This window comes from Ursus maritimus, unplaced genomic scaffold (assembly GCF_017311325.1).
Source record: "Ursus maritimus isolate PB19 unplaced genomic scaffold, ASM1731132v1 scaffold_34, whole genome shotgun sequence".
Taxonomy (NCBI): Eukaryota; Metazoa; Chordata; class Mammalia; order Carnivora; family Ursidae; genus Ursus; species Ursus maritimus.
Genome location: NW_024426008.1, coordinates 18,117,209 through 18,261,387, shown reverse-complemented (window position 1 = coordinate 18,261,387; position 144,179 = coordinate 18,117,209). Strand labels below are relative to the sequence as shown.

At 42.6% G+C, this 144,179-nt stretch overlaps 1 protein-coding gene across 2 annotated transcripts; it reads left to right on the top strand.

Annotated features, from left to right (window-relative positions):
* Positions 1-36,330: 36,330 nt before the first annotated feature.
* TJP2 (tight junction protein 2) lies at positions 36,331-107,084 on the top strand. 2 transcript variants are annotated; one of them, XM_040620262.1, is made up of 23 exons: positions 36,331-36,466; positions 71,266-71,319; positions 74,195-74,319; positions 75,639-75,741; positions 77,286-77,919; positions 81,803-81,906; positions 82,544-82,697; positions 84,192-84,300; positions 84,401-84,534; positions 86,018-86,084; positions 86,869-87,019; positions 90,543-90,651; positions 91,840-92,050; positions 92,773-92,960; positions 93,420-93,515; positions 94,116-94,195; positions 94,571-94,781; positions 99,000-99,100; positions 100,314-100,526; positions 101,698-101,808; positions 103,024-103,353; positions 104,418-104,503; positions 106,114-107,084. In XM_040620262.1, the coding sequence occupies exons 1-23, from the start codon at positions 36,407-36,409 to the stop codon at positions 106,277-106,279; spliced, it is 3,597 nt and encodes a 1,198-aa protein (XP_040476196.1). In that variant the 5' UTR covers positions 36,331-36,406; the 3' UTR covers positions 106,280-107,084. The 2 variants fall into 2 exon arrangements, with proteins under 2 accessions (XP_040476196.1, XP_040476197.1); XM_040620263.1 differs by lacking the exon at positions 101,698-101,808.
* Positions 107,085-144,179: the final 37,095 nt, after the last annotated feature.

Below are 144,179 nucleotides of genomic sequence, written 5' to 3'. Positions count from 1 at the left end.
TTTGTCCATGCTACTTATTAAAGTCTACAGTAGTATGTTTTAAAAATCATTTTAATAAATCGTTTACATATACAATATATTGTCTGTATTTTATTGGGGTACTTTTCATCTTCATGTGCCCCCAAATGGAGGGTACACTGATAGACATTTTTGCACGAGTTAGTTCATTTTGGTTTTTCTTCCCCAAGCTGCATGGCAATGTTTTGCTCTGTAGTCGTGTGGAGAATTATCTTCATGCTCTACAATCACAAATTGTCCATGAATTTTAAAAATACCTGTTGCATTTTGGAGGCCCACCATATCGAACTTGGATTGTGCTGTTTTGCTCTTGTATTACTGGGAAATGTAGGCAGCATTAAGAGAAACAGGGAATGAGGCTGGATTTAGAAACATTCGAGAATTGTTTGAGGCAGCCACAGGATAAGCAAGTGGAAGTGTGTAGGGCAGTGGTTCTCAAACGTTAGCCATGTCTGAATCGCCTGGACGGCTTGTCCAAACACATATCTGCAGCCCCACTCCCTGAGTGTTAGCTCCTGACTTGGTAGGTCTGGGGTGGGGCTTGAGAATCGGTCTCTAACAAGTAATCAGGCAATGCTGATGCTGCTGGTCTGGGGATTGTGTGTTGAGAACCAGTGGTTTGGCGGCATTTGAAGTGTCAGATTGGAGCAAGAGTGGGAGAAGGGACAAAGCTGGAGGGTAGCTGGGTGCCCTGTGCCTGCAGGAGTTTCATGGAGCCAGGAAAGGGGTAGCATCTGAGGGAGGCAGACGCAAGTGCTGGGAACTGAAATGTAGGGATACGGTGGGGAGGGGTGGCTGGAGGAAGAGAAGCCTCTGGGATAGGGAAGGCAGGGGCAGAAGGCTCTGAGGAGACCAAGGCGAGCTGGGGCCCACAAAGTCCATGTAAACCAGGGAGTAAGGGCATGTCTGGGGCATTGGTTGCAGACTGGGGACGGACGGAGCTGTCACCGGCTAGTGGGTGCTGTAGCTGTACGGGCCTGGCCTTTCCACCCCTTCCAGGAAGCCCAGCATTACCGGGTAGTGGAATATGCTGCTTGGGGACCACAGTGTCAAGCGCGAACTTTCCTAACAGACCAGGAGCCCCTTTAGCCCTTCAGGCCACAGTTCTGGAGTCAGGACTGACCCCTCTCTCTCTTCTTGCCTGTCACCACCAATCATACTCAGCCTAGAACCAAGGTGAGCTTCGTCAACCAGGAGCAAGAGCCCTTTATGCAGGTAGTGACCTTGAATTTTACTTTTCTTCACTTCATGTATTTGCTGCTCAGCTTAATAGCTTTAGGGTCGGTGCTACTATGTGTCTAGTCTTCTTAGCGTTACTGGGTATAAGCAGATTCAGAGCGTGGGTGCTGACGGTCTGGGTTATGAAGGTCAGGTTTGCTATGGAAGAGAAAGCCGAGGAGGGCGGTGGCACCCAGCGCTCTGGGGCGGTCTGAAGCTGAGCTGTGCTCCACCCTTCCTGCTGGTTTCATGCAGTCAGGACAGATAGCCCCTAATTTTATTTTACATTTAATTTTAAGGGAATCTTCCTTGTGTCTGAGGATGTAGAGCACCTCTGAATTTTGAATTATCATTAGTGGAGGAGAGCGTTTACCGTCAGTGGCCATGAACTAGCTGCTCGGCTCTGCCTGGCACTTGCTGGTTGGCCAGGAGCTGAGTTAGCGCCTTTACTCCACTTTGAACTTGTCTGTCTGTCCCCGATCCCACTCAGCCAGTTGCACACCTTTGCATTCCTGCCTGGCCTCTATGGACTCCGGGTGGACAGGAAGCATTCCGCAACGCTGCTCCTGGGCAGAGAACAGTGTCTTGGCGTCCCCAGGACCACCCCCAGTTTTAGTGATTTGTAAGAGGACTCAACAAGACTTAGCACAGAATCATCACTATGATTATTGCAGTCCCCGATACAAAGCAAAATCGGCGAAGGGAGAAGGTGCGCAGAGCCAAGTCTAGGACTGGCTCCGTCAGCAGTCTCTGCAGAGCAGGCACGAGAAGTTCAGGTTCCCAGAAAGAGAGCTGATGTTAGGAGAAATTACACTGTTTGTGCAAACAGTTTAGGGAGGGTGAGGCACTTTTACCAGTCCTGGGGATGGTGGGAAACTTCCCCAAGTCCAAGTTTCCAGACTCCAGCCAAGGGCCAACCTTCCCTGCGTCCTTGCAAAGGGTGTGAACTATTTTGTGCACGGATGGGGATGCGATGGAAGGGGAGGGTGGTGACAGAAGCCCCCATGCCTGGGGAAGGGGTCTGTCCATGCAGCTTGAGACTAGCGCTGCAGGAGCTTTTCTCTGTCTGACCAGAGTGGGAGAGGGCAGAAGTGAACTTGGGGTTTGCACACAGATCTTGGTTTTAGGATGATAACTAGGATTCCTTCATCGAAGGGACAAAGAAGGGCAGTAGTACACATTAGAAAAGAGTTCGAAACCCTGTTCATTCATTCTTTTCATCATAACTTAAAAAAAAAAAATCTCAGGGCTCCTGGGTGGCTCAGTGGGTTGGTTGAATGTCCTGCTCTTCATTTCGGCTGGAGTTGTGGTCTCAGGGTCCTAAGATCTAGCTTGCGTTGGGGCTCCACACTCTGCAGGGAGTCTGCTTGGGATTCTTTCTCTCCCTCTCCCTCTGCCCCCTCTTCTCTAATAAATAAATAAAATCTTTAAAAAAAAAGTAATCTCTACTCCCGACGTGGGGCTTGAACTCATGACTGTGAGATCAAGAGTTGCTCCCCCATGCACTCATGTATTCTCCTTCTTTCTTTCTTTTTTTTTTCTTCTTAAGATTTTGTTTATTTATTTGTCAGAGAGAGAGAGAGAGAGAGAGCACAAGCAGGGGGAGCAGCAGGCAGAGGGAGAAGCAGGCTCCCTGCTGAGCAAGGATTCCTGATGCTGGACTTGATTCCGGGACCCTGGGATCATGACCTGAGCTGAAGGCAGGCGCTTAACCAACTGAGCCTCCCAGGCACCCCTGCACTTGCATATTCTTTTTTTTTAATTTTTCTTAAAGATTTTATTTATTTATTTGACAGAGAGAGAGACAGCCAGCGAGAGAGGGAACACAAGCAGGGGGAGTGGGAGAGGAAGAAGCAGGCTCCTAGCAGAGGAGCCTGATGTGGGGCTCGATCCCAGAGCACCGGGATCACGCCCTGAGCCGAAGGCAAACGCTTAACGACTGCGCCACTCAGGCGCTCCTGCTCTTGCATATTCTTAACACACACTCTTAATGCCTGTACTCTACAAGGCAACGTGTTAGGGATACAATAGTGAGCAGAACAGAGTCTTTGCCCTCATGAGACCCCCCCTTCTAGAGGAAGACAAATAAGTGGCAATTACATTTCATTATGATGGTGACATACCAAGGGCCCCAAGGCATCTACCCAGGCTTAGTGGGTATGAATTTTATAATCAGACCAACCTGGGTAGGAATCACACCTCTATTACTTATTACCTGTATGGCCATGGGCAAATTGCTTAGTCACAGTGGTGCCTGAATGTCCTCATCTGAAAACAGGGAGACGTTATAACCACGTCTTAAGCTGGTTGTGAAAATCGGACAAGGCAATGCACGTAGCACGCTTATCTCAGCGACAGGAACAGTAGACATGTTCGCTACATAATGGTTTAGTGACGTGTAGGCAAGGTGTGGGGGCTGTGTTAGCTGGAGGGAATGGCATCTGCCATACCCTTGCTCTGTGTAGACTCTACTGCCTGCCTCCTTCTGGCCCTGGGCTCAGAGGTGCTCACTCTGCTTACTGATCTGAGAATGCTTTTTGCTGTTATGCTTTTCTGGCTCTTGGGGATACTTTCTTCTCTTCCTGAGAAGCTTCAGATCTTTTTATCAGCCTAAGGGATATCTGCATATTATTAAGACCTAACCCAAGTACCTTCCCTATAAAGGTTTTCCCAAGCCAAGATGCTCAGAAAGAATTGTCCCCTCTCTTCGTTGTCCCACAGTCTCTCACATCCCTACTACAGCATACAGTTGTCCCTCCATCAGACTGGGTGATTCTTGAGGGCGGGAAGGGCTGGGTATTGTCTGTATGTCCAGTCTCAATCAGTGTTGGATAGGGAGTGGCTCAGTGGTTGTGCAGGGACCCGAAAACTCAGTAGGAAATCGACATAGTTTCAGCAAAATAGGCCTCTGCCCTCAGAGCAGAGCTTACAGTCTGGAGGGGGAGGCAGATGGAAAACAGGTAAACACAAATATGACTGAGGAGTGACACAGGACAACAGTCCGGCCCAGCTGCAGACCTGAGGGCGGCTGGAATAGGGAGACAGATGGGGTCCGAATGTTGATGCCCTGAGCAGTGTGCACTCACCTTCTGAAGCCTGGCTGATGCTGGAGGCTGGAAGGACTGGTCAGGCAGAGGGCCACACCAGGAGAGCTAGGAGTCCTCCAGATGGGAGTAGATAGGCTGATCAAAGGCTCGCAGCACCTTAGCTGCCAAAGGGCAGGACTGAGAGGAGATCTAAGTGGACACTTGGGGACTCAAAGTGGTTTACTCCAGAGCACTGAAAGTGGGTTGGGGAACCCAGGGCTGATTGAGGGAGCGGCACCCACTGAGCTGAAAGACCTGTCTGAGCTGGATCTAGGACCTTAGTCCATTCAGGCATCCATAACAGGATGCCGCAGACTGGGGGGCTTAAACAACAGACATTTACTCTTCACAGTTCTGGAGTCTGGAAGTGCGAGAGAAGGGTGCCAACAGGGTTGGGGTTCTTAGTGAGGGCCCTCTTCCTGGCTTGCAGAAGGCCACCCTCTCACTGTGTGCTCCCTCGGTTTTTCCGGGGTGCATGAGCACAGACAGAGAGAGTGATCTCGCTCTCCCTCTTCTTGGAAGGGCACTTATCCCACCTTCATGACCTCATCTAAACCCAATTTACCTCCCAAACACCCCACGTCCACATACCATCACCCGAGGGATTAGGGCTTCAATTTCAGAATTTTGGAGGGACATACTCGGTCCATAGAACCCAGGCCAATAGGTATATGGTGAGTAAAGAATAATTGTGGCTAGTACTTAAGATAGCACTTCATATGTTCCAGGCCTTAAGAGTTTTGCATATGTTCATAACATTTAATTCTCATCCAATCTTAACAGGTGGGTGCTATTATCATCCCCTATTTACAGATGAGAAGACTGAGTCCCAGAGAGTTTAAAAGACTTGCCAAGGCCACTCAGCTAATTAAGTGTGAAGCTGGTTCTAGACTGCAGGGTCTAAGCCATTATACCTTGCTGCCTCTTAATAAGGAAGTAAAACCCGGTGTTATTGGGTATCTGTCCTATGCTGGTTCCTGAGCAAGGAGAAGTACTAGAGATACAAAGATGAATAGGACGTCGTACCTACCTTCTGGGCCATCATAGAACGCTCGGGGAGACAGACCTGTAAAAACATAATTTTTTGAAGCCAGTTAAAATGTGTTGAGCCCAACAAGGAACTTTCTCTCGCTTCTTCTATGGTACATAGAACTATTGGCGGAGGGAAGTGTTCTCCTATTTCAAATGTGTCCGATGGCTGAAGTGCTCACAAAAAAATCTGTTGTTTAGGAAATGGTGGGCTTGTTCATCAAATTAAAATTTGCTCTTTATTTTTAGTAGCATGTACAGTATAATGAGAATAATTACATGATGAAACAGGTACCCTAGACTTTATAATACTGTCAAGTTATAATTTGGGAAAAAGCGAAACTGGTGATGTAAAAAAAACTTTTTTAAACAAAAATTTTGGATAATTTCAAAATGTTTTATAGGAAGATTTTAAATGAGAAGCCGATCTTGACTGAGTGAGCGCTGCAGCAGTTGGAGCAGATCCTTGCACTGACTTTCCACACGGGCAGAGCGCTGTCTGCACAGCCCCGTCCTTCTTAGTTGTGCTAATGCGTTTAAGTGCGATTCAGCTTCTTGAGCGCCTGTTAATGGATTCAGCTTCTGCTACCAGACACCTGGAAGTTGTGGGTGCGTGGGAGGGTCAGAAGTTTTTCAGTGCACCTTGTCCTTGCCTGTAGAGACACCTGCTCATTCTCACAGTATCAGACATTGGTGCATCTTGAACATGGAGGATTTTTTTCCTGGCTGGTTTGCTCTGAAGCCTGGGCTGGACCAAATCACCGGCTGGACATGTCCATGCCACCAGGTACTTCTGGGCTTTTGTCTTTTTCCATCACAGGGCAAAACTTTACAAGAGTTTTACTTTTTTTTTTTTTTTTTCATTTCATTTCAGGCAGCATTATGAGTTGAATTGTATCCCCTGTCTCCCCCCAAAATTCATATGTTGGAGTCCTAATACCTAGTCCTTTAGAATGTGACCTTATTTGGATATAGGGTCTTTACAGAGGTAATGAAGTTAAAGTGAGGTCGTTAGGGTGGACCCTAGTTCAATATAACTGGTGTCCTTATAAGAAGAGGACGTTTGGATGCAGGCATGTACAGAGGGAAGATAACGTAAAGTCACAGGGAGAAGACGGCCACCTACAAGCCAAGGAGAGAGCCCTGCCTCGTGGCCCTCAGAATGAACCAACCCTGTCAACATCTCGGTCTTGCACTTCCAGCCTCCAGAACCATGAGCTGAATAAATTGTAAGATTTCTGTTGGTTACGCTCCCTAGTACTTTGTTACGGCAGCCCTAGCAAACTAATTCAGGCAGAATTCTGCCTGAAACCAAGTGAACTGTTAGCACAGGCGCTGTGACGGCACACTCCACCTTCTCCCACTGATATTCCAGGAGAGCAAGCCTGGGGCTCACGTAATCGGGTTCTTCTGCCTTAAACTCCACAGTGTTTTCTGGGTTCTCAGGGCTGGATGAGGCTCCTCCATGGGGCCCCAGTCTGAGGCTCGGTGATCACTGAGTAGGGATCTGCCTCGAACCAAACCTGTGTCTGACAACCAGGCCGACCATTACTGCAGAGGGTTGGGGGCAGGCCTGGATCGATCTGGAAGTCACCCCCCTCAGCTGCCCGGACTCCTTTCCTTTAATTCATCTCCTTCCATGGCCCAGAGGACCCACCCTATCCTCTACACATGCGTAAACACACTGTTTAAGCTCTATGTCTCCAGTTTCGATAGATTTAAGCAGAAAGTATTTGAGAGGGCAAAAGGAGGAGTAACCTAGCCTGGTCTGGGGGGAGGGGGTCTTCAACCAAAGAGAGCTTTCTGGAAAAAATGAAGCTGCAGCTAGTTAGCAAGGAAGAGAAAATAACACACACTTACATGGTACATACTATGTGCTGCGCGTTACATGTGCTACATGCTTTACATGAATGACTGAAACAGCTCTGTGAGGTCCCTGCTATTATTAACCCCATTTACAGATGAAGAAACTAAGGCAAAGAGACATTAAGTGACTTGACCAAGCTCACAGAGCTAATTAGAGGGGGAGCTGGACTTCAGTCCTGGGCAGTGTGGAGCCCCAGTTCATGCTGGGAGTGGAGGGGTGTGTTAGCAGGGCGATCATGGGCTTGTGTGAACTACACTTCCCAGCGCTGGCAGCTGACCGCTGTATCTCAACGCTTCTGAGCTGGTGTAGTGTCTACCAAGTTCCAGAGACTCTGTCCCTTTCCTGAAATTGCACAAGTGACTAATATCCTTCTAACCCAACTAACGGCCAAGCCCTTCTTGACTTAAGCCAGCTCCTGTTGGTGTTCGAAATTCTGTGCATTGCCTCCTCCCTCATCTGCGCCCAAGCAAGAGACCGGCTAGAATCCTACAACTCTATGTTCAGAGTAGAAGCGTAGCATGAACACAGTTTCTTCCAAAAGCAACAGGGAGCAGATTTCATGCACATGAGGAATGGAAAGTTTCTTATTTCTTAGGAATGAGGAATCCATGAATTATTATGTATGTACATTTTTTGGGAGGAATAGTTAATTAAGTGATTTTAATGTTGGCTCTTACTTATTCCGTAGCAGAGGTTTAAAATGTGGGGACTGTTACAAGGGAGAACTTCTATAGCTGGTGGGTACCGCCTGAGTGGGCCCCCAAGACCCTATGTTCTCTTTTTCAGGGTTTCCATCACTCACTCCAGCCCCTGGGTCCCTGTTCTTTTGGCCTGCCTGTTTTTTTCAGTCTCTGTTTTTCCCCCACAAAACCACTCAGCCTTGGGCTTTTCTGGTTCTTTAACTGTGTGTTGAAGGAAGTTGTGGGTGCATGGGAGGGTCAGAAGTTTTTAAGTGCACCTTGTAGAGAAATGAGGATTGAGGAAGGTTTCTTGAAGGTTTCTTGAAGAGGTCTTGGGAGTGGAAAAAGGACAGATGGCAGAGGTGGAAGGAAGGGAGGGAGGGACGAGCTGATAGGCATAGAATGCCTATACATCATCCTCAGGCATTACTAAAACCACCCCTGTGTTGTGGTCTTATTCCAGTTTTACAGATGATAAAATAGGTTCAGAAGGGTCAAATAACTTGTTGGAGATCACTAGGCGTTAAACGGCAGAGGTGGGACTCAGATCCAGATTTCCCATGTAAACACAGCTCTCTTTCCCTGCGTCATGGGGCTGGTATGAATGGGCACCAGGGGACCAGGTGACGATGGCTTCCGGGTCTCATGCAGGGCGAACCAGGAGGGGGATGCAGGAAACAGGAAAAGGCGAGAGGCAGCTGTGGCTGCGAGCTGGGCAGGGGGTGATTTCAGACACGTATTGGGTTGGGTGGAAGGATAGGATGAGAACGACGGGTTTGGTGGCATCCAGTTGAAGGTAATGGTTTAAATAAACCCAGGAGTGAGTGCATTTGGAAGATGACTGTGAAGAGAGCAGGCTGGTTTGGGCAGAGGCGGGTGAATCTAGGAGACCCTCAACCAATGTTCGAGAACTGGTGATTCTTTTATATCGTGAAGCTTGTTTTTCTTAGTGTTCTGATAGATCACCTGAGTAGCAAATATGTAAATATATATTATATATGAAGATATTAAGGGGCCAGAAAATATAACGACGTGCATAAAGTCATATGGCGTATTTGCAGTAAAGCTTAAAAAGAAATAGTGGTTTCCCTCACTCTTCTACTTTTAGTTAGGGCTTTTTCCGGCTCCTGAAAAGCAGACCACACCCTGTAAAACAGCCCGTTTGGGACATTAGTTCATTTCCATTTTTATACTTCTAAAGCACAGGAACGGTTAAAATACTCAGGGAAGAAGGATGTCCACTGTTTTTCTCCGGCAGAAATAAAGTAGAAATTAATCAGTTCAAGGGAACACACCAGTCTGATCTGTGAATTTTTTTTTTTTTTTAAAGATTTTATTTATTTATTCAACAGAGATAGAGACAGCCAGCGAGAGAGGGAACACAAGCAGGGGGAGTGGGAGAGGAAGAAGCAGGCTCCTATCAGAGAAGCCTGATGTGGGGCTCGATCCCATAACGCCGGGATCACGCCCTGAGCTGAAGGCAGACGCTTAACCGCTGTGCCACCCAGGTGCCCCTGATCTGTGAATTTTTATGTTCAACCTAAATCATTCAGACCGAAGTGTCCTTGAGTATTCTGACTTAAAAGCTTTTTTGGATCATGTAGACTTAAAGTCGTGTTTTAAGTAGATAAGTGATTTTTAATCAGATAGTTGTAAAGAATTTCAAGAATTCTAAGGGAATTAACTAAATAAATACATATTTCTGGAGAGTTTCTAGACTTATGAAGAAAGTGCCATGTAAGTACATATCTGGATGGGGGTATTATGACTAGATTTTTGTTTTCTGTGTTATTGTCCTTAATAAGTACTCTTATGAAGGCGTTCTCACAAAGATGACAGTTTTTTAAATGGATAAATAAGTAAATTATAAAACAGAAACAATCTCATTTATGGAAGAAAAGCAAATTCTTTTTTTATTATTTGCTAAGGCAGAATTCTTTTCCTCATGAAAGACCCAGTTTTAGTTTTGTAGGAGGTCATCATAGATAGGAATCACTTCGTAAGATGTATGTTAAATGCACAAAAAATTCCTATAGAAAACGAAACTTTAAAACGTGTCATTCATAAAGTATCGTGTCACTTTCACCAGAGTAAAACAGCTGCCATCGGGTAGCGAGTTTAACTTGATTTTCTGTGTTGTTGCTAGCTCAGGCTTCGTTTCTTATTTGAGAGGGCTGTATAGTAATTTTTATCACGCGTCGTTAGAAATACAATTTGTTAGAACAAAGACTGTTGTGTAAGTATAATTACATCTTCCTGTATGATTAAATGAGGGCTGTATTGTATTTTTTTCAGCGGTGGCAGCTGTAGCAAAACCGAGTTCAGCCTATAAAAGAATTCCTGTGACTAACTGGTACTAATTGTTTACAGAACGACCAGTGGGAGTAATATTCATGAATACTATGGAAATGAAATATTTTCCGAGACCAAGTGGTTTATCCCTTGTTTCCACCACTCTTTTGTGGTTAGATTATATTAATTGTATAATCAGGCAAGTGAAGCGGGCGTTTCTTAGTCTTTTGTTGTTTATTTGAACTATAACTCTGCATTTGTCTGGTCAGGCCTCTCATCTTCTAAATGGGAAACTGAGGCTTAAGGAGAGATTGAAGGGTATTTAGGCCACTGACCTTCAAACTTTTTTGCTCACACACCCTATTCCCATTTTTAAGCACAGTCTACAATAGTAATTTATAACTGGCATATCTTTTTAACTTTTAAAAATTTATTTATTTATTTATTTTTTAGATTTTTATTTAAACTCCAGTTAGTTAACATATAGTGTATTATTAGTTTCAGGGGTAGAATTTAGTGATTCATCAGTTGCATATAACACTCAGTGTTCATCACATCATGTGCCCTCCTTAATGCCCATCATCCAGTTACCCATCCCCTTGCCCACCTCCCCTCCAGTAACCCTCAGTTTTATAACTGGCATAACTTAATGTAATTTAAAATATATAAGTTCTCAAAGTAAATATTATGACTATTTCAAAATAAGCACTCAAGCTAAATTTTTAATGGGTGAGAGAAAATAGGAAACAGATGGTTTGATTTTTTTTTTTTCATACCCAAAGGACTTTTGGTGTGTGCACCCCACTTGGAGACCACTGATTTAGGTCATTCAGGTTAAAATAAAAAGACAAAGACAAAGAAACTTGCTACTGAGGAAAGCGAGAGAATCTGTAGAAGAAGAGCTCAAGATTTGGGAGGATGGGGAAGAGTTTGGGACACTTACTGTGGATATTTAGGTTAATCGGGATTAACCCATAATGCCTCCGTCCTGTTTTACTTCCCTTTTACGTCTGAGTCTGTTTAGACAAGGAATAGCACAACTCCTATAAGCATAATCGGTGGAAAAAATACAGCTTGAAGAAATCCGTCAGGGAGGTGGGTAAGTCAGAACTACTTCCAAGTGACAGAAGTGCAACTAAAACAAAATTTCACAAAAGTCAATTTATTAACTTGGATAAAAGCGTAAGTGGGATCTCCCGGGATGACAGTGGCCTTAGGCAGAGCTGGCTCCAGAAGCTCAAATGAAATCATCCCATCTCTGTTGGTACAGTTCTTCCTACCTGCTCCTGATGAGCCCTCTCACGTGGCGGGGAACGTGAGTGCCAACATCCGGGCGTCCTCTCGCCCCGGTTCACAGCTCCGACTGGAAGGGGGCGTTTCGCCGAATGCCATAATTTCATCTCAGAGGAGACTGGCCCATGGGTACCATGACTCATTAGGTGGGCTACTGTGACGACAGCCCGCCATTAGCCCACGGAAAGAGGGTAAGAAAGGCCTTCCAAGCTGAGGGGGGAGAGTCTGACCATCTCCAGGCAGTATATTTTTATGCTATGGGAGCTCGCCTATGTTGGGTTCTAGAGGTATTTAAAAAAATGTTTAAAAAAAAAACCCACCCAAACAGAATTGTTTCTCAATTAATCCATCTCTGCTATTGACTCAAGCAAGGAGTTTATGGCATTTAGAAATATCTTGCTAGGAAATGACAACTGGAGTTCCTGATTTGTCAAAGCACAGCTTTTTGGGTAGAGGTATTTGTAGAAGGAGCAAATCAGTTTCTGATTTTAGTTCATCCAGAGGCATGCAGGCTTTTTGGACCAATTATTTCCAGACCTTGAGATAAATCACCTCCTGTGCCATTAGTACTTGAAGGATTAGCAGCCTCAAAGATTTACGTGAGGATTAATTGGGGAGTGTACGTTAGATTGCTGTGTTTAGGACCGCGGTTGTCCTGCAAGTCATTTTCATTAGTGCTTTATTCAAAATTCTTTAGCCTTATATAATACTGACGTTGCAGGGAAATCCGAATGAGACTTTTTTTTTTTTTTTTTTTTTTTTTCATTTATTTGTGGCTTGGCCTCAGCCTTGCCAGCACCCTCACCCGGCACTGTAGAGTTCAGTAGCTCGAGCTAGGGGGACACAGAGAATCTAAAAGCGCAGGGGCTTCGCAAAGATTACTTCGTTTGGTTCCGCTGATCGGTGCCCGAAATTTACATGATCTTGTTCTGAGAGAGACAAGATGAGGTACAAGAAATACATGGCTATCTTGGAAGCCGCAGTTGGTATCACCCCACTGAACAAAAGAGAGCTTCTTCCTGAGAGCAGAAGACATGCGAACCTCTGGCAGCACCCCGGGTAAGCAGAGGAGGGCAGAAGATGCTTCGTGTGTCTTTGGGGGGGGGGGTCTCGGCAGAGGAAGGGGTCATCCCTGTCCTAAGGGGAATAGACGGTGAGTTCTTCACTGAGAACTTGTTTCTTCCTGGCACATAGGGCCTTGCCAGACTGAATTAAAATAGTAATAAAATTCATGGCAATAATAACGGTAAGAAAAATCCTAGTCTAGCAGCCAAGAAGATGAGGTAATGGGTGTTTTTACATTTGGATATTTTAATTTTCTGATTTTGACTTTTTTTTTTACACGGTCTGTACATATAGCAGTTCTTAAAGATGAGATAATTAATTGGGCCTTATTTTTTTCCTATAATGCAAGTATTTTTCTGACTAAAGTGTACACGTGGAATGTTTCAGGTAAATACTTTTTATTCTACCTTACATCTCTTTCTAATGTCCCACTAATTTACCATGCTGAAGAAGGGTTTAGATGTTTTTTTCTGAATGGTTAGAGGCCTCGATCCCTGCTTTCTTGTCTAAAGTCCCTTCTTTTGTGTCTTTTACACATTGAAGAGAAGTTTAATTTAATGTGTCTGTATGGCAGATAGTATTTTTAGGGACTGAATTGTATTTTTATTTTTAAAAACATTTTTAAGATTTTCTTATTTATTTATTTATTTATTTGAGAGAGTGTGTATGAGCGTGGGGCGTGGGGGGGAGGGGCAGGGGGAGAGGGAGAGTGAGAGTGAGAATTTCAAGCTGACGCCCTACCGAGCAGGAAGTCGGCATGGGGCTTGATCCCATGACCTTGAAATAACGACCTAGGCCAAAACGAAGAGTTGGACGCTTGACCTACTGAGCCGCCCAGGTGCCCCTGAATTGAATTTTTAAACTGCATGAACCGCACATTGGCACTCACTCAGGGATTAACTTGAGGCATCTGTGTAGCTAACGGTATTTCTTTTTAAGATTTTCTATTTATTTATTTGTCAGAGAGACAGAGAGAGCATGTGCACAGCAGGGGGAGCAGCAGGCAGAGGGAGAAGCAGACGCCCCGCCTGAGCAAGGAGCCCGATTTGATCCCAGAACCCTGGGATCATGACCTGAGCCGAAGGCATATGCTTAAGCAACTGAGCTACCCAGGCGTCCCAAGTCACTAGCTTATTTTTAGCATATAAACAATATACATTCATTAGACAAGATTTAGAAAATACAAGAAAATAAGGAAGAAAATCATCCGTAATCCCATCTCCCTAAGAGAATTACTGTAATCATTTAGGTCAGAAGTTTTCAATGGAGGGAGGGAGGGAGGGGGTGGGATTTGCCCCCCAGGGGACTTTTGGCAACGTCTGGGCACAATTTTGGCTGTTACAGCCTAGGGAGTTGCTACTGGTATCTAGCGGGTGGAAGTCAGGGATGCTGTCCAACATCCTAAAATGGTTAGGATGGTCCCCCTCCCCCCCCCCAACAAAGAATTATCCAGCCCAAAATGTCGATAGTGCTGCTGTTGAGACATTTGATTTAGGTAGATTTTCTTCCCATCTGTAAAAGGTAGTCTTTATTATTAGAAATACATGAGATATTTCTTGAAGAAATTTTAGAGATGCTTTCGAATGGGATCCTGAGGCATCATCATCATCATTATGCATTGTTTTACTGTGTCTTGAGAAGGAAAGGAAGTGTGTATAGGCGCCAAGAGGGCAAAGGGCATATAGTAACCCTGGGGGAGTCCATGTGGGTTAATGTTTAGTGAGGGCCATGGAAAACATGTCGTAATGACCAAATTGTGATTCTTTATTTTTATTTTCTTAAACATTTTTCAAATTTTAATTCAATTAGTTAACTTTTAATGTGTTATTGGTTTCAGAGGTACAGGTCTGTGATTCATCAGTCTTATATAATACCCAGTGCTCATTACATCACATCAGATTGTGATTCTTTAAGTAGCCCTTGGAGATGGGGCATACTGTAGCCTGGACTTATGTCCCAGAATGACAGAAGTTCAGAGCTGGGAGGACCTTTTGTCAGGAACAGCAGAGAGGTTTCCTGTTGCATGCCAAAGCCCACAAAGATGTGTGGGCTGCTGAGAGTGTCGAGTTAGGGAGGGCACCCAAGTCAAGTCTGGGCTTAGCAGAGAAGAAATACTGTGATTGATGAGGGACATACTAATTCGCAAAATTGGAGAGGTGCAGTACAAGGTCTATATCTCATCACTCCCTAATTCTGATTCGGTCTTTGATTTTTACAAGTGTGAAACCGAGACTCATTTGAGTCACCATGATGGAGGGCTTGGCCCTCAGATGGCAACTGTGAATGTTCTTGGTTTCTGGCTCAGGATCAGTCCTTAAGGGATTCTCCCTAAACAGACCCACACGATTCAGATGTGTAAATGGATTGCCACATTATTCATTTCTTTTGAAGATAACCTTTTCTAGCCATTGGAATGAGTAAGTACCCCAAGTAAAACCATCTCTGCTTCTCCTCATTTCCCCAAGTAAGCCAAACAGAAGTCAAACTATTCACTCCAAAGTGATTCTTAATAAAGAAAGTTGAATGTTGTCTCTCTCTGTGTCTCCCCATCCCCCCCCCCCCCCCGTTCTCTTTTTTTTAAGAGAACATTCCCTGAAGCCTGATGAAATAGTACTGTGTCACAGGACAACGAGATCTTTCTTGTATCTGTAATACTTTGAGTTCTTTAAATACACACGGACTAAACATTGTTTTGCTGGTTCTCATTCTTGTGTTTGCTGACTCCCTTTTCACCTAACACAGTCTTCCTTTGGACATGGGAATATCGTTCACTAAGCTTTTAGTAAAATCTCCTTCCTGGGTAACCTAGCAGGGGTTATCTCCTACTGATTAATTTCACTAATCAGTTCTAAATCTTTCAGAGTCACTCTGATGTCTTATTTCTCACATCTTAATGTGCATATGAATCACTGTTAAAATGCAGATTCTAATTCTGTAATGATGGTGGGGGCTGGGAGTCTGCATTTAATTAGCTTCCAGGTCCTGCTGTCAACCCAGGTGATGACTGGTGGATGGTCCAGGTGATGCTGATGGTTCAGTCCATGACCCACACTTTGAGAAGCAAGCACCTTGAGAAGTGCTCTCCATTGGCATACTTGCTTTCCTCTTGACCTCAAACTTTTTTTTTTTTAAGTTTTATTTATTTAAGTAATCTGTACACCCCACGTGGGGCTCAAACTCAAAACCCTGAGATCAAGAGTCGCATGATCCTTTGACTGAGCCAGCCAGGTGCCGCGACTTCAAACTTTTCTGATCTTCCTGAGGGCTTGCAGTCCCAACACCTGCCCCCTCCCTGCCATCGTTAGAGGTGACAGTGGTAAGAAGGCAGGTGGCTGGCCTTGCTTCTGTGGAGGGAAATCTGACCGGAGATCCCTATTGGCCTGGTTGACTAAATAATGAGGCCGATATTTTTTCCAAGAATTTAGGTCATTTCATTCTTTTTAATAAATATTACAATTGCTGCAGCGTGTAATACTGCATAGTATTCAAGAGCAGCTGCTTTCACATTTTAAAACATAATTGGAAGTCAGGTCATGATTCAGTTTTCAAAACCTCAAGGAATTCATTGGCCGCCAACGCCCTCCTCCTTTGAGTACTTTGTCTTGCTGTCTGCAAATGGGGCCGTGCTTGGGCTTCTCCTCTGTAAACTGTAGTCACATGATAGGCCCAGACCACCAGCTACCCACCAAGTTCGCTGCAGCACAGTTTGGACGGCTTCTGCAGGTGCATGTTTGCCCCAGTGCCTGGCACGTGGGAGGCGCTCAGCAAAGATTTGCCCGTGCTTAACTTGGTGTCGGTATAGCCACAAATAAAGAAAAAAAATGTTCAAAGGAATTGACATTCAAACACAAAAATACCGATCCACCTATGAATTTTCCTTTTAAAATTTTGTCAAGATTTTCATGTTACCTGATACTAATTTTTTTTTAAAGATTTTATTTATTTATTTATTTGACAGAGATAGAGACAGCCAATGAGAGAGGGAACACAAGCAGGGGGAGTGGGAGAGGAAGAAGCAGGCTCCTAGCGGAGGAGCCTGATGTGGGGCTCGATCCCATCACACCGGGATCACACCCTGAGCCGAAGGCAGACGCTTAACGACTGCGCCACCCAGGCGCCCCTACCTGATACTAATTTTACGTATCTGTCAATACTCTTGAAAACCAAAAATATAATTTAGTTCTTTCCCCATCTATTTCTAAATTTAAAAGTAGCCCTCATCAATATTGGTGTATTTTAGAAATGGTTGATTGTTATTGGTGGTTCCAATACGTGTCAAAAACCTTGGGAATCTTATCAAAGAAAGTTAAAACCAAGATGTTCTAGAAATGCAGAAAACTGATTAAATTAAAAAGCAATCTGATTCAGTACAAGAAACGAGCACTTTTTGGAGCTGATACCTGCAGAAAAATTTCATATTAAGGCCAAAAGCATAACCAAGCCCATCTTGATTTGCTGGCCATTTATTTATCTTTGGAAGTAATAATAGAAACCATGCATGGGCCGGGCTCTAACCCTGTTGCTTGCTTTGTAGGATGTCCAGATGGCCTTGCTTTAGCCAGTGCCTACATTTCCTGCTGCTTCTTGGAGGAGAAGGGAAATGTGTCCCCTGCCTGTATAAATAAAATCGACACTATCCTTTATTTCTGTTTCATCGTGTAGGGAGTGTTTTGCATAGATACCACAATATCACTTTGTCTAGCAAACAGAAGAGCATGTCCAGAACTGGTGAGAAGCCACATTCTTCCTCCCACTGAACATGACTACCCTGTGTGAAGCTGCCAGGGCCCAGGCCTCACCCAGAAGTGAGCTTGCCTCCTTGTGCGGTTTAAAAGGCATATGCAGGATCAATAAAAATGTGCAGAAGGGATGTTTGTTGGATTCCCTTGGAATTAGGGGTCAAAAAAAAAAAAAAAAAGGACCTGCCATCTTTTTGAATTGTGGGCAATCCACAAATATAAAAGTAAAGATGAGCCAGTATCATAAATGCTGTGAAAAAATGAATTCCCTTTTAGTTTAAAATGTTTTCTCTGTTGTTTACTTTTTTAAAAAGATTTATCCATTTATTTGAGAGAGAGAGAGCGCTCACGCGAGCAAGCCAACACCCAGGCACAAGTAGGGGGAGGGGCAGAGGGCGAGGGAGAGAAAAAAATCTCAGGCACACTCCCTGGTGAGTGCGGAGCCTGATGGGGGCTCCATCTCATGACCCGGAGATCTTGACCTGAGCCGAAATCAAGAGTCAGATCCTTAACCACTGCACCACCCAGGCACCCCTCTATTTATTGTTTACTTGAAAATGGCAAATTTTATGTTAAGTGTATTTTTTACTATAATTAAAAAAAAAGTTTTCTCTGTATTTTTCCACCTGCTGAGTATTTTTTTCACCTGAAAAGTGAATTCTCACAAGAGTTTGTTCCTCAGGATGACCCTCGGGTGGATTGGTGGTGCCAGATTTTACGTGGGTACTCATTTTCTCCGTTTTCTGAAGGCTGAAAATATTGGGAACAGCAATTCCACTCCTAGATACACACTGACAGAAATGAAAACTGCCTGTCAAGGGGCGCCTGGGTGGCTCAGTTGGTCAAGCATCTGCCTTCGGCTCAGGTCACGCTCCCAGGGTCCTGGGATCAAGTCCCGCGTCAGGCTCCCTGCTCAGCGGGGAGTCTGCTTCTCCCTCTGCCTGCTGCTCCCCCTGCTTGTGCTCTCTCTGACAAATAAATAAATAAAAGCTTTTAAAAAAAACAACTGCCTGTCTAAACACTTGTGCATAATAGCCAAAATGGAAACAACCCAAATGTACATCAGCTGATGAAAATATAAATAAACTACAGTCTGCCCATCTAGGGAAGTATTATTTGGCCCTAAAAAGGAGTGAAGTTCTGAGACAAGCTAGAGCATAGATGAAACTCCAAAACATTATGCTAAGTAAACAAAACCAGTCACAAAGGTCATGTATTATACTAGCTTGTTTTATGAAACATCCAGTGTGGTGAATGTGTAGGGACAAAACTTAAATTTGTGGTTGCCAGCGTGGGGCAGGAGGAGAGAACTGGAGCATTGGGGGATGAGGCCTAAAGGGTGGAAGTTTTTTTTCTCTTTTAAAGATTTATTTATTTATTTGAGAGACAGAGAAAGAGAGGCATGCGGGGGGTGGGGGTGGGGGTGGAGAGAATCTCAAGCAGACTCCCCCACTGAGCACAGAGCCTGACATGGGGCTCCACCCTATGACCGTGAGATCACGACCTGAGCCAAAATCAAGAGTCGGAGGCTTAACCGACTGAGCCACCCAGGCGCCCCAAGGTTTCTTTCTTGAAGTAGTGAGAATGCTCTAAAATGGATTTTGGTGACGTTGCACAACTCTGTAAACGTATGTGAACTTCGGTGCGTTTCCCAAGATCTTACTGTGGTGGAAGTGACCATGTTGGATTTTTAACCACATTGTCTTTTTCAGGGTGAGGGGTACCGCGTTATTATCATCTCCCTGTGAGTGGGATTGGCACTCCAGCTGTGCCTCCTGGCACGAGCTCCCCAGGAAGCCCAGACGTGTGCCGGCGGACAGCCTGCTGTACCAGGTACTTGCTTTTTTCTCTCACCAACCTGGTTACCGGCTTTCCTCCACCTAAAGTTTGGTGTAAATTATTTCGCATCCTAGAGATAGTCAAGGCTACCATTTTCAATGTTGCTGATAGAGAAATTGTTCAATATCAGAGAAAATTTAATTGTAATGTCATATTTACCAACGGACAGAAACACCATACCTGCATTTATGGTCTGAATTGATAGGTGTAACTTTGCCGCGGTTGGGTGAGAACTAATTGAGCTCCTTCCTGGCTGGAGCAGATAAATCCAACTGCCGTGGTTCAGAATAAATACCTGGCAAAGTATTTTAGTGTCTGGGGTTATAGGTCATTCTGGTAAGTCATGTTTTTTCCATTATGTTTGAGGTAGCAAAATTATGTAACAGTGGTAAGCACTTTGCTGAAAATATTACAGACGTCGGTCGCACCGGCTTCTAAAGATTAATTATGTACAAGCTTTTAGTGAAAGAACTAAGAGTGAGTATTATCTGATTCAATTTTAAGTAGGAATTAAATGAGATTTACAAGGCATTAAATTTTATTTTGACAGATGCTGCGAAGTATTTTTTCTTAGTTACACTTTAACCCCTGATTATAGGCCAGTCCGTGGTCCACTGGAATGGGGTTGGAATTTTTTTCATGTGCTTGTTTCATAATTCCTGCCTGTTTAAGCTTAAACCCCCTGCCTGGGTGGATTCTAGCTGTGGGTCAGAGCTTGAATTTAATGGAGTGTGAATGGCACACGCCAGGGTAGCAGATAGCAAATCCCAGTGTGCCTGCACGTGCCTTAAAGTTTCTGAGTTCAGATCCATCATCGGTGAAAGCGTCAATATGACACGAAATGAGTTTAAGTATAGCAAGAGCTAGGCACATACGAAGGTCTTTCTCGAAGTCTAGTTGTCCAAATGGGGACGCTTGTGTGGGGAAGCCCTTAGTTTCCACTGAACTGACCGGACTTGGAGTAGGTTTTGTTTGCTGAGATGTTATCTGTGGAGCTCTTAAAGTTTTCAAACATAAGAAAACAGATGCTTACAGAGACTCCAGCAGTTTTCCTGAAACTAGATTTTGAGGTAGGATCTATTGATTTGGTCAAATGAATTGGAGGAGCAGTGTGGAGTGTGGCGAAGGGGGATAGTGCTGGCATTGTCTGTAGGAAGGAACGCTCTTTGTGACTCAAGCAAGCCCCCCCTTTTTTAATTGTATTTATTTATTTGACAGTGAGAAAGAGAGAGAACAAGAAGGGGGAGCAGCAGAGGGAGAGGGAGAAGCAGACTCCTTGCTGAGCAAGGAGCCCGATGTCAGACTCGATCCCAGGATCTGGGATCATAACCTGAGCTGAAGGCAGGCGCTTAACCCACTGAGCCACCCAGGCGTCCCAAGCAAGCTCCTTCCAATAAATGCTTCCCTGGTTCTGATTCCCTGTACTAGTGGCCAAAGGTTCTTTGATGTCATTTTGTTTACCCACATTGTTTAACCTCAGAACAACCCTGAGAGGAAAGGTATTATTTACAAATAAACTGAGATTCACAGATTTTGAGTGATTTTCCCAGGGTTGCACAGACCCTGACTCCCAACTTCAGTGAGATTCCTGTAGTAACAGCTGACTGTATATACTGAGTTATACTAACTCTACAGAGCTTGGAAACCTAATTCATAAGCTCAGAATAGTAGCAGATTTTCTCAAGAGCTAGTTCTGATCCATCGATGGTGGCCGCCTGGAGTTAAGGATTCTTTGATGCTGTCCAGGTTTACTGAAGCAAGGATTTTATGATCCCTTAGCATCCACTGTCTGGCATGGGCGGAGGAGGGTTCCTGTAGAGCCTGCCCTTGATCTGAGGTTTCTGATCATCAGCCTTCTGGAAGGATGTGAATCTGGGCAGAGCTTCACTTCCTTGACATGGCTTCTCATTGTTAGGCAATTCAGAGACCTCAGAGTTATTATGGACTCACCCCATAATATGGGCTTAGAAAAGCCAGCTGAAGGTGAAAACTTAAAACTTTTACTTCTGTGCACCTGGGAGCCGCTCTGCAGTCCTATCTCCCCAGGGCCTCCCCATTCTGTAAGCATACTTAGGGAGCTCACACCAGCTGCCAAACCTCCTGTTATTGAATTGCATAGACCCACAGCAGTAGTGCTTACACTTTAGGGCATCAGAAACTCCTGGAGGGCTTGTTAAAGCAGATTCCTGGGTTGTACCCCCAGAGTTTCTGCTTTGGTCAATGTGGGGTGAGGCCCAGGAGTATGCATTTCTAACAAGTTCCCAGCCCGGCCATACTTGGTTTCCAGACCACACTTTTGAGAACCTCTAACCTAGAAAAAGCTGGTTTAGAGCATGGGCTTGTTTATAGATGGTGTATGTGGCCAATTTCCTTACCTGAGGTGAAGGGATTGTTTCCTCAGACATTTTAGGAGCATCTCACACAGCACTACCTGAGGGAAATTTAGAGGAATATAAAAGCTCATCCCTGGGGGACCGGGGAGTCTAATTTGGAATCAGTAACTGCATTGCTGTGTGAAGAAGCCTGTATCCACCCCTTGTGTGGATGGGAGCAGAAGGCCTGAGGCAGTGACCATGTGAGGGGGGTTTCTCCTGGGGAAGGTGATATTTGAGAGGTGACCTGAGGATGAAAAGTTGTTGGCCACATGGGCAAAGGGGGGAAAGGAACTTGGGGAGCAGAGACTGTATAGCACAGGGCTTAGAGATGCTGCACAGGCTAGAAGTTATGGTGTGTGGTGAGAATCCCACTGTAATTCTGATGTATGAAGTGAAGCTTCAGGCTGTAGCAGTGACGATGAAAGCTTTATGATTATTTGAGTGCTCACTATAATGTAGTTGGTACGGTGATTAATATTTTCTCTGCGTTGTCTCATTTAATTCTCATACCCACCCTATGAGGTGTAGGTCTAGTTATACTCCCAATGTGTATTGATTTCCTAGAGCTGCAGAATGAAATACCTCACACCAGCTGCCTTCTACAGTGGGAATTTAGTGTCTCAGTCCTGGAGGCTGAAGTCGGAAATCAAGCTGTAGGCAGACTCGTTTCCCTCTGAGGGTTGTGAGGGAAGGGTCTGTTCTGGGCATCTCTCCTTGACTTATAGATGCCTGTCTTGCCTCTGCGTGTGTCTGTCTTTGTGTCCAGATTTCCCCATTTTATAAAGACACCATTGTAATGGATTAGGGCCCGCCCTGAAGACCTCACTTTAACTTGACTACCCTGTCTCCAAATTAGGTCACATTCTGAGGTAATGAGGGGCAGGACTTCAATATATAAATGTTATGGGGGACACAATATAATCCATAACACCATTTTATAGATGAGAAAGGGAGGCTCAGAGAGTTTAGGTAAGCTGCCCAAGTCACACTTGCCATTTGGGTAGGTCAAAAACAGTTGACTAGTGGTCATAGGTTAAAGCTAAAAAGTAGCAGAACGGAGGCTTGTTGAAACACAGGCCTGTCTGACTGCATAGCTGTGCTCTGTCACCCAGTGCTTTACTGGCTTCTAGTGTTTGTTTCTGCCATGTTTCTGCAAGGCTCCCTGGGAACGCAGTGGCCTGGAGACCAGAGTGCCAAGCTGCTAGCCTGTTAGTTTCCAGATAAGATATTCTTCCATTTCAGTTTTCTATCTTACCTGCTTGACTGTGGGAAGTTAGTGGAGTATATGAAACATTTAAAATTCATGACAGAAAGGGTTTTTTTCAAGATGTGCTCTTTTTGCTGTTAAAATGTGAAATACCTATAAATACAGAATTTATCTGAGTATAGCTATTCTATTCTTTTTTTTTTTTTAAGATTTTATTTATTTATTTATTTGACACACACAGAGAGAAAGCACAAGTGGGGGCAGGGGGTGGGAGGCAGAGGGAGAGAGAGAAGCAGGCTCCCCGATGAGCAGGGAGCCTGATGTGGGGCTGGATCCCAGCACCCCGGGATTCTGACCTGAGCTTCAGGCAGACGCTCAACCAGCTGAGCCATCCAGGTGCCTAGCTATTCTATTCTTAATGTCCTTCCCAAACAGCCTAAATGTTTGTAAACAATGTGTTAGCCCTTAAACTTGCACTGTAAGTATATTTACTTGGAATTATTTAAGCATTCAGGGATTCAAGCACCTTAACTGTCTATTTGTAAAGATTCAGACAAAGAGTTTTGTTGGTATCCACACAATAAATCCATATTTTCCTAAGTATTTAAAATGGGAGAGCACTGCTCCAAATATTTATCTATAAAGACTTTGTTATTTTAGCAATTCGAGCAAATTTTCGTCATGAGAAATTGGTATACCACTTAAGTGAAAGAAAAGTAAAAATAAGGAGGGTTTATTCTTACTTTTGAATGCTTAAGCTATAGTCAGACATGTTTTCCAAACAAAAATTAGAGCACGTAGTTTACTCATGAAATCAAGACAAAGTGGTGGCCATCTGGCCTATCTCTGGAAATTTGAGATGTCTGGACATTGTTAAGTATAGCACACAGATGAGTAATCCTGAAGCTAGGTTCTGAAGCAGAAAGTTAATCATACTCTTGCAGGTTTAAAAGAATCCAGAACTGGGGATTAGAAGATGACTAGGTGCTTTCCAACCCAGAGCGCTATCTATCTCTCACTTTTCACAGCCAGATTTCTTAGAAGGGTTCTCTGTACTTACTATCCCTTTTCCACACCACCATCTGCCCTTACCTCTAACACTTTCTCCTCCACCTATTCCAGCCACTTAGAGGTCTAGTAATAGTGTCAAGTACCCTAGGGGCTAGGCACTGCCCTGCCTGAGGAAATTTACATGGATAAGGGCTCTTCCCCAGCTGGAAGTTCAGTCTTACTTGTAATCAGCAGTCGTGCTGCTGTGCATGCCGCCTGATTGGGCCCTGGTGCTGTGGCTGTGTGGGGGAAACCTAGAGGCAGCTCATATCATGATTTCCATTAGCTGGCTAAGATGGAGATAAAGAATTTGCAACTAGCTTCTGCTTGGAAGGGGTGTCATCATTGGAGCCCTAGTTTTTGGTACTTCGTCACGTTTTTATCAACAGAATGATTGGTGACAGCAGTTTTCAGTTCAGCCGAATTTTTGATTTGTTTGGAGGTAGTCTGATTGTATAGCAAGACTAGACAAAACACCCTGGACAGATTCCCCCATTTAATCATAATTATATTGATATTTTAAAAATTATTGATTTTAATAATATACATACTTATTTGATTATAATTACTCTTGATATTGATGGGGGCGCCTGGGTGGCTCAGTCGTTAAACGTCTGCCTTTGGCTCAGGTCATGATCCCAGAGTTCTGGGATCGAGCCCCGCATCGGGCTCCCTGCTCGGCGGGAAGCCTGCTTCTCCCTCTCCAAGTCCCCCAGCTTGTGTTCCCTCTCTTGCTGCCTCTCTCTCTGTCAAGTAAATAAATAAGATCTTAAAAAAAAATTTGATCTTGATGTTTGAAATATAATTATTGATATTCAAAAAGTCAACTTCAGACCTTAAGAATAGTTAACTAAAATAATTAACTCTGTCAACATGCTTTGAAAGAGAAGTACAAGTTTTAAGTTTTCACCTTGGCTGGTTTTTCGAAGCCCGTATTATGAGGTGAGTCCATGATAACTCTAAGGGGCCAGAACTGGACATAAGGAGTATCACCAGTAGGGCGGTCAGTTTAGGGGTGATAAAACTGCTAATCTGGAGAGAACAGGAACCAGGGCTTATTATATAGTATTAATATTTTGTTAACTGGGGAATCTTTTTTTTCCAAGATTTTATTTTTTTTGTCAGAGAGAGAGAGAGCATGAGCACAAGCAGGGCGAGCAGAGGGAGAGGGAGAGGCAGGCTCCCCACTGAGCAAGGAGCCCAATTCAGGACTTGATCCCAGGACCCTGGGATCATGACCTGAGCTGAAGGCAGACAGTTAACTGACTGAGCCACCTAGGCGTCCCACGAAATCTTTTAACAATATAAATGATAAGTTATAAAATGTTTTATATTATTACTCTATGTTATATCTAAATAAATACAATTATAAATTAGATATTCATTAAATTTACTAGTGTTTTATTAAATATTATTACTACATAAGATTTATTTTGTCCTTCCATCCACCCTTTTTAAAAGATTTTATTTATTTGAGAGAGAGAGAGCACGAGCAGGAGGAGGGGCAGAGGAAGAGGGAGAAGCAGACTCCCCGCTCAGCTGGGAGTCCTATGCAGGGCTCCATCCCAGGACCCTGAGAACATGACCTGAGCCGAAGTCAGATGCTTAACCGACTGAGCCATCCAGGTGCCACTCCATACCACTTTTTAAAAAAGAACTTTAAGCAAAAGTATTTATTCAGCAAATTATAGTATATTCATACAAATGGAATATTGTGCAGTTAGAAACATGATGATATAGATCTGTATTGCCGTGAAAAAAGTCAAGCAATATTCTTATGTAGAAATAAAGTTAGCGAAAGTGCATGTCTAGTGTGGCCCCAGGTGTGCAAAGGTGTATTTATCTATATGCTTACCTGTAGAGAGGTGCCTGGAAGGATGCTCATCTAGTTTCTAATAGTAGTTTGCTTTGGATGGTGACAATGTAGTTCTATTTTGCTAATTTTTTTTTTTTTTTTTTGAGAGAGAGTATGTGAGCCTGCGCACGTGTGCACAAGCCAGGAGAGGGAGAGAGAGAATCTTTTTTTTTTTTTTTTTAAAGATTTTATTTATTTATTTGACAGAGAGAGAGACAGCCAGCGAGAGAGGGAACACAAAAAGGGGGAGTGGGAGAGGAAGAAGCAGGCTCATAGCGGAGGAGCCCGATGTGGGGCTTGATCCCATAACACCGGGATCACGCCCTGAGCCGAAGGCAGACGCTTAACCGCTGTGCCACCCAGGCGCCCCAAGAGAGAGAATCTTAAGCAGTCTCCAGCCTCAGGCAAAGCTCCATCTCATGACCCTGAGATCATGACCTGAGCGGAAATAGGAGCCCAATGCTTAACTGACTGAGCCACCCAGGCACCTCGTGTTTTGCTAATCTCTATGGTTTGGGCAAATAAACAAGTATCATGTATATAAAAATAATGGAAATATAAATGATATGTGTATATGCAGATACATATGTAAATAAATACAACAAAGAGAATTAGGAGACCAGATCCTTTCTTTTGCAAACCAAAGACAGCATTTTTCAAATGGAGAGAGTTATTTTCTGACCTTTGAGTGTTTTACCTGCCTTCAAAATGGTAATCTTCCTGTCTTGTGTCAGAGTATTAAAACAAAGTCCCTTGGGGCTCCTGGGTGGCTTAGTCAGTTAAGCAGCTGCCTTTGGCTCAGGTCATGATCCAGGGAGCTTGCTTCTCCCACTCCCTGTGCTGCTACCCCTGCTTGTGCTCTCTTGCTCACACTCTCCTTCTCTCTCTCAAATAAATAACTAAAATCTTAAAAAAAAAAAAAAAAGAGGAAGGAAGGGAGGAAAGAAGGGAGGGAGGGAGGAAGGAAACCAAACAGTGTGCCTTTGGTAGAATTTCCCAGACCTCCCTGATAATGAGCCTCACTCGGGGGTGGGGTGGGGTGCATGCTCAAAACATCCATTCGTCTGCCCCTTCTTAGACCCCTCCGAACCAGCATCTCATGGAGGGACCTGGGAGGCTTCAGGTAATTCTTGTCATCAGAGAAATCTAGCAGAAGTCCCATAGGAACTAAAATGTTGTGAGCCACATCTTCAACTTGGGTTGCGCGCCTTCTGGAAGTGCCTTTCCTAGGCCCGGCGGCCTTTGTTTCCGAGGCCTGCACTAATTTACGACTGCCCTGGAAAACTTTCTGCTTGCAATGTTTGTCTAAGGCCCCTTTCAGGTCTGAGAATTCTTTGAAAATCTAGGAGACTCTTCAACAACTTTAATCTGTGCTGATCAGGGATACTGAATTCTTCAGACCAGAGGGTTCTGGTGATAATTTTTTAAAACAATTCATATGTTGCCAGAGGCCCCTCTGGTTCCCTGGAGGACCTGTGTCTTCTGCGACAGTCCCCTGGGCCTCTCTCACCTCAGGTTCCCTCCCTTGCCTGTGAGATGAGGGCCTTTTTACGTAGTCCAATTTTTAACCTATTAAAGTGTATTTTCTTAAAGTACTTGTTTAGGGAAGGGGTACTGTGGAGTTCAGTTAGACACCAGATCACATTTGTATCAAGGATTCTCATTAACTAGCTCATGGCTGGAGTCAGATGCATTTGTGGCATTTACCTTTTCTTTTTTTTTTTTTTTTGAAAGAGAACTGTTTATTACTTTTGTGTACAGAAATTTCAACAGCATACACTCAGCCCAGTTTGGTGACCAGTTCTTTAGCCTTTGCCTTCTCCAACTTGGCAATTCGAGCCACCGACTTTGGACCCAGGATGTTGCCTCCCCAGGGACAGCGGATCTCACCATCTGTCATTGTCATTGGTCCTGATGGCTTCCACCAGCTTAGCCAGAGCTCCTTTGTCTTTCCAGTTAACCTGCGTGAAGGCAACGGTGGCACAGGCCTTCCTGTGGGCCAGACGCCTCAGCCTGTCCTTGCCCTCGATAGTGTAGTAGGGGACTCCCATCTTCCGACTCAGGGCAGGCAGGAAGATAGCCAGCTCAGTGCAATCCACATTGTGTGCAGTCAGTACTGGCTGAGCCACTTCTTGTTTTCCACCAAGGTGGTGACAGTGTTAATGCCAGATCGAAGACAGGCGGTTTCTTAGTGGGGACATCCCCTTTGCCGGCAGCTTTCTTCTCAGCTGGGCCAACAATCTCTGCTTCTTCTCTCGCCTTGTCTCTGGTCTGTACTTGCGGCCCAGCTTAAGCAGCTGAATAGCTGTTTGGCGGTCCAGGCCTGGGGGAACTGGTTCGTTGCGGGAGGCACTTGTAGACGTTTATAGAGCAGAGCCCTTTGCTGCTGCGGCCAGATATAACCGGGGCATTTGACAAAGCGTGTGAGGTCCCTTTTGGATTGGATGTCCTGTCCGATGCCAGAATTCTTGGGCCTTTTCTCAGACAGGGAATTGACTATCTTCTTGGCGTCCTGCTTCTTCACGACAGAAGCTTCAGGGCCCCCTTCTCCACCTTAGCCTTCTTTCCTTTCGGCATCTTGGATGGCTGGAGGAGAGAGCGGTGGCGTTTACCTTTTCAATACTGTAGAGGAAGAGTTTCACAAGCATGATTCCCCGACAGCTGGTTTGGCAGAAACCCTCCTGAGTTCTTTTAAAAGGAGCCATAAGGAAGACAGCAGTAGCAACACCAAAACCCCACCCGTCCCTGACTCCATGCCATCATCCGGCTGCGGGAGAGACAGTGAACACAGGCCGGAGAGTGCTGGAGAGGATGGGCTTCGATCCGACAGCCCTGTGTCTGGAGGCTCCTCCGCTTTCTCCTGGAAGGGACCTCAAGCAATAGCTGTTTTCCCCTCGGTAAAGCGCGGCAATAATACCAAATACACCAAATACGGAGGGGGGCACTGTGAGGACTTACATAAAATGAGCTAAAACCGTGTTTGAAAGATTTCTGGCACATAGTATGCGTTTAATCAATCTTTGTTTATCAGGGTTTCTGTTTGTTTGTTTGTTTTTTAAGGTTTTATTTTAAGTGATCTCTATACCCAACGTGGGGCTTGAATTCAAGACCCTGAGATCCAGAGCTGCTCGCTCGCTTCACCAGCTGAGCCAGCCAGGCGCCCCTTGTTGGTGCTGGTTTTAATGGTGGGTTAACAAGTGGCATCATCTCTGGGAAGTGTGTGGATTTTGTATACTCTGCGGTGTAAACAGGAGTTCAATAAACCCCCCCCTCTGAGGCTCCACAATGTGGAGACTCTCCCTGGTAGGGCCTGTCTCGACTAAACTGTGCTTCAAAAGGTGCTTCTAGGATCTTTAGGCCTGGAGCTGGATTATGTCCTGTCTTGACCCCTGTCCAGCAGGCTGAGAATACCTTGACCTTGCCTGCCAGCCTGAGCACTCTCAGACCATCCTGTGCATGTCCTGGGAGCCTGCACGTGACCCTGGCACGACGGGTCCGCCGACACTGTCCCCGGCACCAGGCCAGGGCCTCCTCCGGCCCACAGCTGGCTCTGAGGTGCATCGCCAGTTCTTCTGTCAGTTCTGTGGCCAGCTCAACCCATCACGCCCAGAAACTTTGCCAGGTTCTCACATCAGGAGGAAAGGCTGGGGTTTGGGATTTGTGCCAATGGCAGAAAGAGGAGAGGGTGAATTGAAAGCCACCATCCACTGAGAACTGAGAATTTTCTCCCCTGAAAGTCTGATTTTTTTAAAAATCACTTTGGCACTCACTCCTTTTCATCTTTTCATTGTAGTAATAACAACATCCCTGCCAATGTCTTACCAATAGTAATAGGGAGAGCCGTGGATACTAGGGTCCTTTGCTGTCTTGAGCAGTGGTTCCTCTCTAGGCTTCCCTTAGTCCAACCACACCACCCCCCACCCCCACCTCTTCATACCCCTGCACTCTGCTCTCTGAAATGTCTGCTTTACAGTAAGCAAAACACTCAGCTGGACTTCGTGTCCTTGCTTTAACTTAAACTTGACTCTCTCCTGAGGGCATCCCTTCCTGGCTGCCACCTCAAGGGATGCTTCCTGCTTTAGATAGAGATATCTAAGCAGAAGCTGGCTCTGTGGTCCAGGCAGGGAAGCTCAAACAAAGGCTCTAGGGGAGAAATGCACTTGGCAGGGTCTCAACAGCAACAAAGAAAGGCCAGTGTGGCTCCGGGATGGGAGCCTGGGAGAGAGCAGGATGAGCTGAGTTTGGAGGGGGCATCAGGTTCAATTCATGTACGACTTGGAGGCTGTCTTAGCCAGCCTGTGCTCTGTAACTAAATGCCATAGTCTGGGTGGTTTGAACAACAGGCATTTATTTCTCACAGTTCTGGGGACTACGAAGTCCAAGATCAGGGTGCTGACAGATTTGGCTCTTGGTGAGGGCCCTCCTCCTGGCTTGTGGGCAGCTGCCTTCTCCGTGTGTCCTCACACGGTGTTTCCTAGGAGCATGATCCTGGAGAGAGGTCCTACTCTCATGACCTAATCTAGGAGCATGATCCTGGAGAGAGGTCTCTTTCTATTACAAGACCACAGATCTCATCAGGAGGGTCCTACTCTCATGACCTAATCTAAACCTAATTCCCTCTCAAAGGTGCATTTCCAGATACCACCACACTGGGGGTTAGGACTTCAACCCTTTTGGGGGGCTGGGAGAGACACAAATGTTCAACCCATGACAGAGGCCATGACAAGACGTCTGGATTGCTGGCATTTTGAGGGTTTAAAAGGATAGAGTTACGAGATCTGATTTGCCTCATGGAAAGATCATTCTGGCTGTCGGGGAGGATGGATAGGGAGAGGCAAGGCTGAATACAGGGAGATAGCAAAGAGGCAAGTCCTAGAGGAAGAGAAGCTTTCTAAAATTAAAACATATAAATTTTAAAAAAAGATTATTTGAGAGAGAGAGAGAATGCTCATGAGAGCACATGAGTTGTGGGGGGGGGGGCAGAGGGAGAGGGAGGCAGAGAATCTCAAGGAGACTCCCCGCTCAGCCTGGAGCTCGACTCAGGGCTCAAATGTTCTCAATCATGACTGAACCGAAATCAAAAATCGGACACTTAACTGAGCCACCCAGCTGCCTCAAAACATGTAATTTTTTATCAATTAAAATAATAATCTCTTAATGTTTCAGAAGTGTCTTTGGAAACTCACTACTGAAGATTGTTTGAAGGAAGTTAATCTTTACTCTTTAGATGATCTTTTGGGGATAAATATGTTGAAGAAATTATTTATCCTGTGCTCATGAATGTTTTTGTTTTATTCAATTTTCTTTCTTTCTGTCAATATCAAACAGAATTTTATTCACTATTTTTAAATTAAAATAGCACTGAGGCTGGTTATTAGGATTTTAGATGATTTTTTACATTTCTTCGTGCTTTTCTGAGCTGCTTTGAATGCTTTATAATGAGCATCTTATTTTTTTTTTTTGCGAAAACTCACTGTTATAAAAAATGAACAAAACTGAAAATAGTTTTATTTCTTTTTCTTTCTTTCTCTTTCTTTCTTTTTTTTTAAAGATTTTATTTATTTATTTGACAGAGATAGAGACAGCCAGCGAGAGAGGGAACACAGGCAGGGGGAGTGGGAGAGGAAGAAGCAGGCTCATAGCGGAGGAGCCCGATGTGGGGCTTGATCCCATAACACCGGGATCACGCCCTGAGCCAAAGGCAGACGCTTAACGACTGAGCCACCCAGGCGCCCCTGAAAATAGTTTTCTTAACTATGGAACAATATAAGTAGTGTTACACCTCAGTTACTGTTTCCTGAACAGAAGAATGGCTGTGTGAAATGGAGACACTAACATGTAGATAAATGGACGTTTTGGAGAGTGGCAAACAAGAGACAGCTTTCTGCTCTTCCTAAATAATATTAAGATACGGGAACAATCCTGAAGACAGGGAGTCTGCAAAGTGCTTGCCAGTGGACCAGAAACAGTGTTTCCAAAGGTAAAGCAAGAGTCTGGAGTGGCCCAAAAGGTTGAGGTGAACCTTTTTTGTGGATAATCATGCACTCATCTTTTCATTTGCACGATTTTAAGTGCTGAAGGCTCGCTTGAAAATAATTTGCTCTCTCTGCAACCTGTACAGACCTATGACTGCTGTACTTGAAGTGGACTTCGTTCCATTGTGTGGTATTTACAGGGCCATCATAGATCTGGCTGAGGAGAATCTCAGTCAGAAGTCTGTTTTCCTGTGGGGCTTGGGGGTCGTACCGGGATATAGGGCACTTGGAGCAGTTCCATACACAGGTTATCAGTGCTTTCACTAGAAACTTAGGATTTGGGATACTTAGGGTAGCTAATCACCCCGACCCCACCCCCGCCAAAAGAGAAGAGTACTTGAATAAACTTTGAAAATGAGCAAGAGTAATATTACATAAGAAGAAGCGAAGGTGTGAAGAACTTTTGATGTCTTTCTCTTGGATGTGACTTTAGGGCCTGTAGTGGGTACCGATGGAAGGCGTCCTTTAAGTGAACAGGCACAGTTACTGGGATGGCTGTTTGGACTGAGAAGGGTGGAAGAGGCTGGCAGAGAAGAGGCCAATGCAGGGATGGTGAGGGCAGGCCAGGCTGTTTCTCCTCAACGGTGCCCCTCCCTCGGGCAGAGTGTGAACTGTGGCCTCCGCATGTTAGTCATTCCTGTACGTGGGCAACTCTCATGCCTTATCATCATTTGTTTACTTTGTTATGTCTTCATCACGCTGTGAGCAAGCCCCCCAGTATATATCATCTTTGTCCTCTGTGTAGCTGCCCCAGGGTACATGGGAGGCATTCAGGAAATGTTTGTTGTGGAAAAGTTTCTATGATCGCAGTCAGCCGTTCTGTGTACAGGCCAACTAAATTGCTGTTACCCTGTCAACTTTTCGATGTCAGATCCCTTTGTTTCCACTTAATGACACTTCATAAGTATATTGCAAATATATACGTGTGTGTCTGTCTATATGTCTACGGGTGTGTGTGTTTCTATCCAAATCTTAACAGTCTTGAGGAAATTTGATGAAGAGTATTTAGTTTATCACACTGATTTGAGGTCTTTTGACCAACTTGTTACAAAGATTTTATACATTGTCATGCACACAGGAAAGTACTGAAAAACTGTCCGTTACACAAACAACATGGCACAAAAAACTACAACTTGAAAAGAGAAAGACATACAGTCCTATCCTGTCATCAGATCATGTTCCCATTTGCTTTCCAATTCATTTATATGGTTTTCCTAGTTTCTTCATTGTATCATAGAGTAGATAAGATTTGTGTTCTTTTTCATTGGTTATTATATCATTATTCTCCTTGTCGCTAGGTAGACTTGTAATTTTAAACGATAGCTTGCTATGCCAGTTCAGTTGCTCTGCTGTAATTCAGCAGCCCGCTGTCATTGGACATGGATGGTTTCCATCCTTTGTTATCATAAATTGGCATTCAGGGAAGTGCCTCACCTACCAGTCAGCCACGGGGGTCTGACCTCCAGACTCATCTTCCCATTGAAACAGCTCTGGGCAAGATGAGCCTGGTTCTCTTCTTGGTGAGCGTCTTAACTGACCTCCTCATGGGGGCCTGGTGTTGGCTCTTCTCCCTGCTTGAAATTCATTCTTCCTCTGACTGTGGATACTGCGCCAGAGAGGTTTTTCTTCCCTTTTCCTCTTTGGTCTCTGCTCAGGGGATTTGAGCTTGCCCCCTAATAGGTCCATATATATATATATATTTTTTTTTTTGCCTGTCACAGTAAAGGTTATTATGAAAACAGGCTGGATGGGTCTTGTCTTTAATCCTCTGCTGCCTCAGTCTCCATAGTGTCTCTGAATAGTCTCACTTCCTCCCCTGACTTCAGCCTTCTCGATACATTGACAATTCTCAGATCTCTTCCTCCATCCCAGAGCTCTCTACCCAAGTACTCATCAATGACTAGTGCATAGTAGACAAGTGAACATCTCCACCGGCATGACCCATAGCCCTTGAAACCCAATCAGTCCTTAACTAAACTCACCTTCTTTCCTCAAGCCCCTCCCAAGATCTGCTCCCACTCCTTCGTTCTCTGGTAAAGATACCGTCATCTTCTCAGTTAAGCCAGAAACCTGAGAGTCACCTTCAATTCACTTCCCTCTTCCTGACATCGTTTGTAATCAGGCAGTCAACCAGCCTGCTGATGACACTCCCTGAATTTCTTGTGAAGTGGCTCCTTTTTTGTCTAACATGACCTGATAGCCATGTCATCTTTCACCTGCCTTCCCACAAAAATGCATTTTTTGCTGGTCTTGTCATTCTTACTGACACCCCTCCCCCCACCCCCACCTGCCACATTCATCTTCCTTCAGAAGGTGACAGGGTGATCTTTACAAAATGCCAGTCTAATCCCACTTCTGCTGTGTTCACAGGGAATACAGCCCCTGCCTGCCTGGGCATCCTCACTTCCTGGCACTAATGAACAAGTCTGTGGTCTCTTCATTCCTTGCTTCTCCACTTGTATTTATTCCCTGCACCTGGAAAGCTTTCCCCCCCTCTTTCTGTCTCACAAATTCATTCCTGTAAGCAGCCCCACGTCTGGAAAGCCTTCCCTGAACCCCATCTGGGTCCCAAAAGTCCCGAGTCCCCTGAGCTTTCCAGGAATCCCAGCACTTACAGTTTCTTACTATTTACTGAGCGTCTGCTGTAATAGACTGAGCTCCCCAAGGTGAGACTCTTAGTCTTTTATCAGGGGGTCTGGCTTGATAGAAACGGTACAGTGATTGTGTGATGGACGTTCTTGGGAGAAACAAATTCTAGGAGTGGGGTTCAAATGTGCAACCCACATGGGAAAAATATGTACTGTTAATTCCTTCTCCAAAAAGTTGTATTTATTTATAACTGCCACCAGCAATGCTAGTGTACTAACTGAATCATGTTTTCAACAACTATTTATTGTTAATCTGTGTCAGGCACTGTGTCAGAAGAATAGTATTTCCAGTATAAGACTATTTCATTATTTGGAGCAGTGTAGTCCAACAGAACTTTCTGCCCTGGTAGAAATACTCTATATCTGCACTGTCCAGTATTGTAGCCATTAGCTGCACATGGCTACTGAGCACTGCAAATGTGACTAATGTGGCCAAGAACTGAAACTGTCATTTCCTTTAATTTTAGTTAATTTAAATTGAAATGTATTAAATACCCACATGTAGGAAGTGGTTATCATATTGGACAGTGCATCTCTCGAGAGAAAAAGGAAATCATTCAGCAGATGTTAGTGCTACATTCTGGATTCCTTTCTTCCTTTTTAAATGCTAATGAAAGCTCACATCACTAAGGTGTGACCAGTTCACAAAGGCTATCACTGTTATTGTTTCTCAGCACTACCTAATTTGGGAAACATTTTTTAAATCGGTGCTTAGGTCAGGAGAGTAACACCTTACATCAGGAATACTGACCAAACGTCTAGGTCTGGAGACTTGAAGGGAAGTGGGAAACGTTACTCACAATGCTTTTCATCCAGAGGCATGCACTTAGCTCCCCAAAGGAGGCCAGAAGCCTAACACTTTCAGAGCGGCATCTGCTGGACTTGTTTTTCCACATAAACTGCCAAACTTGTTTTGATTACGCAGGAAGTGAAGCAATTTTTCAGAGAGAGCCCAGCATCTGCATCTCGTCAGCGGGTCGGACCAGACCTTTTACCTCTTACCTTCCACTTGTGAGCCAAGGCCGAGTTTTGCTTTAAGGGAAAGCAATTTTAAGGGAAGAGCAAGGTGGTCCGCACTTTTTTCTCTTACAACGTGGTTCCCTTAATCAGTGTACCTGTTTTGAGTCTCCGAATAATTTACATGCCCCTAAAATAAGGAAGCTTTTACTTCTCTTGTGCAGTTCTTTGTACACAGGACTCTAAAACGAGTAAACGTTCTGAGTTGAACTCAGTAAATCCTCCTGGAAAAGCATTTGTGACCTACTGGTACACTTTTAGAAGCTGACAAGAGAGGCGTTCCGTCTTTTTATTGGAGTTGTTAGAAATGTGCCGAAGAGATAACCTGTAGTATATTTTCCTCAAAAGTCACATTTTATTTAACACGAACATTCCCAACACCCTCGGAATTCGGGTAATCAGTTGTTGAGCTGGGAAATGTGGGTACAATGCCATGTCTGTGTTGGCTGGCTGGACAGGCCTTTAGGCAGGGCAGAAAACTTTGGGGTTTCCTCTCTTCTTCCTTTCGGAAGGGAGCTAAAGAGGTGCCGCAAACCTCTCCAAAAAAGTGTTCGTACCGGATGCGCACACGACTTCAAAGGAAGAGCCTGGGGACAGACAGGCCAGCCCCAAGCTGCCTGCTGCTCTCCCAGCGCTTCCCCAGCGCGCGCCCGGAGCCGGACCTGCCGGCCTAGTGCGCGCCGCGGAGCGAACCATCGCGCCGCCCGGGGCGGGGGGTAGGGCGCGGCGGCCGCGGGCCGCTCGGACTCCGGGCTCCCCCTGCCGCCGCCACCGCCCCCTCCCGCCCCCTGCCGGGAGTCGCCTGTGAAGCGGCCAGTCGCGGGGGCCTCGGGGATTGGCCCTGCGAGCCCTCCCCGCACCCCCCCCCCGGCCGCGCGGGGGTGGTAGCGGCCCATTTGAGAGTTTCCCGGGTCCGGCGGCCGGCGCAGAGGCTCTGCGCTCCGGTGGGGGGCGGGCGGCGGACGGCGGGAGGAGGGACAAAGGGGTGGGCCCCGCGGACCGGCGGTCCCGCAGCCGCGGCTTCGGGTCCGAGGACTGATCGGCTGCGCGGACAACAAGGAAGAGGGGAGCCCAGGCGGGACTTGCGCCCGAGATGCCGGTGCGAGGAGATCGCGGGTTTCCACCCCGGCGGGAGCTGTCAGGTTGGCTTCGTGTAAGTGCCCTCTCGAGTCCGCTTGGTTGGGAGAAAGGTCTCGGGGAACGAGCGTGGGAGCGCGTGGTGGGCTTCCTGTTGTGCGGTAGGTAGCTGCTACTCTTCCACCTGAACGTGGGGCGGAGGGCAGGGGGTAGATTTCACCGGAGCGGGTGGTGGCTCATGGCCTCCAAGGCTCCTTGATCCTTTTCTCTCCTCTCTGAAGTCATTTGGGTTTCAGATGAAGTTTCCAGGAGGGTAGGGGAAATTGTCCTGAACTCTGTCCTGGATCCCTGCTACCTTGAAGGCATCTCGTCCTGCCTGTTGTGCAGCCTGCTGCATGCCTTTGTGTTTTCCTTCTCTGTTCAGACCACATACTCTACTTGAAGCAAAGTTACAGGCATGTGCGTGTGAGACAAACTGACAACTCTTTGGAGATTAGGAGCCTCATTTCCCCTTTTAATCAGCTGCCTCTAAGACAAGTAAAGGTTGTTTTCAGTAGGGACTGGACATGGGGTTTTGGAGGAAGCCACAAAAAGAGAGTGAGTGATGAATGCCTTCTACTCTGGTATTATCTTACCTGTCACCATTCCCTTTCTTTTATGTCTTCATTTGTCAAGTTTCCGCTTTTGCACAGTAGTTTAAGTTATAAATAATCAGGGTTTTGACTACAGGGCTTTAACATTCTTGAAATGTGGACGAACTTGGGAGTGAATACTCCAGGGCTTAGTAATGGACTACAGCCTCCCACCTCTATTTTAGCTTCAGTTCTTGGGCAGTGCTGCTACCCTGGCAGCTGTCTGGTCTGAGTAATAATGGTTGTGGTTTCCCTGCAGTTCCCAGCGGAGACTCAGCCCATCATAGAAATTGCCCTGTGATTCCACACACCCTCCCTCAGCTTGGGGAATCCTCGTAGAGGGGAAAGGGGCCCTTTGCTTCAGACCTTCTGGTGGTCTGTGCTGGGTGTGCTGACAGTCGTTTTGGGAGAACCAGCCCTGCTTTGTCAGAATCATTCCTGGGGGGGGGGTAGTGGGGTAGTGGGGAGGGTAACATCTACACCCACGCCTGAGAAGATGTTGTGAGGAGTAGGAGTAGTTGCATTTGTAGCATTAAATATCCTACGAATGAAATTTGACTATTCAGTAAATTTTCATGAACAACTTCACTTCGTTGTGGGCGATACAAGTGTTAAAGAGAGTGCCTCTGTTATACTTGTCGGGAAAGCATGCACATAATTAAGAATGATGAGTTCCAGTTAGAAGTAAGGATGGGGTGCTGTGGCTTCTCTGGGGAGATGAGAGAAGGGGTGCTTCACTTGGGCAACGGTGGCTTTTGGGGTGTTTTATGAGCTTTTTCAGAGCTGCTACCAGAGACTGAGGAAGTGGGATTTCTTTCCTTGAAATGGCTGCTGCCACTTTTTCATGACCACACAGCTAATAACAAGCACCACCTACCTGTGGCGGTCTCTGAGGGGGGTACGAGATGAGCAAGACTCATCCTTCAAGAGTCTATTAGAGTTGAACGTTTTAGACTGTTGGAGACTAGACTCTGCTGGGATACCTGTGGCTGGGGGGGGGGCGGGTCGTGTGCAATACAGAGGCGTTCTCTGCAGTACAGAATACGGGCACGGTGGGACTGCCTTACGCACGCTCCCTTTAGAGATTCTCTTTGGGAGGAAATAGCCGCACTTGAACAAATACCTACAGCACAAGCCAGTAAAGAAGATGGGGCTAATAACAATACACCTACCTCATAGGGCTGAGTGAGGACTGCATGAAATGATGTCAAGGTGTTGGGCATGTGTGGATGCCAGGTAAATGGTACCTACCAGTAAGAACGAGGACAAGTGCTGAAAGCTCGAAGTGCTGGGTCCTGGGAGGTAGGATCTAGAAGTACAGGTAGGAGGTACCAGGTAGGTGTCTACGCAGGAGCTGAGGTAAAAAGAGTAGCACATACTCTTGAAAGGCCTTGAATGCCAGTGAGAGAACTTGGGGGGAGGGGAAGTCCTAAAATCCCTAATGGATTAGTGACTTGACTTTCCCTACAAAGAAGGGAACCAGTTTCCCGTTAAACACTTCACCCCACCCCCTACACAGGGAATATTACTATTTTTGAGGCACTGAAATGCCTGAGACCAATGAATTTTAACCTTGCCCCCCCCCCCCGGAATTCCATTTGCGAGGACTTCTGCCTACATTTGTTTAACTTTTGATCTAATTCTTTGTACATTGACAAAAGGTTACAGCCAGCCATTTATCTTTTGCAGAGTGCCTGGGAATGCAAGGGATATGTAAAAATCCTTGCAGTGACTTAAGTTGAGAAAGGGTTTCTCGTTTGAAGGTATTCTTTTTTAAGAGACAGGTGAGTTCTTGAAACTAGGCGGGGCCACTTTAGTCCTGTGGACGGTAGTACCGGCTGTAGTTGACAAAGTCATGCAGATTTGGGCCGGGAATGGCAGGGGGGTGTGGGTGGCGGGGGTGGGGTTAAGAGGAAGGGTTAGTAATCACAGCTGAAACTTTCAACATACTCTTACCAAGAATATGAGCCATCAGGGAATTCCTTGCCTAATCCCTAAAACAAATCCCATTAAGGAGTTGTGGCTACAGATTAATTTATCTAGGTTGAGAGCTGACTCCCTATAAAACGCCTCATTGATTAGATTCTGAGCAGTAATCGGGGCCAGCAATTGTTGGCCAGATGGCCTTGGACTAGCCAGCCTTGGTGTTGAAAGGCATTTTCCATTGAAGGTGATTTGGGCTGTAGTAACATAGGAGGGTGTGATTGATGTGCAGGTGTGGGGGGAGTACAGTGAGGGGGGCAGAAAGATTATCTGAGGTGTGTCACTGGGTTAGTTTCTTGCTCCTAAATCCAAGGACTGGGGTCAGAAACATAGACTCACCGGTCAGATTTAACACCTATTTAGGGGGTTAAAAACTCCAGAGTTTTTGTGAAGTTTTTGAGGTTAAAAAAGAAATCTTCCCTAAAACTATTTATGTCCTACTTCACCCCCACAGGAATTTTTATGATGACCCTTGTTAGCAGAGGCCAACATAGTTACCGAATTTATGAGGATCTAAGGTGGTTTTGCCATTAAAATTTTTTTTAAAGACCATGGAACAGCAGTGGAAAACAGTTTTCAGGCACTCAGTCCTAGCATTCAGTACTGGCAATCGCTAGTTCCAGGTTTGACAGGTACCTGGGAAATAGAGCTGGCTAAGCTTGCACGCCACCTACATTATTGCACACAAGGCTAGAGCTGGGAGTTGCAAAGTGTCTGCTCTCACGTTTTCAGCTTTATTAGGAAATGCACTTAACTTGGCCTCTCACTTCTAGAACCTAGATGGGCATGCGGAGGCCTTCCCATGACGGTGATGGTTTCATTCTGTTTTTAAGGGGCCTAGAGCCTCTATCATCCGGCGGGCCACTGCATCCAAAGTTTCATCAGCCTTAATAACTTGTGAGCTCAGAAGAGAGACTGAAGATTGTCGTATTGAAAAAATGTCTGATATGTTAATTAAGCATTTTTTTCTGCCTTTTTTTTCCTGTTCCCTAAATAATGTTTTCTAAAGTGTGTTACACAGACAGACTTAGAGGTGGCACGTTATTTTTCACTTACTGTGCATGAATATTGTACTCCAAGGATGAAAGATATAAAGCCGGCTACCAAATTCACTTATTTTGTGGACAGGTTGCTTAGAATGAGGCACAATAAGTATTAAGTAAAACAAAAAGTTTGATGTAAGAGAAATAAATTTTGGGGATGAGTGATATGAGAATAAGGCAAAAATTGTGAACACAGCCATTGAAATCTGGGACTTGGTAATAACTCTTCAAAATATGAGTGTGATGTTCAGTTATGGAGAGCTGCGTATACCTTGACCACACCTTCAGGAATGTCAGACGAGGTCTGCTGGTGTGACACCTGTGAAAGGATGGACTGAAAATGGAGGAAACACTTTGGCATCGCAGGGGGACATCACTCTGCTATGGAGCACAGCTTGCTTTCCTGACCTAGCAGTGCTGGAGAAGGCAGAGAGCCAAATAGCCTCACATGTAAATGCATCTAATCTATTATTTTTTAAAGGTTTAATTTTTAAAGTTATCTCTACACCCAGCATGGGGCTTGAACTCATAATCCTGACATCAAGAGTTGCACACTCTAGTGACTGAGCCAGCCAGGTGCCCGGAAATGCATTTAATTTTTAAAAAATGTTGCTTATGTTGGTCTGTAAAGTAGGTTTTAACAAGGATTGTAGTAAGAATTGGAAGTCTTGAGGTTAAAAAAAAAAAAAAGTAACCCTGCCTTGACCTGGAAAAATGAGCAATTGAAGTTCATGGTCATGGTAGTTAGGTAAAACCAGAATAGAAAACACTTAGTTTCAGTCACCAAAATCCTTAATCATGTGTGTGCATGCACACCTTTTACGTGAAATCCTAAGCCTTCGGTTAGTAACTTGTACTTTAGTCATTTTAAATCCACGCAGATGTTTGTTTAGTGCCTCTGCCAGATGGTTATAGTTAAATCAGGTCTTTAACCTTAAAAACATAATGCAGTCTTTCTTAATCACATATACACCTTGTACTTTTTTTTTTTTTTTTAAAGTAAGCTCTACCGCACAGCATGGGGCTCGAGCTCAGGACCCCAAGATCAGTAGTTAACATGCCTATCCACTGAGCCAGCCAGGTGCCTCCATACCTTATACATTTTTAGACCATAGCAATATGCATTTTTGTAATTAGGTTTATGTTAACTTTCAGACTAATATTTAGCCTAACTAAAATATTCATGGCTTATAGTTTCTGTTTCTATTTGTCTTCTCCCAACATTGCATGTGTGTGGGAGAGGTTTGGGGGGGTGGCAGGAATGCTAGGAGTGAATAAAAATTTTGTGTTTTAGGAAGCTGGACTGAAAAACATTTCAAAATTATACCATTAATTATGGCAAAGATCTAATGTCCCATCCTTTAATGCACATGTTTTCTAAATTTTACCTATGTCCATATATAAAGACGGACTTCAGAAATAATTAATAGGGCAATTATTATTTTCTGTTGTAGACTTTAATCAGCCATATGAATATATACATTATGTTCACAAGAAAAAAATGGCATCATCTTCTGAAACTTTAATTACTGTATGCCTCATCTGATAAGACACTGTATGAGACTAAATATATAGTTATATATTTATAGTTAGTGACAAGCCAGAGGCATTTGGAGGGGGATGTATATAATGCATTTTGAGACGATTATTGGGATAGTCTTCCTGGTAGGTAACAGTTATTAGGCTGTAATTAACAGGTAATGATTAGAGTCCAGTTATATCTTTGCCATTGTATTAAAGAAAAGCTTTGGTAGAGATGAAAGAACACTGCAGATACTCTATATTTTGTCATTCGAGTTGAAGGTGAACGGGGGAAATAATGCTTTCTAATCATCAGTAGGAATAAATGAACTTCTCTCAGACTTGTAGCTTCTGAGATCTTCATTCCTTTGAGGAGGAAATAAGGATCCGAATATGACTTTGATGGGAACCATTTTTTGAGAGCCATTTGTTGTCATGTAATAAAGGTGGAGTTCCAAGTTCTAGGTTGTGGGTTTCTTTTATCCCTTATGTAGTAGAGCATACCTGAGACCCCGAGTCTGTGTTGGGAAGGAGGGCAGTGTATGCTCTGAGAGGCAACCAGCTGATTCTCAGTCCACAGAAGACCGTTCACAAATATATCTGGCAAAAGCAGAATGAAATTATTTGAGGGAATTAATTAGCAAAACTAACCATTTCTGTTTTTGAAAAGAATGACTCGTTCAGAAGGAATGTCCCTGTGAGCTCATTTTTAGAGGCCTGGTTCCTCCCTTACCCTTCTTCACTGAGGCCGAATCAATTTCCTTCTTGTCCGTGATTGGTTGGTGTGCACATGCCAGTATTTATGAGAGCCCTTATCATGTCTGCCCCATGCCAGTCACTTCCCGTCTGCCTTGAGCCCCTCCTTGGTCTGAGTCATCTGGGTAACCCCAGAAACTGACAGGTTACCAAACATATCCACTAAGTTTACCACATTGAACCGACCGGATCTGGGGAAGGCTTTTGTTGCATAAACCAGTAAGAATTGAAGACTCAGTGGGAACTCAGAAGAGTGGATTCCTGACATTTATATAGTGAGTGGATGGATAGTTTGTGAGTAGGAAAAAAACCTGTAGAGTTATGTACTGACCTTTTCTGTAGTGATGTGTAAGCTGTATTAATTAGCTGGGTGACTGCAGCTAAGGCATGTAAATGGAAGTTTCTTTATAAGGAAATAAGTAGTTGTATTTGAAGGTCTCTGAAGTCTTCTCTGGTGCTTAGGGTTCTAAGCGGTTGGGTATAAAGCTGAGAGGACATTCTAAATAATTTCTATGGGTTGTTGTCATCTTAAAGTGCTTCCATGCTCCTTAAAAAACTTGTTTGTTTTCTTTCTTTTTGTTTTTTTCTTCTAAGAAGAGGTCCAGTGGATTTTCTCTGAAGGATATTTTTCTAAAGAACAAACTGAGAACCCAAGAGTGGCAGTAGTTGTTTAGCTCATGAAGTGCTGGAAAGATCTATTATTCAGTTGCAGTTTAAATAATGTACCACCACAGTGTGTGCTGTATTCTCTTCCTTGCTCTGCAGCCCAAGCCAGTTATCTTCAGTCACCTTGCATTGCTTCTTGAGTATCGTTCTTCTCTTTCTTCTTCCCCTCCTCTCTTTCCAGTAAGAGCTGCATACTGGGAGTCTCCAGCACCCGCTGCTTTTCCCGTGGACCTCTCTTTCAGGGCCCAGATTGCCTGTGGCAGAAGCAAGGTAAGGCCCGCCCGGAGTTGGGAGCCTGGTCTTCACAGATGGGCTGACGGTGAGCCTCCTGGGTACCGCTGCAGGCCCTCACTGTTCACTGACTGACGCAGAATCAATCCCTGTCGCTCGAGCTTTACCGTCACTTCAGGCACTTCTGAGTTTTTCAGCATAACTTGAGGCAGAACACTTTGCCTACCTTGGCTGGTCTGTTCAGTGTCTGCACGAGTTTTAAGAGGGGAGAGAGATTTGTGGCATCTTAGACACCCATTGAGATTTTCCAGAAATGGAACTGGAAGCATTTGTGCTTTTCCTTCTGGTGTTATTGTTGGAGTCTAAAAACAGGCAGGCGGCGACACACTGAAATGAAGAGGCACTGGGTTCATCTTGAATACCGGTGGCCTTCTTTCCAGCAGACCTAAATCTGAATTTTAATAAAAGCTCTGGGAGCAATATTTACTTACGCTGCTTAAGTGCACAGATTGTAGGTGTCTCTACCCAAGTCAGGAAGAGGCAGGAAAGGTGGACTCAAATTTACCAGAGAACTGAGATTTTAAAAATGTGTGGGAAACTGAGAAAAATTTTCCCATAGAAACAGTGGTATCCAGGCTCTGTCCTTTCAAGGTTGTTTACTCATAATGAAACTTTTTTTATATTGTTGTTTTTCTGGTGTTTTGTTGAAGTATAACTTAAAGTGCACAGATCTCAAGTGGACAGCTTGATAAATTGGTTTTTGTTGTGGTAAAGCACATAACATAAGAGCCACCATTTTAACCATTTCAAAGTGTACAGTTCAGTGGCATTTAGTACATCCACACTATTGTGCAGACACCACTGTCTGATTCCAGAGCTGGATGCGAGCTTAAGTGACTGTATTCACTTGTGTTTACCACCTAGATAAAAAAACCAGGACTTTCCGTCATTCTAGAAGCTTCTCTCTTACGACTTTTTCTGACTGTTACCACCGCACCCCAAGGGAACCTCTTTTCTGACTTCTCTCACCATGAGATAGTTTTGCTTGACTTCGAGAGGGTCTGTATAAATAAGGTCAACATTTTGTCTCTAGCTTCTTTTGCTCAACGTAACTTCTGTGAGATTCATCCGTATTGTTAGGTGATTCTGTAGTTCTTGTTTGTTGCTGCGTAGTTGTCCATTATATGAGTTCGCCACAGTTTGTCTACCCATTCTTCTCTTGATGAATATTTAGGTTGTTGCCTGTTTGTGTTTTCCTATTATGACTAAAGCTGCTAGGGAAATCACCCACACTTTGCTTTGTGGACTTACGCACTAATTTCTCTTATCTAAACTCCTAGGAGTGGAATTGCTGGGTCGTATGTTGGGGATATGTTTAACTTCCATTCTGTAACTCTTAAGTTAGGCAGACCTGAGTTTGAATTCCTTTGTCCCCCCCACTTGCTTGCTCTACCTCAGGCAATTTACTTTTTTCATGTTCAGTTTTTCTCCGCTGTAAAATGGGCACTTATGTACCTGATCAGTGAGGGTTCAGTGAAGAAAAGAGACCTCATTTTAGCTCTTTCAAGGAGAAAGGAATTTAATGGAGAGCATTAATGCCTGCAAAACAAGAGGCTGGAGGGACAAAAACCAAGGGCCCACCACACTGGCTTTCATATTTCCCCCCCATCAAGTTAGAAAGCTGCTGTGGTCCAGAGCCAGGACCTTGGAAACACTCTTCCACCTGCTCAGCCTCTGCAGCCCAGAGGCGGCTGAAATGGTAGGGAACTTAGTGACGAGTGCACAGCTCAGGTCTGGCAAATCCACTTTGCCTGTGACTGCTGCTGTAGGAAAAAAGAAAGCAAACTGCTTTCCTTCCTCCTCCTAAATCTTAAACAAGGGCACCCTGTGCGCCAGGGGCCTGGGGGTTTCTGGCCTCTGGGAGGAAGGGACGATGAGTGCCGGTCAACAAGAAATGGGATGGATGCCTCCTGGGGCTGCACTGGCAACCTAAGTGGCAGTGGCTGTAACTTACTAGTAGTATCATTATTACAGAACAACACGATGCCAAAGCAGCCCTGAGACCGCTTTCTGTAACGCACATTCAGAATCTGTCCTTTGACTTGAAAGTCACGTGCTGGAGGACGGATGCTGCTTAAGACCCACCTGTCACATAATTGTTTCCCTGAAGGGCCTCAGCTTCAGCAGCTACTAATCTGTGATTCTAGGTACTTTTCTATATGAGTAAGCTGTAGAAATTATAATTTGCAAGCCTACCAATTAATGCAGAAACTAGAAGGTGACTTAATTCTAAGAACAGCTGCTTTGATGTAAACTTTATGAAAATTAATGAGTGTTTTCTTTTTGAAGTCATTCTGATTTGTTAGTTTTTAATAAAGTAAAAGGCGATATATAAATCTTGTTGATAGGTGGGATAAAAAGGATGTTCCCTTTTTCTGTCTTTAATTTCCTTTATCTTTTGACAGATGAAATGGAAAGAGATTAGATTTTTATCCTGTTTGGTGCCTAGATCTCATTCTGACAGCACACATTAGTCTACTGAAACATTTGGCAATAGTGACTGTCCTATTTCTAGCTTATATTATGAAATGTGAGCTACGCTGTATTGCTCTTGAGACATTTAAACATTTTGAACCAATTGAATCAGTTTTTTACTTCCTAGGGACCTTACTATTACTGCTTTGAGGTGGGTTGGCCAAATGATTGATTGATTAACATTTTATTTTAGGCTTGTATCTCCAGTGCTACTTCTGAAGGCTCCTTGCAGAAAAATTTGAAGCGACAGGAATGCAAATACTCTTAAGTGCCAAGATAAGCGTGACCAGTAACTTCTTTTCAGCCACTGGTGTAGCAGTTAGAGTGAGCTGGCTCTTTGCAAAGCTTGCTTAAATTTGATTGTGCGAGAAATATATTGACAGAATCCCATTTCATCTCTTTTTAGCCAGACTTACCCAGTCGGCCAGGGCTAACAATGGATGTCCAAACAGTTTACAGTGGTTAATACAATGGACAAAGGGTTTCACTGTTTGGAGAGTGGAAAAGAGAACTGATGGGGAGCTTCTTAAGGGCACTGACCTAATTCACTCCTTCAACAAAAATGATTTAAATATATATGTATTCTGATCCAGGTGTCTATAAATACTTCAGCTAGTAGTATTACAGCCTCAGGGAGGGCCATGTGGTGCTGCTTTGTGTGTTTTGTAAAGTACAGCCCTTATTTTTATTTGACAATGGCCTTTAGGTTTTTTTTTTTTTTTTTTTTTTTTAAATAGGCCAAGTTCTGGCACGAACTCATGTTCCACAAAAGTTAGGGAATTAAGAAAGGCAGCTGAAATCACACGTCCCCCTCCTCAGTCCTGAAACCTCCTCACATTCGGGAATTTTAGTCATGTACTTTCTTAGAGATAAACTTCTCTGTGAGCCTTTCTTCTGTAAAATGTGGAAAAACAGAACTGGGTTAAAAATAAAGTTAGTTCAGGCATTGCTAAGTTTCTGAGTATTGTGTTTATGATTTACTTTGTCCAGAAAACATAAATTGCCAATGCTTTTGCTGTTTATTACCATGAAATATTTGCAGTCAGTACGTACTGCCTCAAAGAATCTCTCTCACCTATTAATAGAACAGGAGCAAAGGAGAGTGCACACGTCACTATGGGGTAAAAAAGCTCATTGGGCTTAGTCGTGTAAGATCCAAATAACAATTGCATTGTTGTTCTGAGTGGTCCTGAGTGTGACTGGATGATTAAATATAAATGTTGACCTGATTGGATTATATCCCAGTCATGAAGGGTCCTGAAAAAACTGCCGTAACCTCTCACTCCGGACAGTTACCAGACGACTTCTTTTGCCTTTATATTTGGAATAATGATCTATGCAGTCAAGTATCATTCAAACTGGGGTGCTGTCATGACTGTCTGTCTCTTTCATCTGTTTCAACTTGGATATACTGGCTCTATTTGTGTAGTCCGCTACATGGATAGTCCAGTATCTTCATAAGAAGTAACATAAGCTTTTTGATTGGGCTGAGCTTAATCAAAATGAATGCTTGGAAACAACGAAAGGCAAAAGGGGTCCTCGAGTAGATCTAACCTGAATTGCAGTGCATGTGTTTATCTTTTCAGAAAAGCAGGGTGTTTTCACGGGGGCTTGTGTTCTGAGTGTTGGGAAGGGTATCAGTTTCAATGTTGGGGGGTGATATGAGTTCTTGAGAGGAGGTCTAGATCTTTGCTTTCCTAGTCCAGACAGAGCATAGTTGCTCAGGCAGTGGAGGAAGGTGAAGGGAAGACAGTGGAGCAGGCAAGTCTCAAAGGACTGAAATGGGATGGATACACATGAGTGTGTATTCTCTCCCTTTTCTTACTATATTCCCAGCCCAGCAAAAAAGCACTTTGCAGGTGGCTTGGAGACTGTTGGAAACAGCAACATTTCATCATTGGAGCAACAAATCTAACATACGCATTCATAGAGCTTGTAGGGCAGTTCTGAGGCTGTGTCCTCGATTTCTACCACTATGGGTGTGTTGGGGGCAGACTCAATCTGCTCCATTCCCAAGTGTGCAGCAGAAGTCCTGATGTTTGTAAAAAATGCCTAATCACGAGGGAGCCAGGACACCAAGCAAGATGCCGTGGGTTTTGCTCTGTACTGTTGGACTTCTAACCTTCCTGTAATGAAGCAAGGGAAGGAAGCATGTGACTGACAGTGTTAGACACCCTGGTGCAGATCTCACTGGCCAGTCCTGCCCAGTTGGGGGTAGGTGTTAAAACCTGTTTTGATAGGTCAGGAAACTGGCTCAGAAATGTTAAGTAATTTGCCCCATGTCACACAGCTCGTGTGGTAGGCAGGGCATTTGAGCCAAGGTCACTTGACTAATTCAAAACTGGTAGGTTCTTCTAATTCCACCGGCCTCTGCTTTTCACAATTAGATGGGCAGAGACATAATGGAAGAAGCTAAAGGCCCTCTGTTGATTTTTAGGAGTTTAAACATTACCATTGAAAATGTATAGAAGTTTTTCTTCCCAGGGAATCATCATTAGTAAAAATACTATTTCATTTTTTTTTTTTAAAGATCCCACGTGTGCGTGTGCGTGTGCGTGAGGGAGGGGCAGAGGGAGGGGGATAATCTCAAGCTGACTTCATGCCCCGTGCAGAACCCAGTGCAGGGCTCAACGCGGGGCTTGATCCCTCAACCCTGAGATCATGACCTGAGCTGAAACAAAGAGTCGGACGCTTTAACTGACTGAGCCATCCAGGTGCCCCACAGTAATATATCAGTGTGTTTTTTTTTCCCCTTTTTCACCTGTGACTTTATTTTTTATTTTTATTTTTTTAATGATTTTTTTATTATATTATGTTAGTCACCATACAGTACATCCCTGGTTTCTGATGTAAAGTTCGATGTTTCATTAGTTGCGTATAACACCCAGTGCACCGTGCAATACGTGCCCTCCTTACTACCCATCACCAGCCTATCCCATTCCCCCACCCCCCTCCCCTCTGAAGCCCTCAGTTTGTTTCCCAGAGTCCATAGTCTCTCATGCTTCATTCCCCCTTCTCTCATGCTTCATTCCCTCTTCTGTATCAGTGTTTTTAAGAGATGTTTTCATTTTTCAGTGACTTGTTTGTGTTCATTACTGTATGGGACCTCAAAGACTCCAGTGTTTTTAAGAGATGTTTTCATTTTTCAGTGACTTGTTTGTGTTCATTACTGTATGGGACCTCAAAGACTCTAAGATGAGTAAGACACAGCCTTATGGGGAAGTAGATTATATAAGCAGCTAGCTAAAACCACAATTTATTATAGAAACATTAAGAATATGCCTTTTCTGTGAGTCTTTCTTCAAGTCCACAGCCTTTAGTTAGAAATGACTGTTATCGGGGCGCCTGGGTGGCACAGCGGTTAAGCGTCTGCCTTCGGCTCAGGGCGTGATCCCGGCGTTATGGGATCGAGCCCCACATCAGGCTCCTCTGCTATGAGCCTGCTTCTTCCTCTCCCACTCCCCCTGCTTGTGTTCCCTCTCTCACTGGCTGTCTCTATCTCTGTCAAATAAATAAAATCTTTAAAAAAAAAAAAAAAAAGAAATGACTGCTATCCCATCAGCCTCCCCCTGCCCCCCCCCAAAAAACCGCACAATTATTGTTAATGTCAAGAAAAACTTCTTGTGGCTGCAAAGCACATGGGTTATGGAATTAGAACATCTTAGACTTGCTGTTTTTGGGAATTTGGCTGTTAAGGGTCAGAATTCCATCACAAGGTGCCTGAGGATCAAAGTACATCTTGTAAAACATCACATACCTCCAGGAAGTTCAGGCTATCAGGCTAGCACATACATGTTTGTGTGAAGTAAAAGAGTAAGCTTTCTTTCAATACGTAGCCAAAACCATATGCATGAATATAGTGAACATTTTGATTGAGGATCAAGATAGACTGGGAATTTTGGAGTTAGAGCATTTTGGTGGTGGAGCAGACGTTATGGAGTGCCATGGGTTCACCTTGGGACAGGCTGGGGTAGGAGGATGTTGGAGAATGGAGCAGACAGCCCAAGGGGTAGAAAGAGCTGGGAAGGCTCCAAATACAGACGTCGTTTCTTTCAGACTTCCTGCTGGAATCCTATTAAGGCTGCCTTTCTCCTCCTCACTGTCCCCCCAAGAGCTGTCTTCCCCCAGGACCCAGAATTGATGAGTTAGATGAGCATTCATGGACAGAATGTTAAGGCTGATACTATTGGAAATGTTGAGTCTTGGTCCTAGGCTCAGTCAGCCACGCAAATGCTGGCTATATAATTCTGACCAGATTCTAAGTTGGACTTCAGGGTAGACAATGGAAACTTCCAGTGTTTACACCCTCTCTTTAAAAAAATTTAAAAAAATTTTTTTAAAGATTTTATTTATTGTCAGAGAAAGAGAGAGAAAGAGACGCTTAACCGACTGAGCCACCCAGGCGTCCCTAAAAAATGTCTTCTAAAGCAGCCTCTGTCTTGGGTTATGGGTGCCACATCCTCTATCTTTTTTTTGAGGGTGCACAGAGAGCATTCCAGCTTGAGATCAGGAACCAAGGTTTTTACTTCTCTTTGTCTAACACAGTTCTTCACAAAGTGCTTGCTCAATGTTGATAATACTAACACATGCAGTTAATGATCTACTTTGAGGATTATCTGAAGCAAGATTTTGATCTTAGGCCAGCTTCCCCTGTGGTATGTGATTGGAAATTGTGAACAAGTTCGGAATTTAGCTTAGGTAAATTATAACTAGGTAAGTTCTGCTGCTACCAAAACCAAGTGTAGTTCACTTTTGAGTTGACCTAACTTTCAGATTACGAACCCACTCAGAACTAACCCCTTATTAATTAAAAAAAAAAAAAAAAAAGAAAGAAATAAGCAAACAGAACAGGATTATCCCTCAATAGTAACTGGATGCTAAGGGCAGTCCTAAGGTTTACTGTAGAGTAAAGTGAAAACCAAGGTGAAGGAAAGCAAGAATCAGGAAGTGTGTGTACTTCCTCGATAGCGATGTGAGCACCTTGCAGGTAACGATCTGTCCTGGTGACACCTGCACATGAGTAGCCATTGCTGAATTTTGCATGAGTTTAGCCTAGGGGTTGGCAAACTAGAGTCAACTGCCTGTTTGGTTGGCTGTTTTTTTTTGTTTTTATTTTTCCCCGTTTACTAGCAAAGAATTGTTCTCATCTTTTAAAACGGGTGCATTTTAAATTGGTTATGTAAGTATTTATGTAATAACCTCTGCCTCCAGAGCTTGAAAAATACACTGTGTGGCCCCTCAAGAAAACATCTGCTGGGGCATGGTTTAGAACTCCCAGAAGCAGGATGCCTTGGTCTGGAAATACGTATGTTAGGGTGCTGACTTGTGAAAGAGTCTCGCTTCATGAGAACACTGGTCTGACACCCTTCTTGGCTGTGGGGAAGCGAAAGAGAGAAGGGGTTGGGCTAGTTTGCTTTCTGGCTTTAGTCCAGGAAGGTGACGGATAACAGGGGCCAGTTGAGAATTTTGAGTGTAGACTTCCTCCAAGTTAAGCAGTAACATAAGCACAAGAAACTGTGGAGAAAATATAGTTCAAAGCACATTTCGTTTTTAGGATGCAGAAAGGCCATGAAACTGAAATGTCCCTCTACGATGAAACATTGCTGTCTGGGTTTTGGATGTTCTTATTTCCCTGGATTCCTGCCTTGGGACAGTACTGTTCACTGTGTTTCTACATTGTTGACTGTTTCCGTTCCAAGCAATTCATTCTGTCTTGTCAGGGAAATCTTCAAAATGATCATAAAATGCCATCATGGGTTAAAAGTCTTGAAGAAATCTAGTGCAGAAAAGGAGTTAATGATGTTCCCTCTGCTTGGCAGATTTGGAAAGGCTCTGGACTGGTATCAGTGACTGACACTCAGCTCTTAAGCATTTACTGTCATTGTTCTCTGTACTATTCCAGGCCTTCCTACATCCTAAAAACAAGCATCCCTTGAGGGTGGGGACTATGTCCTATGTTGTTCGGTCTTTGTTTTCAGAGCCTGGTACACAGACACTTAAATGTTGAATGCAGTCTATTTTTTAAATCTTATTAAACTTATTCCACATTGCCTTTTTTTAGGGTGGGGCTTACTTAATATAGGAAACACCCCTCTTGTGTGGTACTTCAGAGTTTATAAAAGCTCCCACATAAAATTCTCAGTCTTTACAAAAACCCTGGGGAGATGGGTATTATGACCCAAGATGCTCATAGAACAGCTGGTTAGTGACAACTAGGGAGGGACTTGAGCCCCTTACGAAGTAGAACAGCTAGAGAGAGCGTAGTGTGTTACTCTGTTTCCCTGGCCCCTTTTTCTTGCCCACCCCTCAGTATCAAGACTACAGTTGGAACTTGGCTTGGAAATTATAATTCACTTTAGTCTTTCCTCACAGTAGAAGGGAGATTTTTTTTTTTTTTTAAGATTTTATTTATTTATTTGACAGAGGGAGCGAGAGAGGGAACACAAGCAGGGGGAGTGGGAGAGGGAGAGGCAGGCTTCCTTCTGAGCGGGGCTCAATCCCAGAACGCTGGGATCATGACCTGAGCCGAAGGCAGAACTTAACGACGGAGCCACCCAGGCACCCCCAGAAGGGAGATCTTGACTGGAGCTTAAACCCTTGGATGGGCCCCTCGGCTTCGCTGCCCTGAGGAGCCATTACTACATGTGGAATCAGTGTCAGGCCCCTCTCTCCTCCTTCCCACCTCCTGTGTCCAATAACCCGCTGGGGCTGTCGACCTAGGCTTACATTTCTTCTCTCTCAGTAAAATAAGGAATTTAGACTCAAGTATATAAAAATACAAATCTACCTGTGCCACTGACCTGCGTCAGACTTTGCCTTACTCATAGATGAGACAGAGGTCCTTCCTGAGTCCCAGGCTCCCCCACCTGCCTCCCTCTGTGTGCCCAGATGTGGTGTCTCTTGTTTGTCCTTCCTCAGTGAGCTGCATACCTTACTTGCACAGGGTCACTAAGAAGGAAAGCCTTCCTTGGTCTCCCGAAGAGGCCAGTTTCTATTCTAGACTGGTGTGTCCTTTCCCTTCATAGCACTGGGCAGCTTTAGTTCTGCAGCTGCTGACTGGATTTATACTGACCCTAGTTAGCCTGTGAGCTCCCTGAAGGCAGCGCTGGGTTTGTTACCCCCGTTGTTTAATCTCAAGTGCTCAGTACTAAGCCTGGCATGAAAGAGGTGCTTGATAAATATGTGTTGAATGAACCAATGAATGGATCCCACCTTCTACGTGGAAACTAACTCCTGTAGGTCTGTCTCCTGGAAATTATGTTCCTCTATACTAATTAGATGCAGTGATTATGTTCCTCTACACTAATTAGATGCAGTGATTAGCAGTTGGAAAGTGCTGTCTTCTGCTTTCCAGATGGCTTAAATTCCTTTGACTATCCCACAGCACCCAGAGCCAGGTTACCAACTTCGTAGAGTGATGATATAGTGTCATACGTTTCTGTGTTTTTATGTTAATGAACGACAAGTAAAAGTGTTATTTTCTACTTTTAGTCCCCCCATTTGCAAATTTATCTTGCCTTTTATAAAAGCTATAGTGGCAGGATTTTATTGTAATTATTAAAGTTCATTTCTAATTTCCTCTAAATGGCATTTATTTTGCAATTTTAAATTCGAAGGGAAAGTTTTATTTCTGCATCATTGCGCCACCTAGTGGATCGTGTCTGTTACTACGCAGTGGCCTTTTCTGATTTCCTCACCATCACCAGTTCCGCAAAAGGGAAATGTTGGGTGCCTTTTTATGCTTTAAGATCACATACAATTAAAATAAAAAAGATCGCATACAATTTCTACCAACAATTTCTGTTACTAGGCAAAGACAGATTTTTCTGAGAGGAGCTCAATATTGCTGACTTCAGAATTTTAAAAAAATGACCCATATCTGAAATTTCCCGTGTCACCAATAAAGGAACAGTGCAGAGTCAGGGAGAGGTATTTGCACACTATATTATGGACTCAGTTTAACTCAGTTTAAATAATATAATAATGACATATAAGATATTAGACCAAAGAATGAGATCTGAGTTTAGAAACAAAACTGTTTCAAACATCTTAACTTTTTCTTTATTTAATGAATTTTGTTATGAGAAGAAAAAGTTAGGAGAAGTCTACTATTTTTGTATAACTCGATGCAGTTACATCTCCTGTGTTTTATAACTAAGTCAAAGTCGTTAGTAAGGCTTACTCATTTGCATGTTCAGTATTTTTAATAGCTTGGCTTGGTCTTCCACTTTGCCTTGGTGTGGGAGGTGGATGCAGGAAACCTCACCTTTCCCCTTCCTGTCTCTGGTCTTCGCTGCCCCCTCCCCTTAATGGAGTGTGTTCTAGTGCAACTGAGAGTTGTTTTTCTCCCTTGATTCCGCGAGCTGCATTGGATACACACTGTGCCAAATGTACTGTTCAAGCACACTTTCACTTACCAAGTTTGATATTTTAAATGTGTAATAAATACATAAATACATATGGTTGAAACCATAAATTGTAAGCTTTTAAATCTTATTCATAGATTAATGGTTTAATATAAAATTATTATGCCTCATACTGAGAGCTGGTTAAATTAGTGTTTTCAAAGTATAAAAGTGTCTTGTAAGGAAAGTAAGTTTAATTAAATAAATTTCCATTAAAGACAAAAAAAAGGGCACCTCGGTAGCTTGGTGGCTCAGTGGGTTAAGCATCTGCCTTCAGGTCAGGGCATGATCCCCCCCCCCCCCATCCAGCCCCACATCAGGCTCCCTGCTCAGTGGGGAGTCTGCTTCTCCCTCTCCCTATGCCCTTCCCCCTGCTCTTCTTGCTCTCTCTCAAATAAATAAAATCTTAAAAAAAAAAAAGACTAAGAACCCCCCAAGTACCATTTACTAAATTTTACTAATATGCTTACGTAAGGAATTCAGAACCTTTTTTTTTCCTATTCTTTTTTTCTTGCAGGAAATCTTTTTTTTTTTTTTTTTGAGAGAGAGAGAAGAGAGTGTATTCGTGAATGGGGGAGGGGCAAAGAGAGGGGGAGAGAGAGAATCTTAAGCACGCTTCACACTCAGCATGGAGCCCAATGCAGGGCTTGATCACATAACCCCGAGATAATGAGCTGAGCTGAAATTAAGAGTTGGATGCTTGGGATGCCCAGGTGGCTCAGTCGGTTAAGCATCTGCCTTGGGCTTGGGTCATGATCTCCAGGTCCTGGGCTCGAGTCCCACATCAGGGTCCCTGCTCAGGGGGGAGCCTCTGTGTTCTGCTCCCTGTGTTTGTGCTTGCTATCACTCACTCACTCTCTCTCTCCCAATAAATAAATAAATAAATAAATATAAAATCTTAAAAAAAAAGTCAGATGCTTAACTGACTGAGGCACCCAGGCACCCCTTGCAGGAAAATTTCTAAAAGATTACCAAAAGGATCCTTAAAGTATGAAAACAAGTACTATGTCTGTAAATAAGTAGTATTTTCTTTTTTCGTCATGATCTCCAGGTCCTGGGCTCGAGTCCCACATCAGGGTCCCTGCTCAGGGGGGAGCCTCTGTGTTCTGCTCCCTGTGTTTGTGCTTGCTATCACTCACTCACTCTCTCTCTCCCAATAAATAAATAAATAAATAAATAAATAAATAAATAAAATCTTAAAAAAAAAGTCAGATGCTTAACTGACTGAGGCACCCAGGCACCCCTTGCAGGAAAATTTCTAAAAGATTACCAAAAGGATCCTTAAAGTATGAAAACAAGTACTATGTCTGTAAATAAGTAGTATTTCTTTTCTTTTTTCTCCTCAGAATGGGATTTAAAAAACATGGCATTTGACTCATTCTGATACAGCACTTTGAATTACTGGAACTTCTTTTAAAAATAATGGGTCAGTACATATGAAGATGCTTGGAAATGTTTGTGGTGTTCAATTCAGAAATACTACAAAATAGGGAGAGGGCTCCATGCACTACAATTTTGCCATAGTATTAGTTAAAGTAGCCAAAAAAAGATGGAAACATTAAATGAGTGCTAGGAATATGGTTAACAAATTATATGCTAAACGTGGCTATCTATAAATTTAAGTTAAACATTTAGTTTCTTAATAGCCGCATTTCAAATGCTCACTAGGCACATGTGCCTGGTGGCTGCCCCAGTGGGCAGTGCAGGTACAAAGCACTGTCTTTACAGCTCAGAGTTCGGTTGGAGGTACTGCTAGACCAATGCCTAATTTCAGTATGCGCGTTAATCACATTGGGGCTCTTGGTAAAACACATATTCTTTTCAACAGGTCCAAGGGAGGTAGGGCTTTGGGATTCAGCATTTTGGTTTTTTTTAAGATTTTATTTATTTATGAGAGAGAGTGTGAGAGAGAGCATGAGGTGGGGGAGAAGGAGAAGCAGGATCCCCGCCAAGCAGGGAGCCTGACGTGGGGCTCTATCCCGGGACCCCAGGAGCAGGACCTGAGCTGAAGGCAGATGCTTAACCAACTGAGCCAGCCACACGCCCCAGGATTCAGCATTTCTAATAAGCTCCCAAGTGTTGGCAATACAGTACCTAAACATGAGGTCTTTTAAGTTTCTACATTTATTTCCCAGTTCTGATAGAAAAGGCTTGTCTTTGAGGCTTCAGTCTCTGTAAGGCTTACTGGCTTTCTGGGGATTAACCATGGATATTGATACATGCTGGAAGCATCGTGTCACTCTTTTCTGTGAGAGCCATCCTCTGATGGTGCCTTGGGTCTGGGAGGGACAGTTTATTCTGTGTTGCACTAGGGCCAACCCTGCTAGCAGGATTTAGCTGAGCACTCTAATAATTGGTTTTCTAACCTACCTTTTGACAAAACAGTTTATAATTTTCTTTATCTTGGTACCTGTCATGGGGTGGTGGTTTGTATGTATGTTTGTTTGTTTTAAGTGAAGCTGTGTTTGAATGTTATATGGGCTTAGTCAGATTCAAAATCATAGAGTAGACAGGGCTGTGTCCCTGTTGCCAAATTAGCACGTTCCTTTTTGGCTTATTAATGGTTTCTGTGTAATTACAAATAAGAATGGTCTGTTTAAATTACAGTTATACTTTATAGCTCAGTGGATTAGAACTATGAACATAGAGGTCTGAAATGTAATTATCTGCTGATCCCCCCCCGCCCCAGGTCATATCTTACTAAAATTTGACTCATGCAGATCTGGACTCAGATTGTGACCAGCCACCTACTAGTTGTGGAACCATGTGCCAGTTCCTTAATATTTCAGGTTATATATATATATACACACACACACACACACAAATTTTTTTTCTTTTAATTAAGATTTAATTTTTTTAGAGCAGTTTGAGATTCGTTATATATATATACACACACACACACACACAAATTTTTTTTCTTTTAATTAAGATTTAATTTTTTTAGAGCAGTTTGAGATTCACAGCAAAACTGAGGGGAAGGTACAGAGATTTCCCATATACCCCCTGCCCCTACACAGGGTAAAGCCTTCCATCATCGGTATTCCCCACCAGAGTGGGATGTTTGTTACAGTTGATAAGCCTACACTGACACATCATTACCACCCAAAGTCCATCGTTTATATTACAGTTCACTTTTGGTGTTGTACATTCTGTGGATTTGGACAGATGTATTAATGATGTATACCTATCATATGGTATCATATATTTTTACTGCCCTAAAAGATCCTCTGTGCTCTGCCTGTTTTCTCTCCTTCCCTCTAACCCCGGCAACCACTGATCATTTTGTTGTTTTCATAGTTTTCCTTTTCCAGAAAGCCATATAGTTTGAATCAAACAGGATATAGCCTTGTCAGATTGGCTTTTTTCACTTAGTGATATGCATTAAGTTTCTTCCATGTCTTTTCATGGCTTTATAGCTCATTTCTTTTTAGTGCTCAGTAATATTCCATTGTCGAGATGCATCACATGTTTATTCATCCATTTACCTACTGAAGGACATCTTGGTTGCTTCCAAGTTTTGGCAGTTCTTAATAAAGGTGCTATAAACATCTGTTTTTGTTTGGACATAAGTTTCTAACTCCTTTGGGTAAATACCAGGGAGCACGATTGCTGGATTGTGTGATAAGAGTATGTTTGGTTTTTTTGTTTATTTTGTTTTACTTTTTTAAAGATTTTATTTTTTAAGTAATCTCTCTACCCAACGTGGGGCTCAAACTCAAAACCCCAAGATCAAGAGTCACACGCTAGCCAGGTGCCCCCAAGAGTATGTTTGGTTTTTAAGGAGACCACCAAACTCCACCAGAGGGGCTGTACCGATTTGCATTCCCACCAGCTCCCACTGCTCCACATCCTCACCGCATCTGTTCTTGTCACTGTTCCACATTTAACACCTGTAGTGCTCTCTCGTCGTTTTAATTTGCATAACCCTGATGACAGATGATGTTAAACATCGTTTCGTATACTTATTTGCCACCTGTGGATCTTCTTTGGTGGGGTGTCTGTTAAGGTCTTTGGCCTGTTTTTTAATCAGGTAGTTTTCTTATTGTTGAGTTTTCAGAGTTTTTTGTATATATTTGTCCAATAATCGTTTTTTGTCAGACATCTTTGCAAGTATTTTCTCCTAGTTTTTGGTTAGTCTTTTCATTGTCATTCACAGAGCAGACGTTTGTAATTTTAATGAAGTCCAGCTTACCAATCCTTTGTTTCATGGTTCATCAGACCTTCTATTTTCATAAATAACAGAGGGAGGAATTGGGTTTTTTGGAAGGGCTAATGGTTAACAGCCATTAAACACTTAGCACAGTGTCTGGAGCTTTGTAATATTCACTAGTGATGATATGTTTTGGGTCCCCTGGATTACACATGTGTTCACAGCGGTGCGGCCCTAGGGAACTTAACTTAGCTGGCTATTGAAAGAGCCAGAAATAATCTGCCCCAGTTCCCTTCCTGCACCCTCTCCTTCCCAAGTCACCAGGGTTCTGCACTCACTCGGAAGAGTTGCGTGAGCCAGGTTGACTGGACCCAGACCAACTACTTGGAAATGACTGTCAGGCTTGTCAGAGGGACTGGATCCATGGCTGGCCTGGTGCCCACGCACCAACAACCATAGCTTCTTTATTTTGGGGGGGGGAGGGGGCTAGAAGGCCAGGAACTGATCACAGGTAGTTTCTGAAAGGCTTTGTTGGTATACAGGGAAAGAGGCAGCGTTCTTCAGCGTTCTTCAGGATACAGGCTTTGCAGCCACACTGACCTGGGTTAGAATCTGTTCTCTGCCACATTTTATTTGTATGAACTTGAGCAAGTTACTTTACTTATCTGACTTAAATCTCCTTTTCTGTAAGATGAGCCTAATAATTATGATATTATAATAGCTAAAAATGATGGAGCATTTACTATGTGTCAGGCACTACCCCGAGTGGTCTACATGCACTGATTAAATACTCGTAAGGCCCCTAGAAAGGTTTACAGTTGGGGAAACTGAGGCAAAGACAAGTTAATTTAATTTGCCTGAGTTAAGTGGTGCAGTAGAGACTGGAATCTCCACTTTCTGATTAAGAATCCATGATGCATCCCTCAAAAAAAAGGGGGGGGAATTTTTTTTGATATAATTCACATAACATACAGTAAAAGTGTGCCGTTCAGTAGATTAATGTATTCACAGAGTTGTGCAACCAACACCACATCAATGCTAGAACATCTCTATCACCACAAAAAGTAACTCACACACCCATTAGTTAAGTCACCCCCATTTCTCCTGAACGACTACTCCAGGCAACACTGATCTACTGTGGTCTCTGGATTTGCCTCTTCTGGATATTCTACGTGAGTGGAATCATCTATCGGGCTTCTTCAGCCGTTCACAGGATTCATCTGTGTCGCAGCGTATGTTGGTACTTCGTTCCTTACCATGGCTGAGTAACAGTCCGTTGTACGCATAGACCACGTTTTGCTTACCCATTTATCAATCGACAGTCATCTGGATTGTTCCCACTTTTTTGCTGTTATAAATAATGCTGCTGTGAGCATTTGTGCGAGTTTTTGTGTGGACATATACTTCCAGTTCTCTTGGATTCCATGATACGTTCTTAATTACTAGACTGCTCTTCGGCAACAGAAAACAGGCAGTTCTTATTTGGGAGTGATCTTGTTACATTGTTCGGTGGGCGCCGTTATCGAGAGCGCTAATTCTGTGATGAGCACCGAGCAAGGCTTTTCCAAATGCTGTTTCGTTCAGTCCTTACAACATTTGTAATAGGGTAGACATCGTGTGCCCTATTTTACAGATGAGGCAGCTGAGCCTCACCAAGTGAACTGCTGAAGGTCACAGAGCTTGAATGTGTGGAGAGCTGAGCTTGCAGCCGGTGTGTGTGATGGCCTACAGAGCTCTTTCTGCAGCATTATATGGCTGCCATTTCCAGGGGTATATTTATGAAGACCTGCCTCCCACTTGGGAGATTTGTTGGCCTGGATTTAACAGTGTTTTCCACAGGACTTTGCTTCATTTCACCCTACAAAGTAGCCAGTGATAGTCTTATTCCTTAATTGTATCAAATGGCAACAGAATTCAGTGTGTGCCCAAGGTCATGGGTGGGTTGGAGGGTCAGAGTCTTGGTTGGAAGTGTTCGTTGCCCTTTGAATTTCAGCACAACTGCTTTCTCAACAACAGTTGGGTCCCCAGGCATACCGTCCTTGTCTTCCAATTCTTTCTTTCTTTATTTTAATGCAGACTGAATTTTTCCCTTAGGTAAATGAAGGGTGATGGGGTTGAAAAAAACCGCAGTAACTCTGGACCTTTCAGCAGTAGGCCTGGAATCTGATCATATGAATTCTGATGACCTATCAGGAACCCCTCGTGTAACTTGTCTATGTTACTTTTTTCTTAACTGTAAACATTGTGAGGTGTGTGCTGTGAGCACACTGTGCCCACAGTTTCAGTTGTTGCCTGTGAGCGCTTACCTCTGGAGCTGTGAAGGGAGGGTAGGGATCTGGTGATGGCCTTGTTATCCCATCAGAAAGTGAAATACTTGTGGAATGAACAATGGACAATTTTTACTGGTAAACCAAAAATTACTTAAAGACTTGCTTAATTCACTGCTGACTAGTTTACTGCTATAAGGAAGGGTTTACTTTGAGAGACCACAGGCAAGTGGCCCAAAGCCCAATTTATAATTTTAAAAATTAGTCATTTTAGGAAAAGAGACGAGCTCATCTTCTGCCTTTCCTGGGAAAAAGTGGTTCCAGCTTATTTCTTTGATAGGTGTCTTGAAATTGTGCCCAGCAATTATAATTTTTACCAAATCCTTCACAGCCATTAAAATAAGACTGATTTCGTGAGGCAGGAGAGGGGTATGCTCTTTGTAACTGCTATTACCTCATCACTCACCTTGCTCCAGCCCCACATGGCCTTTTTTCTTCCTTGAACATAATGAGATTCTTTCTCACCTCAGGACCTTTGCACTTACTGTCCTCCCCCCCTCCTTGGAGAACAGTTCCAATATTTTTAGGATTAGTGCTTTCCAGTGTCACAGCCCGTGGCACTTATTACTCCTGTGATTATAATGTATGTTTATTTGTTGATTTTATTGTTCCTTTTTCCCGTTAAAACCCTTCCTGTGAGGGAAGGACTTGGCTTGTCTCCCAGCAGTGTGTCCAGTGAGGCTTTATCTTCATCTGCTTTGGCAGTAAGTGGCATTGGGCTGTTGTTACTGCTTACTGTCCTACTTCCTCACTGGACTATGACTGCCTTCGCAGTGACTTGGGGTAATTTGTCTTTCAGTCCACAGGCTGCTGTTCAATGTTGCTTGAATATATGATTATGGAGGTTAGAAATCTTTGGGAAGGTAAATTGCTAAACTTGAGATCTCTCATTGAGGCTGTTCCACCACAAAATGTCCTTTTGATGCCCCTGGTAGAACAACTTCTAGGGAAAGGCTGCAGTGGTTCCGATGGCCACTCTCTACACCACTCTTTCAGGGTCTTTGCCCTGTGCTATTGCTTGCATCCTGCACAACCCCACCCCTGCCCCAATCCCATTCATTCTTCAGTGTCACCTGTGTAGGGGAACCTCCCCCCTCAATCAAGTGCTGACTCTTTGCCAAGCTTCCCAAGGGCAGTGATGTATCTCTAAATGCCATGCTTTTTATGTATCCATCCATCCATTCATTTAATAATCTCTGTGCCTACCTTGGGGCTCGATCTCACAATCCTGAGATTAAGAGTTTTTTGTGTTTTTTTTAAAAAGATTTTATTTATTTATTTGACAGAGAGAGACAGCAAGAGAGGGAACACAAGCAAGGGGGGTGGGAGAGGGAGAAGCAGGTTTCCCGCCAAGCAGGGAGCCCAATGCGGGCCTCGATCCCAGGACCCTGGCATCACGCCCTGAGCCAAAGGCAGCCGCTTAACGGCTGAGCCACCTAGGTGCCCCGTCGAGATTAAGAGTTGCATGCTCTTCTAACCGAGCCAGCCAGGTGCCGCCAGTGCTATATCTGTATCATTTGATCCTCAGTCTAGTAGGCTGCACTTGGTAAACATTTGCTTAGTGAATGAGTGAAGAACTAGTGATAGTGTTTTTGCATACCCATGTTCCACAGCAGCACTATTCACTGTAGCCAAGAGGTGCGAGTAACCCAAGTATCCATCCATGGATGACTGGATAAACAGAATGTTGTATACACATACAATGGAATATTACTCAGTCGTAAGAAGGAGGGAAATACTGACACATGCTACAAGAATGAACATTGAGAACTTATGCTAAGTGAAGTACGTCCCACGGAAAAAGGCAAACACTGTAAGACTCCACTTACGTGCAGTATCTAGTTGTCAGATTCATTGGAACGGAAAGTATAATGGTAGTTACCAGGGGCTGGGAGGAGGGGGCAATGGGAAGTTTAATGGTGTGGAGTTTCCTGCAAGATGAGTCCTGGAGGCTGGATGCACAGCAGTGTGATGTACTTAACACTACCGAGCTGTTCACTTAGAAATGATTAAGATGGTAATTTTGTTATGCGTTTTTTTTAGCACATTTAAAAGAATTAGGGCAAAAACTGTGACTTCTGGAAATCACTGTACAAGAATCTGGAATTCTTAAGTGGTGGAATGCCTGTGACTTCTGGGCAGTATGCATAAATTACGGAAAGAAGTATTTATTTCCTCATCAGGGAAGCTCAGGTATTTTTGGAAGGACTGTCAGAGTCAAGGAGGGAGCTGCTTGTGCCTTCCCTCCTTGCCTAGGTTCTTGTGCTTCTCTGCTCCTGGGGCCCAGTGAGCCAGTGAGCCCTGGGATGAGCCTGGCTGGTGTGTAGGGAGCCTGCCTATCCACACAGCCCAGCTGAGTACCGGGCGTTGTACTTCCTGCCTTTCTTGGTACAAGATTTGGAGCAAACTTTTATTCATTTCCTACCCTATTTTGCTGTTCTAATGCTTATGAAGAGCTCAGGGGAAAGACAGGAACATTTTCGAGTGCCTCTTCAGCGTGCGCTCTTTGTCGAGGGCATTTCATTTCAGGCTGATGATGGCCTTGGAGGTGTAGGTGGTATTATCCCTATTTTGTAAAGAAGGAGACCCATTATCCAAGGCCCCACAGCTAAGTGACAGAACAGAGACTGCCCCCCAGATCTGCCTTTACAGCTTCCATTTCTGCCTCTGCCTCATGTTGTTTCCTGTATGGTCTCCATCTCATGGTCCCTATTTACCAAATGGTTCGGAGGGTGCACTGTTGACATTTACAGACTGCTTGGTGTACCCTTGGTGGGACATACACATTAGTAGCAAGAACGGTGACTGCATCCCCAAGACCATGCTTCTGAAATCCCAAACCCGACTGGAAACCCCAGGCATCCCGTAAAGTCTTTTCTTGACGTTCAAAAACCTAAAATGTACTTTTCCACTCTCCCCCACCCCCCACCACTGGTAAAAACAGAAACAGATGGTACTGCTCTTTGTTATTCTTTTATCTGCTAAATTTACAGAAAGGTTAGGGAGAAGAGAAAACTCTGCTGAGTGAGCACTCTGTCCCCCAGTTGGCTCCAAGCTTCCTCTCGCCTACAGACCTCTTATCTCCAAGGATGTGAAACATCTTATCTTCAGGCCTTTAATTTCTGTGTAACATTAGCAATTCCATTCACCTGCAACATTACCAGTTCATTTCCAGCCAGCTTATACTTTTTGTGTATGTGTATATGGGATGGTCTGTATAAATAAACACTTCTCTAAATGTTCATTTCCAGAGTTTTGCTCCAAAATGTTCTATTTGCTTAATAATTTCTACTTTGATACTGAGTCACTGTATATACCTAACAAGAATATTTGCTGTGATTCTCTCATTCCCTCGCACGGGAGAAAGGGAGGGAAAGAAAGCCGTTCAAGTGGTATAAATCCCAACTGCTTTCTTTTTTTCCTCACAAGTGGTGCTTTTCAAAGCGTTCCGGCGTCCCTGCTGTATGGATGTGTCACTGTGTGAGATGACAACAGGATTTGCTGGGAATGTGGGCCACTATTGTATCCGCCTTACGTAACCACGTGGAGTGATGGCAATGGGTGAGCAGCCTGGGCTGTAGGCAGTGGCCTGGCTGATTAATCTCAGGAGGCCATGAAGACTGCTCAGGTCCTCCAGAGGATGTGGATCCGGGCTGTTAAAAAGTTGGGGAGATTGAAAGGCCATGTGAGTCCCTCTGCAAGCTTTCCCCCCTTTTCTTTCCCAGCCTTTCTTTGTGGGAATTGGTTAGGGAGCAAAAGCTTTCTCACAGTGACTCCTTTCTCTTCGGATTTATTTGTGCTTCTGGCAGCTTTCAGTAACGAATTGTGACATGCAGCGTGTCGTCAATGGTGGGTTTTAAAAATACTTGGCTTATTTTTAGTAGACGTGTGAAACTGATAGCCTCTTACGGGACTTAGGATCAAAGGCTGCTGTTGCCATGTGTTGGGAGTCTGCGAGCGCTGTGTTTCTTCCTGGGAATGGCTTGATACTGCCTTGCAGAAGATGTTTGTTTGTGTTTGGGAATTTCTTGTTTTGGGGTAAAACTTTTTGCTTCCTTGTTCTACAGAAATCTTTATTCTTATAATGTAGGTTCCTAAATTATAGGAAACAGTTTCTCACATGTTCTTTTTTTCCTCTTAGAGTCTGAACGGTAAGTACTACTGTAATATATGAGTGTTTACTTTCATGGCTTGGGGTTTTTTATCAGGCAGCTCCCTTATGGGCTGAGAGCTTTAGCTATGGCCTCCATCCCTGGGAAGCAGCAGTTTGTGGACAAAAAGCCTGAAAGCTGCCTGTTGGGGGAGTAGCGGCAGTGAAGACTTTCGGTTATCTGCCTTCTGGTTGGTTTTTAACATGTTTATGTAAAATGTAGGATTTTACCTGTTTGGCCAAGATATTTCAGAGGGAAAGAACAACTTGAAGATATTTTAAAAAGACAGATCAAATTTAACTGTTTGCCTTTGTCCCTTTCTCTTTATTCTTCATGTAAATACCTTACTGTTAAACACAGTTTTTTATTTATGGTAGAAAATTAGCTCCCTTTAACTTCCCAAGTTGTCTAGGAATGACTCGTTATAATATCAAAGGAGTTATAATCAACACAATGTACATGAAAAGTGAAAGTTAGGAGGCCTGGGGAGAAGCACACTGAAGATGCTCCTGGTACATGGGGTGTTGACTGGACTGGAAAGGAGACCAGGCAGTTCTGTACCCTACTGCTCCCCCAGAGCTAAATGATCTCTCCCTCACCTGCCTTGCATGCATCTCACAAATTATGCCCACCACCCTGTCTTTCCCTTCTCTAGTCGAGTGACCACACTTTCTTCTGCTGTATTGCTTTGCAGAGTCTGGGCTTAAAAAAATATTTGGTATGAGGTCCCTGTCTAGGAATCGGGTACACCTTGATGTTCACTCATATGCCCCCCTGTTTTTGAACTTAAAAAATGTCTGGTGCACATAAAGGAGTTACGTATCTAAATCATAAAGCTGAGTTACAAAACACATACTTGTGACCTTGAGCCCATCATGCACACCCATGGAACCTCACAAAATCCTTTCTCCCTCTGCCTCTTCCCCAGCTCACTTCATCCTGATGTTTGTGGTTTTCATTCCCTTGTTTTTTTTTTTCCTTCATAGTTTTACCACACACATACACATATGCATCCCTAAATAAAACATCCCTAAAGAAAAAATTGCTTGCTCTTTCTTTATTGTGGTAAAAAAAAAAAAAACAAACCCTCAGAACCTAAAACTTGGCATCTTAACTATTCTCTGTTACTTATTTATTTATTTTTATTTCTAAAGATTTTATTTATTTATTTGAGAGAGGGAGCAAGAGAGAGTACGAGTGGGGTCAGGGGTAGGGGGAGAAGCAGGCTCTCTGCTGAACAGGAAGCCTGATGTGGGGCTTGATCCTGGGACTCAGAGATCATGACCTGAGCTGAAGGCAGATGCTTAACTGACTGGGCCATCCAGGCGCCCCAGCATCTTAATGATTCTTAAGTGCACAGTGCGGTAGTGTTCACACTGTGAAGCACTGTTTGCTTTCTGAACTATGTAATAATGGTATCAGGCTCTGCACATTCTTCTAGGATGTTTTTCACTCAACATTCTGTTTGAGTTGTGTCTGTGTTGTGTTATGTGTGGCTCTAATTTGTTTTCATTACAGTATAATATTGCATTTTAATAATATATTACTATTTGTCGGTTCTGCTCTTGATAGATATTTGGGGTGTTTCCAGGTTTTGGCTGTTGAGAATGTTGCTGCTGTGAATACTCGTTGTGTGTATCCTTGTCACTTACTCACATTCCTCTCAGGCCTCTGCCCAGGAGAGAAATCACTGCATCATGGAATATGTGTGTCTTTGGCTCTGATACGTGTGAGCTCTTTCTGGGGCCCTGTATATAGAGCTCCTCAAAGCTAAAGCAGCACCCTGCTGGCTTTCATGCAGAGAGAGTCTCAGCATTGACAGCAGTTCCAGGATCTGTGTGCAGCTTGGCACAGGTTAGGTGGGGCCCAGGCCCAGTGGCCCAGTTTGAAAGACATGAGCCGCAGCCCTCAGCTAAGCTGCCGCGCTGGCAGCTTGTCCCTGGGGGATATACCCAGAGATGATGTTCTGAGGAGTGTGTGACTGTGTGGGCTGCTCTTTGTTTCCCAAAAGGTATTTATATAGATGAGGCAGGGAAGACACTCAGAGATTTTCTTTTTGGGCACACTGTGGTTGGTAAACACTCCATGGGCTTTGGTGTTTTTTTTTATTTGCCAGTGTATCAAAAGGGTCACAGATCACACGCTTGGCACATAGCGGATGCTTAATAAATATTTTTGAATGAGTGAAAAAGTGAGCAAGTGAGTGAAGGGTTTTCTCTGAGACCTTCATAAAAAGTCATAGTTCTGTGGGCTAATAAGTACACAGTTATGGTATATTTTAATAGCTTTCAAAAGAGCTATTAAAATGTATTTTTACTTCAGTTTCCTCATCTTTAAAATATAAGATATTAAATTCATCACTTACTGTAACAGAACGTATATTCTTCTAATATTATGTTTAAGTAGTTAATAGTTTATGTCACAGCCCACTAACCCTAGGTAAAGAAGCCGCCACTTATTATCTGATCAGTTCATACAAGTTGGTAAGCTCTTTGGGCACCTGGCAAGGTCTAATTGATTAAAAATTTAATTCAGTCCTGTTGGGGTGGTAGTGGGAGGAATAGGGGTTTAATTCTCTTTCTGATAAATCTAATTTAAATTACTCCGGTGGGCAAGGGTGCTTGGGTGGCTCAGTCAGTTAAGGCCTGCCCCCGGCTCAAGTCATGATTCCAGGAAGAGCCCCACCTGGGCTCCCTGCTCAGTGAAGGGGGGGGGGGTCTGCTTCTGCCTCTGCCTCTGACCCTCCCGCCCCCACTCAGGTTCTGTCTTACTTGCTCTGCTTTCACTCTCTCAAATAAATAAAAAATCGTAAAAAAAAAAAAATAAATAAATTACTCCTGTGGGCAGCATAGGAATACATAGGTAGTATAATCTCATTATGGAGGAACAGTGAATTTCAAAAGCCCAGGTTCATTCTACTTGAGAGACATTTAAAAAACAAAGTTTTGTAGCAACTCATTCATTTGGCTAAATGATAACAAATTTTAAATCCAAAACTTTCTTAAAAGAGAATTTGCTGTTTTTATTTTTAAAATAAAAATGTATTCTAAAAGTAATGTGCTCACATAAAAATATTCTCTGCCATACCACAACTTCTGGGGAAATTTAATTTAATTCTTCCCATCTCTTCCCTATATGCTTATACAAGGTTTATATCAATTTACTTTCCCACCCCTCCCACCAAGAGCAGACAGACCTAAAAATATAAAACCAACTAGCTCTTTCTCTCTCTAACTGAAAACATAGTAATCATGATAAAGAAAGTTAAAAAAAAATTGATGGAAGTTGAACAATTATTTTCAGTTCCTGTGCATTTCATTGTGTTGACTGATTTAACCCAAATATCACTCCTTTTTTGGACATTGTGCTCCCTCCCACCCCATAGCATTGCCCAATCCGAGGGGTGATTGTCATGGTATTGGTTAGTTCTTTCCTGATGATTTTTAGATAAATATTTTGGAGAGGGTGCTATATGTTTTTCTTAACATGTAGGGATATAGCTATACTCAAAGAAGAGTTGGCATCTGTATTTCTTTTACCCCAACTTCCAGATTAATTCAGTTTGTTGAAGTTTGCCAGCTTTAAGGTAGTGTCAAGTGCTGAGAAGATGAATTTGTGTTTTTCTCCCCGTCTCTCCCCGTTTACCCTGCCTGTGATGTGTTGGGGCTTCTGAACCTGAAAAATCTTCAATTCTGCAAGAGCCATTATCTCTTTGAGTATGTATTTCTCCTGTACCCTTTAACATCTCCTTCAGGAAATCTAACTAGACACATTGTAAGACTTCCTTGATCTTAACTTTTCTTTAGGATGTCCCACTTTTTAAATGCTTTTTGCTGTGTTCTGGGTAATTTCTCCATCTGTCTTCCAGTTACTGTCTTCAGCTGTGTGTAGTATGTGGTTCACTCCATTCTTTATCCCATTTCAGTTACATATTTTTATTTCTAAAGTTTTGTTTGCTTTTTATTTTCCCGAATGTGCTTGGTCATTTTTGATGTTCCTTTGTTCTTTCAGTACACTTCTAGTTTCCCCTTTTCTTTTTTTTTTAAACAATTTTTAAAATTTTATTTTTTAATTTAAATTCAATTAATTAACATATAGTGTATTATTAGTTTCAGAGGTAGAGAGTTCAGTGATTCGTCAGTTTTATATAATACCCAGTGCTTATTAAATCATGTGTCCTCCTTAATGTCCATCACCCAGTTACCCTATACCCCCTCCCGAAACCTTCAGTTTGTTTCCTATGGTTAAGAGTGTCTTCTGGTTTGTCTCAGCAGCTTGCATTCCCACAACAGTGTAAGAGGTTCCTCTTTCTCCGTATTGGTGTGAGGTCGTATCTCATTGTGGTTTTGATTTATATTTCCCTGATGCCGAGTGAGACTGAGCATTTTTTCATGTGTCTGTTGGCTATTTGTATGTCGTCTTTGGAGAAATGTCTTCTGCCCATTTCTTGATTGGGTTATTTGTTCTTTGGGTATTGAGTTTGATAAGTTCTTTATAGATTTTGGATACTAGCCCTTTATCTGATAAGGCATCTGCAAGTGTCTTCTCCCATTCTGTCGGTTGTCTTTTGGTTTTGTCGACTGTTTCCTTTGCTGTTCAAAAGCTTTTTATCTTGATGAAGTCCCAATAGTTCGTTTTTGCCTTTGTTTCCTTTGCCTTTGGAGACATGTCTGGCAAGAAGTTTCTGAGGCTGAGGTCACAGAGGTTGCTTCCTGTGTTCTCCTCCAGGATTTTGATGGATTCCTGTCTCACATTTAGGTCTTTCATCCATTTTGGGTCTATTTTTGTGTATGGTGTAAGGAAATGGTCCAGTTTCATTCTTCTGCATGTGGCTGTCCAATTTTCCCAACACCATTTGTTGAAGAGACTGTCTTTTTTCCATGGATGTTCTTTCCTGCTTTGTCAAAGATTAGTTGACCATAGAGTTGAGGGTGCATTTCTGGGTTCTCTGTTCGTTATATTGATCTATGTGTCTAAACAATTTTTTAAAAATTTTTACTTAGAGAGAGAGAGAAGCAGACTCCCTGCTGAGCAGAGAGCCCAACGAGGGGCTCGATCCCAGGACCCCAAGATCATGACCTGAGCCGAAGGCAGACGCTTAACGACTGAGCCACCCAGGTGCCCCTGCAGAACCACCTTGAGTGTGTTTTGAGGAGGTGTGGTCATATCTGTAATATGAATTGTAGTCCTAAATTTGTGTGAGTACAGGTCTGTTGATAGAATTCTCCAGGGAGATATTTTTAGTTATTTCCACTCTGCTCGGAGTTGAGGATGAGCAAGGCACGTGTCCCTGCCATCTCCATCTGCCTAATGGTATTTTTTCCCCTACTACATCCAGTCAGATCTAATCTCCACCCTGTTTGGATCCCACATTTTATCTCTTCCCAGGCTCCTGTTTAAATGCCTGCTTCAATGCTAGTTTATCTCTCTGGCTTTGAGCTTTCTTGGTATTTCTGGCCTTTTAAGGATTTCTCCTTGAAGGCAGCCTGCATTTAATGGATTATTATTAGTATTCTGGACATCTCTCTTGGAATACTGTCAGAAACAGAAGCCGCCGTCAATTTATGCAGCTATTTTCACCTTTCACATCCGGCAGTACTAATGGAGAAGAGGTTACCCAATTGGGCACTCTCTGAGGTGGCCAGGGATTCCTTTAGACATAAAAATGTGTAAAATTTGCCTAAGAGATCATCTTTGACAGGAAGGGAGGGAGCAGTGATTTAAAAAAAAGAATAAAAATACCTGTTTGACTCTTGGTTTTGGTTCATATCATGATCTCAGGGTCGTAAGATGGAGCCCCAGCTTGGGCTCTGTGCTCAGCTGAGTCTGCCTCAGATCCCCCCCCCCGCCCCGGTTCCTCCCCCCCACCTCGTGCATATGCACTCTCTCTCTCTCAAATAAATAAATAAATAAATAAATAAAATCTTAAAAAAATACATCTGTTTGAAACTCTAGATTTCAGGGCACCTGGGTGGGGTAGTGGGCTAAGTGTGCAACTCTTGGTTTCAGCTCAGGTCGTGATCTCAAGGTCATAAGATTGAGCCCCATGTAGGGCTCTGCGCTCAGCAGTCTGCTTGGAATTCTCTCCCTCTGCCTCTGCCTCCATATGCTGGCTCTCTCCCTCAAGTAAATAAATAAGTCTTAAAAAAAAAAAAAAGAAAAAACTCTAATCTTTTTTGAGGGATTTTGTAATGATTGTTTTGGAATGATGATAAAAAAGCTCAACACTTAATATTTATATATCTCTTATCTCTTACTACATATTTCACTAATTTTCCAGTATGATTAAGACTGCCATTTGATTGAAGGAATGTTTGAAAATAAGTAATATAATGTTCCTAAAAAATACCAAGTCTTTTTGGTTTGTAGAATGTATGAACTGCACTTTATATTGAGACATTTTCATTTATAGCTTTATTTCTAGCATTGAAATGTTCGTGGTTTTAATCATATTGGTCTTACTATTTTAAAACAGGCTCCAGGCATGGAGGAACTGATATGGGAACAGTATACTGTGACCTTACAAAAGGTGAGTGCTGTACAGTTCATATATGCTACAGTCAGGTCCTTGAGTTTATAGGTCATGGATCTTATTCATTATTGCCCAAACACAGTTTTTCCCCCTTAAGGTGGATGATGCATTGTATCTGGCAATAATTACTGCATTATCAAAGATATGCATGTTACTGTATTTTTTGGTTAAGGTCTGTATAATAGAAAGTAACAGGTTATTTAGTGTATTCACTTATCTCTAGACAGACGAGGTTATTTAGAAAGAGAAAAGGAGGGGAGAAATGGAAATAACTTGTACTGTTTAAGGATGTTGAGGTAGCTTCTACAACTTTTTTATAACTTTTTAAAAAAGAGTTTTATTCATTTATTTGACAGAGAGGGAGAGCATGCACAAGCAAGGGGGCTGCAGGCAGAGGGAGAAGGAGGCTTTCCGCTGAACAGGGAGCCCAACGCCAGGCTCAGTCCCAGGACCCTGGGATCATGATCTGGACCCGGAGGCAGACACTTAACCGACTGAGCCACTCAGGCACCACAATTTTTTTTTCAAAGATTTTATTTATTTATTTGAGAGAGAGAGAGCACGAACAGGGGGGCAGAGGCAGAGGGAGAGGGAGAAGCAGACTCCCCGCTGAGCTCAGAGCCTGACGCGGGGCTCTATCCCAGGGCTCCAGGATCATGACTTGAGCTGAAGGCAGACACTTAACCATCTGAGCCACCCAAGCACCCCAGGTACCCCAACTTCTGTAACTTTAACTGTAACATATGAAGTCCAAACTAAATTTTGAAACATTGGTTTAACAGTCAGGAGACATGGGTTGTATTCCTTGTCCCACTCATGATCATATTAAGAAGTGTTGTGTTAGTCAGATTTTTAAAAATCCTCCCCTCTTGCCCTTGGGATTGAAAATAGAAGTAGTACCAGATATAAATGTATTTCACTTAAGTTTTCACAGGTATTGCTCCTCTTGATCAAATGAGGTGATACAAACAGCTTCTAGTACATGGAGTCCAGCACATAATGGTTGCTTAATAAATGTAGCTCTATTCCTTTTTATTCTTCTGACAGCAGAGTTTGAGGTCGGCATGATAGGTTTTAGCCCCACTTGAAACAAGCATAGCCACCGAGAGTCAGTATGTGATTTGTGTGCGACCTGGGCTGACCTGAACAGTCCTAAGGTCTTATTCCATCAGCTGCCCTAGTCAACATCTCTGACTTTTGTGGGCTCTGCTGAGATCTTAGTCCAGCTCTGAATCCCTCGAGGCTCTGGATTGTAAGTTCCTAGAGGGACTGTAAATTTCTCAGAGGGAGAGTTTTCCTTTGATGCTTAGAACCATGAACTTTTCAAACCCTGACTTCGGTGAAAAGTTAGTTCCTATATAAATGAATTAAATTAATCTTGGTAGGAAAAAACCCAGATCAGTGCTTAGGTGCCGAAACTTCAGGAGCAGTCACATAACACAATTTCTGCTGGTGAGTGGTTTCCCCCCTTGAGTCTGTCTTTTCAACTCTAATCCTCTTCTGACTCTTCTCTGCACCCTGCCACCAGTATTTCACATACCCCTTGAGTGGCAAAGGTGAGAGGCGTTTTAGGTCTAGTATAGAGGATGGAGCTACCTTTGTATAAACCAGCCACCCAGGTGATGGTGCTGCCCCATCGAAAGCCATGTAATTAAGGGACAATTGGCTAGCCTGTTTGGTGTTGCTAATTGTTTGTCTCCAGTTGGCACAGTGGGTCCCATGTGGGAAATCTTCCATGGGGGGGGAGAGGCTTTCTTTTATTCTCTTGAGTACATGTCTGCACAAGCAGACCTTGATTTACAGTTATAATCACATATAGCCATATCATCTGGATGAAACCTCGGGAGCTTAGCTTTATTAAAGGTTTTATTTTTAAGTAATCCCTACACCCAACATGGGGCTCGAACTTACACCCCCAAGATCAAGAGTCACATGCTCCACCGCCTGAGCCAGCCAGGCGCCCCGGGAGCTCAGCTTTTTTTTTTTTTTTAAAGATTTTATTTATTTATTCGACAGAGACAGCCAGCGAGAGAGGGAACACAAGCAGGGAGAGTGGGAGAGGAAGAAGCAGGCTCATAGCAGAGGAGCCTGATGTGGGGCTCGATCCCACAATGCCGGGATCACGCCCTGAGCCGAAGGCAGACGCTTAACCGCTGTGCCACCCAGGCACCCCGGAGCTCAGCTTTTTTAAACACTGAAATGAATTAGGGTTATGTATTATCTGGGTTCACTGTTTTACATTTCTAGACCAATCACGATGTAATTAATCTGTATTTTCTGTCTTCTATGCATGCTTTCTCATAAGGTCTTAAAACTAAGATTTTATCTTCAGATTTTATTTTATCTTTAAAATCCATTTTTTCCCCACCCTATGTTAAAATGAAACCACCAGTTCACCTAACTTGAAAGTTAAAGGTATACTTTAAAGATAGGGTTTTAGCACAGATGTAGTTGTGATGGAAGCTGTTCCAGCACAGATGCAGTTGTGATGGAAGCTGTTCCAGCTCATATCCAGGCCAGGATATGAGAACAGGTATGACTGCTGGTTTGAATAGCACATCCCTGTTTGGACAGAAGATGTTATTTTCCACCCTCTTCCAGCTTCTACTGATAACTCCAGTCTATGCTATCAGTCTTTTATGGCTTTTCACAAGACTGTTTTTTTAGATAAGGAATTTCCCTTTGTAAACCTGTTAGCTAACCAGGATGGTGCTTTATTTTGTTTCTCATTTATTTCTGTAAGCCCTCTGTTCCTGAGCTGTCTCTGGTTATTGGTTTGACCTTTATTTCATTGAGTGCTTGTAATAAATCCTGAAAGCCACTTATGGAAGGATTTTTATTTTTTAATTTTTCTCTTAACTCCAATGAACAGGATTCCAAAAGAGGATTTGGAATTGCAGTGTCTGGAGGCAGAGACAACCCCCACTTTGAAAATGGAGAAACGTCAATTGTCATTTCTGATGTGCTCCCGGGTGGGCCCGCTGATGGGCTGCTTCAGTGAGTGTCCTTATTTCCCAGCCCTACTCGCTGGTTCTGGAGAGGGTGCTTTTGGGGGGGGGCGGCGGTATGTGCACTTCCCCCACCCCCCAAAAAAACCCCTTTTACATAAATTGAAACATTTTTGGGGGGCATGAAGTAACTGAGTGATGGACATTAAGGAGGGTATGTGATGTAATAAGCACTGGGTATTATGTAAGACTGATGGATCACTGACCTCTCTACCTCTGAAACTAATAATACACTATATGTTAATTAATTGAATTTAAATTTAAAAAACCATTTAAAAAAAAGAAAAGTTTTTAAGCAAGAATTATGACTGTAATACACCATGTTTTAACACTCCCCAGACCTTTGGAGATATCCAATCTTTGGGGGGGTGGTAAGCAGTCATTTCCACAGGGAAATAGTTAACAACTGTCATAGCTATCATTCCTAGGCTTAGGAATCATTTCTGAATGTGAAGTATAAAATCAGCCTGCTTTCCCCCCTGCCCCCAACACTTTACATTTATTTTACCTTATATTCATTCAGAATTTAACGAGGATACTTCGGCTTAATGATGATCTGATTTGTAAGAGGAATGTAGAAATTGGGAAAATTTAGTACATGAAAACACAGATTTTCCAATTTCTGGCCTTCTGGTCTAAAGAAACTATGCCATTTGAAAAGATGCATATCTCAGTTCCCTCAAGATAATTTCTCAGGGCAGAATCTAAAATTAATTATATGACTGCCTTGGCCAGAGAGCTCAAAAGTTTAGGTTCTGTTGGTATTTCATGTCTGTATGGTTATATCTAAGTCAGCAGTCTTTCATACAAAGAGCAGTGTAGAATTAAAAAGTTGTTTTTGGGATGATGTAAGAAGGTGTTAATGACCTCAATATTTCTTTAATAATCTGAGGCAAATTCCTGATCTCTTCCCTTCCCCTTAAAAACACAGGGCTATCAAGCTGCTGTGGGGCCTATTTGTAGACTTCCTGAAGCCCACCGTGCACCTTGCAGTTGGGGGGGGGTGATGCAGAAGTTCCTTTTGTGCCTAGACCTGGCCACTGCTGAGTGCCTCCTGGAGGAACCCTTTGGTGTGGGTCATCCCCCACTGGTTACCAGTAGACAGTGTCAAAAGTGGGCCGAGCCGCTTATGGGTTCCTTCATAAGAAGGGCTCACACTGAGTAGACTGATTCAGCCTCAGGAGTCATCAGACACTGAGTCTTTGAAGCATTTGGGGTCAATTTGCTGCTTCTTTGTGTTCCTAAATAAATGATTTACAGTGAATAGATGGGGGGTTTTCACATCTTGTTTTTACTTTTTGTTTGCAGAGAAAATGACAGGGTGGTCATGGTTAATGGCACCCCCATGGAGGATGTGCTCCATTCATTTGCTGTTCAGCAGCTGAGAAAAAGTGGGAAGATCGCTGCCATTGTAAGCTCTGGGTTTGCTTTCAGCTTGCCTCAATAGCGCCTTGTTTTTTATGCTCAGAAGAAAATTACCACTTGCTTTTAAGCACTTGACAGAATTACATAATTTAGGGGCTGCTAATTTCTTGTTTCCTCTACTTTGGGGTGACGTTATGGATGACGTAAAGATCTAAGTAATCTCTCCCTGCCTTTTCCTCATCCTTCTCCTAACTTTTAATGATTCTCTTATCTCAGGAACCAGGCTAGAAAATCCAAAGAGGGGGCGCCTGGGTGGCACAGCGGTTAAGCGTCTGCCTTCGGCTCAGGGCGTGATCCCGGCGTTATGGGATCGAGCTCCACATCAGGCTTTTCCGCTATGAGCCTGCTTCTTCCTCTCCCACTCCCCTTGCTTGTGTTCCCTCTCTCGCTGGCTGTCTCTATCTCTGTCTAAATCTTTAAAAAAAAAAAAAAAAAAGAAAATCCAAAGAGAATTAACTAGATTGAGAACACTTGTAAAACAGCATTAATATAGAAAATAAATTTCAGCTCAAAAACCATTTGTAAAGGCCCAAACAAGATCTGTCATGTCTTAATGAACTAGACTCTCAGGAGATATTGACAGTCTATAGCATTCATTCATGTATTTAATAGCTCAGTCATTCATTCGGCAAACACTGTTTGAGAATCAGCTATGAGCTAGATGCCACCTGCGCCTGGAGCGGGGAGTGCTTACTCCAGCCGGGCAAATGGACATATGCAGCGAAAATTGGAATGCAGTATGTTTAAAGCCAGTGCTAGGGGGATGTACTGGGTATGCGGTATTTATTTTTTTCAACTGTATATTATGAAATTTTTAAACAAAAGGGAAAGTTCAAAGATTAGTGTAATAAACACTTAATATATCTTTACAGTGTTAATCTGTCTTATCTTGATTTTTCTGTGTATACAAATGCATATTTTTAGTGAACCATTTGAAAGAAAGTTACAGATACGACTGTGTCAGTCCTGCTTACTTCAGCATACATTTCTTAAATAAGGACATTCTTCTACATAACTATAACACTATCATCCTATCTAAGGAAATTAATATTGTCTTTAAAGTATCATCTAATATCCAGTCCAAATCCCAAGACATGTTTGATAGACTTTTTCTGCATCTAGGATCCAATCAGAGCTCAATCACTGCACTGGGTCCTTATCTCTTCAGTGCCTTTTTTAATCTAGAAGGGTCCTCCCCCCCCCCATAATGACATTGACTTTTGGATGAATCTAGGCAGTTGTATCTAGAATGTCTTTCTGGGTTTTTATAACTTAGTGATTTAAAGTTTCTTGATGCTATCCACACTCTGAGTAGAAGCAGATTTTTGGAGGCACTGTGTTCAGAGTTATACTTATTAATAAGTCTTATACTCAACCCTGTGACTATGTTTTTTACCCAAGGGACCAGAGGCTTAGTGAGTTGAGGGGGGGGCAGAGATTTACTGAAAGAACCAGGGCTGGGCTCTTAATCACTGCGTTCTCTATATTTAATTGTCATTGCCCTGCATTCCCACTGTGTTTGGGTGACAGGTGGTCAAGAGGCCCCGGAAGGTCCAGCTGGCCCCACCCCAGGGCAGCCCACCCGTGGATGAGGACGACCGTGCTTTCGAGGTGATGGACGAGTACGACGGCAGAAGTGCCCGCAGCGGGTACAGCGAGAGGAGCCGGCGCAGCAGCCACGGTGGGCGCAGCCGCAGCTGGGAGGACAGCCCGGAGAGGGGGCGTCCCCACGAGCGGGCGCGGAGCCGGGAGCGCGAGCGCAGCCGGGGCCGGAGCCTGGAGCGGGGCCTGGACCACGACGACTACGGGCGGGTCCGAGAGCGCAGCCGGGGCCGGAGCCTGGAGCGGAGCCTGGACCATGACGACTATGGGCCGGCCCGAGAGCACAGCCGCGGCCGGAGCACTGACAGGGCCTATGACCAGTATGACCAGGGCTATGACCGGGGCTATGACCGCGCCTACGACCGCACCTACAGCCCAGAGGCGGAGTATGGCCGCAGGGCCCAGGCCGATGCCCGGTACTCGGCGTCCCGGAGCCGCAGCCGCGAGCACTTGCACTCCCGCAGCCCCAGCCCTGAGCTAAGGGGGCGGCCGGACCACGCGGGCCAGCCGGACTCTGACAAGCCCATCGGGGTCCTTCTGGTGAAAAGCAAAGCAAATGAAGGTAGGCATGCGCGATGAAGAAAAGCACTGTTACAACAGCTAACTCTTACGTGCCACTTACTGTGTGCCAAGCACTGACCCAGATGCTTTGCACCGAATGGCCCATTTCTTTCTTCCTCATTACCACCTCATGTGGGAGTTTCTTATATCTTCATTACATAGACATGGAAAGTGAGGCACAGAGAAAAGTTCATTAACTAGCTGTCATTAATGCAGAGTCAGGCTGCAGAAATGTGGCTTTAAACTCCTAGGCCAGGAGTTCTTAAAGCAGCATAAGCACCACCTTGCTGTAAATGCAGATTCTCAGGCCCGAGCTCCGCCCCACGGAATCAGAAACACTGCAAAGAGCCCTTAGAGTCTGTGTGTTAGCAAGCTCTCCTGGTGAGCCTAGTGTAGCTTAAGCGGGGGGAAACCATGGGAGTGGATGGGGACTCTAGCTGATCTTGAGTTTTTGCTCTGTGTCAGGCCCGTGCTGAGTAAATACTCTGTTAATCCTCACCAGAACCCTGGTAGGTAGGAGATTTCATTCCTGTTGTACAGTTGGGGGGACTATGCTGCAAAGAGCTTTTGGTGTGCCCACAGAGGAGGTGGGCCCAGGCCCAGGCTGCCTGTCCCACACTGCATTCCTTGGAGCACTTGCACACCCTTCGTTTCATCCAAAATTCACTATAGCCCTGTGTGGAAGCTAGATAAGCCAGTAATACCTGTAGTTTAGGTGAGGATCTGAAACTCCAAGAAGCAAAGTGACTTGCCCACATCTTGAAGCCAGTAAGTACGTGGTGGAGCCAGAACTCGAACTCCATCTCCTGGAAGTAGATGAGCAGAAACAAGTAGGTGAATGAACAGGGCTTTAGGGCCAGTGGAGAAATATTCCTTGCATCAGTTCTTGGTTCTGACTTCTTAAATTATTTATAACATATCTTTTATCTCCTTTTGTTCTCTAATTCTCCTTCCAAGAGGAAAAGAGATGAAGAGTACCCCAGAATGCAAAGGAACTTCTTGCCCTTTAGGTTGGGAATTTGCATTTCAAATGGCCTGAGGAAAGGGTTTTTGTTTTTACCTCTAGTGGAACACAAAGTCGAGTTATAGAACTAGGTGCCCATTGCAGTACCTGAAGAGGAACACGGGGATGTGAGTAACGGGGTACGCAGAGGCCAGTCCCAGAAAATAAAGGAGAAATAGAGTTTGCACTATTTGTAAGTAATGTGCATCTTGGGAGGTTTAAGGATTCTGCAGAATCTGATAATGACATACTAATTCATCTCCCAAGAATTGTACGGTGGAAACAGCTCTGCTCCCAGACTGGAAAGATGGACTGTAGAGAAATTTTGCGAATGACTTGGCATGAGACCTCCTTCGGAGAGGCCTGATGCACATTCTATAGGACTTGTCCCCAGGTTTTTGAATTACCCAAGGCAATGCTTTTCAAACTTTTCCTCTTTCCCTTTCCCCTTCTTTCCCTCCTCCTCTCCTTCCACCACAGAAAGACCCACACCTTGCAAACAATCATGGATGCACCTCCATATCAAAAACTTGAACAAGCCTTTCATGGAACAGTGCTTATTCTGTGGATGCATTCTGAGAGGTTCCATTACATTACATTTTTAAAATGCTGTTCATAACTTACTAAATCGATTTCAAGAGTCACTAATTAAAGTTGTAGCCCACAATTTGAAAAAATCTTGTCTGTTGTAAGAGATTGCCCAGGTCATGCCTGGTCTTAGTAATACTATCAAGGATAAAAGGGGCTTATGTGCCTTTGCTGAGATGGCATTTTACTCCTGGGCCATTTGGTTATTTAAACCTGGAATTCGTTGGGGGGAAAAAAGTTCCATTTTTTTAAAAAGATATTTTGCCACTGTTTGCTAGGATTACACAATAATTTAGCTATCACTAGCTAGGGCTGCACAAAAATTAATCTTTAAAGAAATGTAGCAGTAGGCAAGACCTACGTTGGACTAAGAAAAATATGATCCATTTATATGTCCTGCTGTTACATTTCATGGGCACCAGATAGCTTTGCTGGTAAATGTCTTAGAAACTGGTCAGCTTATTTTTTTTCCATTTAAGAAATGCCCAAAATATACCAATAACAACCTGTTTGCAACTGTGCAGTAAGACTACAGCTTTTAAGGTAGAGGAATTATTGATAGTATGAGAAAGAAATCATCACTCAAGCTGTCTCAGCCTTCTGTTCTGGGCTGAGAGGCTGGCTGTTTAACCAGTAAGGAATTGTTACCCATGGAGATGCTGTCTTACCCTTCCTTATTCTTTCTTGTCAGCTTCCTAAAGGGGTGGGGGTGGACCTCAACACTTTCAATCATTGTGGTAAGGTCTGATGCTAACTTACTGTAAAGTACTTGAAATTTATTTTAGAGAACAAACTGGTGGTTCCCGGGGGGGTGGGGTGGTGAGGGGATGGGTGGAATAGGTGAAGGGGATCACTCATCGTGATGAGTACTGAGTAATGTACAAAATTGTTGAATCAGGGGTGCCTGAGTGGCTCAGTCAGTTAAACATCTGCTTTCAGCTCTGGTCATGATCTCAGGATCCTGGGATTGAGCCCCATGTCAGGCTGCCTGATCAGTGGGGAGTCTGCTTTTCCCTCTGTCTCCCCTGCTTGTGCTTGTGCTCTCTCTCTCCCCCTCTCCCTCAAATAAATAAAATCTTAAAAAAATAAATTGTTGTTTCGTTATTTTGTGTACCTGAAACTAATATAACATTGTATGTTAATTATACTTGAATAAAAAAGTGTTTCTTTAAATCTACTTCATAACTTTTCTAAATGGTAGAAAGTTACTTTGTTTTGGAATTACAAGATTTTGAGTCCAGAACGATAATAATAAAATTTGAATGTGCCTCTTTTAAAACCTGGTAGGTTATGGTAGCTTCCTAAAATAACCAAAATTTATCCTTAAGCTAGATATTTTTACAAGTTTAATAAGTAAGAGTCTGAATAGTATTTAAAATACTTTTAAATATGCATACTTAGTAAAATACAGTGTGTTTTCTTTTGAGAGCAATTCAAAGTTCATAAACTCCCAGGACATGCTGGTTTTAGTTAAATACTTTATTGCTTTGCCTGGCTTACTGATCTGTTTTTGGCACTGAAATTTTTTCAGTGCCAAACCCCACATGTCTCAATTGTTAGGCATGAAGGGAATACTTTTTGCAGTGTCTTCCTGTAGGCAACAGGATTGTCAGCAGAATATGTTTACTGAGATGTACTGAATTGGTTTTTTTGTTCCCAGTTTAATGTTGTGTTAATTTTAATATTCATACAGCCTTCACCTAGTTTTTCCATTTGTTAACATTTTGCCACATTTGTTTTCTTTCTCCTTTCTTTCCCCCTTTCTTCCTTTGCCACACTACTTTTATCTCTCAGTGGTTTTTTGGAACTGCTTGAAAGTAAGTTGCAAGGGTGGCCCTTTACCCCTAAATATTTCAGCAGGTATCTCCACAGGATAAGAACATTCTACATAACTGTAATTCCATTACCGGTTCTTAAGAAAATTAACATTAATACCCCTTTTAATATACTGTAGTAGGTTCATTTTGAAGTTGCTTCAAAATAATGTAACCCCCTTGCCACCTCTGTCCCACACTGGATCAAGGATCTAGTGAAGGTTCATGCATACATTGGGTTTTTATGTCTTTTTTTAATCTAGAACAGTCTCTCTGTCTTCTTGTTGTTGTTGTGTTTTTTTGTTTTGTTTTGTTTTGTTTTTTTGGACACTGACTTTTTCAATGAGTCCAGGCTAGCTGTCCTACAGAATGTCCCACAGGCAAAATTAATTTTTCATAAATATTTTTAAATTGACCTAAAAACCGGACTAAGTGTTCTGAAGAAGTGGATGAAATATGTATATGTGTTTGTCCCCTAGAGTACGGTCTTCGGCTTGGGAGTCAGATCTTCATAAAGGAAATGACCAGAACTGGTCTGGCAACTAAGGATGGCAACCTGCATGAAGGAGACATAATTCTCAAGGTGGGTGTACCAGGGTAGAGAACAACTGAATTCATGTTTGGCTTTCTAGTCCAAATTTCACATCTCAGTTGCTGACACAGTGAGGCTTTGTTGAGATGGGAGGCATCAGTGAAACAAAAGCTGGGAGGGGCCAGCAGGGTGAGTTTTATCACAGAAACCAGACATGGAGATTTGTAACAGTGTAATGTCAGTTAAAAAAAAAAAAAATCTCAGTGAATACCTCCTCCTTCCCTGTTTCTTCGAATTTTAAGCTCCTATTCCCTAAACTAAGGAAAGATGAGAGGGAGAGTTGGTAGTATATGAATGCTGCATATTTAATAGTTTTTATAAACCTCTTGAATCAGGAAACATGTTCCAGTAGTAAACCAAACCATTGTCTTGAGCTTGGAAGTTAAATAAATTAGCAGAGTAACTTAAGTATACCACAGCTCTCTCATGCCTGTATTTGGGATCTAGTCATGCAGGGTTAAATTTAATTTAAAGGATCATTCATTTTTATTCAGTCAGTCATCTTAAAGCCCGTGTCTGCTTGAATAGCTGAGCAAAAGCCTTTATACTTTTAGGAGGGAAAATACAAACTTTCTGTCACTGTGAGTAGTTGTACTGCATGTAACATGACCATTCCTCATAAACACAGATAAATGGAACTGTAACTGAGAACATGTCTCTAACGGACGCCCGAAAACTGATAGAAAAGTCAAGAGGAAAACTCCAGCTAGTGGTGTTGAGAGACAGCAAGCAAACGCTCATCAACATCCCATCATTAAATGACAGCGACTCAGAAATAGAAGGTAAAGAAGGAGAGGCTGTGAGCTTAGCTGGAAGCAAGGAAGGCTTTGCTTTTGCATTCTCAACTGAATTTAGCATAGCCATCTAGCTGGAAATTAAATTTCTAACAAAAGCTTCTCTTTTAAACTTTACAGTAAGTGGTGGTGATTTCCTTATTAAAGTGTCTGTTGAGGGGCGCCTGGGTGGCACAGCGGTTAAGCGTCTGCCTTCGGCTCAGGGCGTGATCCCGGCGTAATGGGATCGAGCCCCACATCAGGCTCCTCTGCTATGAGCCTGCCTCTTCCTCTCCCACTCCCCCTGCTTGTGTTCCCTCTCTCACTGGCTGTCTCTATCTCTGTCAAATAAATAAATAAAATCTTTAAAAAAAAAAAAAAGAAAAAAAAAAGAAAAAAAAAAGTGTCTGTTGAAATTTGTTTTCCAATATGAAATTTGGGTGCACTCGTGAACTCCCCAGTGGACTCTGATTTAGGCCACTGAAAACAAAACTTATTAGTAAAAAAAGTGTGTATGAGTGGTTCAGAGACCTAAGCACATCCATTTGTAAATTGCTCGTTTCTTGCACTTTCTTGTAGATTTTTAAAAAGTAGATATGAATATTTCCAACAAAGAGGGTCATATGGACGATAGCTAAAATAGGTAGACACTACAGTGAAGAATCAGTCAGAATGGCTGAATATTGTGGTATTCATTGATTAGCAGTCTGTGTCACCTCTTTTGTCTTAGGAAGCAATATTCATTTCTTGAATATGAATTATACATGGGGTAACATTTTAACCATGTATAAATTACCGATAAAAATAAGTAGCCATGATATTTCCTAATTATCTAGTATACCTTCGTGCAGAAGAGTTTAGAAGATACTAAGTTCTCAAGTTTGAAGACAGATGTGTTGGTTTTTTAAAGAAATACTTTTAAATCTTAAGACTTAGTTTAGCTTCCATTATATCAAAAGTCTAATTTGGTTACTGCTATGAGTGCAGTGCAGGAAAACAGAGCATGAGAAATACTCCCAGCATGCCAGGTGCTTATAGGTTACTTCCTTGCTATTCTAAGTGTGGTCATCAGCCCACCAGGGGCGTGAACATTCAGGAGCTTACTAGAATCACAGAATTGCAGGCCCTGCCCCAGAACAGCTGCATTCTAAAAGATCCCAGGTGATTCATACGCACATTAAAGTTTGAGAGGCACTGCTCTGTGTGGTTAAAAATAAGTGTATACATATATGATCCAGTAATTGAATTTTGATTCCTCAGTAGCAGCTTTGAAGGAAGTATAATGAAAGGGGAACATAAAATTCTGAATTTGGCTTCCTCTTTATTAATTAATGCCTTTCCCTTTAGAGGCTCAGATTTTCTTCAAGGGAAGACTGCTAGACTAATAGCACAGTTAGTGCCTGCCTCTTTTCCATTTCCCATGTTACCTTACCCAGAGAATAGTATCATTTCTGGTACAGGTCTTAAATATTTTAATAAGTCTTTCCTTATTTTTGAAACCAGATATCTCAGAAATAGAGTCAAACCGATCATTTTCTCCAGAGGAGAGACGGCAGCAATATTCCGATTATGACTGTCATTCCTCAAATGAAAAGCTGAAGGAAAGGCCAAAGTAAGATGATGTATACTTCCCCTCCCACGCGACCCCGTGAGCGTACACACCTACATATTCGTGGTTATGTTGTGAGACATTAACATGATGTGTGCTTCAGTTCAAGAGAGGACATGCAGAACAGATGGTCCAGGATGGGCGCCACACCCACTCCCTTTAAGTCCTCGGGTGATACTGCAGCTGCAATTGGCACAGAGAACAGCAAGGAACCCAGATACCAGGAGGAACCACCAGGTGAGGGTCCTTTAAATGTGTTCAAAAGTGTGTGCTTGGTAATTCCAGAGGGCGACTGGAAGCAGAGAGAAATTTTAAAAAATCATTCTTACACGTGGAAGAGGGACTCCAGTCTTTCTCTTTTAATATTGAAAAAACATAAAGAATAACAGCCCTTCCTGTATGCCAGTAGATTGGTCACATTTTGTTATATTTGATGAGTTATGGTCCTTGTGTCATCCCTGGTCCCAGCCCAAACTGTTCTGCTCCTAACATTTCTGACAGCAAGTGTGTCAGTTTCTTCCCCTACTCAGCTACCAGTTCTCAAGTTCTCCAGACACCAACTGGTTGTTCTGGCACTGACTACCCATAATTAGTGTAGACCCCACAGGTGAAGGACCTAGTCCAGTAAGAAGCTTCCACTGCAGACACCATTCCCAGTTCCCAGATGTCACCTGTACTTCTGTCCAGGCGGCTCTGAACTGAGGGATTCTACAACCCCCTCCTCACTCAGGTTTGATAATTTGCTAGGTTGGCTCACAGAACTCAGGAAAGCCCTTTACTTACTATTACCAGTTCTTAGAAAGGATACACTGAAGAACAGCCAAATGGAAGCAAGGTATAGGGCAAGGGGCACAGAGCTGCCATGTCTGAGAGGACATCTCCAGGCATTCCAGCCTTCCCAGTATCTTGATGTGTTCACCAACCCTGAAGCACTCCAGATTCCATAGTTTATGGATTTTATGGAATCTGTGTCATATGCGTGATCAGTGATTACCTCAGTCTCCAATCCCTGTCCCCTTCCAGATGGTGGGTAGGTAGGCTGAAAGTTTCAAGCTTCTAATCATGGCTTGCTCTTTCTGGGACTATCTAGGAGTTATCTCTTTAGAAAAAAAGATGCTCTGCCACCCAGGAAATTCTAAGGGATGTAGCAGTTCTGTGTCAGGAATTGAAGGCAAAGAGCTGAAGATGCTCCTGGCACCCCTACCACTGGTAGAAACTACAGGGATTTTAGGAGCTGTGTATCAGGAACTGGGGGCAGAGACCAAATATATCTATTTCCAATCCTGTCACAGTCACATTTTGTCTTACTTGATTAGATGAAGTCCTTTTGTCTCCTGCCTCTGATCTCCATCCTACCCCTTAGCGCTGCCCTCATCACCCTAAAATTACCATCATGATTTTACATGCTTAAATATTTATTGATGGAAAAGAGAGATTTATGGGGTTTTTAAGTTGTAAAAATACTCTCTTCTTTTGGATGTGAGTGTGCACCTTGCATTTTGGAAGTGTCATTTGTTACCCCACTTACTTTGAGAAACCACTGGCACCTGCTAATGCCTCAAAATTAAACTTCACTTTAAAGACTTACTTTTGATGTTTGATGTGTTGGCTTATATGTAGCATAAGGTACAGACTTGAATTTTTGTGGATTTTATGATCTTTATAGAAAGAGACTCAATCCTATTAGTCCAGGTTAATGATAGATTTTTTTTATCCACAGCTCCTCAACCAAAAGCAGCCCCAAGAACTTTTCTTCGTCCTAGTCCTGAAGATGAAGCAATATATGGGTATGTATTTCAGTCTCTCTTTTCCTTTCTCCTTCCACACACCTCAGTCTCCTTAACTGAAATCCAGAAGAATGGCGTTTTTAACAACAGATGATGATTTCGCATATAATTAGCCACCTTTAACCAACCTCTATTGCTGGTGTTTATGAGAAAGAAATAACTTGTAGGAAGGTAAAATGTGGAATTGGGGGAACTTTGTGATGTTAACTTTGAATGCTTGCCTATTAACCTGATAAGACTGCTTTTCCAGAATGTGATTTTGAGTATTTGAGTTTACGATCAGTAACTCCCAAACAGGTGAAGTACTGCTTCACTGCAGGGCCTCTGTAGGGGCTGCAGTATCCTGATGATCCCAGGGTGTGGTGGGAGGGGAGAAATGACACAGTGCTCTGCTCTGGATAATGAGAACCCCTGGCTCAGTGGTGGTCAAGAGTAGCAGCTCCTGGAGTAGGAGCAGGCCTTGCTGAACCCAGACTGTGGTGGCAGTAGGCTTTCCTTTGGAAGAATCCTGAACTGGGAGTCAGATGGCCTAACCCTGCCTTTTGTTTGCTTTCTAATCTTGAATGAGTGTATTTAAACATCTGTATTTCTACTTACTAACCACTTAAGTGGGCCTACTGATACTCATCTCACAGTCCCAAAAAAGATAAAATGATAAAAATGAGAGCTTTGTAACATGTAAATCTCTCTACAGATGAAATTAAATCTTTCACTGCTAATGTCGGTTCCCCCTTTACAAAGAAAAATCTCCCATCTTTCTTTTCTAAAACCGAACTCATTGCAGTCCCAACACCAAAATGGTGAGGTTTAAGAAGGGAGACAGCGTGGGCCTCCGGTTGGCTGGTGGCAATGACGTTGGGATATTTGTGGCTGGCATTCAAGAGGGTACCTCCGCAGAGCAAGAAGGCCTTCAAGAAGGGGACCAGATTCTGAAGGTAGGAAAGACCATCCCTGTTTCTAGACATTACTGGGAGGGGAAGTAGTCTAGCTTGTGAAAATAGACCAGCTACAGGTTTGCTGATGCCAGGTGTAAGATCTGTTTCCCTCAGACAGGCCCTGTCTTCTCAGTCCTGGAACCCAGAACTCATGTGTCTGTAGGAATTTATAGTGTTCAAGACCCTTGCAAAGATTATTAGTTTGCTTAACAAAAAAAGTGAGATTCTAACTTAAGGCCTGGGAGGAAGATCTCTCCTTGCTAATGTTTGGTTTTTGTTGATTCCCTGTCTGGTTGTCACTCTTAAGGCCGCGTGCTGTACTTGAACAAAGGTGGATATTGGCTTAGATCTTTAGACTTGAATCCTGTCCCAGCCTCTCATTAGTTCTGTGACCCTTGTTCAACCCTGAGACCCAATGGGGATGAGAATACCTGCCTTGTAGGGGCCCTGGGAAGATGAGAATGGCTAACACTCACAAGGCATTTAGCAGAGTTTCTGGCACTAAATAGGAAGGTCAGTGTCTGTTCTCGCCATTGGAAAATAACAAGTTGCTGCCACTCGGTATGTTGTTTACATCTAAAATTGACCAGGAACAGTTAAACAGATATTGATCCTTTTAAGGTTACTATATGTATGTTTATATAATCTGTTGGTTTTAAACAATAAACAGGGGCGCCTGGTTGGCTCAGTCGGTTGCTGCTTCTCCTTCTCCTTCTGCTCCTCCGCCCTGCTTGTGCTCTCTTGCTCTGTCTCAAATAAAATCTTAGGAAAAAACCCAGTAAACAACTCAGCTTTGACATTTCATGAGAAACATATGTTGTCCATTGACTTCTGAATAAACGTCAAGAATGTCAAGTATCTTGTGATATATAAAAATATAGACCGTTCCTAGGGAACTGTCTTTACTGGAATTTCTGCTTTTGTAAACTTGCATTTCTTATGAGTTATCAAGCGGTCTGGTAAAAGCATCTCAGTTCAAAGGAGAGGGGAGAAAAAAAGTTGCACAATTCCCAAGGAAGCAGGCAACATAACACAAAAATAGGTGGTTGACCAACCTTCTTGGCTCTTGGCTTCATTGCAGTAGTTCAGATTTCATCTGTGGAGCAGATGAAGGGCAGACCTTGATCAAGAGCTTTGCTGAAGCTTTCCAGTGATATTCTAGACCCCCTTTGGCTCTGGTCAGAGTCCTAGAAGACTAAATATCTGAGTGAACCTCATGGTACCACATGATCCTAGGAAATACCACTTACCAAGTGCTACTGATAAGAATCCCATCAGAGTGCCAGCTCATACCAATTTACTCTTGAGCTGATGCCAAAGAAGAAAAAGCATTAATTCCTAACTAGTGTGGGGCCATAGGAAGTCAGGAATTTGCAGGCCTTTGCTCATGAAGGTTCACGGATAAAATATTTTTGTATTCTGGGGGAAGAGAGATATTCTGAATTCCATGAACAAAATAGTGAATTCACCTCCGGGCTTGACAAACCTCTCTGTAAGTTGTTAAAGATGGGGAGAGTCATTTCCATGGGTAAAAGTCATGGTATGCAGTGTTTATACTTAAGAAAGTGCCTTGTTTCCTGTTAATCACTCTGGTGAAAGACAAGGAAAAAATATGGGAACTGCCCCAGTAATCCCATCTGAAAGTCAGACAATAGATGGTCCTGGTTCTTGGGTGTGAATAAATTTTCTGTTAAAGGAGCCCTCAGTTCTACAAAGGGGTAAAAAAGATTGAGTTCGCCTACTGGGGCAAAGAAGCTGCTATACAGTCAAAAGCTGTAGCTGATAATCCTTTTCAGGATCACAGCAGACACGGCTGGCCCCTGTAGACTAAGTAGATAATGAAAGAGGGTATTTCTTGGAGAGGACTGTACAACCTAACCTTCCATATCAAAGTGCTGCTGTCCTGGCCTTTTTAACTGTAATTTATTTCGCTGTTCCTTTTCATGTTCAAATTGAATGTATGTGGTAAACTCTGTTTACCATTTTTTTCTATTGAGGGTTTTCTAAGTACAGCTCTTCCCTTTGTAAAGGTGGCAGCCTGACAAGTGGAGCGAATGTACTAGTGTGCTGTGGCAGGATATACGCCTTACCAGTAATAGAAGTCTATGTGTTTTCATGCTTGGCTTGACTGTCTCGTTGCTTATTATTTACCTGGTATGGTTCTTATTTCTCTTTCAGAAACTTTCAGGGATGCAAAAGAGAAAGAAACTCCCTAAGTTTTTAAATGTAGTTCCCACGTGTGACTTAATTTTGCCCACTGTATTTTTGGCTTGATGGAGGGTCCATCTCACATGGCCATAGGATGGACAGAGAGACCCTCAAAGTCTTCCCTCAAGCCCTGTGGCCTTGTCTTATTTAAATAAAGGCACATACAGTGTATATGAAAACATGTGGCCATACACAGATACAGGTATAGATATATAAATGGCATAAGAAAGGACTAGATTCTAAAGTATGATGATCCCTCACTGGGGGATAGAGAGATGGGAATGACAGATGCCTTAAATGCTAAATATTGTTTCAAAGGAAAAGTTAATGAGATTGCTTTAACAAATTACTTCATTTCAAAAGCACCAAGTGTCAACCTAATGCGTATTCTTACTTAATCACAAATTCCAACCTTAAATTAGGCTCAATTTATGACTTTTTTCAGTGATAACTAAAGGATTCTGTAGTCCTCAGTGATTGAAAAAAATATTTCATAGGAATTTTTTATCTTCTTTTTACTTCTATATTATTAAAATATTAGGTACTTTAAAATAATTTTTATACTTATTTGTAATTCTGTTTTAAAATGGTTTTAAAGGTACTGAACAAAGATTTCAAATTGTCTTTTTTTTTGTGCCACATTTCAGTTTTACTTGCTTTCTAACATCTTTCAAAAGCTAGTGTCCCTTGTTTGGTCAGTGGGGGATAAATGTGGCTCATTGCCAGAAGTAAGTGTGTGCCAGAAGCTGAAATATATAAGCCTGTGTATTAGGCTAATGGTCTCCCGTTATAAGGATAATGCTCTTCAATTTCATAAACAGATATTAAAAACCTTTTAGGTGAGAGAAGCTATAGGAGAAAGGTAGAATTGGATTTTTATTTTCAGGCTTTTCTTTGAATCAATTTGAAGTATTAATACCTTAAGCTGGGCTAGCATGCCTCTTTGCCATAAAATTCCATCACTCCCTGTAGCATTATAGTTACGTTTCATAATTGTATGTTACCTCCCTGGCCATCTCTGTGGGAAACTCAACAAGAGACAGACACACAAGCCTAACAAGAAATTTTAGTATGATCCAGTGACAAATCCTTGATGGAATGGCATATTTGTGGGGAGACAGGAAGGTGTGGTGATTCGCACACAGCCCAGGCCCATGGCGGGTACTAGGCGGGCTTGAACTGGGACATTAAGGACTTTTTTACATCTGGGTTTTGCTTTGGGCAGGCCCTAAAAAAAAACAGATCAAAAACTTAGGTGGCATCTTTTTGTTGTTTATTTGTTTTTGTTTTGTTTTTCTGTTTGACCTTCCTACAGGTGAACACACAGGATTTCAGAGGATTGGTTCGGGAAGATGCCGTTCTTTACCTGCTAGAGATCCCGAAAGGTGAAATGGTGACCATTTTAGCTCAGAGCCGAGCTGATGGTGAGCAAATCTGGTCATTAGTTTAATTCGGGGAGAGGGGGAGGGATGAGAGAGGTATCTGGGGACCAGAATAGCTAAGTCTGGGTATTAAAAATTTGAAGTATATCTTCATACTCAATTTCTGGGTCACAGGTATGTGGAGAAAATTTGGGTACCACTTAATGTTCCATAGAAGTGTTTTCTCTGCACCACCTGAAATAATTTTACCAGTTGTGTCAATTGGGAATAAAACTGCTTTTCTGAGCAGTGGTCTATCCTTAAGTACTGTTTGGAATTTACTGACTTTTCCATATGAAAGATGCAAAGGGCCACGTCTTTGGGTCAGCTTCCACAGTAACGCTTACCAGTCTGACAAGTTGCTATACCCTTGCAGGCCTCATTGTTCTCATCTGTAAAATGGGGGTTGATAGCATTTTCCCAGTCGGCTTCAGAGGTTGATTGGCAAGTGTTATCAGGGGGTTCTCTAGAGAGACAGAATCCATTGGGGGTTTGTGTATATATAGATAGAGGTTTATAATAAGGAATTGGCTCACATCATTATGGAGGCTGGCAAGTCCCAAGGACTGCAGGGTGAGTTGGCAGGTTGGAGACCCAGGAGAGCCAATGATTTAGTTCCAGTCCAAGTCGGGAGGCCTGACAATTGGAAGAGCTGATAGTGTACTGACAGCCTGAGGGCTCGCAAGCTCACAACCCAGGAAGACCTGATGTTTCCATTTGAGTCTGAAGGCAGGAAAAAAGCTGATGTCCTAGTTCTAAAGCAGGAAGAGTTTGGTTTTTTTCTTTTTTGGAGAAGGGTTCACCTTTCTGTTTTATTCAAGCCTTCAACTGATTGGACAAGGCCCACCACACGAGGGAGCACAGTCTGTTTTACTTGAGTCTACCGATTTAAATATGAATCTCATTCCATAATACCCTCAGTTAACACACACAGAATAATGTTTGACCAAATACCTGGACGCCCTGTGGCCCAGTCAAGTTGACACACAAAATTAACTATCACAGCAGCTCATGAAGTTAGTTTTTTGTCCTTCTTCCTATTTGAGCCCTGATTCCCTTAGGGCCTGTCCACTGAGTTTACTAAATAAAGAGAAGTAAAAAGTGATCAGAAATAGAAGAAGCTGGTAATTCTTCAAGAAAAGACCTCTGGCTAAGCGGACTGCAACATACAAGAATGCTTTTGTTTTTCAGTGTATAGAGACATCCTGGCTTGTGGCAGAGGGGATTCATTTTTTATAAGAAGCCACTTTGAATGTGAGAAGGAAACTCCACAGAGCCTGGCCTTCACCAGAGGGGAGGTCTTCCGAGTCGTAGACACGCTGTACGATGGCAAGCTGGGCCACTGGCTGGCTGTGAGGATTGGAAATGAATTGGAGAAAGGCTTAATCCCCAACAAAAGCAGGTATCTGAGATCACATACTCCCATACATCTCTCTTCAGCTTTCCCCCCATAAATCAATTACAGTCCCTTCCCTGCTCAGAGAGGAAGCCCCACATGACTTCATCATTTGTCTTCGTGTCCTCTTCCATCACCTACTTCTGGTTCATGAGAAGTGGCCTGGGACTGTGAGATAGCCACCAGCTGGTCGGCTGTATTTAGTTAGCATCATGTCATTGGTTGTTGCGCCTGGCTGGTATTTAAACAGTTTCCTATGGAGTGTCTTGCACAGCATACAAGCAGATACCGGAGTGGCTGGAGCGCATCAGCACAGCTCTCAGAGACAAGGTGGACTTGTCCACTGTCTGGCCCTCATCCTTGGGAGAGGCTTATGCCCCCCAGTTAACACTTGTTGGTTGGCTGACTGGGGAAAGTAAGAAAGATAATTGTACTTTGGCAGGGATTATGGTTATGTTTACTGTATACCAGCCTACCAGAATGAGCCAAGTTTATTGTGTTTGTTACTGAGCTATTTCTGGTAGCTTCTATGTGAACTCAGCCTTTCTCTGCTTCCACTGGGTGAAGAAAGTCTCCACATTTCCCACTCTGTGAAACCTCTTCCACTGTCAAGCTGCATCTTCTTTAATCCAAGTTCATAAACAACATTGACTGGTTTTGGTTAATTTTAACTTCATTTGTGCATTTTCTGGCTTTAGAGATTTACTACCTGTGGTTTCTTCTCTCAGAGCTGAACAGATGGCCAGCGTTCAGAATGCCCAGAGAGACAATGCTGGGGACAGAGCAGATTTCTGGAGAATGCGTGGCCAGAGATCTGGTGTGAAGAAAAACTTAAGGAAGAGTCGGGAAGATCTTACAGCTGTTGTGTCGGTTAGCACCAAGTTCCCGGCTTATGAGAGGGTTTTGCTGCGAGAAGGTAGGGAAGCCAAGTGGGGCCAGGAAATGATCTGACTGGGTTCTGAGGCTGTTTTTCTTCATTTTCAGACTGTAATAGGTTCAGACTTACCATACTACTTAAACCAAAGCCAGGCTATAGAGTTGCAATCATATTCAAACATGAAATAAGACTTTCAAAAAAGTGAGCAGTGCAAACTCATATATGGAAGTGTATTTCCACGTCTTTAGTTTTTTTTAATACTACCATTTTTTTTAATACTACCATTCAGAAGTTTATATATATTACCTATAGCAAAGTCTATTTTTGATCCTGGGGAGGGGAGTGAGGCATATTCAGAAAAGAGCAGGGCTGAACTGGGGAAGGGAGAACATAATTTCTTTCATTTAGTCATGTTATCACTAGCCTATAAAATACTTTCGCTTCTTATCTCAGTAGCTGAGGAAGTGTGTTTCCATGGCTTTTCTTGTCTCATTTCAGCTGGTTTCAAGAGACCTGTGGTCTTATTTGGCCCCATAGCAGATATAGCATTGGAAAAGTTGGCAAATGAGTTACCGGACCTGTTCCAAACTGCCAGTAAGTCTGTTGATTTCCAGTTTTTATTTTGAAAAATATCTAACATACAGGAAAAATGAAAAAATAATGACCCACATCCCCTTCACGTGGAGTCACTGTCACCTGTCAAAAAGTTTGCCTTATATATCCTCTACCATAGACATAGACACACACTTTATTTATTTTTTTATTTCTTAAAGATTTTATTTATTTATTTGACAGAGAGAGAGACAGCCAGCGAGAGAGGGAACACAAGCAGGGGGAGTGGGAGAGGAAGAAGCAGGCTCATAGCAGATGAGCCCGATGTGCGGCTCGATCCCATAACACCGAGATCACATCCTGAGCCGAAGGCAGACGCTTAACGACTGTGCCACGCAGGCACCCCTCTACTTTATTTTCTGACTTGCTGTCTTGCAGAGTCCACACCCCCGTATCACCTGTCAGACTGCCTCCTTCCTCGTGATTAGATTTCAGTTAAAGAGGTGGTATGGTTCCTTCTCATGGTCTTCACTTTAGGGCGGCTCTTAACGTCAGATGTCCAGTCATTGCTGATGCTGATTTGGAGTCTTTGGTCCTGACTTCTAAAAAAGTTAATTAGCTCTTTGTTTTTTGCTTTTGCAGAAACAGAACCAAAAGATGCAGGATCCGAGAAATCCAGTGGAGTGGTGCGGTTAAATACTGTGCGGCAAATTATTGAACAGGTGAGGAAAGGCCATATTGTTGGAAAGAATTGGGTCATAGTTTGCCGCAGTCCTTTCTGGAACAAAATCTGTACTTTAGTAATCATTAAATGTTAATGGTAAAAAAATGAATATAAACATAAGCTGCTGCATTGTGTGGAAATCAGTCGATGTTGAATGGCAGTGATGTACTGTTTTTTTCAGAGTTCTAAACATTATACCAAATAACCTGTTAATTCATTTTCTCAGAAGTGGGCATAATGTGGAGGAAAACATTTTCTTCTTTTTGATTTAAACTGACAAGCGTTACCTGATGTAACCTTTACTTAAGACAAACTCTTTGCTGCTCTGTGACTTTACATACTCACTTATATAACTTCTCCCCATTTCTAACAGGACAAGCACGCATTGTTGGATGTGACTCCTAAAGCTGTGGACCTGTTGAATTACACTCAGTGGTTCCCAATTGTGATTTTTTTCAACCCAGACTCTAGACAAGGTGTCAAAACCATGAGACAAAGGTTGAATCCAACGTCCAACAAAAGTTCTCGGAAGTTATATGATCAAGCCAATAAGCTTAAAAAAACTTGTGCACATCTTTTTACAGGTAAGTGAAATTTAAAATGTTATCTCTTTGCTCCACAGTTGGAAATAGAGAATTGAAGAATGGAAGAAATAAGAAAATAATCTGAATAAAGAAGAGTAATCTGAAATCCTCTTCATGACTCCTTGAATAGAAACTAATCCTATAAAATGATACTAGACTCATGGCATTTGTATATTTGATTTTGTTTGAAAATGACTGTAAAGATCCATGACATGCAAAAATTGGTCATTTTAATGGGTTTAAATTTTTGTGTGAGACTACAGGCCAGCAATTGAGCCCAATGCACCATCCAGCACCCACATCTCTATATAGATTCTATCACTGTTCTCTGTTTACCATGCATGTGTGCACTAACAGTGGTAGAAAAGTGGTTTCATTATTTAAGAAGGTCCCCAAAATAGAAACTTGAACACTCTGTGTATTAGATGATATTAAGGATTTATTACTCCCATTTTTGGGATAATAAATGATGCTGTGATTATGTTTAAAAATAAAGTCTTTATCTTCTAGAAATGTATACTAAATAAAATATTCATGGATGGACCTAATATATATTTATGGATGACCTAATATGATGCCTAGCATTTGCTTAAATAATCTTTGGTGAGGAGAATGGGTGGGGATATAGACAAGACTGGCCAAGAGTTGATAGTTGTTGAAGCTGGGTACTGTAGACAGGGAAGTTCATGTTCTCTCTGCTTTGTATATGGTTAAAATTTCACATAATACAATTTTTTTAAGTTCCTGAAATGAAGACCCACTGCTACTATTCCTTATAAAAGTAAAATAATCTAAGAATGTAGCATGTTTAGTAACTGAATATATGCAGTACCTATGTGTGTGACTAGTTCTGTGAATGTGGTATAATTCAGGGCTTAAAAGGGTTATATCAAGTTTTTGGTCAACGCAGTTTTGTGGGAACAACATGAGGGGACTATATGAATAGAAAATCCTCAGAGTAATGATAGCTTTTTGAGTTGTGTGCTGCTCACCCTCTACCTATGTTATTTTTAGCGTATCTGACACTGGGCGGGGCAGGGGTAGATGAATGTATGTCCACATTGGACTCTTGTTTTATTGTCACTGGCTTTTCTTGTTAAAGAGATGCTCTGTTTACCACTGTGGTGAAATGCTGAAACTGACAGGTAATTTAGCCAAATGTACAGGAGAGAGTGGTCTATAATAAACTGGGTTTTTGTGACTGTAGAGTCTTAAGACCTTGTGCTTTTGATACATTCATAATCTTGCCTCTCTTGTTTTTACTACTGCTACTACTTATGGTAATAATAATGTAATTATTATTATTATTACTATTTTTATTACAGCAGTAGCTAACAGTGGTCTAGCGTTTCATGTTTGCTTATTAGACCATAAGAAAGGCTAGCAACTTCTGCAAGGTGACACACATCGAATGCATGGCTGAGCCCAGATAAAACGTGGTGTCTCTGTGTGTCCAATTTTCTTTATGTTACAGCACAGATGTATTTTTTAGTGCCGGAAAGGGTCAGAGTGTAATTCCTCCATTGAACAGATAATTCGTCCATTTAACCAAGACCTGCAGGATTGTGACTGATACTAAACATAACCCCCACCTCATCCCCTCCTCCTGCCTTTGCTTAAGTTGACTGAATGACTAGGGGCTTGCCTCAGAGTTGAATTTGGGGTTCAGGCGAGGATAGGAGATACCAAGAAGGGAAATAAACTTATGGCATTTTTTTGAGTTAATGAGTAGGAATAATAGAACTGCTCTGATGAATACAGTAATTCAAAATCCAGGGTTATGTTGCAGGTGGTCTCCCAGGCTCAGTATCCTTCTTTTCCCTTGTTGCACAGTAGTGAGAAGGTCCCATTTCCCGCAGATGAGTATTTAATTATGACAATATTAAAATGACTCCCATTGCAAACTCAGGATACTCCTTAGTTAAGCAGAGATGACAAGGGAAGTTTTATTCTGAGATATGCCCCAAAGCAAGTTAATTTTCATTGTAAGTTAAAATGTTAGGCTGCGCTTCTTTCCCAGTTTAAAAAGTTTTACTACAGGATGCTTTACTGTATACTTGTCACAAAGTTATTTTTCAAACATACGGCTTGAATTACATGTTTTCTTGAAATTCCTGAAGCACGCAGTTCATGGTTTGAAGACCAATGAAATGGAATTGTGGACTGAGAAACCCAGGCAGGGCCACCATTTATGTGAAATCATGGGATTTTTAAAGTACCACAGGATATTCTAGCACTTTTATCAGCTTCCCCAGGTTTCAGTAATGTAAAATTTTCACAGTTCTCTCCTGGGACTCTGCAAGTACTAAACAAAGGCTACTGATTATTATTAGTGATATAAAACCTATTTTATTATCTTTCAATATCACATGTTAAAAACAAAAATAATTCCATGTTATTATACAGTCTTTGAAAAGGCTTGAGGGGAAAAAGTGAAACTTGTATCAGCTGAAAGAACCCAAACTGCAGTAGCCAGTTCTTGGTTTCCCAGGGAAGGCAGAGACTGGTAACCAGAGGAAGTAGATGGAAGGTGCTGTACGCTCTGGCTGGGGCACCTTGGTTGATGGTTGCTCGTTTAGAGGGGGTCCCTGCCACATGAATAGGTTTATTGAGATTTAATTTACGTACCCTACAATTCACTCATTAAAGTGCACAATTCGGTGGTTTTTAGTCTATTCAGAGCTGTACAGCCATCACCACAGTCAATGTTAGGATGTTTTCATCACCCTAAAAAGAAACCCAGTATCCGTTAGCAGTCATTCCAGTTTCTCCCTACCTGTCCAGCCGTACATACCACCTTCTGCTGTTGGACTTCCCAACACCCTCCTTGGCTGGGGAGGGAGTAATGACCACACTTTGCATCTTTGCAAAGTACCATGATTACGGATACAAAAGTCCATAAGGATACAAAAGTCCAAGGAATCAAGGTTAATTTTCCTTGAATTATCCAATATATCAGTTTATTCTAATGCTATAAATAACTGATAACCAAGGAAATTTTAAGCTCATTCAGGATTTTCCAAGGCCAGGGTCAGAACATTTTAAAAGAAAGAATGGTACAGGTTACTAGGAAGAAAACTTGAAATGTAGTTGCTTAAAAATTGCTTAATGGTTCTTTTTTGGCTATATATATAGCATTACAAAGACTTCAGGATAGGTGGACCAGGGGGGCCTGACTTTTATACCAACAAGCCCGTTTTCTTTTGGGTGCTACACATAATGCCATATCCTTTAATAAAAGACAATGGCACAGTTTAAAAAAAAAAAATCCTAATTTGCCTGCAGTCTGATCACTTTAGGCCCAACTTAATTTATTATTCTGGAGCAATTTGACCAGTTTATCCCTGTTAGGTCCATAAATTAATATTGCTGGAGAACGGCTGCATGTTTTACTTGGTTGGTATTTTGTATTTGTTTTTAGATGGGCTCTGCTGTGTGGTGGCTAAGGCAATAGGTTCTAAAAGCAAACTTCAGAGTTTGCATCTAGGTTTCTTCACTTGTTTGGTGTAAAGCCTTGGGCTATTTTCACTACTGTGTCTTAATTCCTCTTCTGCAAAATGGGGACAGTAGCGATACCTACTTTGTAAGGTTTGGATAAACAAGAAATGAGCTCGTCCGTGTAAGGTTATTTGGAAAAGTGCTTGGTTGATCCGTAGTACTGTTATGTAAGTTATATTTCATTCTGAATAGAACATATATATTCTTTGAATACACACCTGTAGAGTTTGGCTAATCTGTATACATATTCTAAAATATTTAAGCCTATCAAAATTATTTACACTTAAATGTTACCTTTAGTATTTTTTTGGAGATACCCAACAGTAAATTTGTGTTTGTTTTTCTTATTTATAACATACATGCGCATAAAACAATCTTTATAGTATTTGTTTTAGATGTGTTTTCTTTGCTCCTAAAAACACAGTTGTTAAAAGCATATCTTTTAAAGGTAGCTTTTCTGAAAAATAGACACTCTGAAAAGAAAGTAATTCATTTTTAGCTTTGTAACATTCATCTGTAAACTCCCAACAGCTAGACCAGTAATGGTTTTAATTACATGCAGCTGAAGGGATTTATTGTTCAAGTATGTGCGTACTTTCTCTTGCATTTGCCGAAGTTTTAATTCAGATATGACAGAAATGAGTAAAATTATGTGAAGTCACATTTTTAATAAACATTGTTCTGGGAGTTGATGCAAACCTTTTGTTTACATTTCTATAGCTACTATCAACCTAAATTCAGCCAATGATAGTTGGTTTGGCAGCTTGAAGGACACAATTCAGCATCAGCAAGGAGAAGCAGTTTGGGTCTCTGAAGGAAAGGTATGTGGCATAGATACTCTGCTATGAGGTGAGAGTCCATGTTCTGAATCTTTTCTCAGGAGGGTAGTGAATGTAGAAAACCATGCCCATTTGAAGTGATTCCAGCATGTGTGCTAATCATGTTTGAAATTTTATAAATTCTCTGAAAAAGTAATAAAATGAAGGGACCTTTCAAAGAAAAGTAGAATGTGATGTATGTGACCCTACATTCACTTCCCTTTTACTTTTAACGTAGTAACTAGTGTTGTATTCCAAGCACACTAATCAGAGCTTACAAGAACTTCTGCTGAGCTCCACAGCTTACTAAGGATACAGGAAAGTCAGCATGAAAGGGAGAGGTGAGGATGAGGGTCATGGAGAATATATTTAAAAATTAAGAAAAGGAAAAGCTAGCAGAGTTGGAATCATTTGCTTAGAAGATTGGAGGAGAATATGTCCTAGGAATTCGGAATTCAAGTGGGTTGGTAAGAAGGTGCTCAGAAGCTTGTGTAGGCTTCTAAAATTGGCTAGCTTCTCATCCGTGCAGGTAGTTTTCCCACAGTTCTATTGAAGGGAGGAAGCAGAGAGATTGCACAATTTCCTGTGGTTCTAGGCTTTGATGCTAGTATTCTGAAGTCCACCTGAATTGAACTAGTTTGTGAGATGTCAGAGGATTTTGTTGCGAAAGTGACTCAATTACCAATTAGATTGTTGAGTCCTAGTCTTGCCCTTTGGAAACTGCATGCTTAGTCAAGGTGTCTAGCATCTTCCGAGTGCTTACAGCCTGCTGAGGTTCTGTGCTAGCCTCCTTTGTGAGAACAGGTCGAACAGGACAGAGCTTCCTTCCTCAAAGATTTGAGAACTTTGTGGAGGAATGGAGAGGTGTGCAGCACCAGGCAGTGTACATTTATTACAGGAGACAAGTATTAGAAAAAGCTGGAAAGGAGCCCAAATTCTTGAAGAGAAGCACAGCAGTCTGAGGATGCATGGCTCAGTAGTGGGATACAGCACAGCAGTAAGGATAGATAGGGTGGAGGGCTCCTAATTTGAATCCCTGCACAAAAAATTAACTTAGTAATCTCAGGCCAAGTGATTTAAGGAAGATAAAGATGACTTCCCTTTCTAGAACATGTCAAAGTTTCAGTCACTTGGCTGTGCCCTTGGGAATTTTCTTGAGTCCCCACTCCCAGGAGCCATGTTGACCCCACTGACCCTCCGACACAAATTCCTCTAGATGGAAGGGATGGATGATGACCCTGAAGACCGCATGTCCTACTTAACTGCCATGGGCGCAGACTATCTGAGTTGCGACAGCCGCCTCATCAGTGACTTTGAAGACACCGACGGCGAAGGAGGCGCGTACACTGACAATGAGCTGGATGAGCCAGCTGAGGAGCCACTGGTGTCTTCCATCACCCGCTCCTCGGAGCCGGTGCAGCATGAGGAGGTGAGGCGAGGCAGGCCACAGGCTGTGAGGCCGTGAGCAGGAAAAGGAGGGTCCGCTGTTTCACTTCAGTTCTTCTGGACAACTGTTTATTCAGTGTGCCGTGGAAGGTATTCCTAAGAGTTGGAACTGATGGCTTCTAGGGGGTTTCTGATTCAAAGTCAATGCCTGTACGATAGCATTTGTGGTCCATGGGAAAGCCAGACAGGAACTCAGTGCTGAGAGAGGTTGAGTGATCAGCACTCATCACACCGATGTTCTCGAGCATGATGGTTACACTAAACAGCTTTATGTGCCAGCTGTCCAAATTATAAGTGGAACATTATTTTTAAATACAATTTTGTTGTATTTACTTGTAACCTTTGATTAGGTCTCTTTGTACTTTTAGGTGTCCTTGCTTTTTCTTATCCATCCTACCTTTAACCTTTCTAATCTTGCCAAAACTCCTGAGTATTTCCCCATCAGTTTCCTTCTCTCTTGTACTTCAATTTTTTAATTGAGTTTATGATCAGATGTCTGATCATGTGTACTGTGCATCCACCGGTGAATAGACAGCTTTTGTGATCCTAGAGATCGTGTCAACAGCACTAAGTTAGGACCAGTTATTAGTTGCACCTCAGAGAACATTGGGATAACGTAGATGAGGTTATCCATACATTTGAATAGTTACTCTTGTGGACTTCTCTTTACCAAGTCAGCTCACTTTGGTGAACGGTTTTATTCTTTAAGAAACAAAAGTACTAAAAAAATAAGTTGAAGCGGGGATAAAACCCACCAAGGCCAAAAAATTAGTATATACCAGTGGACAAGTTATAAAGAATAAATTAACTCCCTGATGTCTCCAGGTGTAGATGAGCTAATGCTTAAAAATATTGACAGCTATAAGTGATAAAAGAGATTTTAGACTTTAGGAGGACTTGGGGGGGATTATTTTAAAGGAGGAGACTACTACAATGGATGCTAGTTAAAAAAAATATCTTCAGCATTTGCTAATGGGAATATGCTGGTATCTGCCTTCAGTAAAGCAGCACTGGGTCAGTATCCCAATTTATGCAAGTTATGAACCTCAACTTCTGAACTTCTTGCAGCTTGGCAGAACTCCAGCAAAGCAGATGAATGTTCTCTTCTTTTTGCTGGGATCTTCTTGTTGTGAATGAACCTTTATGTCTTGTAGAGCATAAGGAAACCCAGCCCAGAGCCACGAGCTCAGATGAGGAGGGCTGCTAGCAGAGATCAACTTAGGGACAGTAGCCCACCCCCAGCATTCAAGCCAGAGCCGCCTAAGGTATGTGGCTGGGAAGCCCACGATGGGGAGGAAGAGTAAGCAGACACCTGGACAGCTTCCTGCATAGCCAGGAAGAGCACACACAATGAGATGGTGTTGAATTATGTTTTTGGCTCACTCTTTTAGTATTAAAACGTGTCTTTTGGTTTGTTGGGTGAACCCCAAAATTAGGGAAGAGTGAAAAGAAGGAAAGGCAGTTTCAGAGAGCATACAGTTTTAGAACTATTGGTATTTTATTTATTTATTTACATATTCACTTATTCATTATTTTATTTATTATAAAAAATTTTTTTGTAGGAAGAATAAAAATTTGACAAATACTGAATGTCCAGAAGCACCTATCTCAGGAATTTGTTTTTCTTTTTCAGTTAGAGTTTTCTGTCCACAGTCTGATACCAGAAAATTCCTACCGATGGTTTACTAAAGAAAACAATCACCATCACTGTTTATGATGCCTCTCATTATGAGGACAGCTTAATTTATTTTTAAATTTAAATCATTACTCAGAACAGAATCAATAATAAGAACACATGGTGTATGTCACACGACTTTTTTAACCCCCTTTCTGAATCAACTCTATAAATACAGGGTTCCTCTAATAACCCAATAAAATTTCTCCATTTAACTCAATACTTTAGATAGGAAGAAAGTAATCACAGATTATGTGAGCTCTCAGAAATAGTGACCTGATAAAATATATCACTGAAAAGGTACAAGCAGGCCTAGGATTGAAGTATGAAGGAAAAGTGGCCGTTAGTGTTATATGCTGCCCTTCCCGCTCCAGTCTCATTCGTGGCTGGACAGAGGCCTTCCCTCTGGGCTAGGGCATGCACACTTGGTACGTGAACTCAGGATCCCACTCTTCGATCTTGAACCCCCCTGACTCATTCTGAGGTCTTCTCCAAGATACTAATCTTAATCTCTTCTAGTACAAAAGTAGGTCTGATCTGCCTCTACACTTGTAGGCCTCCCAGCCCTTCCCCAACACCCTCTTGGTTTCCTAGAGCTCTTAATACTCTTTTGTAGGAAGCAAGGTAAGGCTCAGGATGTCCAACCAGTGCCTGTTTGTCCTGTAGTATTTGATTCCTTGTCAGAATGGTATTTGTTGACTACCTCTGGAAACTGATCAGGAAATGGGAGTGCATTAAATCACTAATACAGATTTGAAAATAAACTGAAAGCCCAAGGTAAAAATATGTTCATTGTTCTCTGCAGGCCAAAACCCAGAACAGAGAAGAATCCTTTGACTTCTCCAGATCCCATGAATATAAGTCAAACCCCTCAGCTGTTGCTGGTAATGAAGTTTCTGGGGCATCTACCAAAGGTTATCCTCCTCCTGTTGCAGCAAAACCTGCCTTTGGAAGGTCTATACTGAAGCCCTCCACTCCTGTCCCTCCCCCAGAGAGTGAGGAGGTGGGAGAGGGCAGTGAGGAGCAAGAAGGCACTCCCAAGTCTGTCCTGGGCAAAGTGAAAATATTTGAAAAGATGGATCACAAGGCAAGATTACAGAGAATGCAAGAGCTCCAAGAAGCACAGAATGCAAGGGTAATAATTTTTAAACCACTAGATTACCTTAGCATGTGAACAGTAAAAATGTTAAGTTTCATTTCATATAATGATTTGCAGTCCTTTTTTCACTGGCACAGACATGAAAAGGATGTTCACATGGCTGATACCACAGGCACATGCTATGTGTATGTCATTTTCAGATTGCCAGCTATCACTGTATCCCTTTTTCTTCTAATCAAGAAAGCCCAACAGTATAGGTGAAAAAAATTCTGCTTTTCATATCTCAGAACTTCATAGCAGGTTCTGGAATGGAGAAGTATGACAAGAGAATCAGCGCCTCTCTGAAGTTATTTTTCATTAAACATCTGTTGTATTTGTTTGGTAACTGAATTTGCTCTCAGATTTGCCGTAGAAACTAAGCAAACCTTGGATGCTAAATTGAAAGGCTCATAGATTGTACTTCTTGATACTGTCTGAATTTCTGTACCATATGCACATCTAACCTTTCAAAGGTCAAAGAAGAATGTAAGTGAAGACTCATGGAACATATTCTGCCCAGTGAAAATGGGAGTTTTCTTCATTTAAGAAACAGCAGCAGTGCTTCTGAGCATTTTTCTTTTTCTGTTTTGTTTTGGCAGTAAAATATACATAACATTTACCATTTTAACCATTTTTTGCCATTTTAACTATTTTTTAAGTGTTCAGTGGCATTAAATACATTTAAAATGTTCTGCACTCATCACCACCATCCATCTCCAGAACTTTTTCATCCCTCTTCTCTGAAACTCCCTATCATCCCCTCCCCCTGTCCCTGGTAAATACCGAACTACTTTCTGTATTCATGAATTTGACTACTTAGGAACCCCATTTAAATGGAATCATACAGTATTTGTCCTTGTTGTAGCATGTGGCAGAATTTCATTGCTTTTAAACATTTTTCTTATTTGACATGTAATACCAGGCACTCACATACAACCATAAAAACTAGAGAGTTGAGTCTATTTTTCCTCCTCTACTTAAAATGGGATTGGAAAATGGGACCAGCAATCATTCATTCTTTCCCTTTTGTTCTTTTTTTTTTTTCCTCTTAATTGCCACAGATTGAAATTGCTCAGAAGCATCCTGATATCTATGCAGTTCCAATCAAAACACACAGGGCAGACCCTGGCCCTTCCCAGCACACAAGGTAAGGGGTGCTCAGCGGTATTAGGTTTAAAATGGGGGCTGGTCTAAGACTTGGACTCCTAAGAAAGAATTTCTTCACTTACATTTCAGTGTAACAAGAAGACTTTTTTTTTCTTGGCCAACTATTTACCTTTTTTTCAGTCAAAAATTTTTTTAAAAAGATTTGTTTATTTTAGGGCACATGCAGGAGGGGCAGAGGGAAAGGGAGAGAATCTCAAGCAGACTCCCTGCTGAGTGCAGAGAGGACTCGGGGCTGGATCTTACTGTGGAGATCATGACCTGAACCCAAGTCAAGAGTTAGATGCTTAACTGACTGAGCCACCCAGGCACCCCTATAATTTTTTTTTAAATGTAAATACCACTGGGCTTTCAAAGAATTGCATGCTGGTTATATTTGGCCTTTCCCAATGCACAGTCAGTATGTTGTCTTTGGAAGTGCTAATGAGTGACCCAGGAAGGGTGGTCTGAGAACTTGTGAGTTTCTCTCTATAACTCCCTTATAACCACCCAGATAGATGCAGGTGGATGAGGGGCCCTCTCTCCCTGTATGTGCTCAGGCCTTGAGATGCAGCGCAGGCAGCCTCCAACACAGTCATTCCATGAGATTGAAAGCACATCAGTGATAAAGGCAGGAGAGATTCAATGCCCTGGAGTCCCAGCTTAAGAGGTTCTCCCATTTTCACAGGGCTGAGCGCTGCTCGATCCCAGGACCTTGAGATCACAACCTGAGCCGAAACCAAGAGTCAGACGCTTAATCAGCTGCCCCACTCAGGCGCCCCTTATTCAGTCATTTAATTATAAAGATTATAGAGTCAAAATTTCACCGACAAAGTGTAATCACTGACATATCAAATTAGTCCCCTTTGACACACTGAAGCACAGATATGTTAAATTATATTGGGATAGCACATGAGCAGAAGTCCTGGGGCTTAGACACTAATTGTTTTGTCACTAATATATTCTGGCTCTTAGTCAAGCTCCTTAATTCCTTTGCATCCATAGCAAAGTCAGGCCACGTGTGCTGAACTGTGGTCTGAAGGGAAGGTGACAATCAATTGACCGGTGTTGGTAAGATGCTTTATATTTAAAATGCTACATAAGCATTAGGAACTATGGCAGTGTCTTCCTGTTGAGGTTTTTATACTTGGATTGTTTCCTGCTTCTGAGAATAGAAAAAAAAAAAAAGTCACATTTTCTTATGGCCAACCTGACTGGAAGCTAGTGTCTAGTTTTACAGCAATAGAAAATTAGAGGCAAATTTCTTCTTTAACAGTTGAACCGTGGTATAGCCAACCAGGTGGCCACTTGCTGGGTGAGCTTGTAGCCAAAGACACAGGGGTGGGGAAGGCACCCTTGGTCCAGTGGGGAAATTCTTAGGTCAGGGAGCACAGGGCTGGCTTCCTCACTCATAGCCCAAGTGGGCATTGGCCTTAACCTGTTACTCCCCCACGATGAACCTGAAGCGGGGCCAAAAGTGGCCCTGGTCTGTCAGCAAAGTGTGGCATGTGTCTCAGAGGTTTGCTCAGTCCTGTGCACAGGGCCGCACTGCCACAGGGCAGTCAGAAGCCGTGGATGAGCTGTGGGATGCATTTAACACTCTCACTTTGTTAGTTCCAGGCCACCTGAGCCCCAGAAAGGTCCTTCCAGACTCTATCAGGATCCCAGAGGAAGTTATGGCAGTGATGCTGAAGAGGAAGAATACCGCCAGCAGCTGTCAGAACACTCAAAGCGCGGCTATTACGGCCAGCCTTCTCGGTACCGGGACACGGAGTTATAGATGACTACAACTTGACTCTTCCGTCTCTCCGCTGGACCACCTCAGAGCACCACTCCCACTGAGCCACGGGATGGTTCTTTCTAATGAAAGTGCACTGTGGAGATGTGGGACCTGAACTCCCATTTCCTGAAAGGGAGCCCAGGGGGAAACCAATGCAAACTAAGAACTGAAGGCTCTGTTTGTGGAACTGGGTCTCGGGAGTTTATGGCTTTTTGCTCAGAATTAAAAAAACACTACAGTCTGATACTGTTACCTGTTTCAGTGGACCAAAATCTGTATTAATTCTGTTTGCATATTTTTAACATGTATATTAAGAAGTGATAACTATTTTCCCTCATTAATATCTGCCTTTGAGGACCGTTTCAATGTGAGACGGAATGTGAAAAAGGAATTAAAATACTGTCACGCTCAGACTAAATTCAAAGAAATATTTTATTACAATTCTAAGTGCCTTTGATGAGAAGTGTCTTAAATTTTCTACCTTTGAAGCTTTATGCAAAGCCATAATGGACTAAAACTTTTTGACTAAAGTTTTATACCAGCTTATTAGTTATGGTTTTCTCTGCACTGTGTCATCTTTTCAAGGCATTTGTCTTTGTAATATTTTCCATAAAATCTGACTGTATATATAGTAGCTATACTTGCAGCTACCAGTGCTAAATGGCTTGAAGACCAAGAAATTGGTATAGAAATTTTTTGTTTTAAAACCATGTGCTCCACAAAAGCAGATACTTGGAAAAACCGTATTTCCAAAAGCGTGTGTATGACAGCAGTTTTGTAATTTAATAAAAAGGAGGATATTGCAGTCAATAAGTTGCCTTGTGGTAGATTTCTACACTAGTTCTTATTTCTAAATGCAACTTTTATTTCAATTAGCGATCATGAAATGAAAACACATTCACTGCTGAACATGAAAATGGAGACCCGTGTGGAAAAGAAAATGAAACCCATCATCTCATCCTTCAGATAATTTTAGTGCATTTCCTTGGAGTACATATTTGTGGATGTCTGTATGTGTTATAATTAGGGGTATACTGTATTTGCAGTTCTGTTTTCTACTTCCTTTTTTTTTTTTTTAAGGATTTTATTCATTCATTAGAGGGTGAGCACAGCAGGGGGTGGTGGGGAAGAGGGACAAGCAGATTCCCTGCTGATCCCCATGACCCAGAGATCATGACCTGAGCCAAAATGAAGAGTCAGACGCTTAACCGACTGAGACACTGAGGTGCCTGTTTTCTACTTTTTCTATTTAACATTCTATCATGAACTTTTCTCACAGATGGTTAAAACTCAGGTATGCATTATTGCTAGTAACTGCAGAATAGTATATCCTATGACTTCATAACTAGACAATTCTGCTATCCTTGGTAGTTTGGATGGTTTCCAGTTTTTTGCCTCTTTTACATGAAATGTACCTCTGTGTATAACCCATTTCCGTACATTAATGATCAGCATTTTAATCGTTTTCTGCAGGTAGTTTCTCAGAAGTGGAATTACTGAGCAAAAGCATAAGGAATGTTTTTAAGGCTCTTAATGTTTACTGCCAAATTGCTTCCTAGAAAAGTTGCATCAATTTATACTCCCACAGTCACTCTTCAAAGGCTGAAATATGTTTAGAAGTTAAACAAGACAGCCCAGGAATTTAGGCTTGTATGAATCAAAACTGCACTGAATTTAGGAAAGGAGAAGAGTCTTGGTTTCCATCAGGAGTCTTTTATAATATGAATTGCCGCAAAGGTGTTTAGCTTTGAGTCAGAAATTCAGCTTACTTAATACAATATTAGAAATATGTCCTTGATTGTGTCTCTCTCAGTCTTGGTGCTGAATTTTATAAACCATTTAGTGCAGTACCATGAATTTCTGAGCAGTCCTAAAGACACTGACTCAAATCTGTGTATTTGGTAAATAAAAGTCACCTTTTGTGGATGGAAAAAGATACACTGGTTATATGATGATTTAGTTTGCTTGTGTCCTTTACTACCTGAATGAGCCTTCTGCAAAGCCTGGGAGGGGAAAGGAGGCTTTTCAATCAGGAGCTGGGCTGTCATCTGGCTCTAGCACTTGCTTTGTGGTACATTAAGTGGTGCAGACCAGCAGGACCTCTGTTACCCATAAGGTCCCACAATATGCTCCATGGACCACTAGTGCCTGCTCCACCCATTTTTCATTAATACTGTTCTGGGAAGGATTTAAGGCTGACTATGATATATGTGGATTATAGGCAAATGAGGAAAGGGGAGAAGAATATCAGAATAGGAAAGACAAAGCCATGAGTGAGGGTAGTGTTCACTCTAACACGTTGTCTGGGATTTTCTGCTTTCTAGAGGCCAGTGAAGGGCACAAGATGACTGCTACCTGATTTGATTCAAAATGTCCATAAGGAGCTGGGGAAATTGTTCTGGAATTCTCCCCCTACGCCTAGTCTTTTTATTACGTGGGGTTTTACACTGTGTCATGCAGCCACGGCCACTTGCTTGCAAAGATGATTTTGGAGGTCTGTTTTTTTTTTTTTAAAGATCTTATTTTTTAGTAAATCTCTACACCCAACGTGGAGCTTGAACTCAAAACCCGAGATCGAGTCATACGCTCCAGCCACTGGGCCAGCCAGACCCCTGCCAGAGGTGTTTCTTACCGTGTTCTTTCATGTAAGCCAGTAGCACAATTCCAAGGGCCCTTTAGTAAAAATTCTGGAGAAGGCACCCGAAAAGTGCAGTGAAGAACGACCACCCTGAAGCCTGGTCTAGTCAAGATATCGATTCTGGAGTATCTAGGGCCAATGCCTCCCAAATAGCAATATAAAAGGCATAAAAAAGCCCCAAGAAAAATACACCCACCTTTCTGGAAAATCCATTTTACTCAGACTGGGGGGGGTGCTTAAAACATAGGGCAGATCATACAACACAATGCAAACCTCACACGAACTTGTAGAATAAAACATGGCACTTACCCGAACCACAGCATCCTCAGCCTCCGGCCTCCACGCCTGACCCGAGCCTCCCGGCGGCGTCCACGCGGTGGCCCTGCCTCACAAGCAGCGTGCTCAGTCTCTGCCAGTCAGAACAGTGCTTCCTAACTCCCCATCCGTCCCCGAGCTTCCTGGTTCGGTCAACCACGATTTGGCTTCAGGGACAGCAGAAATGGAGGGGGGGGGGGGACTCAGGGGAGGTCTGAATTCGGGTAGCAGCGCCAGCACCAGGCCTTGAATATAAACTGCACGGGAAGTACAAGGTAACTCCGCAGTGGGAGGCTGGAGCTTAATCCCACCAAGAAACGCCGTCGAACGGTGTCAAACCCGTACCTCACGGTTTTCCCACTCAGGCGGCGGGAGAACCACGCCACCTGTTCAACAACTGGCCTCGGATTTTTGAGGGCTGCTCCGTGCGCGTGCGTGCGTACGTGTACGCATGCGTCCGTGCGTGTGTGCGCACATGCGTGCGTGCGCACATGCGTGCATGAGCGCACTGCAAGTCCTCACCCTTCTCCCTCCAGCGAAGGAATGCGTGCAGGAACTTGCTGCTGAGAAACTGGAGCGCCCAGGGAGCGAGGCGGCAGGGCCCAGAAAACCCCGCCCCATGTGTCAGGATGATGAATGCGCTGTGAATCTACTGAGGCCTCCAAGGTGAGAGATGTTTTCTGCAGAGTGTTTTAGGATGGGCTGGGAGAGGCAGTAGAAGAACTGGAGCATTGTCCTTAGGCAGAATGGGGAGGGCAAAGCCTACGGTACCTGTATCAGCCAGGGTTCTCTAGAGAAACAGAGCCAACAGGGTGTGTGTGTATGTATATTTTTTTATTTTAAGGAATTGACTCAGACCCAGTATCTCCAAAATCTGCAGAGTGGGCAGAGGTAGATAGAGATCTCCTGCCAACACAGCCCTTAGAAGTTATAAGCTCAGGTTCTGGAATCAAAGCGGTTTTACATCAACCCCCAGTTTTGTCAGTTATTAGCATAGAATTGGGCAAGTTACTCAACTGTTTAAGCCTCGTTCTTTTCATGTATAAAATAAGGACAGAAAACGGCAACACTATGTCATATTTGTGTGTGTGTGTGTGTGTGTGGCACTTAAATAGGGTGGTATGCATAAAATGTTTGCAGTAGTTAGCACAAAATAAATGCTCAATAAAAATAGCTAGTATTATCACTATCAGTGGTTTCACCCTACCAATTTAGAAACATGAGTGGTGTCTTTGATTTCCTTACTCTTCCTCCAATGATGACCTACTTTATTCCACTTAAGAACTATTTTTAATTTGTCCTGCTGTCCCTTTTCCCACAGCCACTACCCTAGTTCAGATGGTTGTAAACTTTCTAATCCTCTCTCCAGCTAAACAGAATCATCTTTCTAAAATAGATCCAAGAATGTCTCCTGCTGCTTAAAAAAAGGGATGACTTACCCTTGCCTGCGACAAAGTTTAATTCTTTTATTTTTTATTGAGATATAATTGATATATAACATTGTGTAAGTTTAAGGTATGCGATGTGTTGATCTGATATATTTATATATTGCATTAGGATTACCACCTTAGTGTTAGCTAACACCTCTGTCATGTTATATGATTATCGTCTCTTTTTTGTGGTGATAGCAAGACAGACCTAGTCTCTTAGTAATAAAGTTCAGTTCTTTATCAAAGCATTCAAGGTTTTCTACTGTCTGTCCCTGTGGTAGACTGCATCATTGGTTCTAATTCTTCATGCCCTCTCTTTATCTATGTCCTTTGCCAAATGCCTTTATAGTTCCTTCCACTAAAGGGTTGGAATGTATTTCCCCACCCCTTGGCTTTGGATTGACCATGTGTTTTTTTCTCTTGCACCTCTGCTATCCTATGAGAGGAAACTCCTCAGGCTAACAGCTGTTCTCTGAGCAGGGTGAGAGAGATGTGGAGCAGAAACATTCTAGCTGAGTCCAGCCTATATCGGCAAATGTATAAGAAATAATAAACAAGTGTTGTTTTAAACTACTGAGTTTTGAGGTGGTTTTTTATGCAATAGTAGACCCCCAAATTCTTTTTCAGGTAACTTTCTCCTGCAAAGCCCACGTATGTTCCAATTTCATAGGAGGACTTGTTCCCAACTGTGATACTGTGAATTGTAAGAAATATATGGTTGGTCATTCAGATAACCAAAATATATTTCTCTTGTTGGTCTTTGTCCACAGTTCCTGGTGCAAGCTCCCCAAACCCTTGGAACTTCCTAAGTGTTAAGAGTGATAAAGGCATCTTTTGTTATATTAACAAGGTGACTTTTGGTCCCCACCCATGGATGAGGGCTGGTTGCCAGGAGAACCAACCATGTGATTAGAGTGTTGAAACCTTCAGTGCCCTTCCTGCCCCCCCCTCCCCGAAGTCGAACCAGCCCATGAGCAATGACTTAGTCGATCATGACTATGCACTGGAACCTCCATAAAAACCCAAGAGGGCTGGGTTCAGAGAGCTTCCTGATTGGTGAACATGTGCAGATGCAGGGAGAGTGGCACCCAGGAGAGGGCATGAAAGATCCATAAAATTACCCCCTCCCTTGCCCTATGTATCTGGTTGTTGATGTGTATTCTTTATCATATACTTTAATAAACTGGTAACATACGTTAAGTGTTTCCCTGAGTTCTGTGAGCTGTTCTAGCACACCAAAGGAACCTGAGGAGGGGATGGCTGGAACCGCCAATCTGTAGCCAGTGGACCGGAAGCACAAGTAACAGCCTGGGGCTTGTGACTGGCATCTGAAGTGAGTGGAGTGACTGAGTCCTTAGCCTGTGGAATCTGGTGCTACCTCTGGGTGGACAGTGTCAGAACTGAGTTGAATTCTGCGACACCCAAGTGGTAGTTGAGAATGGCTTAGTGTTGTGTGTGGGGAACTTCCCCCAATCCCCACCTCACACACATTGGGATTGGGTAGGGGAACCAGGAAAGAGTTGATGTCATTTGACCACTACATTTCTTGACTTCTCTGCTGTTCCTTCAGCTGAGAATACCCTTTCCTTTTCTTCACCATCATTCAAAATCCTACTCATCCTTCTAGGTCCAGCTAATATGTCCCACTTTCTGTCAGGCCTTCTCTGATACCTCCAATCGAATTTAACACCAATTCCTTCAGTAATCTCCCATAGTCCTTTATCTGTATTCTTTAATATTCTAGTTATCAAAGTACACATTTCCCACTCACCTCTATCTAAACGACTTCAAGTGGAGTATGTGTGGGACTTACTCATCTTTGTATCCTCTTCAGTGCCCTGCATATATTCCAGAAATGTTTGTTGGAAAAATGGAATGAATAAATGAGGGAGGAATAAATTAAAATGTAATGTCTGTCTTCCACAAAAGCATATCAGTGCCCTAATGATTTGCTGACATTGGGCCCAGTTTAAACTTCAGGTCTGATCCCACTGATATAAACTGGAGAACATTAGTAAAACAAGTCAAGAAAAACTGCTAAAAGGGGCGCCTGGGTGGCACAGCGGTTAAGCGTCTGCCTTCGGCTCAGGGCGTGATCCCGGCATTGTGGGATCGAGCCCCACATCAGGCTCCTCTGCTATGAGCCTGCTTCTTCCTCTCCCACTCCCCCTGCTTGTGTTCCCTCTCTCGCTGGCTGTCTCTATCTCTGTCGAATAAATAAATAAAATCTTTAAAAAAAAAAAAAAAAGAAAAACTGCTAAGAATTTAGTTTGGCTAGGAAAAGACAAACTCAAGGTATAATTTTCAAAAGGATGAAATTATGATTCTCATGCAAATATAAAATAAGCACGTGTCAAAGATTTTATTCAGTACATTACTTAATGAAGGAACCAGTATGGTGTTCATACTGGTTTAAAGAGCATTTAAGGAGCTAGGTACGTATAAGCAATTAATTAAGGAATATTACAATAAGAATTCTGAGTTACATACAAAACTGGTTCATATCCTATAGAATAGTAAATGATTACTTTTATGGATATCTTTTTCACTAGACAGAAATTATTTGCACCTCTTCTAGACAAAAATTTACACAATAACATGTAATTTCACGAAGTCTGGGAACTTTGGTAAATAGTTTTAGCACTAATTAGTCACTGTGTGACTAATGTCACACCAATTATTTTGTAGATCATTAAAAAGATTAATTCCTGAAATTTGGATTATAGCAGGAATTTTGGCAAACTAAGTCAATTAAAAATATTTATTGAGTGCATCTGTGTGCAGATAAACAAAAGCACTATATTCTGAATATGAGCCATTCTCTGACTTTCAGAAGTTTGCACTGTAAATTATTGGTGCAGGAAGTTCCTGAATGGATAGTCAGGTTTGTTCTTTGCAACAGGCCTTCAGAGTGAGAATGGCAGGTGTGGCTCTGCCAATTTTATAAGTCATCCATAACTTCATTATGTAACTTGCTCAGAATCCTTCAGCTATTAAATCACACATACAGTTTGCATTCAAAACAAGGTTTTTGGCTTCTCAATCCAGTCTTCCTGTTTCTCCACCTAGAGGCTCCTTTCATAGGATGTCTTGAAATAGTTTGTGGATCACGTTGTATGGTTTTCAATTTACAATTTTTTAAAAAGGTTTATTTATTCATTTATTTGAGAGAAAGAGGGAATGAGCCAGAGGGAGAGGGAGAGAGGATCTGAAGCAGACTCCATGCTGAGTGCAGAGCCCCATGTGGGACTTGGTCCTGCAACCTCAACATCATGACCTGAGCCGAAACCAAGAGTTGGACGCTTAACTGACTGAGCCACCCAGGGGCCCTTCAATTTACAATTAAAAAAAAAAAAAAGAAGAAGAACTTTAGAGCCGGGCCTGCAAATTGCCAGAATCCACAGAACTAACCTAGTTCACAAACTTGTTTGGCCCACACAGGGCAATGAAATTTTCTTAAATTTAAACATCAGCAGATTTTACCCACAAGTCCAGATTTGGGGCATTTCTTTACAAAATGGTAGATTTGGCAGTTCTGGGCTCACATCTGTGCATGACTGCTGCCTCCCTTACTCATCTGGCCTTCGTGATGGCCGAGTGCACTGAGTTTGCAAACCTAGCTCACCTCTTCCCTGCATCCCCTCCCCCCTCCCATCCCCAAGCGGTGTGCAGCATCCACGCAGCTGCAAGGGAAGCCAGTGTTCTGAACACGAAGAAGGAACTCTGCAGCTCCCTTGGGACGGTTTGCCACTTACTTGACAAGCCAGGCCAGAAGTTTCACATGGCTCTCAAGGGAACTAATGAGTATACCTCTTCAAGTCCTGTTCTCTGCGGCTACTACCGTTGGAATGGGTTGGAACAAGAAAAAGAGATCTGGGGAAGGGTGGCAGATATATTTGTGTCACTTAGATCTCGAAGTTCTGCTGAATAGGGACCAAATGGGCTTTCTGAGGGATGGCTGGCTACCTTTGCTCGTAAGGTGACTGCAGAGTTCGTATGTGAGGACCCGGTCTGGGGAAATGCATTCTGAAAAATTCTCTAAAGAAATAGAACGTTGTCTAGTACATTACAGGGATTAGATCATAGTTTTAGGCCCAGCTGCTGGACTTGTCCCTGTCACTGTCTTCTTCTTTAGGCTTAAATTAGTTAACATTTCATAAATTAGTCAATACTATCCATCCACAGATATGCATGTAACGGAGAGGAGAGAAAGCCTATTCTACAGTCTTCTGCTTTTGGACTAACTGGGCTGAAAGGGGGTCGCAAGGAAGGATAGTAGTGCTCATTCTATGTGATGGGAAGGGGAGGCCATGCCTTCTCCCTAACCGTCACTTTGTTGTGTGCTGTACAGATGATTGTGCTCAGAGAAGAAAAGCATCCTAGGAGAGGGACCCCGAGAACCTAGGGTAGAGCCAGTCACCCCTGTCCTCAGGTCCTCAGTTCAGAGATCTGTCTACAGTTACTCACTGGTCCTGTGACCCAGGCTAAGTTGCCTGAGGCTCAGTCTCCTCTACAAAAATGGGATAGTGGTAGTTCTGCTCACAATGAGTGATATGGGAGCCAAAGAATTGCTGTAAGTAACTGGCCCGACGTAAGGTACTTCCCAAATATGAGCCAAACCTACCACCAATATATGTTGGCTTCTTTCCCTTTTTTTTTTGTTAAAGATTTCATTTATTTATTTGAGAGAGAGAACAAGACAGAGCACAAGCCGGGGGTGGGGAGAAGCGGGGGCTCGATGCCAGGGCTCCTGGATCATGACCTGAGCCGAAGGCAGACCCTTAATCGACTGAACTACCCTGGCCACCCCCTCACCCATGCCATTAACCATTTTAAAGTGTACAATTCAGGGGCACCTGGGTGGCTCAGTCGTTAAGTATCTGCCTTCAGCTCAGGGCGTGATCCCGGCTGTGGGATTGAGCCCCGCATCAGGCTCCTTTGCTGGGAGCCTGCTTCTTCCTCTCCCACTCCCCCTGCTCGTGTTCCCTCTCTCGCTGGCTGTCTCTCTCTGTCAAATAAATAAATAAATAAAATCTTTAAAAAAAAATAAAGTGTGCAGTTCAGGGGCACTTGGTACATCTGCAGTGTTGGGCACACATCATCTCTGTCTAGTTCCATGACATTTTCATTACCCCTCACAGAAACCTTGTTTCCATTTAGCAGTTACTCTCCATGCACCCCTCCCCTAGCTGCTGGCCACCCCTCGTCTGCTTTCTCTACAGAGTTGCCTATTCTGGATGTTTCATATAAATGAAATCCTACAATGTGTGGCCTTTTGTGTCTAGCTTCTTTCACGTAGCATAATATCTTGGAGGCTCAAAAACCATTATTTTGATTATCGCTATCCTTTGAACTCCTCTGATTCACATTCCAGAAGTATCCAGATCCTTTTTGAGAGTGAAGGTAAGATATTAAAACCCAAAACAAATAACGGTTAAAATGCCTTCGAGGGCAAATAGAGCTTCCTTCTCTGCATGTTTGGGTGCCAGATATTTTGGGGTGAGTGGGAGACAAAGCTGCAGGTCACTGCAGCCCCATAGTGACACAAGTGACAGCGCTGGGTGTGTCTCCCTTGCTGGTGGGTCATCCCTCACCCACAGCTACTGCTGATGAGGCTGGAGGACAAACAGCCACGTCTAAGAACTAGAACACTGCTGAGTGGCTGAACTGTGTCCAAACAGACTTCTCCACATACCAGGACCTCAGGCAGGTGCTGAGCATGGAGTTAATAGGCAGAGGGTCGGCAGGCCATGTGTCAGCCCTGGAGAAGAGGAGAGAAATTCAAAGAACAGCCCAAAGTCCTTGCCTATGGGGAAGGTCTGTTTAAGACTGTCATCAACAACCAGACAAACCAGTCACAGGTTATTCCTGTAATATGCACTTAGTTGAGTGCTTGGTCTCTAGGGCCTCAAAAATGAACAGGGGCCCGTGGGTGGCTCAGTTGGTCAGGCTTCTGACTTTTGATCTCAGCTCTCAGGTCTTGGTCTCAGGGTTGTGAGTTTGAGCCCTGTTATCGGGCTCCATGCTGGGAGTGGAGGCTACTTAAAAAGGGGGGGGCCTGGGTGGGTCCGTCGGTTGAGCATTGAACTCAGGGTCGTGAAATCATAGTGTGGAGCCTGCTTGAGATTTTCTCTATCCTTCTCCCTTTGCCCTTCCCTGCTCATGCTCACACTCACTCTCTCTCTTTCTAAAAAGACAGAAAGAAAGAAAAAAAGAGAGAAAGGAAGAAAGATAAAAAAATGAACAAAATGACGTAGGTTTCTAGGGATCTATGTGTCATGAGAAACAAGTGAGTAAATCCATATAAAGGGCTTAGACCACTCTTTGATACATAGTACTCAATAGGGGGTAGCTATTATTATTATTGCTATCATAGTGCCTTGTTTGATATTTTCTGATTATTAATTATAGTAGTAATAGTATCGGTATTGGTAGTAGGATGAATGGATGGATGGATGGATCGATAGATATAGCTACAGTCCTTTGGGGATTCTGCCAGTTACTGTGTGGATTGAATCCAACTGTGCATTCTTGAAATGGGGAGGTAACTACAGGTGAGTTCAGGGACCTACCAGGGCCACCATGAGATGGACCTGAAGCCCGTTGATTATCTGACCTCCATAAGTCCTCTAACTGGTGGGCAGCAGTGGCATTTGGGTCACAAGAATGTAGAATCAATTCAAATCAGTAATTCAGTTTAAATAAATGATCAGTAATCCTATAAAAGTCTGATTATTTCTTCTTTTTCCAGTCCATTGTCATCTGATAAATAGCCTCAGGTTCCTTGGAGGAAGGTTGGGAGGTTTAAATATCTAGTGGTGTAGCAAGTTCTTTCCTCAATGGGCCCAGCCTCCCCCTCACCCAAGGGGTGTTGGGTGTGTGAACTGCTCACAACTGGAAACTGAGAGACTGTGCCTTTCCATTATGATTCACGTTTCTATACCAAAACGAAAGCTTTTGGCTTATACAAATCAAATCAGATTTTTGAAGGCTAGCCATCGATATAAGTTCTGAGGACACTATGATCAGCTAGCCATGCCAAAAACCTCTGCAGGTCAGACTGATGATTACTGATCCCCTCTGCTGCCCATTACTGTAGCCATGCCTACCACGTCTTTGAGAATCAAGTGCAGCCACTTGGCCTCTCCTACTTTGGGATCCCATTATTTCCCTCTCTGAGAAACCCACCAACAAGGAAAGAACCAGAAATTGCAGCTAAACTTTCTAACTTCTCTGAATGTTTGAAGGCTCAGATCTAGATGTCCGGGTATTACTATCATACAAAAGTGTAGGTTAACACCTTCAATCTATTCTTTTTTTTTTTTTTAAGATTTTATTTATTTATTCAACAGAGATAGAGACAGCCAGTGAGAGAGGGAACACAAGCAGGGGAAGTGGGAGAGGAAGAAGCAGGCTCATAGCAGAAGAGCCTGATGTGGGGCTCGATCCCACCACGCCGGGATCACGCCCTGAGCCGAAGGCAGACGCCCAACCACTGTGCCACCCAGGCACCCCTCAATCTATTCTTCTAAAAACATTCTTTCATATCAATAAGGAAAGCTGAAAGCCCAATAGAAAAATGGGCAAAGAATAAAATTTCTTTAAAAGGCAATGCACCTAACTAATGAATATATGAAAAAATGTTTAGCTCCACTAATAATGACATGAAAACAAGACAACAAAGAGATACTGGTTGTCTTCTGTGGGGCAAAATGTGGAGCCTTAGAGTTTTACGTTTTGTAGTGGGAGTATAAAGTGGTACAGACTGTCTGTAAGACAGCAAAGCAGTGTACATCAAAACCCCTTTGGCTTGGATCCACAGTTCCGCTTCAAGAATTTATACAAAGAAATAATAAGTTAAAAATGTATGAACATGTCACAGAGCCGTTTTTATGTGTGAAGACTTGAAACAACCTAGATATCCAACAGTAGGAACTTGGTATAAATCAATGCTGGTATATACATGAAGTATTCAGACATCCAGTCATTCATTAAAAAGCACTTACTGAGCACCTACTTTGTAAGAATTCTGGGGTAAGGGGCACCTGGGTGGCTCAGTCGGTTAAGTGTCTGCCTTTGGCTCAGGTCATGATTTCGGGGTCCTGGGATGGAGCCCGATACTTCTCCCTCTCCCTCTGCCCCTCCCTCTCTCTCAAATAAATACATGAAATCTTAAAAAAAAATTTTAAAGGAGTGTGATCGAGAGTGATGGGGAATGGGGCTACTTTAGATTAAGTAGGTCAGGAAAAGCCTGACTGAGATGACACGTAAGTAGAGATGTAAATGGCAAGAAGGACGTTAGACATCATTATTATGTAGGTCTATATTTCTTGACATGAGAAGATTTTACAAGCCCTGTTTTTCCATAAAACCCTAAGTGTGGGGATGGTGTGGAGGGGGGTATATGCCAGAAAGATGTGTGAAGGAGTGGATATTGATTAGAATACTTCTCCCACTGCTAGTAACTGCAAACTTGACTCAAAGCTGATTGGACAATGAAGTAAATTATTGATTCCTGCAGCTGAAAAGGCAGGCTTTCTGGGGGCTCAGTAATATCCCGGAGGACCTGGTTTCTTTCTCTCTCTCTCTCCTGCATTCTGTAGAGTTGTTTCTTCTCTCACGAACCCAAGAGAGCTGCCAACAGTTCCTGGGTTACATGTTTCCTCTTTAAAGTCCAGTAGGACCTAGAGAGCCTCTTTGTTTCACCCCCGCAGAAAAAGACATGAACTTCACTCTTGTTGGACTGGCTTGGGTCACATGACCACTCCTGAACCAAATTCCTTGGCCAGGGGGATGGGCTTTAATGGTTAGCTGAAATCATTAAAGACCCAGCCATGGAGCTGACATCGAAGCAATCCCAAAACCACCAGGCTGAGACCTAGGGGGAGAGAATATGTCCCAGAAGAAGTTTGGGAAAAATTCTCCTAAAGGAAGGGGGAAAAGTTCTGGATGGCAAATACCAGCTGTGTCCTGGAAAAGACCAAAAAATGAAGGTATTTAGATAATGGAATTACTAGTGATTTTTTACTTTCTTTTTTATACTTTACTGTACACCCGACTTTTTTACAGTGAGAAGACGTTAAATTTTATAACTACAAGACAACAAAACTGTTCTCCCCCTTTTTTTAATCTGGCAAGATGAATAAAAGACAACAAATGGATAAAGACCTTGTTTTGGCTGGTGTGTAATAGCTCTCTGCTTTGAATTTGTTTGTCCTTCCCTAAAGCACTGCTTTTACAACAAACCGGCTATTCCAACTTTTTCCCTCCGTAAAAAGGAAGGAGGTGTTACAGGCAGGCTCTCTCGGATCATCAGTGTTCAGAATCTCCCTTCTACCCGCCCTGTTTCACTTGGCAATTTAGCAATGCCTGCCGGCTAGCTCTTCCCTGCTTCAACCGTGCTATTCTGGGCCACTGTAATTACTCAGCCAGTGGAGAGTTCTCTTTGGCGACAACGGAGATACTGCAAACTAAGAATAGGAACCTGACTGATGAAGGACGGTGACAGCGATGGGGCCACGAGGAACTCTGCTCCCTGCCAGGGCTTCTATAACAGACCTAAAACTCAGTTTTGTTCTTTGTTCCTAAGTCTGCCGCTGGTCTGTGTTTTTGCTGTCCATGCATTTCTTGAAATCTTGTCAGCTGCACAATCATCCGAATAATATGGGCTGGGGAGGCTTATTAAGGGTCCCAGAGAACGTTCCTTCTCAGCCGGGCTTCCCCCTGCGAGCCCTGGGTCTATGTTTGCCAGACAATTCTCTATTGTGCACTTGGAGAGTTTTTCCCCAGAAGCTTTGGATTTGAGGCCAAAAAGATTATCTATCTATCTATCCATCTATTTTTTTTTTTCATTTTCCAAGAGCTTCTGAGAGAAACCAACGAAACTCTCTCCTTCTTTGCACAGCACATGCTCTTGGAAAGTGGCAGAGGATTTACAACTAGAGGATGGGCTCCATCTTGGCCCAGCTCTGTGGACTTGAGCGGTGTAAGTTAAGATTATAACCAATGTTTAAGGGCTCCGCCGGAGTCTTGAAGGCTGGCGGCTAGACTCTTCTGAGAGCTCACTCACACACGTCTGGCAGGTGATGCTGGCTGTTGTCTGGAGTTTCAGCTCTTTTCCGTTTCTGCTCTCTCATGTGGTTTCTCAGAGAGTTGGTGTGGACTTCCTCATAGCATGGCAGCTGAGTTCTGAAGGCATACTCTCCAGAAGGGGAGGCAGGAGGAAATGACATCTCCTCTAGCCTAGCCTCACAAGTCAGAAATCATTATTTCTACCACATTCTAGTCACTGAAGCAGCCATCAGTCCCAGTGAAGTTCAGAGAGAGACTAAATAGAATCTGCCTTTGGATAAAGAGAGACCAGATTTTGGAAGAATGGGAGACTGGAAATTTTGCTGTGATGGCTTTGGGAAAATACAATCAGCCACAGTTGCACATAGGTCTCTAAGTGAGTATACCAAGGTATTTCCAAGACTCTGTATAATTATATATGTATTTATATATCTATATCTATCTCTATATATATAAAATTAATTAATTTTTTAATTTAGGGAGAAGGGGTGGGGAGGGGCAGAGGGAGAGGGAGGGAGAGAGAGAGAATCTTTTTTTTTTTTTTTAAAGATTTTATTTATTTATTTGACAGAGAGAGATAGCCAGCGAGAGAGGGAACACAAGCAGGGGGAGTGGGAGAGGAAGAAGCAGGCTCATAGCGGAGGAGCCTGATGTGGGGCTCGATCCCATAACGCCGGGATCACGCCCTGAGCCGAAGGCAGACACTTAACCGCTGTGCCACCCAGGCGCCCCGAGAGAGAGAATCTTAAGCAGACTCCATGCCCAGTGCAGAGCCTGACACAGGGCTCAATCTTATGACCCTGAAATCATGACCTGAGCTGAAATCAAGAGTCAGGTGCTTAACTGACTGAGCCACCCAGTCGCCCCTAGATAATTATGTTTTAAAATAGAGAAGGGTGATGGTGTTGGGAAGGAGCATGGCTGGCTCCACTGCAACAAAGACAGATGTTTGGTCTGGTTTTCCTGAGCAATCCCTGAGAGAAAGTCTAAGAAAAAGGAAGACCATAGGAAGGAGCCTTGGTCAAAAACGGTTACATGGTTGGTCAAAATACCCTGCCCCACTCTAGAGCCCTTAAGCTTAAACATTGAATCTTCTGACAGACTTAAAGGATGGAATTCTGTGAAGGCAGAGACCAAGTCTGCCCTGTTCTGACACGTGTTCAAAGTACCTCACATATACAGCTCCAGCGACATGTGTGGGCAAGGTGCCCTTGGACAGGGCTGGCTTATTGGCATAGATCTGAGACTAAAGATTGGTCCCCAGCTGACCAGTAGGGTTCCATTGTGCAAGTCCTAGGTGAGGGCTGTGCCCTCAGCGCGTTGGCATCCAAAGGTAGCACAGGGCTGCAAACCTCTGAGGCTCTCTGTGAAGAGGACCCTCGAGCCTTGAGTGCACTTCTTGGCCCACTCCTCGTTTCATGCCCATTTCCAAAGGAAGGGCCCTGCAAATTGCAGGTGACACCATTAGAAATTCAGTCCCCGCTGAGAGGGAACAGGATCCAGTGCATCGATTCACATACCCTGAGTGGATTAATTGAGTGATTTTTAGGCCCCGGATGTTGGATATGGGTAAGATGGTGTCTTAGGGACTCCATAGCCTGAACCGTGCTCTAGAATGTGACAGGGAAATGCTAACTAAAGGATGGAAGGCTGAAAGGGAGGAGCAGAGTCAAGGAGACATGGCCTGAAGAGGAGAGAGGAGAGCAGCCTGAGGCGGGAGCTTCTGCTCCCTTCCTTTTACTGTGATTTCCGGGCCCCCCTTAGCCAAGAGTTCACACGGAGGCACCCTCTGGGTTCCCCACACAGTGACTCTCAGGTAGCAGCCTAACAGTAGATGAGAGTTGCTGGATCCGTCAACAAGCATATCCTCCTCTCTATTCCCACTGAAGCCATGGGAGCTGGAGGTAGAAAATTGCACGGCCGAGGAACAGAGTCTCAGACTGCTCAGCACTGTTGGCATAGTCTGCAGCATTCGTCAGGCTTCTAGGTGCTCTCCTTGGTCAGCGCTCTTGCCTGGATCTTTGGCTCCAGTGCCTTCCTCCTCACACCCACTCTTTTATGCCCAGACCCAGGCTGGGTATACTTCCTACATACCATGTGCACATCTGCAGGCAGTGGGAGAATCATAGACTCTGGGAGTTCCGAAGGCAAATATTAGGAAACTTCAGGTTTTGAGCATTCCGGGGAGTAGGACGGAGACCACCAGGTGCTATACTTGTGGAAATTTCCTCTAAAACATTTGTCAAGTAGCAAGATCTTTTCATTGCCTTCTTGTCAGCAGAAGAGCAACTTCCACAGTGTTCTAGACTTCTCTGTGTCTCTCTATCTCTGGCTCTCTCTTTCTGTCTCCCCTCAGCTCTTCTCCTTAAACTAAAGGATGTCTGCTGATTCCCACATCCTCTTTCAATATAATCAGTCATCCTCAGGAACTCAACCATTTCTCCTAGGGCTGTTCTTTTTTGCCTTAGGTATTATCTTAAATGTTGCTTCCTCTGGGAATCCTTCCAAGGCTGGGTTAGGCAGCCCCACTGTGGGTTCCCACAGCAGTTTTGTTTTCCAACTAGTAAATCATTTATCACATTGTAAAAAATGTTGATTATTGCCCTTTGAATGGTATTTTTCCTCCTCTAGGCTCTAAGCTCTTTGAAAGAAGGGGTAAGCATTCCTTTTTTTTCCTTCCTTCCCTTTTAGCTCCTGCACTGGGCATATGGAGGGATTCAATAAAAGATTTTTTCCTGTTCATTTTCTTCCCTTAAAATTTTCCAGGAGCGAAAGAGAATGAGGAGAAAATTTGGAGAACTTGCATAAGCAAATGACACCTCCAATATATTTTGTTCTTAATACTTGCACCAATACTGGGGCTATCATGTTGTGGTGAGATGTAGATAAACCGAAGCATCTTCAAGGTTTGAGACATCAAGTGTCTGGGAACAGGGAATGTGTTACCCTTAAATGGTAAACAGCCATTCTGAGTGTACTTCTGTCAGGGAATAGCCAGGTGCACAGCAAGGACAGGAACTAAGAGGACTGGTGCGATATTGTGATTTATAATAAGAAATATAGGGGCACCTGGGTGGCTCAGTAAGTTAAGTATCTTCCTTGCACTCAGGTCAGGCTCCTTGCTCAGTGGGGAGTCTGCTTCCTCTCCATCTGCCCCCCCCCGCTCTCTCTCTTTCTAATAAATACATTTTAAAAAATCTTTTAAAAAAGGAAATATATATTTAATCTTTATCCACTGTTTCTGGCACAGAGCTCCTAAAACCCTTGGAATTTCCTGAGTAATGAGAGCGATAGAGTTATAAATGTCTTGTTATGAAACTGATCACTGATGGCCACTGATTTAATCAGTTGTGCCTATGTAAAGAAGCTTCCATAAAACCAGAAAAAGAGGGTTTCAGATATCTCCTGGGTTGGTGAACACGAGAAGGTTTGGGGTGAGTAGCGTGCTCAAAGAGAGCTTAGACACTCCACACCCTTTCTCCCTACTTTGCCCAGTGCCTCTCTTTCATTGGGCTGTTTCTGAGTTATATCCTTTTATAATAAACAAGTAATCTGGTAAGCAAAATATTTCTCTGAGTTCTATGAGGTGCTTTAAGCAGATTAATCCAATCCCACAATGGAGGTCCGTTTATAGCCAGTGGGTCAGAAGTACAGGTGACAGCTGGGATTTGTGATCGCCTCTGAGATGGGCAGGGAGGAGGCAGTCTTGTAGAACCAAGCCTTTCACCTGTGGGTCTAATGCTGTTTCCAGGTAGACAGTGTCAGAACTGAGTTGAATTGTCAGGTTCCCAGTTGGTACCCGAGAATTGCGTGGTGGTGTGGGAACCCTCACACACATTAGACTTGGTGCAGAATCTTAGTTGGTGATTAGAAGTGGGATCAGAGGGGCGCCTGGGTGGCGCAGTCGTTAAGCGTCTGCTTTTGGCTCAGGGCGTGATCCCAGTGTTCTGGGTTTGAGCCCCACATCAGGCTTCTCCGCTGGGAGCCTGCTTCTTCCTCTCCCACTCCCCCTGCTTGTGTTCCCTCTCTCGCTGGCTGTCTTTCTCTGTCAAATAAATAAATAAAATCTTAAAAAAAAAAAAAAAAGAAGTGGGATCAGAGTCAGAATTTTTAACTGGTCTTAAGAAAAGGCTCAGATTTTCTGCCCTAGACATTGAGTGCTGAGATTTCTAGAGAAATTGTTTTGTGCTTGATTTGCTCTTTTTTTTTTAAAGAAATTAATTTTGATTGTTATCAAAATAATACATGCATATAATCAAAAAAACCCAAAAATTTTGTAAAAAAAAAACCTATAACAAAATGAAGTAGCCCCTGCTTCACCTGCCCCCTCCCCAGTGCTGCTTTCTGAGGCAATGGCTTTCAGACTCATTTAGCTGGTTTGTTTGTTTTTTTAATTCCTCTCCATTTTTAAGTAGTGTGGCTATGTTGTTATTTCTTGACTTCTCTGTTTTTGACAAGATCTGTCTGGTGACCTCTTATTGGTATTGAGGGTGTGACTCTCTGAACCACATCCCTTCATGCATTCCCTCCCACCATTGTCTCAGTAGTTATTTTATCAGCGAAGATGAGGCTCAGTTACATGTAACAGAAAATTCAAAATATGATTTTTGATTTGATTTAAATATGATTTAAACAGCATTTTCTTCTCTCTTGAGTAAGAGAAACTGGGAAGTCACACTTCTGGAGTTGGGAATGTGGATCCAGGGTACCTGGAAGGAGCCTTCACCATCCTTCCTAGCACTGGCTTCCATTTCAAGGTCATTGTTGGAGATCCAGCCATGTATGCCTGCGTTCTCCAGGGAGGAAGATGGAAGAAGGGGCTGTCTCTATGGATTTGCCTATTCTGGACATTTTATTTATTTGTTTATTTATTTTATTTTTAAAAGATTTTATTTATTTATTTGATAGAGAAAGAGACAGCGAGAGAGGGAACACAAGCAGGGGGAGTGGGAGAGGGAGAAGCAGGCTTCCCGCTGAGCAGGGAGCCCGATGCGGGGCTCGATCCCAGAACCCTGGGATCATGACCTGAGCTGAAGGCAGATGCTTAACAACTGAGCCACCCAGGTGCCCCTATTCTGGATATTTTAAATAAATAGAATCATACAGTATGTGGTCCTCTGTACCTGGCTGCTTTCACTTAGCATAATATTTCTGAAGGCCATCCATATTGTAGCATGAATTGATACTTCATTCCTTTCCGTTACTAAGTAACATTCCATTGTATGGATACAACACATTTTACTTATCTCCTCATCAGTTGATGGGCATTTGGGCTGTTTTCACTCTTTGGAGATTATGAATAATTCTGCTATTATTATTTGTATACAAGTTTTTGAGTAGACATATGTTTTAATTTCTCTTCCATATAGACCTAGAAGTGGAATTGCTGGGTCCCATGGTAACTCTATGTTACACATTTTGAGGAACTGTCAGACCTTTTGGCCAAGCAGCTGCACTATTTTATACTCCACTAGCAGTGTATTGAGGTGGTTCCAATATCTCTATATTCTTGTCAACACTTGCTAATGTCTATCTTTTTAATTCTAGCCATCCTAGTGGATGTGATGTGGGATCTCATTGCGATTTTGACTTTCATTTCCCTAATGGGTAATGACATCGAGCATTTTTTAAAGTGTTCTTAATGTTTACTTTTAATTATTATTTCGTTTTAATTCCAGTGTAGTTAACATACAGCGTTAGTTTCAGGTGTACAATATAGCGAATCAATAATTCTATACATCCCCGTGGCTATGGAACATTTTTATGTTATTTGGCCACTGTTACACCTTCTTTGGAGAAATGTCTATTCAGATCTTTTGCTCATTTTTAAATGGGGTTCTTTTGTCTTTTTATTGCAGAGTTGTAAAAATTCTTCATATAGTCCATATACAAGTCCCTTATCAAATACAACATTTGCACACAGTTTCTCTCATTAGGGGTGTCTTTTCACTTTCTTATTGATATCTTTTGAAGCACATGTTAAAGTTCCATAATTTCCAGTTTATCTATTTTTTCTTTCATTGCTTCTGTTATTGGTGCCTTGTTTTGATTTTGCATGTATTGTTGAGTTTTGAGATTTTGTTTTTGGTGGTTGCTCTAGGAATTGTGATATGCATCTTTAACTTGTAGCAATCTACTTCCAATTGATACTGACTTAATTCTGCTAAAATACAGCAACTCTGTTTAAATACAACTCCATCTCCCCCCTTTGTGCTACCACTGTTATGTATATTACATCCTTATTTGTTATAAAGTACAGTTATTTTTTGGTTTGATGAAAAGGAAAATTTAAATTCATGTCAGTGATAACATGAAGGGGTGGGAGATGGGTGAGGAATTACTATGTGCAAATTGTGGTGATATTTTTTTTTCAAGTCCTAGAATAGCATAGAAATATTGAGTACTTTCAATAATTGTGGAAAAAAGTTAAAAGGGAAAAGGATGGCATTGACAGTAATATTAAAAGTACATAAATGTAAATATAGTGTACAAGCCAGCAGAGGGAGAAAAAAAGGGAAAATACAGAAAACTTTATCAATTCATCAGTCTGGAATAGAGAAAAAAATAAGAAAAGGATGCTAAAAAGAAAATACACAGTATAATGCTAAAAGCAAGTAAAAATGAATCTACAAGTACAAAAAATGTAAATGTATTTAAAATTACCTATTGGGGGACACCTGGTGGCTCCATTGGTTATGCGTCTGCCTTTGGTTCAGGCTGTGATCTCAGGGTCCTGGGATCGAGTCCTGCATTGGGCTCCCTGCTCAGTGCTGAGCAGGGAGCCTGCTTCTCCCTCTCCATCTACCCTTCCCCTTGTACTCTTTCTCTCAAATAAGTAAATAAAATCTTTTAAAAATAAAATAAAATAACCTGTTGGGGTGCCTGGGTGGCTCAGTCAGTGAGGCATCTGCCTTCGGCTCTGGCCATGATCTTAGGGTCCTGGGATTGAGCCCCACATTTGGCTCCTTGCTCAATGGGGAGTTTGCTTCTCCCTCTCCCTTTGCCCGCACCACTCCCAGCTCATGTTCTCCTCTCTCTCAAATAAATAAAATCTTAGGAAAAAATAAAATTACCTATTAAAGACAGAGATAATGAGTTGGGTCTTCAAAGTATAACTATATTTACAACAGATACATCTAAAACATCACCACTAGAAAAGCTGAGAATAGAAGAATGGAAAAAGAGATAGCAAACAAATATTAACTAAAAGAAAGCTTCTTATGGCAGAAAAAATTTAAAAACGAAAGCATTAATGGTAATAAGGAAGAACAGTCAACAGCTTAAGTACAAAATATAAAACTGATAGAATTATAAGAAGACATGAGCAAATCCACGAACTTGTGTTCCTTACAAGTAGGAAGGAATGGCTTCCTAGGATTGGCTCTATGACTATGTTCTGATCAATGAAATAGAATAAGTATTGTGTGGCACCTTTTGGGAAAGTCTCTAGAAAGTCATCTGAGCCTGCCCTTTGCTCCCTCTTCATTGCTTCCTTCAGTCGCCTAGCTGGAATATGGATGTGATGTTTGGATCTGAAGCTGCTATATTATACCATGAGGCAGGAGTCATGTGCCAAAGATAGCAGACCAGCAAAATAAAACAAACCCACATCCCTGATAACTTTGTGATGCTATCTACCAATCCTGTAAAGTCTGCCACTGGAACTCTTCTACATCTCAGAGAAACTAGTTTACAATTTCTTGAGTCAATGGTATTTTGGATTTTCTGTCAGCCATCAAGAGCACTAAAGATGTAGCCCTTCTTAAAGGAAGGGCTCAACTATTTGCTAGAGGATTTTTTTAGTTGAGCTTCTGTTACCCCTTCTTAATATGTGATCGGCAATTGTTTGGCCTGCATTTCAGTTACAAAATCTAACGCCATGTCATCTAATTTTTTCCTCCGGTCCCATACAGCACAGCTCTGCAAAGAAATATCTATCTAATCAAGGTCCGATCTTTAACAAGGAAAATTTGTTGCACTGATACCAATTTTCTATCCAACTGCTCTGTTTTAGCACCTCTCAGGATACACAATAGATACACAATAACTTCTCATTTTTCTGCTGAATTATAGTATAATCTTCCTGAAGATCACTTAACACACGCAGTAACAGCATACACTATCCAGCTGAACAGTGATGATAATGGGAGCTCAGTTTCGTAAAGCACAAATATGTTCTAATGCCTGGTGAAGAGCAATGCATGACGCCATAGATTATCAGACCCCCGCAGTCTAATTTCAAGGGCAATAAAATGTGTCTCAGAATCAACGACATATACTAAGTCTTGAAATCTAATAAGGAAAATCCTTCCATCTTGGTGGTTCTTGTTTTAAGCCATTCAACTTTGGGGGTGATTTATTATACAACAAAAGCTTAGTGACACACTCATTTATAAAGTTACCCAGGAAACGCATCTGTCTCTAGAGTTCTATCAATTCCTCATTAAATAAAAAGTTAGGTATCAATTCTTGGCCACTCATATGCTGTGCTTATGATAAAAGGAGAAATAACATCTTAGCCATTGGGTTTATTTAAATGCGAACTTGTTATTTCTGTAAATAACCGTGTAGGTGGGAAAAGCTGAAAGTCACCTAGATTTAGGCCAGGGAGGAAAGACAAGTAAGCTCAGAAAAACCACAAGTCACATTGTGGCTGAGAACTCAGACTGATATTTATGAGCAATTGTAGCAAAGATTCAGTCATTTTAAAATATGTGCTTTTAAGGGTGAGTACTAAACCTTTCCAGAATCGAAAGGGTTCTTCCAGCTGTCAGCCCGTTCCAGTCCCTGTTCTCTCCTCCAGAGAGATAAAGTGTCAGAATGTTGTTTGAACAATCTAATGCCTACATTTTTAAAAGGAGTACCATTTTGCTATTGATAGTTTTTGGAGCTGGGTGATGGGCACATAGGAGTTCATTGTTTAATCTTCTCTAGTTTGTAGTATGTTTGAAAGTTTTTAGTGATAAAACATTTCTTTAAAAGGCTGCCACTTTGAACAGTTCCAAACAACAATGAATATTCAATGTCTACTTACCCGTACTGGTGTTTAGTAATTAGACACTCACGATGTACATTACTTCCTAAGAAATATCTAGATCATTTCTGGTCTATGTAGACTCTGAAACATTTATAAATGTAATGATATGGTGTCAGGGATTTGCTTTAAAGGACGACAATGGTGAAGGGGGTAGACAGTACGGATGCAACAGGATTGGCCTCGGGTCAGTAATGGTTGAAGCTGGGTGAGAGGTATGTGGGGCTACTTAGACTATCTTCTCTACTTTTGTGCATGTTAGAAAGTTTCCGCAATAAAAACCTCTTTAAAAAAAGCTGTATCTATGGTCCTGCAATTCCCCTGCTGGGTGTATACTCCCAAAGAGTTGAAAGCAGAAACTTGAACAGATAATTTGTTTTTTTTTTTTCGTTTTATTATTTTATTTTATTTTATATTATAATAATATTTTTTTATTATATTATGTTAGTCACCATACAGTACATCCCTGGTTTTTAATGTAAATTTTGATGATTCATTAGTTGCGTATAACACCCAGTGCACCATGCAATACGTGCCCTCCTTACTACCCATCACCGGACTATCCCATTCCCCCACTCCCCTCCCCTCTGAAGCCCTCAGTTTGTTTCTCAGAGTCCATAGTCTCTCATGCTTCATTCCCCCTTCTGATTACCCCCCTTTCTTTATCCCTTTCTTCCCCTACCGATCTTCCTAGTTCTTAATTGAACAGATATTTGTATGCCCACGGTCATAGCAGCATTATTCGCAACAGTCAAAAGGAAGAAACAACCCAAACGCCCACGGATAGATGAATGGATGAGCAGAAGGCATCACGTGAATACAATGAAATATTTTTCCAACTTAAGAAGGACGGAAATTGTGACATCTGTTTCAACACGGGTGAACCTCAAAGACATTATGCGAAGTGAAACAAGCCAGTCACAAAAGGACAAATTGTGTGATTCTACTTACACGGGTACCTCGAATAGTCAAATTCATAGAGATGGAAAGTAGAACTGTGGTTGCCAGGGGCTGGGGGGAGGGAGAATGGGGAGCTGGTGTTTAATGGGTATAGAGTTTCAGTTTGGGCAGATGAAAAGTGCTCTGGAGACGGATGGTGGTGACGGTTGCCCAGCCATATGAATGTCCTTGGTGCCACTGACCTACACATTTACACAGGGTCAAAATAGTACATGTTATATACGGATTTTACTGCAATTAAAGGCATTTAAAAAGATACGTCTGGGATGCCTGGGTGGCTCAGGGGTTAGGCATCTGCCTTCTACTCAGGTCAGGATCCCAGGGTCCTAGGATCTAGTCCCGCATCGGGCTCCCTGCTCAGCAAGGAGCCTGCTTCTCCCTCTGCCTGCTGCTCCGCCTGCTTGTGCTCTGTTTCTGACAAATAAATAAAATCTTTAAAAGAAAGATATGTCTGGTTTTTAAAAAATGATACTAGGGAGAGGGAAGTAGAGAGAGAAAAACTGAAGCTATAAGTGAACATGGTAACACCGCTAGGTCACTAAAAACTCTGATAATCCTTTCTGTCCTCACACAGACCCATCACTTCCTGATACAGATTCTCTGGTTCACTCTCCCACTCCGACCCTCCTCCCCCAAAGTCCCCCGGCTTCACAGTCAGCACTGATGTGCCTCTTGGAGCCAGTCACAGACACAACTGGGAAGGGAAGTGGTTCTCCGCCCCGCCTCTTGGCCGTCCATCCTTACATCGCCTCTCAGGACTTCCCTGTGTCCAAGCCGGCCCTCCCAGACGGTGTTCTGTGCTCTTCCTGTCCCGCTGTCCTCCTAACCAGATCCAACCACTTGGCAACTCTCCTCATTTTTCTGAGGAGAAACCTGCGGCCCAGAGGAGGAAGGGGGATCATTCTCTGTGACCAGAGGAAGGAAGCAGTGGGAAGCAGACAAATGTGACCTGCTCCTGTTTTCTCATCTCACACATATGACTTCAGACCTCTGGGTTCTTCCATTCGGCTGTGTTGCTTTCCACCTCTGTCCATGTTTGTTGGGGCTCCCGAGAACTATCTAGAAAAGTCTGTTTTGTCTTGGAACATTCCCCCTCCCTGCCCCAGATTGCTCTTGCAGAGCTCATTAGAAGCTCTTTATGACACATCATTTGGAAGGAGTCCAATAGTGAGAATAAATCCATCAAAAGTTAAAAAATATCACATTCATTTAAAAACACACTCTACACATCAATAAGGACAACGATGGCTTGTACACACAGGCATTTAAAGACAGACAAGGTAAGATTACAGAAGAAGTGTGATAAAAGTATTTTAAAACATGATTCCTGTCAATTACCTGTCCGATGTATTTTCACTTGTTTATACCTTATCTCTCTCCCACAGAGCGTTTATTTTATTTTTTTAAAAGATGTTATTAATGTATTTGAGAAAGAGAGACAGAGATAGCGACAGAGAGCACAAGTGGGGAGCAGAGGGAGAAGCAGGCTCCCCGCCGAGCAGAGAGCCCAACACAGGGACTCGGTCCCAGGACCTTGAGATCATGATCTGAGCTGAAGGTAGACGCTTAACCAACTGAGCCACCCAGGTCCCCCCACGGAGTGTTTCAAGTGGCTTGCAGAGACGTGCAGAATTAAACAGGATAAAAACTAATAAAAAGGAAACGCCATCAGAAAAGTCTGGTGTAGGAAAGAAGTTACAGGGAGGACTCAGGTGCGCACAACTCACGTCATAGGATCCTGTGCTCTCTGCTGGTGGCACGACACAGGCTGGACTCTGGACCAGTCAGGAGCCGAAACAAAGTGGGCAATGCCGTCAATGACAAGATGCACACAGTCCTTAAAGCAAAAATAAACCTTTGCTTTCAGGAGAAGAAGAGGTGTTCCTGGAACTTCCTTTATTACAACTCTCAGCAGGCCCTGTGTGTCGTAAGAGACAACATCCTCATCCTCACCCTAACTACCCGAACAGCAGGCAGTCTCAAGGGGCTCTTTCTGAAGTGCCGATCGATGTGACAACGGCAGAACACAGCGTCATTCAGGAATCTCCCGAGCTGGCCGGCAGAGTGCGGTCCAGGCGTGTGGCTCTCAGAGGACCAGACAGTTGTAGTTGACAGACAATGTTTTAGACCGTCAAGTGCGTTGCAAATAGTGTGACACTCTGTGACTATCCTCTCCCATAGCAACCCTGTTGGCAGAAATTGGACAATAGAGAGACATATCTGACTACCTCAGGGACTTGTCTCTGAAACTGGTATCTGTTCTCTGTCCAGACCCTTTCCCGAGGTGTGGAAAGCCTTAAATTCAGCTTGTGTGGCCCTGTGGGGTGAAACCTCCTGAACTCAAAGTCTTGTCCCTAGAGTTGTCCTGAGGCCGGCAGCTCAGGGATGGCTCTGATCTCCTGTGGACTAGACATTCACACACCGCCCAGACAATGTCCAGCCTCTGTATCTCTTGACTTGACAGAAAGTTTTGTGCCAAGGTCAAATCAGCTTCCTCTACCAGACTCTAAATTGCTTTCTTATCTTCCCAGCAGCAGAAGGGATAAAAGGAGAGCATTCTGATTTGGGACTAGTGTAGATGTGTTTTCGTGAGTGAAAAACTATAGCAACTTTTTCTCCTATCGTATTCAATTTAAACAGAGATGTTTACATGTAAGATCCAGAACAAAACCAATGGTTTGTTTTTGATTGGGGTTTAATCAGTGTTTCATAGATCAGTAGTCATTAACATAAGCTCAACATGGGGCCAGACTTGAGCACTTTGTTCTGTGCGGCACACTGGCTATTTTTGTGGGCCTGACTTGTGCATCCCATGTGGGCTTTGAGAGGGCAGGGGGAGAATGACCAGATGCCATCCGTCACCAGGAGGCTCTAGAAGCAAGAGGCTCTCTGGGTGCCAGGCACAATGTAGCTGGAACATCTTCTCAAAAGGATCTTGATACTGGCTCTGAAATAGCTGGACCCAGAGAGGACTCATCAACAGGCATTATCTCGTCTTTGGGACTTGCAAGAGTTGAAGGGAGGGTCTCAAAGGGGAACTTGGTCTCCACTCCAACAGACATTGGGTCTAACGAAAGAATACACAACTGAATATTGGCAAATGCAATGGGCTCACAGAGAGTCCCTCACAAGGAGTGTGGGAGCCATGCTATTGCTCCCCTTTCAGCCCCCTACCCAAAGCACTTGAATCTGGGGACCACCCTTCATTCCTTGGGAGGGAAGGATGGGTGTGATCAAGAGGGAGTTGCGCAGACATGTTTTTTGGTATACGTATACACTATGAAATAGTCACCATCAAGCTAATTAATACATCCATCACCTCACATACTTAATATTTTCTTTTTTTCTACTATTCTTTTGTCCCCCTTCCCCATTTTTCTCTTTCTTTTTCCCTTTAGAGAGAGAGCATGTGCATGCGTGCAAGTGAAGGGCAGGGGTGGGGCAAAGGGAGAGGGAGAGAGAAAATCTTAAGCAGACTCCACAACCAGTGTGGAGCCCTACATGGAGCTCAGTCTCACAACCCTGAGATCATGACTTCAGCCAAAATCAAGAGTCAGATGCTTAACCGACTGAGCCATCCAGGCACCACCCCCTCTCCACCCCCCACCCAATACTTTTTTCTTTTTTGGCAGGAAGAACACTTAAGATCTATCCTCTTAGCAAATTTCAAGTAGAAAGTATAGTATTGCTAACTGTAGTCACATTGTGGTACATTAGATCTCTAGAACTTAATTATCTTGCATAACTGAAGCTTTGTACCCCTTGGCCAACATTTTCCCATTTTTCCCTCCCACTAGCCTCTGGAAATCACCATGTTACTCTCTGCCTCTATGAGTTTGACTATTTTAGATTCCACATATAAGTGAGATCATGCAGTATTTGTCTTTTTGTATCTGGCTTATTTCACTTAGCCTCCAGATTCATTCATGGTTAATGTCTTCCAAGTTCATCCATGTTGTGGCCAAGAGCAGGATTTCCTTCTCTTTTAAGACTGGATAATATTGTGTTTTATATATATATATATAGAGAGAGAGAGAGAGAGAGCGTGCACACGCACGCCCATATTATATATCATCATGCCTGTTGTGTAGATAGATCGATATAATGTATGTACATAATAATCATAAAATGTGTGTCCATTCACCTGTCAATGAACACTTAGGGTTGTGTCCATATCTTGACTATTGTGAATAATGTTGCAATGAACGTGGGACTACAGATACCTAATTTCATTTCCTTCAGATATATTCTCAGAAATGAGATTGCTGGATTATCAGGTAGTTCTGTTTGAACGTTTTGAGGAAGTTCCACACTGTTTTCCAGGATGGCTATACCAGTTTGCTTTCCCACCAATGGTGCAGAAAGGCTCCTTTTTCTCCACATCCTCCTTGACACTTGTTCTTTTTGTACTGACATCAATTCTCCCTTCACATTCGTCAATATTTGCTTTATACATTTAAGTGATCAAATGTTGCATGCATATATATTTATAATTGTTTTATCTTTGCATTGAGTTGACCCTTCTAAAGTTATATAATAACTTCTTTGTTTTTGATTTAAAGTCTATTTTGTGTAATACAAATGTAGCCATCTCTGCTTTTCTTTTTGATTGCCATTTGCATTGCATATATTTTTCCATCTCTTCACTTTCTTTTTCTTTTTCTAAAAAGATTTTATTTATTTATTTATTTGACACAGAGAGAGAGACAGCCAGCGAGAGACGGAACACAGGCGGGGGAGTGGGAGAGGAAGAAGCAGGCTCCCAGCAGAGGAGCCTGATGTGAGGCTCGATCCCAGGACCCTGGGATGACGCCCTGAGCGGAAGGCAGATGCTTAACGACTGAGTCACCGAGGCGCCCCACCATCTCTTCACTTTCAGCCTAGGTGTGTTCTTAAATCTAAAGTGAGTGCTTTATAGATAGCATATCACTGGCTCTTTTAAAAATCCGTTCATCCATTCTATGCCTTTTGATTGAGGAGTGTAATCCATTTACATTTAGAGTAATTATTAATAGGTGAGAACTTACTATGAAAATACTATGACACTATTGTCATTTTGTTATTTTCTGTTTACAGTTGTTTTGTCCCTCTCTCTCTTTTGCTGTCTCCCTTTGTTATTTGATCGTATTTTATTTTGGTAGTTTTTTGCTTTGATTCTTTCCTTTTTATTTTTATTTTTTTGTGTATCTGTTATAGATTTTCTTTGTGGTTATCCCGAGGTTTGCATAAACTATCTTGTAATTAAAACCATCTATTTAAAGTTGATAACAACTTAACTTCAATCCCTTAAAAAAAACCCATAAATTGTTGTTTTTTGGGGGAAATGAGGGCTTGGACCTCTTAGTCTGTCTTCTTGCTAATGTCACCTTTTTGACATGTGACTTGTATTTCCCAAGATGTTTTAACACTTTCTGTCCAACCCATCCATTCCCCTGCTGAAAAACACATTCTGGTAATTTATATTGTGGCCATTTTATCTGTTCCTCTCCCCACTGCTTTCTTTTTCTTTCTTTTTTTAAAAAGATTTTATTTATTTATTTGACAGAGGTAGAGACAGCCAGCGAGAGAGGGAACACAAGCAGGGGGAGTGGGAGAGGAAGAAGCAGCCTCATAGCAGAGGAGCCTGATGTGGGGCTCGATCCCATAACGCCGGGATCACACCCTGAGCCAAAGGCAGACGCTTAATGACTGCGCCACCCAGGCGCCCCTCTCCCCACTGCTTTCTATCCCATTCCTTGAGCCTGGCACTCCTTAAGGTTAAAAAATAGAAAGGAGATTCCTTACGTTGGATCTCATATGCATTGGATTACATTGCCCACGCCTGAAATAAATAACTGATAGAACATTCTTTGAGGTTGTGTTTACGTGTGCTTGCCTGGCTGAGAGATGGACTACTTTTTCTCTCTCAGTTCGGCGGTAGACACCTGGATTCCTCTGGGGTGGAAGATAGGGAGGTAGAGAACTGTATGGGGCCAAATGTCCTGCTTGTGGATTGTCTTTCCTCCCAGTGTCGGGTGATGCTGTTTAGGCTCCCGGAGCTGGAGTTGCTGAACGAGGAGATGGAGCTTGGAAAATCTGGGTAGGTCAGAACAGAACCACACATCCAAGGAAGGAGAGGCAGCCTCAGCCCCAGGGCTTTGTGTGAGGTGATTACTTCTACTTTCAGGGTGTTTTTCTCCATTTCCTTTTACCATGGGTAGGGAAAAAGTTCATTCTGGTCTCAGGCAAGTAATCTGTAAATGAAATCTAGGGACATCCAGACAGGGTAACTCCCTGCTCTGTTCCATGAGGCAAAGATTATTCTGGACATTTCTTTCCATACTGTTTCCATCTAGTGAGGTCAGTTTTACCTCACAGATTCATGCCTTTATGTTTCATTAATCCAGGTGTTTCCTTAACCCTAATCTTATGCATATCAGCCATCATTAGGTTTGCCAAAACTTTGTGTTTTGAGATAAATGAGTTCATTTGCAGTTATAAGAAATAATACAGAGATTCCGTACTCCCTTCACTCAGGTTCTCCCAATGGTGACATCTTGCGTAACTATAGTACAATAGCACAACCAGGAAATTGAATTGATGCAATTGATCCACCTTATTGAGATTTCACCAGTTTTACATGAACTCGTGTTTGTGTGTGTGTGTGTGTGTGTGTGTGTGTGTGTGTTATTCTATGTAGTTTTATCACATGTGTAGATTCTGGAGACCACCACCACTGTTCCATTTCTGCAAGGATCTCTTATTGCCTTTTTGTAACCGTATCCCTAAACCCTGGCAACAATTAATCTTCTCTCCACTTGTATTATTGCAATGAATCTTGAAACGAATACTACATAGTCATACAGTATATCTTTTTGAGATTGGCTTGTTTCATGCAGCATAATTCCCTGGAGAGTCATGCAAGTTGTTGCATGTATCAATAGCTCATTCTGTTCATTTCTGTGGGAGAAATGCCTAAGAGTGCAATTACCAAGTTGCATGGTAGTTGCGTGTTTAGTTTTTCTACCAATTACCAAACTCTTTTCCAGAGTGGCTGTGCCATTTTACATTTCCACCAGTAATGTATGACTGATCCAGTTAACTATATCCTTCTGGCATTCGGCGTTGTCACTTTTTTTTAGTCATTCTGACAGTTTGTCATGGGTTTAATTTGCGTTTCACTGATGGCTAACGATGCTGAGCTTCTTCTCATGTATTTATTGGTCATGTATATATCTTCTCCAGTGAAATGGCACTTTGTGTCTTTTGCTCATTCTTTAATTGGATTGTCTTTTTATTGCTGAGCTCCTTATATATTCTAGATACTATCCTCTGTCAGGTAAATGGTTTGCAATTTTTTTTTTCTCAGTCTGCAGCTTGTCTTCTTATCCTCTTAACTGATCTTTTGCAGAGCAAAAGTTTTTGATTTTGATGAGCCCAATTTTCAAATGTTCCTTTTAGAGATTGTGTAATTGGTGTCAAAACAAATAATTCTTTGCCTAACCCTAGATCCTTAAGATTTTCTGTTTTTTTGAAAAGATTTATAATTTTAATATTACATTTAAGTCTGTGATCTATTTTGAATTAATTTTTGTGTAAGGGGTGATGTTCAGGTCAAGGCTTATTTATTTATTTTTTTATTTTTGCCCATGGACATCCAGTTGCTCTAGCACTATTTGTTGAAACAGCCCTTACTTTAATTTACTTTTCATTTGCAAATGGGAAAGAGACAGACAGATTTTATTGACATAATTGGTCCTAAGCTGTGGCAGGTGTAGGAATACTGGGGGAAACATGATATTAGGTAAGAGGGAAGGAGGAATCAGTTGAGTCATGCGCTGTTAGAAAGTAAGGAAAATAGGGGGGCTCTGGTTACAGTGGGGAGAAAGACTATAGTAGGAAGGACAGGGGAAGAAATGGACCCCCATCGTTGCTGCTAGGTGAAGTAGCAGCACAGTACTTGTCTGGAGTGAGGAGGAGGGTGAGAAGTAAAACAGGTGGCATCCAGGTGGGTGTTTGAGGAGGTCATATGCAGCTGATTAGAACTCAGGGAAGACAGCATTTCCTTCCACGTAGCTTCACGGATGACAGTGGTGACCACACCTCTTGCCGGGCACCCTAACTTCTCGAGGCCATGACCAAACTTGGTTAGCTCCCCGGAGAGGAATGCCAGGGCTGCCTCTAACACTCTCTTGCTGCATCTGCCCCCTTCAGCCTCCTTGCGATCTTGGAATGTAACTACTTAAGGGCTCAAGAGCCTCCCACAAAAGACAGGAAGGCTTTGCATTCCATCTCCTCTTCCTTCTCTGCCATGTGACTGTCTGCAAAAGTTTCTGTTATTTTTGGAGTGGGAAAACCAAACTTGGTATGGCTTCTTTGGAGAAGCAAGGTGATTGCTCTTCAGCTCATTTTCAGAAAATAGACACAGGATGATTCTCTTCAATAGGCATTTAAAATTCAACAAGGATGAGGCTGGAGGGGAAGAACTATTTTGACACAGTTAATTCTGTGTCTGCGTTTTGTTAGTGGTTGAAGTGGAGCTGGGAGCAGAATATAATCAAACATTTTGGCATTTATATGGAAGGAGCAAACAATGGTGGGTGGGTGATATAATACACTTGGAAGTTTTTTGTTTAAAAAAAAAAAAAGGAAAATGAAGCACCACCTGGCTAACTGATTAGCTCTGGGATTGTTCCAGGGCAAGCTATTAACATAAAAGAGAGGAGGATGGGACCATACTGATGGTGATGGTTTATTTTCTGTCTTCTTTAAATGTCATATCAGGTGGCTCCTGTAACATACATTCAATCCGTGTGCTTCTTTTACAACTTTTCTTAGTGATCCTCACATATACTGTAGTGGGTTGAATGGTGGCTCCCCAAAATACAGGTGCATTTCATAACCTCCAGAACCTGTGAATGCGACCTTATTTGGAAAGGGTATTTGCAGATGTCATTAGGTTAAGGACATTGAGATGAGGTCATCTTGGATTTTCTGGGTGGACCATAAATCCAATGACAGGTATCCTTATAAGACAGAGAAGAGAAACCCACAGAGAAGGCCACCTAAAGACGGACGCAGAGGTTGGAGTGATGTAGTCACAGCCAAGGAACACCTGGAGCCACCGTAAGCTCGAAGAAGCTTCCAGATCTTTACCAACAGCTCACTAACACTTCCAAGATGTCAGCAGTGAACGCAAGTCCAGACTTTATTTTTGTACTGAGCAGGAAAGTCTATTGCTAAGGAGGACATTCCAGTATGACGCTTGGGAGATTGTTTTTCTTAACACGTTTCTTAAGCTAGTTCTCATGCATTTTTTAAAAGATTTTATTTATTTATTTATTTGAAAGAGGGAGAGAGAGTGAGCACAGAGAGAAAGTGAGAGGGAGAAGCAGACTCCCCACTGAGCAGAGAGCCCGATGTGGAACTCCATCCCAGGACCCTGAGATCATGACCCAAGCCGAAGGCAGATGCTTAACTGACTGAGCCACCCAGGTGCCCCTCTCATGCATTTACTCGTTCTAATTATTTTCCGCCTTTTAGAGGAAGGAACAGCACTTTTTTTCTGAAATCTTAAGATCCTGGTGTTGGAGAAGATTTAATTTTGAACGTGCAGTGCCTGTGGGTGTTAAACATAAACTCTAAGGAGAATCTTTTAGAACAGCTTTATTGGGATGTAATTTACATTCCATAAAGTTGACCCATTTAAAGTATAGCGTTCAGTGGTTTTAGTATATTCACAGAGTTGTGCAACCAGACCAAAATGTAACTTCCCAACATTCTCAATATCCCAAAGAGAAATTTCATACTCATTAGCCACCATACCCCACTCTAACCCCTCGCTACATCCCCACTCTTCCAGCGCCAGACAACTATTAATCTACTTTCTATCTCTATAGATTTGCTTATTCTGGAAATTTTGTATGAATGGAATCATACAACAATATCCTGGCTTCTTTTACCTAGGTGTATTTTCCAGGTTCATCCATGTTATAAACACGTACTAGTACTTCTCTCCTCTTTATGGCTGAATAATATTCCATTGTATAGATGGAACACATTTTTGTTTAGCTGTCATCCACTAATGGACATTTGGTTTGATTCCCTCTTTAGGATTTTATGAATAATGTGTCTATGAGTCTTAGTGTACAAGTTTTTGTGTGGATAGAGGTTTTTATTTCTTGTGTATATAATTAGGATCGAAATTGCCAGATCATATGGCCAGATCTATGTTTAAAATCTAAACATGCCAGATCTATGTTTAAAATTTTGAGGAACATTCAAACTGTTTTCCAATGTGGCCACACCATTTCACTTCATTTTATTTTATTTTCTTTCTTTTCACTTTACTTCATTTCACTTCATTTTACTTTATTTTATTTTTAATTGATTTTTTTCCTCGTGTTACTGAGGTATGATTGCCAAAAAAAGATTATCTGTATTTAGGTTGTACAACATGTTTTTTTAAAGCTGTAAAACCTGATGATTTTTAATGTGTGCATTTGTTTTAAAATGATTACCACAATCAAGTTAATTCACAGATCCATCACCTCACATAGTTACCATTTGTGTGTGTGTGATGAGGATACTTAAGATCTACTCTCTTAGCAAATTTCAAGTATCCAGTATATGATTGTTAATTATAATCACCATGCTGTATGTTGGATCTCCAGAATTATTTATTTTATAACTGGAAGTTTGTATACTAGGACCAGTATTTTCCCCATTTCCTCCACTCCCCCACCTCTTGGCAACCAATTTCTACTCTCTGGTTCTATGAGTTTGACATTTTTAGATTCATCGTAAGTGAGATCATGCAGTATTTGTCATTCTATATCTAGCTTATTCCAGTTAGCATAATGCCCTCCATGTTGTTGCAAATGGCAGGATTTCCTTTTTTTGTTTGTTTGTTTGTTTTTTTTAAGAGAAGGAGAGAAGGTGGTAGGGAGGGGCAGAAGGAGAGGGAGAGAGAGAATCCTTTGGATATACATCCCGAAGTGGGACTGCTGGGTCATATGGTAGTTCTATTTTCTGTTTTTTGAGGGACCTCCATACTGTTTTCCATAATAGTTGTACCAATTTATATTCCCACCAACAATGTTCAAGGACTCCCTTTTCTCTACACCCTCAACAACACTTATTTTTGTCTTTTTGGTAACAGCCATCCTAATGGATGTGAGGTCATATCTCTTGTGGTTTTGATTTGCATTTCTCTGATGATTAGTGATGACAAGCACATTTCATATACTTTTCAGTCATTTGCATATCTTTTTCCGCAAAAATATTCAAGTCCTTTCCCTATTTTAAAACCAGGCAGTTTATTTGCTATTGAGTTGTATGAGTTTCTTGTGTATTTTGGGTATTAACTCCTTATAAGATACTTGGTTTGCAAATATTTGCTCCCATGTGGTTGGTTGCCTTTCACTTTGTTGTTTCCCTTGCTGTGCAGAACTTTTTAATTTGATGTAATCCCATTTGCCTCGTTTTGCTTTTGTTGCATGTGCTTTTGGTGTCATACCCAAAAAATCGTTGCCCAGACCAGTGTCAAGGAGATTTTCCCTTAATAGTTTTATGGTTTCAGGTCTTCTATGCAAGTCTTTCATCCATTTTGACTTAATTTTTGTGTATGGTATAAAATAAGGGTCCAATTTCATTTTTTTGGTACATGGGTATCCAGTTTTCCATTTTCATTTGTCTCAAGATGCTTTTTGATCGCCCCCTTTTTTTTTTAAAGATTTTATTTATTTATTTGACAGAGAGACAGCCAGCGAGAGAGGGAACACAAGCAGGGGGAGCGGGAGAGGAAGAAGCCACCCAGGCGCCCCTTTGATCTCCCTTTTGATTTATTCTTTCATCAGTTAATTGTTCAAGAGTGTGTTATTTAATTTCTACATATTTGTGAATTTTCCTCCTGTTATCAATTTCCAGTTTCATATTGTTATGGTTAGAAAAGATACTTGGTATGATTTCAGGCTTTTAAATTTGTTAAGATTTGTTTTCTGCTTCAACAAATGGTCCATCTTGGAGAATGTTCCATGGGCTGCACCATTTTATACTCCTACCAGCCATGAGCAAGTGTTCTAATTTTTCCACATTCTCTCCAACACTTGTATTGTCTGTCTTTTTTATTCTAGGCATCCTGATGGGTGTGAAGAGGGTGTGAAGTGGTATCTCATTATTTTTTTTTCCCCTAATGACTAATGATGTTGAGCATTTTTTCATATGCTTATTGGCCATTTATATATCCTCTTTGGAGAAATATCTATTCTGATTCTTTGCCCATTTTTAAGTTGGGTTAGTTGTCTTTTTATTATTGAGTTGTAACAGTTCTTTAGCGTACAAATCCTTTATCAGACATATTATTTGCAAAAATTTTCTCTCATTCTGTGGATTGTCTTTTCATTTTCCTCACGATGTCCTTTGAAGCAGAAAAGTTTCAAATTTTGGTGAAGTCAGTTCGTCTATTTTTTCTTCCATTGTTTTTGCTTTCAGTGTCATATCTAAAAAACCATTGCCTAACCCAAAGGTCACAAAGATTTACTCCTGTCTTTTCTTCTAGGGATTTTATAGTCTTTGCTCTTATATTTACATTTATGAGCTAATTTTTGTGTATTATAGGCTTACTATTCCATAAATAACAAGCAGCTTATGTATTTAGTTTTCTTATTGCAGAATTTTCCAAGGTTGTTCATTATTAACAACTTGGTGATATTAACTATGATACAAGTCTTCCTCTGCAAGCTGCGGTATTCCCAATATAAAGCTCTTACCCAAATTTATCAAAGTACAGTGGCAATATGGAAATGTTTGTGTTGCTAGAGGCAGAAATCCAAATCAGAGTAGTCAGAAAAGGAGATTTTTGTTATAAAGATATTGAGGTATCTTGTGTATTGAAGAAAGAGTTGAATAGCCTGACAGTAGGAAGTGTGAAGAGCAGGTGGGCAATAGCTGGAACTGGGACTTGGATGCCACCAGGACATTCTCTCTCTCTGTCTCTTTCTCTGGGTTTTATTTATCTCTCTGTCCATTACTTTCACTCTCCATGCAGGCTGGGTTCCTCCACATAAGCCCAAGACGAGACTACAGGCAGCTTGCAAAACCCTGGACTCCAAGCCCTTACCACCAGAAAGACTCTTATTCCTAGCTCAGCTGAAAAATTCTAAGCAAGATTTCTGATTGGCCAACTGGGGTCATGTACCCCTCTGGACTGTTAATGAAGCTTTTGGTTACATTGGGAGTGGGTTTTACTTACAGAAAAGAGTCCTTAGACTCTTTTGGTTGAAACAAGTTGCTTTCAATTTATTATGGCTCTAGTTTTTATAGAACTTTTAATTCTATTTATAAATCTAGCCGTTGTTAACAATCACTTTTTAAGGGATATTTAAATATTATTTGATCTGTTTAATATTTCAATATTTCAAACATTGTTTATCAATTTAATACATTTTATTTTCTTCTTAAGTATTTTAATTG

Coding starts and splice junctions, on each gene's coding strand:
- TJP2 (XM_040620262.1), top strand. CDS start 36,407: ATGCCGGTGCGAGGAGATCGCGGGTTTCCACCCCGGCGGGAGCTGTCA. Junction 84,535..86,017: donor ATACCAGGAGGAACCACCAG/GTGAGGGTCCTT, acceptor TTTTATCCACAG/CTCCTCAACCAAAAGCAGCC. Junction 99,101..100,313: donor TTTGGGTCTCTGAAGGAAAG/GTATGTGGCATA, acceptor AAATTCCTCTAG/ATGGAAGGGATGGATGATGA.